At 37.3% G+C, this 131,496-nt stretch overlaps 3 protein-coding genes across 6 annotated transcripts; 1 reads left to right on the top strand and 2 right to left on the bottom strand.

Moving 5' to 3' along the window:
• Nucleotides 1–13,012: 13,012 nt before the first annotated feature.
• Nucleotides 13,013–21,097, bottom strand: nenf (neudesin neurotrophic factor). Its single transcript, XM_041250602.1, has 5 exons — nucleotides 20,938–21,097; nucleotides 20,277–20,370; nucleotides 19,801–19,861; nucleotides 16,084–16,187; nucleotides 13,013–15,760 (listed from the first exon to the last, which is right to left on the bottom strand). The coding sequence occupies exons 1-5, from the start codon at nucleotides 20,997–20,999 to the stop codon at nucleotides 15,584–15,586; spliced, it is 498 nt and encodes a 165-aa protein (XP_041106536.1). The 5' UTR covers nucleotides 21,000–21,097; the 3' UTR covers nucleotides 13,013–15,583.
• Nucleotides 21,098–21,182: 85 nt separating this feature from the next.
• On the top strand, nucleotides 21,183–36,501 carry pacc1 (proton activated chloride channel 1). 2 transcript variants are annotated; one of them, XM_041250598.1, is made up of 8 exons: nucleotides 21,183–21,363; nucleotides 24,792–24,888; nucleotides 29,301–29,516; nucleotides 30,973–31,127; nucleotides 31,501–31,643; nucleotides 32,685–32,841; nucleotides 33,978–34,085; nucleotides 34,577–36,501. In XM_041250598.1, the coding sequence occupies exons 1-8, from the start codon at nucleotides 21,316–21,318 to the stop codon at nucleotides 34,736–34,738; spliced, it is 1,086 nt and encodes a 361-aa protein (XP_041106532.1). In that variant the 5' UTR covers nucleotides 21,183–21,315; the 3' UTR covers nucleotides 34,739–36,501. The 2 variants fall into 2 exon arrangements, with proteins under 2 accessions (XP_041106532.1, XP_041106533.1); XM_041250599.1 differs by having other exon boundaries at nucleotides 32,697–32,841; nucleotides 34,577–36,499.
• A 405-nt stretch (nucleotides 36,502–36,906) lies between these two features.
• On the bottom strand, nucleotides 36,907–128,207 carry LOC121315959 (serine/threonine-protein phosphatase 2A 56 kDa regulatory subunit alpha isoform). 3 transcript variants are annotated; one of them, XM_041250596.1, is made up of 13 exons: nucleotides 127,151–128,207; nucleotides 76,786–76,982; nucleotides 67,466–67,567; nucleotides 66,818–66,910; nucleotides 45,741–45,871; nucleotides 44,172–44,231; nucleotides 41,429–41,537; nucleotides 40,956–41,006; nucleotides 40,650–40,700; nucleotides 40,009–40,128; nucleotides 39,448–39,575; nucleotides 39,061–39,162; nucleotides 36,907–38,037 (listed from the first exon to the last, which is right to left on the bottom strand). In XM_041250596.1, the coding sequence occupies exons 1-13, from the start codon at nucleotides 127,296–127,298 to the stop codon at nucleotides 37,899–37,901; spliced, it is 1,431 nt and encodes a 476-aa protein (XP_041106530.1). In that variant the 5' UTR covers nucleotides 127,299–128,207; the 3' UTR covers nucleotides 36,907–37,898. The 3 variants fall into 3 exon arrangements, with proteins under 3 accessions (XP_041106530.1, XP_041106529.1, XP_041106531.1); XM_041250595.1 differs by having other exon boundaries at nucleotides 40,956–41,009; nucleotides 127,151–128,206; XM_041250597.1 differs by lacking the exon at nucleotides 127,151–128,207 and adding an exon at nucleotides 86,096–86,207 and having other exon boundaries at nucleotides 40,956–41,009.
• Between the last annotated feature and the right edge of the window lie 3,289 nt (nucleotides 128,208–131,496).

The raw sequence follows: 131,496 nt of genomic DNA, 5'->3' as shown, positions 1-131,496 counted from the left end.
ATATTAAATACAGTATTTTAAACAATGTCATTAATATCCACACCTTACTAGCATTAGGCACAATTGTTTTTAATGAGACATTTAAAGTATTCCCTTGTCATTTTTAATGATTCTGAGCAGTTCTGCTGCTCCAATATTAACATGTTATTCCAAATTGTCTGACAATCCCAACTACTCTACAACTATAGAGGAAGTAGATTGGGATGGGAGTTGAAAGGTCATATTGTCACATGTTTTGAATGAAAACAAGAGGTCTCTTCATTGCTGACAGTCTGCAGCCTGCTCAAAGCAAGTTCAAAACCAGGTAAAGGCAAATTTAGAGAAAAAAAAGAAAACAAAATTCAGAATCAGTGTAATTAAGATGAGGAATATGAACAGTATATAGAAAATAGTATAGAACAGTGTTTTTCTACCATTTATTTATTTATTTATTTATTTATTCATTTATTTAAAACTGCAACCCTTACGTCTGGAGGTTTCAGCTCAAGTACCCTGTGGTGTAGTGGTGGGCGGTAAAAGCTGGTCAGTCAGCAGCAGAAATAGCAAACCCCAAAAACAGAACTTCAGATTAAAAGCTCCTTGACACTTATTAAAAAACAAAGAAACTCCATCTCTCTCAACATCCCTTGTTTACTTTTTATACCAGGTGGCCAGGGGCTTAATTGATTCCATCAATCATCCAATCACCATCTGGCCACATTCGACACTTTCCCATTCAAACTTCAATCACTCAATCCAACAATCAAGCAATTAAATAATGAAACAATGCCCTATTGCTGTGCAAAGGTGGCCATCTTGGTTCTAGCTTACTTTACTTATATTGGAACTGCTGCACCAATTGCTGGTGTATTTGCAGCTGCACCTCAATCAGCCTCTTCAAAAAGGTTTCCATCTTTTATTTCTGCAGTACTGTGCTGGGTCAGTAGGGGGCACTATCCCACCGTATGTTATAGTGGCAGGCGGTCAAGGCTGGTCAGTCAGCGGCAGAAATAGCAATTGTAGTTTAAAGCACCTTGGCACACTTTTATTCAACAAAATAAATCAAAACCGGAACAAACAAAAGGTTTAAACAAAGACCCTACAAAATATTCAAAACAAATACAATATAACACCCAGCTTCGGTGTTCTCTCTCTTTCTGCCTGCCTGCCTGCCTGCCTGCCTGCCTGCCTGCCTGCCTTCCTTCCTTCCTTCCTTCCTTCCTTCCTTCCTTTCACCACACACCAACACACTCATCAAACAAACACTCCTTTGTTCCCTTTTATAGCAGGTGACCAGGGGCTTAATTGATTCTATCAATCATCCAATCACCACCTGGCCACATTCCACACTTTTCCATTCAAACTTCAATCACTCAATGAAACAATGAAACAATGCCCTATTGCTGTGCAAGGGTGGCCATCTTGGTTCCAGCTTCCAAACTCACACACACATGCAGCCGTTACAATTTCTGCTCTTCTGAATGGTACCACAGTTATAATAAAAAACAGAATAATCTGATTAACAAATACAATTTTTTTTCCCCATTTCTTTAATATCTTTTTTGATTGGGACTGACAAACTGTTGGTTTAGGACAGAATACCAGTAATTCTTAAACCTTATAATTATACATTTTTGGATGCACAAAATCAAAATATAGTATTTGTTAATCTTTGGAAACACGCGTATTCGCTTTCTATTCAGCAAAGCTAGTATAAACAACCATTTATTTCCCATCTTTGCATAATTATGTGTGCAATTTAACATTTATAACATCAAAAACATTAACCTAAAGTTCACGGGGCATGAGCTGGGGGTGTAAGGATAGGGCAGAAGAAGCAGAAGGGAGCAGTAAGTAAGACAGAGTGCCGGCTAGAAGGGCCGGACCTAGGATAGAAGAGCGGGCGAGGCCCACTCTAGTAGCAGACCAGTGAAGCTGCACATGGAAGCTAGGATAGAAGGTGGTCACTGCTTGAGGGCGGCGATGCCGACACATCACAGGGGCAGAGGACCCAGCGACCGAAACCAAATAGAAAGATGGTCACTGACTGAGGGTGGAGATGCCGACATAACCCAGGGGTAAAGGACCCAGCAACCGAAAACACATGCAAGGGTTATGACTCTGGGAGTCGCCCCTCGGGAGGATGATGGTCCCGGAAGACTGGGACACGAAAGGAGATAGAGAGGGAGAGGTACCCAGTGTCTGAGACTTCTGTAAAGGGGCGCTCGTTAGACCCTCAATTGGCCGAGACTTCACGCTGCCTGGGACCTGAAATAAGGACAAGGCATAAAGGTTAGTATGGGACTCGAGCACGGAGTAGCCACATCCTGAATTGAGGCAGAGTATAGAACAAAGTCTTGAGTGAGGCAAGATAAGCGCAGGAGCTGCGAAAGGACAGAGTGTCTGCTCTGACTCATATGGTGAGAACCCTCCTGAAGGTCAAAGGAGGCTGAAGCCTGCCCTGAGGTCGGGGAAGTGAGACTCGCTTGCCCCCCAAAGGATGGACCCCCGGCTCCTCACAAAATCTCCCACACCGTGAGACGAACAAAAGACAGCACATGCCAGCGCATAACATAAACAAAAAGACCAGAAGGACAAACGGGACAAACAGGAGGATGGTTAGTAATTTAGTAGGATGTGACTATGTGTATACCTGCTGCTCAGTGGAGAGGAAAAAACCCCTTGAGGCTGATTAGGGGAAAACCTCTAGTGGCCCTGGCAGACAGGTAGCCCACACTCCGGGCATACTAGCAATTTTAGAGGGAGCAGCAACTATATCAGAGAAGGATGAATGAATGTAGGAATCCACTGCAGAGGAGGACCAGCTCCCCCACATTCATGATCAGGCTGGGGGAGGCCTGCTCTGGAGGCGAGGTTAGAGAGGAGGGATGCCTGCGTTGTAAGCAAGGGTGGAGAGGAGAGAGGCCTGCTTAGAGAAGAGGGTGAAGTCGAACAGGGAGGCCTTCTCTGGAGGAGAGGGTGGAGTCAAGGAGGGAGGCCTGCTCTGGAGTCGAGGGTGAAGAGGAGGAAGGCCTGCTTGGAGGCGAGGGTGGAGGAAAGGTGGGAGGACTGTTCAGAGGCGAGGGTGGAATGAGGCCTGCTCTGGTGGAGTCGAGTAGGGAGGGTGGAGTCCAGGAGGGAAGTTCCTGCGGGGGAAATACCTTGAAAATGGGGATAGGGGACTTGAGTGGACCGACCACTCTGAATGATCCGTCTAGGAAGTATGCAGCCAAGTGATGGAGTAAGCATGGACAGCAGCCAAGAGGCAGCTGATCTCCATTGGTACATCCTTGTAGGTGGAGAAGCGGCTTTTCTGAAGAGTGGAAATTAGCAAATGGAGAATGTATGTTGATATAGACAGACAGGAAGGTGAGGCAGGAGGAAAGCTCTTAAGAATCCCACAGAGGAGGGAGATGGAAGAATCCCTAGCACGGACGATGACAGCCAGGATCAGGTTTTGATTGAAGGGCTGTGATTATTCTATTCTGGGCTCAGAAGGTTGAAGACACTAAGCAGGCTGAAGAATAGGAGCTCTTGAACAAGGGGCGAGGGCTGCAGACATGTAATGCTGAGCAGATTGAAGGAGGTTACTGAGAGTAGGATTCGGTCAAATAGCATCTGGAGAAGCTGGGGATTCTGGATGGGGGTTGTGGAAGCAGATGGAACCAGCTGACTGAATTTGGATTCCGAAAGTAGAGGCAGAAGGAGAGCTAGAACTAAGGGCAGAACTAATTGGCTACTGGGGAAGCTCGGTGCCTTTGCGCCCCATATTCTAGAAACGAGGGCAGAGAGATGAGATGCCGCCTTTCTATGTGTTAGTTAATACTGGATCGATTAGTGGTTTGCTACTATCATGTCTGCCTGAAATGGAAAAGGTAAAAACTCACATTCAGAGATTTGGGTTTCGCAACGCCAGTTATTCATTTAATAGTGGAACTCCTTAGCTCATAATCAAGACAGATTTCCAGTCTCGTACCACATCTCAAATTAAGTATTAATGCTGTAACATTTGAGAGGATGAGTGGAGATATGAATAGATAGCTGAGGAAGCGCCTCGTATTTTGATTAGATGGGGATTAGCGTTAGCCTTGATTGTGGGAATACTGCCACGATCTGCGTATTGGAGGAAGGCTGGAGCATTGGATGCTCTGGAGAAGTGCAGTTGCAGATTTAAACAGTAAACCAGAGCAACTTTTACATGCTGCAGTAGTGAGCAGATCTGAAGAGCGAGTGGAGATCTGCTGTAGTGAGGAGCGATTAACAGTAGAGGGCAGGATCTGCTGAACAGAGTAGAGGTCTGAGGAAAAAAAACAATGGAGTGCTGTCAGTAGTGTACAGAGGCCCAGCTGTAGAGAGCAGAGATCTGCAATAGAGAACGGAGGACTACCATCGGTAGAGTGCGGTGGTCTATTGCAGAGAGTATGGATCTGCTGAAGGCAGTAGATATTGGTCTTTCAGTGTTAAGACAGATTTATATGGAGCCAGAGATGGGGCTGCTTTTGGGAGAAATGAAAAATGGGGAGATCCGAGACCGCTGCAGAACCCGAGAGGATGAAGAACGTGTTGCTCCGAGGCGTCTGCAAAACCTATTGATTTGGTCGGGAGCAGTTTGAGAGTATTGTCTATTGGGGGTAGGAGGACATTGACTGGAACGTTGATAATTGTAGGACATGGTTCCGTGACTGACTGGCGGCTCACGTTGATGAAATGATGACTTTGAAAGTTGAATAAGGTGCCTTGATGAAGCTGGTCAGATAGGAGGAGCAACTCTAGATGAGGAAATACGAATCTGGGAACAGGAATAAGTCGCAGGAATGGATGCCTGATGCAGGAAAGCTGGATGTTACTGTGATGGTAGATACTGAGCATCTCAAGGGGAGGGGCGCTTTTGCTGCGCTGGAAGCTGGGCAGAGCAGGAAAGACTAACGCTGGAGCTCCTGCAGCCGAATGGAGAAGCTGAATGATGAGAAGAAGCACCGGAGCTGGTAGGAAAATAACTGATAATATCTTGGAAGCGCTGTGCAGAGAATTGACCTCCAGTGAAAGGCAACGAAGTGTAGATTAGCGGTGAAGCACGAAAAGACTGCGTCTGAGCATTTCCTACAACACGAACACTAGATAGCGAAGGTATAAGTGATCAGGGCATAAATAGAGAATTGGTTCTAATTGACAGGAAATTGGAAGCCCACTGTTGCACTCCCCCTCAACTACGCAGGCTAACATATAAAACTGTAATAACTAAAATTGATAAACGTTTTATTAAAGCCAACATAAAAATGATCCAGGAAAAGTTTTAAGTATAGCTATTTGGTATTCTGTTCTTAACCAGCAGTCAAAGCAGCAGACTCTGACAATTACAGTTAATTTAGGTGCTAATCAAAAATACATTAATGTTGTTGCAAAATAAATCAATTACATTATAGAACTTAAAGGACAAAATAATGTAATGGGTGGCAGTCAAGGGGTTAAAACATAAGGATATTTTAGCAAAAACATTTTACATAAAACAGACAAGATCTTTATGTGGCTGATCCCTGTATTCGAACTTGTCTGTTTTTGTTCAGATGTAACATTCAACATTGACCTTCACAAAGCCTGCCGTATCTTTTTAAAAAATTTACAGAGGGAAATATCTGCCAAATAGTTACAAAAGGGATGTATTTAGTAATCCTTAAAGTTTCTGCCTGGGTCACAGGATAGAAGTCATGTGATGGGGATTTCCTTTGTACCATATCTCCAGCACACAAACACTGGTCAACAATCTACCAGTCATGATGACATCCTTTTTCAGTTAGAGTGAAAACAAGTTGCATATGATCATTATTCAGCTTTTTATTTGTCTGACTTTGATGTAACAGCCTGCAATATATTTTTTGAGCTGTAGATTTGACCTTAACACAGCTATACGCTGATGAACATATTTTTGTGTTTGATCTATTCCAATCCATAACTATTAAACATTCAAAAATGATGAGTGTAAAAGTACTACAAGTCATTCAAAGAGTATCTTTTAGTAATTCTTGATTTAGTATTGTGTAAAAAATTGATGTAATGTATGAAGATTCACTCTATTTGGAAACTAAAAGAACTGCGTCTATTATGGCACCAAATTCAACCTCTTTGTATAAGCTGTACAATTTGAACAAGTGGTTATATCTAACCCACATGATAAACATAAAAGTCCTGTATGTATTTTTTTTTAATGCAGCTTATAAAAATATAATTGATACAATACACTGAAGACACATACATCCCCCTAAATTGGCTTCTTTAGTTCACCTCAAAAATTTATGTCTGCTGGTATCAAATGATATCAAATGATTGATGTCAACTCTAAAGTTAATACTAACAGCACTCTATTTTGAGAAAGAGACCACATATATATATATATATATATATATATATATATATATATATATATATATATATATATATTAGTTAAAATAATCTATTTAGTTGGATTGTAGCAGCAGTGAAACTTATCTTAAAATACAGTCAAACCCTGTTAATAACACTTCAAAGGGACTGACAATAAGAAGGGTGACATTGTCAGGAATTCATCAATAGCCTAAAACCAATCGACCATGTGCACATTTAAATCAATTTAAGTTCTCTTTTAAGTCCTCGTAGCTACCTGTAGGCATTCTTTTAGTAGTAGAAATTCTTGCTTTTTAAGAATCTTTGAGATTGTTGACGAGTGTGAAGAAAATTTGTCAGCAAGAGTTTATTTGAGTTTTTTTTTTTTTTTTTTTGTCTCTTTTCTCGGATAGAGCAATTATTTCAGCCTTTGTTTAACCCTTTTTGTTTCCGAGACGTTTTCTTTTTAATATGCAATGGACAAAAAACACTGAACATACATTTCTAATCTCCTTGAGTCAAGTTGGGTGATTGTGAGACCACAAGGCTGTCGAGTACACCCTACAGTACAGTTGATGTAGGCATTATAAGTGGGGTAGAAATCAACTGTAGACTAACATTTCCTTGATATTAAGTGAAGTGTAACATTAACCAACATGATATTATCAGAAGCCTCTTTCCATTCACTACCATTATATTGTGGTCGGGACATTTTAATTTAATGATAATAAGCAGAGTGTAGTATTAAAAAGAGTAATATGGTTTAACTGTATTTCAGTTTTCTATTTAAATGCTATTCTTAAGATCTTATTAATTATGTGTATACACTTAGAACATAAGAACATAAGAAAGTTTACAAACGAGAGGAGGCCATTCGGCCCATCTTGCTCGTTTGGTTGTTAGTAGCTTATTGATCCCAAAATCTCATCAAGCAGCTTCTTGAAGGATCCCAGGGTGTCAGCTTCAACAACATTACTGGGGAGTTGATTCCAGACCCTCACAATTCTCTGTGTAAAAAAGTGTCTCCTATTTTCTGTTCTGAATGCCCCTTTTTCTAAACTCCATTTGTGACCCCTGGTCCTTGTTTCTTTTTTCAGGCTGAAAAAGTCCCTTGGGTCGACACTGTCAATACCTTTTAGAATTTTGAATGTTTGAATTAGGTCGCCACGTAGTCTTCTTTGTTCAAGACTGAACAGATTCAATTCTTTTAGCCTGTCTGCATATGACATGCCTTTTAAGCCCGGAATAATTCTGGTCGCTCTTCTTTGCACTCTTTCTAGAGCAGCAATTACTTTTTTATAGCGAGGTGACCAGAACTGAACACAATATTCAAGATGAGGTCTTACTAGTGCATTGTACAGTTTTAACATTACTTCCCTTGATTTAAATTCAACACTTTTCACAATGTATCCGAGCATCTTGTTAGCCTTTTTTATAGCTTCCCCACATTGTCTAGATGAAGACATTTCTGAGTCAACAAAAACTCCTAGGGCTTTTTCATAGATTCCTTCTCCAATTTCAATATCTCCCATATGGTATTTATAATGTACATTTTTATTTCCTGCATGCAGTACCTTACACTTTTCTCACTTGTTGATAATAACGGCTATTAATCATTTTAATCTATTCTAATTAAATTCTATTACATTTTATTTAAATGCAAAAACTCTGACTGGCCTCTTAAACAATCGCTTTGCAGAGCAGATGAGAAGCTGTTGTCTAACCTCTACCAGTGGTGATGCTGAATTGGTTTGAAACACATGTTAGACAGCACATTTAAGAATCTACATGACTAAGCATGACTTTTGTAGCATTTGAGTTTCAATTTCACTTGGATATGATATTTGTTCCCTGTTATAATTCTCAGAAACTCCCAGAATTCCTTATATATATATAATCTACCTTCTCACAGTTTCAGTGCACAGGATGCAGACCAAAACTAAAGCTTAACGCATCTCCTTCTGAGAAAGTGAAGGAAATGTATATTAAGCTGTGTCTAATTAATTTTGTTTTTTATTCAATGAAAGGCTTGCTCCTTAAATTTTATCTGAAGATGTGTCACACTGTGATATAGAAGCAAGTGGTATGAAAATGAACTGAAACAGGCATAACCCACAAACAAGTCTCCAGAATGCACACTATGTGGAGGCTAGACTGAAGCTACCAAACTCACTGCAAATAATATGCTTGGCTAAACAGCATGCATTGCAAATAAAAATGTTTGGCTTACATTATACAAATGTAAAATCATTATTTTAAATACATTTCATACCTCTACAGGGATAGTTTATACCATCCACATGTTCAGAATAAATAAGAATATTTTTATTGCTGGTTTTTGCTTCGATCATCTTTGCTTTACCAGGCTTCCCAAAGTCACTTTACAACCACAGAAGCTACTACGTTACAAAACAAATAACAGGTTATTAAACACTGTAGCTGTAACTACACTGTAGTTATTGAAGCTTTTAAAACCCAAAGGATGACTCATTTGCAAGCCTTAAGAATGCGCTGTTCTTGAAATCCTCTAGATGGCAGTCTACAACCAGTGGCATCACTACTTCTGATAGGTATGGAATTATAATTGTGCTATCTAAAAGAGATGGAACTTTAATCCTTCTCAGAAATATGATCTGTAATATATGTAGAGAGAGCCGTAAGTATAGCACTTTGCTGTTAAATTAAGAAAGATTTGCAACAATACCAAGAAAAAAAAAATCCAATTCAGAAGATATATTTTATTGATAAGATGGTCTGGCTTAGGTGGATTTACACATAGATGACTTGAGCGAGGAGAGACGTGTGATACAAAAAGCAAAAAAAAAAAAGTCCCAACCATGTATTTCAATGTGAGAGTCAAAACTGCTGTGAAGAGTAGCAGAATTGCAGCACCTTGGAGCTGCTCGTTATTGGATGGCTTTGTTTCTTCTGCTAGCCTGGAGTGGTTATTCCGAATGGTTGAGCTGACCACAATTGACAGCTCCCCCTTCCACACAATATTGCTGGTGCTTCCATGGTGATAAAATGGCATTATCACTCTGATTACAAGTGAAATGAAAGTCATCCTGACTGAGAGCAACTCTGTGTTGAAAATGTGTGGAAAAAGCCCTTACTGATGGAGAATATCTGGTTGCGACATTTTCCGCAGTGAAGCTGTGTTCTATGTTCAACTCAGCTTGGTTATTCTCAACAATCACTCTGACGTCAAAGTACCGCTCACAACTTCTGGACACAAACCTCAAAGCTGCACTGAGGTATATTCTGTCTGATAAATTCAGGTAAATATTTTTTCAGTAAATATACATGTAAACATAGACATTATTATGTTGTTGTTTGTTGATTTTACCACTAACTTGTGTTGTCCCTTTTTGAACAGGAGGTGTGTGTTATACATAACACAATTTTTTCATAACACATTTACCTATATTTTGTAAGTATTTGTAAGGCCTTTTCTACTAAAATTAGTGCATGAGGCTAAAACAGGGTCATCGTAGCCACACCTGTGGTTAGTCAGCAATTTCTATTGGCCAACAATGCTATAGTGGATATGACTGTGGATATAGCAGTTGAAGTCAATCAATATGCCACATCAAAGTAATCAGACAGACCAAAATAATGTCAATATATGCACAGTAAATGACACTACCTTATAAAAATAAACTAACCTGCTCACAGAAACATCTCATTTAAAGCAGCTTCTAGGTTGCAATGCGCTTTTGAACCTTTGTGCTTAATAAGCACAGCCTTCCTCAAATTACTCTCAAGTTGTTCTGCAGCATTCCTTTCACTTGTTTTGCATCTTCGTCCATTTTACTGCTTATTCCAGCTTCACAATGGATCAGGACTTTGACATCGAAAATGTCAAATTACTTATGTTCACTAGAATTGAACATAAAATTTCCATCTATATGCCTTAAGGAGAATTCCACTGTTCTTCCATCAATACGATCACACCAAGTATGCCAGAGAGGGAGTGTCCACCTAGGAGAATCTTCCCAGAGACTGGTTATGTTTCTTAACCCAGCATAACAGCAAGTCAGATCTGGTTCAGTTCCTTTATGACTAACTTCTGAATAATGCTCCATACAACAAAAAGCTGGTTATTGCTGTGATCGAAGAGAAGGATAAGGCTGTCATCAAATCAAGACCTTCACACAAGCCGTTTGCAAGCCCACCATGAAGAAGCATATAGAAACATTATTCTGCACATCAATGGTGAATGTGTTGTTGTTTCTGCTTGTGACACTGATGTGTTTGTAGTACATTACAATCAAATGACATGCAAGCTGTGGATGAAGACTGGAACTATTATTTAGTTAATATTTACTGAAACGATATTTGAAACTCTGCTTTGCTTCCCTGCAATCACAGGCTGTGACACTGTGTCCCACTTGGTCAGTCATAGTACCATTTCAAAACCATGACGTACTCATGTACGTCAAATGAAAACATGCTTACAGTACCATGCTGTACCTGCATACGTCAAGTTTCCCATTCTATTGTATGATCGGTTTCTCAGCTTAGCATTTCAGGATTAATTCCCTAAGGCAGTGGTAGTACGGTGGAATGTGCAGTGAAAGTCAAGGGAGGGTCAGGTGACATTTGTATCCAATTGCATGTTGTGTAGCGTTTCAATCTACCTGTGGGCATTTAGAAGACTGAGATATAATGTGGGAAGCCATTCAACTTTTACAAGTATATATATAGTGTTTTAAATTATTATTTTTTGTTTTATTATTAGTTTTACTTGTTTAGTTGCAGTTTATATAGTTTTTAGCAAAAGCTACACATGGCAACGTACGTGGAGAGCGACAACGGGAGTTGATTTGAAGGATTTTGATACCTGCTACAGCGATGCTGACTTATCACTCAGCAATGATGATGAAGAGGATGCGGAGCCAAGAACAGAAGGAGACTGGGTGTTTATTACTGATCCCTACCATGACACCTGTCCTCCATCATTTGATTTTTCACCTGTTTACACAGTTGTGCACTCATAGGGTACTTGGACAGACCTCTCACCGGTGGAGCCTTCACCAAGGCTGAGATGGTGGAGTCTACAGGGGGAAACCCTGCCAGGCCCAGCTTCTCTGCCCCTTCCAGCGAGGCCAGTTGAGAACTGTGCCTCAACTGAGTTGGCACCATGGCTGGGCGGTCCCAAGAGGAGCACACCACCTCCATAAAGTCAGGGAAGGCGGGAAAGGGCTGGGGCCAAGAAGCCACATCATGCAGCCGAAAGATGGATTGACGTGGCTCTGCCGTTGTTGCCCAGGGGACCTGCAGGTACGCTGCCGCGTGCCCCATGAGCGCGGGCATTGACCCTGACAGCGGTGGCACACTAGTAACCAAGGACACCTCAGAACTAGGGACCTCTTCAGTCGGGAACTCAGGTTCAGCCCAGGTTGCTTTCCTGCAAACCCATTGCATGGGACTAAAGGAGTTCTTCCCATACAAGACTTAATCTAGCCAGTGTTTGTCTGCGTCTTCTCCAGCCATCCATTTTTGTCGCAACTACGTTGTAAGTAGGCCTATAATTTTATATACCCTTATAACTAATTAGCAAATACACACAAATTATGTATTTATTATATTAACAGTGTTTGTGTAAGTTTCAACAAAGTACCTGTGTTTGAAATCAACACATCATGAGTTGTTTTTAATATATTTGTTCCACTGCTTAATTGATACATTAACGCATATTTGTGATATTGGACACATAATTTGGTTTGGTGATATTTAAATGAACCCTCCCATTATTTTATTATTAATGAAGTTGTTTGCATTTGGACGACTAATTTCTCTCTAAAATAAACTCTCATGTAAACGTGGAAGCAGAACTGTCATGACCATAAAAGCGCGAGAGATCTATTGTCACGCTTTTCAGTTTTTGCTTGTAAATTTCCCCAGTGTTGTTTTTCTCTTCTGTTCTTGAAGTAGGTGTGGTTACCGGTATTAGAAGAAGGGGATGTCCACTGTCTCCTAACAACCAGCCACCTTGGAAGCCACCCTCCTCTCCAATGGCTTTAGCACCAGTTTGCCCAGATAAATGAATCAATCATGCGTGGCGCCTGGCCACTTTGCGACCACATTTCTAATAAAGAGTTTGTCGTTGCATATTAACTGTATGTTCAATGAATGGTAGCCTTTTTGACACACATAGTTGTTACTCTGCGCCCGTATTTGAACATGTGTACCATCTACTCCCCCTACAACATTTGGAAAATTGCAGATTGAATGGAAACCGATGCCTTATGTCCCTTGTGACACAGATTTGAACCGGATCTTGCATTTATTGAGAGGTTCTTACAAAAGACAGTCGTTATGATGCAATTATAGTCCTGACAGCGTTGGTTCTTTCTATGTAACACATACTAGGCATCTAGCAATTTCTCAACAGGTGAACCAGACAACAGCTTCTAAAGCACAAATTTGCTTACACCCATTTTTAGTCCAGCTCAGTGGGATACCTTTAAAAGGCATTATGCAAAACGGTTCTCTTGTAGCTTTATAGGGACACAATAGTTTGGTTAGGTTTTACTTTAGACATCAGGATTCTTTCATTGTGTCTAAAAACTGCCTCAGTGTCTTTGTGCCACTGTAGATATCTGTCACACTAATGTTCATCATGAAAGCTATGTAGAATTGTACCCTATGTATTGGTAAATTAAAGTTGTTGTTTTTTTTTTTTTTCTTAAGTGGAATTTATTGCAAGACATTAAACATAAGTTATACATTTACATGGCATTATTACTTAACTGTTTAGCTCCCTCATGTGAATTTGTACCACACTGAAGGACTATGTTAGTTAGTTACTTTCTGTAGCATGCCTTCTGGCACACTGGTCAAACAATAGCTGTGAAGGCAGTAAGTAATCATGCATTTTCAAAAAAAAGACGTCCATCTATTGCCACCTGCTGGTCAATTAGCAATACTATACTGTAGTTATAGGATAAAAAAATACTGACCTAAATGGTTCAACGACCCTGCTACAATAGGAATATATTAGTCTTTTTACACGAAAATGGAAATGAGAGAAACAATATGGGATATAAACGTATTAGGGTATTTGAATAACAACTGAATTCTTGTTGTTTTGGAATTTACACTATCTGAAAAAACAAAAAATCAACTGCCTTACCCTTCACAGGATTTGTTGATTTGGATTTTGCTTTTTTCCCCCTTATTGGATTTATGTTGCAAATGCCCATTTAAGGAACATACAATTTATAAAATAAATATAATTGAAGAGTAAAGGGGAATATGAAACAGGTGCAATTACAGAAAGTGTGAATATAAGATTTTGTTGACTTCACTAAATGAAATATGTAATGCATGTCACTACAACCATTTGTATTGTGCAGTTGAACCTTTCATTTCTAATACATATTTCTTTGCAGGACAGAGGCCTTTTCCACATATAATTCCACTGAAGACAGCCTGTTCCTTGCTGCTGTGTAGAAACTTTGGGCAACTAATTCTTATGGACTCACATCGCGGAGAGGGTTACTCTATCGGGTTGTACTTTGAGAATTCAAAATCAAGGAACTTATTAGAAATGATAAGTTGAACAAAACAATAGGTTACTTAAGGTAATTAAATGTAAGAAATGGCTCTTTAAACTTTTTAGGCTTTACATTTGTTTATAGTAATAAGGCAACATTCTAACATGTTTCAAACTTTTCCACTTGAATAAAGTTACTTAAGTTTCATAAGGTGAGTATTGTAGTTTTAAACAAAAACGTGTCTGTATAAATGATACTATTTATTGTGATTACCCTTTTACAAAACAATAGTTCAAAAAGTGATTTTAGACAAAGAACATAATATACAAAATTCAAAATTGTACAAAATGAGGTCAGACTAGAATTTATGGTTAGTGTAGGATCTTAAACACAAAATTTCATACAAGTATTTATTAGTCTTTTTAACTTACCCTTTGACTTACAATGCCAAAGTACTGTTTTCACACAGTGTACTACTATAATGGGAAAATGTATTTCTAAATGCAACCATAATTGTTTTTTGGAGCTATTAATGTAGTTTTCTGAAGTATTTGCCCCATTTTCACTACTGCTTTCAAATGGTGATTTGCAACATGAGCTTCAAAATTAGAATTTGTTATCACCTCTATTTCCAGACAATATCAATCAGTGATACTAGTTACCAGCTCTCAACAACATCCTATCTAAATAGCCACCTCACCCATGAGAGTATGCGTTTACTGCACAAATCTATCTAACACGAAGCACTTACATAAATGGTTCACAACTTTAACCCGCCGAGGCAGATCTGACCTTTCAAGAAGTCAATGACAGTTTCCCATTTAGACCTTTAAAAGCTTTACAATGGAGGCAGCAGTGCATGTAACACAAATAGCTGATTTTTTAACTGTTACAAAAAGGACAGTATCGTAGACACCCTTGTGTAAACATCTTTACCCAGGTCAACAATTTTTAATTTAGTGATTATACAGTAGATGCCTGTTAATCCAGGTTTCACTAACTTCTGTTTCGATAATCCTTGTGGTTTAATACAGAACATTATCATAATGTATCAGTGCAGAAATCACCTGATCTATACAGAAGCAGGTATTTGCATGCTTTATTAGTGTGGAAATCAGCACATCTGTGAGGAAGCTGACGGTCTTCATTTAATTCAATGAAACCGAGTACAGTATAGTGCAAGCCAATGGAGAGTACTGCATTGTAGTTATTGAAACCAGTGACAAGCGAGCAGAAATCAGATTTAAGACTCTCTTAGCCTGGCAGTGTAAATATGAAGGGCAGTTACGACAATTAAACACTCTTCTGACTTTTTTTAAACCAGCTCTCTGCATCTGAACAACGTTGACTATGTTCAGTATATATTTTGACCGTTGTCGGACATTATATTTTATTTGTATTATTGCATTTTTTGAGTTTTCAGTTAATAGTGCAGGGATTTCCCAAACCGTAAACTCAATTTTGGTTAATCCGTGTTTTTCACTAAATCGGGCCCAATCTGCCCAGGGTAACTGGGGTCTACTGTACCAAGTTCTTCTTTTATGATACAACATTCAAACTCATCTTTAGTACAGTGGCTCATGAAGTACAGAAAAAAATGTACTCCCTTTTATTTTTCACCCCATGTCCTCAATAAACCACAGTAGGTTAGAGATACTACAGTAAAAATGTGTTGTTTAAAAAAAAAAAATCATCATAACAATAATGTAAAAACCACCACATTTGCATCGAAAGTACTGCAGTGCTTAGAATTCATCCTTGATGGTAAAGTTGGGCTGATCTTCAGGTTTGAAGTTTTTGTCTGGAGTGCCGTCTTCATTGAGAATGCGTCTGGAAGTGTAGCCGACAATTGGATATTTTGCTTTATACACGTTTATGAAAATGTCTTCAAGAGACTTCATCTGCTCTTCAGTAAGTCCACTCTGCCATTAAAAAAAATAGAATACAAAAAAAAAAAATACATTTAAAAGATGTCCAACTGGTTTACAGTGCAAATAAATGCATCACTATTGAGTGTCAACTGTTTCTCAAAGTCTTCTCTCCCACAAGAACAGAAGGTTCTGAAAGACCAACTACGATACATGGCTAAGAATTTAACAAATTGCCAGACAATATTTTTTATAAGCTGTAAACAGACATTTCAGCAACTGAAAACATTATTTCTGCAAAGTATTACCAAAGCTAGTTAGAAAGCCTTCTGAATCAGAAATCTAAAACCATTAGAAGCTTGTGGCTTCCTGCTTACAGTGTCAAATGTGAGGTCGTCGGGTTCAAGAGACATCTTCGCCACAGCTCTCGTGGAGTCCTTCCCAACCAGGGCATTGTACGGGGCATCTTTCCCATAGAAGTCTATAGGGACAAGAAAAATGGGACCTGAGAGTCAAACAAGACTTTCTTCTGAAGGCAAAGGTCTAGTACCTATTCTTCTGCTTTACACAGAGCTGGACAATCACATTTACTACTCTTAGGCCTAAATTGCACCCTTTTAAATCTGTTTCCAATCCTAGTACAAAATACCAAAACCTGACTATTGTACTGCATGGTTTCAGACTGGATGTGTGATCTCACAGTTTTCTGGTGCATGACAACAGTAAAGGAACAGAAGTATTTTGATAGAATAAAAGCAGGGCCAGTAATAATAAAGTAGCTTACAGGTAGAATAATTTTAAAGCATTGCTGCTGACCAATCACCAATTTTTGTGGACCTACGTAATAGAAAACACTCGTTACAGTGACTTCTTGTGACTGGGGTGGGATGATAAAAACAACTCTAGTGTGTTTTTTTTTTTTTTTTTGGACAAATATTGGGTGATTTTAACTTTCATGTTGACATTCTTATTTTATCGCTGGATTTTTTGAGTCTACTGGATTCCTTAGACTATATCTTGCATGTCAACGGTCCTACGCATAATTGTGGCCATATTTTAGATCTGGCTATATCTCGTGGTTTAGCTGTTAAGAATGTCATAACCCTAGATCTTTCTATTTCTGATCATCTTGCCATTCTTTTTGAGGTGAATCTGCCAGTATCTACAAAGACTGTGGAACGTACATTTAAATCCTGGGTAATTAATTATTCAACTCCTGTTAAGCTTTCTGATGTCTTGAGCTCATTACCTGAGTCCTTATCAGTAGATGGGCTGGTTAATACCTACATAACCACCTTAACTAGCGCCAATCAAAACTTGGAGAGTGTCTTTTAAAAAAAGCTCACGTGGTTCAATGATACAACTCTTAAGATGAAATATGAGGGTCATAAACTAGAACAGAGATAGCGGGAATCTAAACTGCACGTTCATTACATCGCATGGAAAGGCCAGCTGGTTAAATATAGGAAGGCTCTGGCGTTGGCTAGATCATATTATCCAAATTTAATTGAAACAAATAAAATAATCCTAGATAAATTAATTTAATCCTTCCCCTAATAGTTCACCCTTGACATCGGCTCCTCTCACAGCTGTAATGACTTATTTAATTTCTTTAAAAATAAAATACTAGACATCAGAAATCAGATTCCACAGACACCTTCTATTAAGAGGACTCCAGCACAATTTTACCAACTAGACCTATTAAAACTACAATGGGGTCTTTTTCGTTGATTACCTTATAGGGACCGACAGAAAACACAACTTGGACCCTAAAGTTCTCAACAACCGTAGGCCAATCTCCAACCTACCGTTCTTAGAAAAGGTTCTAGACAGAGTTGCTGCAATTCAATTACAAAAAATGTGTAACTCTTATTGGTATATTTGAGAAGTTTTAGTCTAGTTTTCGTGCTGCACATAGCACAGAGACAGCCCTTGTCAGATTTCTGAATGATCTGCCGATAAGCCCTGACTCAGGCTTTCCATCAGTTTTAATTCTTCTAGATCTACCAAATCGTCTTGAAAGCACAGTGGGAATGTCCGGCCTTGTCCTATCCTGGTTCAAATCATGTCTTTGATAAGTTTCAGTTCATCTCTGTTGGGAAGGTAAAACTGGCATTATCGGAAATTGTCTGTGGTTCCACAGGGTCTACTCTTGGTCCTTTGTTATTTTCATGATATACGTACTGTTAGGGGACATTATCCGCAGACGTGGAGTGAACATCCATTGCTATGCTTAGACAACTACATTCGTCCCTAAAGACTAATTCATGCCTTTGTTTCATCTAGAATTGATTACTGTAATGCACTTATTTCTGGTATCCCCTTGCGGAAATCATAAGTAGATCTTAACTACATGCCCAATTTTGTTCACTAAATACGATTGCGCGCTTTATGACTAAAATCTTAAAACTGGGATTTTGGTCCTTTTTAACCGTTTCATCCATTGGGCAAAGTCGGAGAATGGTGTACCCGAGGGACACGTCATATCTTAACTAAAATTCTAAAACGACACATTGCGAATGTTCCGGCTTACCTATTGTGATCATTACTGACTGGGAATAGAAGGTTTGGCGTAAGACTTTAGTGTCCTACACCCCGACGACCATAAAGGATCCCAGTTGTTTTTTGTAAAGTCTCAGAGATTTAAAATGTCTCATTTTGGCAGTTTTATGTGTGACATGCTATACAAATGTATTGTGGTTTGTTCTTTTTTTTTTCCTACTATGTACTGTACAGTGCTTTGCAATACTTTTGCATAAAAAAGTGCTATATAAATACTGTACAATAAATAAATATTATGAAACACACACATAGAATTTATTATAGAAACTGAAAATGAATGTGTTTGAGTGGCGTTTAATTTTAAATAACCGAAAATAACAGATTTTTGACAAATAACTATAAAAACTGACCACCATCCGAACTAAACATAAAATAAAAAACAAGAAATTCAAGCCCTATGTTTAAGCCAACTTGTGGAAATTCAAATCATATTAATTTAGTGCTTTGACTTCTTACTCACTAAAAGCATTTCAGTAGAAATCCAGCTTTAACTACACTTATGTTTTAATGACAAAGCAATACCAATACCATGGAATGACCCCTTACTTGAGCGTACACATTCCACATTGCTTTATGTATGCTCTGTCCCAATACATATACTCTGTGTCAGCTGTGACCAGAGCAAGTCTTTTGGCCAACACTTTTCTGTTGAGATCTTCTGTTTTTCTGTTGTCCTGCATTGATGTTAGCATCACTAAAACCAATATACACCACATGATTAGAAAACAAAACAAAAAATGGCAATTTCTATATTGCCTTAAGAACTAGGGATTTGCTGCTGTGGTACTGTAGTAACAGCTTACGACACCAGTAGTCAAATAAGATAATACTGATAACTGTGTTAAAATTAAAACATAAATATTATATAAGATACACTGCCCAGTAGCATATACGTTTAGTGAAATCTTCAGTGAAGTAACACTCTGTGTAATTCTGATTAACAGAACAAGTGTAGGGTAAAAGAATCGAGGGCTGAAAACCAGCCTGTTGTGAACAGCACTCTCTCTGCAGGGATATAAGACCCCCACTGCACAACAGTTCGATCCATTCCTGGTTTTACTACAAGTTTAATAAGACATGCCTGACCTTGTTACTGTACCTATATCAAGCACATAGTAAAACATAATCTGGGTAAAACTGCTATGCAATAGGAGTCTTATTTCCATCCCTGCTCTGTGAAAACATTTAAAGGTAAAGAAGCCCATTTATGTTTTGCATTTTCAACAAGTTAACAGTTAAAGGTTATATTTATATTAAAGTTATATTTTAAAGTCTGGTTTGACTGGTGGCTGTAATAGGAATCACCACTATGTAAGTTGTTGCAGTTGTTTGTCAACTGCTTAGTCATTCTGGACGTTGCAGTACATCCTTGCACTTTGTACCCTGGGGTGCTACCCTGTATAGCATGTGATTAGAGGCAACTACTGTGCTTTATGTTACATTAATTAATGAACACAGAAAGCTGGGAGGCAAAGATACTGGAAGATGACAAGAAACACACAGGGAAACGTTCCTACCTAAACTAGACCTACCTTTTCCTGAAGAGACATCAAAGACAACACCCTTCACAGCCATGTAAATTGGCTGACCATCCTAAATAAAAAAACAAATTAAAAAAAAATAATTCCCAAAGCGTGTACACTATTACAGTTGATAATCATAAACAAGATATTTTTATTTTTATTTATTATATTCAGAACTAGGACCAACGCTGTCCGCCAGCAGTACTGTTTCATATAGCTAGTTATTGACAAAAGACTATCTATGTAGTTTGGGTTGGCAGGCTAGCAAATACGTGTTGGTGAAAAATGTACGATGAAATGTGTGAAACGTAACTAAGAAAGCTAACAGTCAGACAATGGAGTATTTTATAGGACAATACAACTTGCAAAAACAATATTGATAATAAGTCAGAAGTACACTGAAATACACATTTAATACTGTTTTAAAACCACGATGACATGCCTAACGAGGTTTTGGATACATTAGTACATCAGTGTACATTTACCTCTTGCCCATGGTATTTTGCTAAATCCTCGTCTGTAAAAAGTCGGACTGGCTTGGTTCCAACAGGTTTGTGTCTCAATTCCTGTGCAAACGAGCTTAAAACAACAAAACTACAAAATATGAAATACATTTGGACGGATAACATCTCAATTAGCAAGAACCCTAAATTGTATAAATACACTATACTTCCTCCGTTACGTAAATAATGGAACTTAAAAAGGGGGAGGGAGACCTACCAAACTAATCAATGTCAGAGAGCGAAAAGTAAGCAAAATGAATAAATAAATAAACACAACTTTTGTAACCTGCGGGAGGTGTCTTTTAACAAATATTTTAAAATAATAATGCATACAATTTAATAATCAGAACAAATGATAAACATTGAATTATGTTTCGGAATTCGATTGTTTTGGTCTAATGAAACGTGTTGAATCTTGGGAAATGTACTGCAAGTAATTAGACTTCCTCGTTGTGTGCATTTAAAACTAAGATGATTCTTTTTTGTTATCGAATAAACACCTGTAATAACTATCCATATGCACAAGGGATATATTTTATTCAGACTTAATATTACACATACACATTATTGCACCATGTTTCTCCTGTTTCAAAAACAATCACACATAGATTATATATTTTAGACGGCGATTTAAATTTCGTACCAAATTTGTATGCTTGTATTAATTGTTAAACTACTGAATTCAGTTGACATCCCGGCCTGCATCTCTTTGACTTCATTAATTCATGGAATACTGTCTGTAGTCGTTTTCTTTCCTACGGCGTTGGAAAGAACCACATTTCCCATGTTTCACAGTCGGCGAAGTAGATATTTCCTGTAGCTTCCCAAGTTTCAGAAGCTGTACTGCGTGCCTGTGTAGTGTCACCTGAGTGACTCGATCGGCTGACAAGCAGTAAACGGGTGTGCTCTACACTTTTGAGCAAAATGATACCCCATATACAGTATTTTCCCAGTTTGCAACCTTCTAGATTATTCACTTTTGCTGCGGATACGGTTTAAAACCATTCTTGAATAGTCGACCATGGCTGGTGCGATGATAAGAAAAGAAATCTCCAGATCATACCAAGAGGTACGGTAAACTGGTGTCCTGTTTAGTTTATTTCTTTACATTTTAATAATTGACCACAGTGAGTTTACAAGTGCACAGTACTTAAGTAACGTATTTTAAAAAAACAAAAACAAAATGAGTTAAATGTAGGAACACCATAGCAGTGGAAAAAAAAAAAAAAAACTGTAGAATTACGTCTTCGTTCTAATTTCGAATGTTTGATCACCCCATCATGGGAACCCAGGTTTAATTCGTGGTAGTAATTTACCTCAAATTGCAGTACCTCAAATTGTCTTCGCGCATATATATAGTTGTTTTTTTTTTTGTTTTTTTTTTTTACTTTTGCTTTATACTTTTTGTATCGCTCATATAACTAGGCTTTTTTTTTCACAATGTGTTACAATGTTATCAGCTTGTTTTTTTTAGAATATTTCTCCCATTTTTGTAACCTTTATGTAACTTCCTAATAATACGACACAATATACTAAATTATTTATTAAGTCACAAATTAAGTATGTGGCCTTTTTTATATACTTGTCCAGATCCTGGGAATTCATGTTGTCTGTGACCGGTAGACTATATTCTTAGCATTTATTAAGTCACCTGCAGATCGCAGCTCAAGTTATCTCCACATAGATGATAGATAAGACAGCCAGTGTTGACTTTTCCGTTATATTGTCATAATGTTAAATTACTGCTTGAGATTCCAGCCTTTAATTAATAAATGGCAGTTTTTCACACTGTAGGCTACATGTAGTTAACAAGGAGCTGAAAATGACTGTACAATTTACCTGGAGAAATTAGGAGTTCCCAGGGGCTATAGAATAATAAACACATAGATTGTTTGGCTTGGTAGTGTTTTGTATAAGAACAGAACCCTGTGATATTCTGCTGTAACTTGAGAACTTTTGCAATTATCCAACATGATTTGACGTTCTCACCAATTCAAAAACAAAGTTGGGTGTATTTTCCCTCTGCTTGAGATAAATAGCACCCTTATAGAAGGCATTATACATGACAGAAAATGGTGTAGTCTTCTCAAACAAGACATGCTTATATTTTAGTAATGACATAATCTAATTTATGGGGATTTTTAATTTGCGAAACTGAAGCAGAAATGCCAAACATCCTTTGTAAAGAAACAATTAAGGAATATATTCACTTACCCTGAGCCTTGAGTTCTGCTACACTCATATTTTACACAGAGATTGAATCGTGTTCACCCTTAGCTGTATAAATAACCAACTGCCTGCTCAAAATGTTTGATTTCCTCATTCCAAGAAGTCATGTACTGTAAGGACCTCCAGCTGCTACTCTATAGGCTTAACATTCAAAACATTGTAATGCTCAGAATCAGAATTCTAAGATAAAACTACAAGAAAGTGAAGTTGGCAAGTATTTCAGATCATGCCATATTCAGTGTGCTGTTTGGCAGAGGTGTAGTGAGGGAAGGGTGGGAAGTTTTACAAAACTAAGAAAAAGGAATGGAACTCCACTGAAGAGGGCACAAGCCTGAAGATTTATAAACTTGGTTTGGTTTGTTGGTTTTATTTAACATTCAGACCCAATGGCATGAATCACGTTCCCTAATAGGCTAAAAAAAGTGCACATTTTTCACAGTAACTGGCAATAATCTTCACATTCAGTTTACTAACTTTCTCAAGTTATTATCATAAATATCAGCCTCAATCAAGACTCCAACATCTTGAGGTAAACCTACCATTTTGAGAGTATTCTTGCAAAGCAGTAACATAAGCATACACATCTGTCTTGCATCTGATTCTCTGATTTCCCTCTGTAAAAATGCATGTCACGGTGCAGAGCTCGCTTGGGCACTAGTGAATCTACTGGCACAGGGAGGGCGAGGAGTCTGGTGATTCTAACAATAATAATTGAATACTAAATCAGTGAAGCACAATCTTACTGCATTATTTAGAAGTATAAATACTCCAGTAAATACAAATAAAAATCACAATACTCACTTTAACGGCTTTTGTTTTATTTCCCTTTTAAAAAAAACGACCATTTGAGAAATATCATCTCAAGTGTTTTGAAACTGGTCAAATACATATTTAAGTGTATATTAATTGATGAAGACATAAGTGTACTTTTTTTTTGTTGCAATTTGAGTTTTCATCATGTGAATTCACTCACGTTTGCTGAAACTCATCAAAAGGACAAATCTGTCAGAAAATATAAATTGTTACACTAACCAATAACTACAGATAACTCCAACAGCACAAATAGGTAAAGATACTCACTATAGTTATTTTTAAATCATTGAAGTGTATACAAATGTATTTTGATTATTTTTGTATTGATGTTGTATTGTTAATATTTAAATGTAGGTTTATTTTTGCACTGCCAAATCACTTCATGTGCAGAATGTGCCTGAGCCTGATTGAATGATTGACAAGCAAACAAGCTCAGGCACAGCTGCATAAGAGGCAGTGACCTCTGTCGTGGTGGGGTTTTCTTCAGAGGAGGAACAGAAGTGAAAGACATCATTAACAATTGCTACTTGTGCGTGTTTATCGCTGTGTTTGTCTATTTGTTTTGTCCATCGTGCCGTTTGTTTTATTCAGTGTGTGTTTTGTGTTAAAACCTTTTATTTTGCAATAAATACGTGCATCAGTGCTTTATCCCGCAGGACTGGTGTCTTGGTACACTCTGGTACAGTAGCTTGACAAAATGCCCTGGTGAAACAAAGACTAGCTTGTTCCTTGGATTGAAATATCTGCTGTATTGTCATTTAGACTTCTAAATGGTAAAGGGTTGCTGCTGTATGTCAGATGCCTGTGTTGAAAATATCAGCTCTTTAATAAAAACTGCATTTGGAATTTTATAAGTCTGTTTTGAAGGTGTCATTTAAAACACTTTACTGCAGGCTGCATTCGAATCATTGAGTGACATTGGGGCAAGAAGGGTTAAGGGGGAGGAAGCTCACATAACACAAAACTATTTTTGGGGGGTGGTTTAAACTTGTCGACAAGGACTGCTTTCTGAGTATTTGCATTTGCTTTAGCCATGTTGAGTGTCCTGTATCTGGTGTAAAAAGCATATAGTTTCAGTAATGTGTAACGGTTTGGATTTCTTATATAAAACAAGAGACTGCTCACAAAATATTTATTGTCCTTGGAGTCGTCATCTAAATCGGGCTCCCAAAGTTTACAGAGCAGTAGTAAGCATGTCACTATTCACGTTTGAGGACCGCTTATCCAATTGTCATGAAACTTGGTATTAACATTATTTAGTTTGATATTACGAATATGAGATTCTGTGTTGTCTGTCCGTTCTAGTTTTGAATGGTTGAGTGTATAGCCGTAGTGGGGATGTATGTTACATAAAGTACAATGTTGCAATAATGTACAATAAAACACAGTGGAAAGAGGTCTGCCACAAGGGTACACATTTCAGCACTTTATTTTTGTATTGTTATTTTATTGTAGCTGAATGATGAGACTGAAAGAGATGCTCAGAGTGCCGATCTGCAGGAGGATTTGGATGACCTTGATCCTCAAGATGGTAATGGTAGTGCTTCACCAGGTATGGATGGATACCGTTGTACCATATACCATTTTTCTCCATATGCTATTGCTGCCTCATGTACTAAATATCCCCTCCCCCCAACATCCCGGGTAATTATTGAATTAATTAAATGAGATCTGGGCTTCATACTGCAGTCTGCTTCTGTTTAGTAAAAGCCCTTCTCGCCCATTGCAGGTGTTGCAGAAAATAGCAACACATTTGAAGAGGGACATTTTATTTTAAGCGCTCTGCAATATGGCTTTCAGACAGCAACATGGAGTTGTCCTCAGAATATAATACTTGAACAATTACCCACAAGAAAGCAAGTGTAAACTCTACCTGCAGAACCAGACAGGAATGGCAGTTTTGTCCTACTCTCAAAGCTTTAAGGACGATTTTAAAGAAGATTTTGAAAGTTTTTTTTCCACAAAATGCATCAGGCGGCCATCTTGGTTCATGCACAAACCCGTTTTGGAAAAAGTAAATTGTACTGACACATGCATGATGGTTTTCAGGTTTGGAGTTAATCAAGTAAACTGTTTTTAAACCTTAGCAGTTTTAAATTTAAGAAGAAAATGTAAGACCAGCGGCTATCCTGTTTAACAAAACAACACCTTTTTGTGAATTGTCGCCAGGATGATGCTATCAAGTTGGGAGTAAGATGATTAAATGGTTTTCAACCAGAAGCAGTTTGTTGTTTGGTGCGTGTTTTGTCAAATTTGGTGGCAGTATTTTGATATTACATTTTATCACAGCAACTTCTGCTTTCCAAAACTTGAAGCAAGTTTGGATGTTGATGACGTGTGCCAAGTATCAGATCAGTCACTTCACCAGTTCCCAAGAAGACAGGGATGTTGCTTGTGAAATTTGGAGTTATAGCAAAAGCTCCCGGGCAGCACAACTGAGACAGTGAGAACAGAGACCCCCCCCCAATGGTGGTTGATGTAAGTTGTCTGTAAGGATCAACACGTGTCTCCCTTGTATCTCAGAAAAAAATGATGTAGGGCCAGATGAACTCCAAAACATGTATGTGGAGGCCCTCCCATGGGGGTTCGTTCCCACACTACCCTGTGCCAAGCTGTTCCAGACAGCGCCCCAACCTAGGTTGGAAGCTTCAGTCACCACCTCTCCTCGTGATGCAGCCCTGAGCTGTGCCCAAGCACAGATGAGTTGGTTGTATCCACCACAAGAGAGTCTCCATAGAGTGACGAGACACAGTGAGTAAGCGGTGGCCTTCTAAGACAGGGAGCTGGACCCTGTGGTTGAACCAGGCTTGGAGAGGGCACATGCGTAAGAGCTCTAAGGAGAGGATCTGGTATACTGCTGCCAGCAGGACCAGAAGTCTCTGGAAGGAAACAGCTCCAATCAGACAGTTAGCCTCTGGATTCTGTCGTCCAACAGACTGGCAATTATCTTTCAGGAATTGAGGCTTATGCCGAGATAGACACCCCTTTGAGCGGGCGCCAGCTGGCTGGTTCACCGTGATACCCAACAGTTGGATGTGGTTGGTGCCCAGTCATGGTTGCAACACTGCCTGTGTTGGTGACTTGGCACATATCAGCCAGTCGTTCAGAAATTGTATTCCTTCGACTTAAGATGCACTTTTTAAACCAATTTTTTTTTTTTAAATGGCCTGTATTTTAAATTAAAGTACAGTATAGTGATGCGTATATAAAAATCGTCAACAAAAGATGTGACTACCCGATTACACAAACAGCACTGTGACTGACTGGCAGTTGAATGGTTCTGTAGTAGATCAGACACTTTCCTCCTCTATGTAAATAAAGCAAGCTTTCACTCAGTACCCTCAAACTGGGGCTGCTGCGTTCTTAAACAGACGTAGACTCCCCAGGCCATGCCTCCAGCCAATCAAAACCTCCCAATCAGCTCAGCTCCGGGCAAGCCTTCCTGTTTACCATGCTAGCTGAACCAGCGGCAGGGTTCTCCCTGTCACAAAGCATCATTAGCTTCCTGAGGAATTCGAAAAGAAGCTTTTACAATTTCAGGGTTTCATTATTTGGCTCAGTTCTAATCAGACCCCTCTATTTTTCTACTTGTCAAGCAATACCACAGTTCACAAAAAGGGAGAAAAACTTCTGAGTAATCACAACTGGAAATGAGAAGCAGCGCACTGTAATGCTCTCTGTGACAGCAGATGGCTTCAAACTGCCTCCATACATCATATTCTTATATGAGTAAATGCATCTTTAGTTGAGGTGGGAAATTTGGGCTGCGTCTTAAATTCTAATGAACACGGTAATTGATCACTCTGATGCCTTTTAATCTCAGAGGGGTCAATATAGCATCCATGCACTTTGAAAAAATGCGAGGAGCTAGAGAGAGGCAGAATGGCAGTACATGGAACTCATACGCGGTGCCTTGAAAGGCGAACTGGAAGTACTTCATCTGGCTGGGTTTTATAGGGATGTGAAAGTAGGCATCTTTGAGGTCCACTGTAGTGAACCAGTCTCCTGAGCTGCCGCGTTGTCAGCATCTTGAACCTTCGGACTCTCAAGTACAGATTGAGCTGTCTGAGGTTGAGGATCGGTCCGAGGCCGCCATCTTGTTTTGGCACCAGGAAGTACCTGGAGTAAAACCCTTCTCTCTCACTGAGGGGTGAACAGTTGAAATTGCCTGTTTGTGCAGTAGGGCCACCACCTCCTGATACAGTGTTTGAGGGTTCATGACTCTTGTTGTGATCATGCCCAGGAAGGGAGGGGGCTTAATAGAAACTGCAGAAAGTAACCAGCCCTGATGGTGGTAATCACCCAAGTGTCTGTGGTGCATGGACAAGGGACTGAATCCTGGGGAAGGGGCGGGGAGGGCTGCCGGCTTCGTGCAGCCCACAAGACAGCAGAGGGCACTTAATCAGAACCTAAGACTAAGAAAGAATTATACACTTTGGCTGTTTGGCTATATTAACCATTTGCGGTCCATTTATTCAGCGCCTGTCAGCTGCGTCAGGCCCAATTTATTTTTACATTGCTTACATGCTTTAAATTTTTTTTTTTTTCACAATAAAACAGGTTTAAAAGGCACTGCAAATCAACAGGAGACTCAGTACTGCATCTCCAGCCCTGCCCCCTTCTTTGTTTGCTGTAATTCACATACCTCTTCATAGTCGTGCATACTGATAAATCATCTCTTGATCACTCGTTTTATCACCAAACTCCTCAATAATGCGATCAAAGTCATTATTTTATCACTATAACATCTCAAAAAACTGCAAATATCTGTGATATTCTTTGAGCACTGGATGCAGAAGCAGGTCTCTTCTTTGTTTGGGTCCTTGTTATCTCTGTGATGCAGGGGCTATGTGTATTGCTCAGATCCACCCCCTTTTTTTCCGTCTTCTCTCGGCTCCTATTGGTCTCACTGAGCCATTGAAAGGTTTTCTCTGCTTTTTCCAGAGAAAAAATGACTAGAGACCTGTGCTTGATGTCTTTTTGATGATGTCGGACAGGAAAGAGAAAATTGTAATATTGGACCTGGTCCGACATAGGACCACAAATGGTTAAGCATACAGCACTTCACATATTCGCCGTTAGTGAAAGGGTTACCTTTGCGAACGAAAAAGCCTACGAAACTTGATGAATTTAAACTTCTGCCTCTATTCAACCATGCCAGTAGTTTACTTTGCCCCACTTTCGTTTTTCTTTGGAGCTCCTCGTGGCCTTTTCCATGCCTGACCTTCTTGGTGTTTCCCTGCAAATGCAGAATGTTTTGTCATGAGGTGTCGTTGTAAATTCGATTTTTTGTTTGAAGCCAGTCGTTCACTGCATATGAGACAAAGTGGAAATCCTGACTTCTCCACAGAGGCGTACATATCAGTCCATTCCAACTAAAAAGAACGGTATTCCTAAGCCGACTTCTTTCTTTTTGCCATTTTTTAAATGAAACTAAAGAACTTACAAATTGTGACTCGTCTGCATATTGCTTGTTGACAGAGCTCTCAACCAATCAAAACAGACTCCAGGAATACAATCACCAATAAGAGCAGCAGGTCAAAATAAATAAGTAAATAAAGGAAGATTTCATGTCTGAGTTGGTCATTTATAGGTAGATGTGCGATGACATTAATAGTAAGTTTAATGTTTTGTTTTTTTTGTGTGTGTATTTGTGAATGACTTAGAGACTCAAGAGCATTATTTCGTTACTTGAAAAGCCAGGTATGGCTTGTGAGCCGTAGGTTGCTGACCCCTGCCTTTTAGTGAGTGGTTATTTCATTTTAAAACTAGCTAGACTAGCAAATCCCAACCATACTTGAATACATGATGCTCTTGTATGCTACAACTACAGTATTGATGTTCACTTTTGAAATGTAGACATTTTATTTAACGTCTCATGGTCTCAAGAAAACTGCTTGAACATGGATGTAATGAAAACAAGTCATTTCTGATACCTATAACCTCTCCACGTTTCTTTGGCAGTAGTGGATGATGAGGCTGGGAGCAATAACCCCTCAATGCGGTTCAGCAAAGCCTGCCTGAAGAATGTGTTTTCAGTGTTTCTGATCTTCATCTACCTGCTCTTGATGGCAGTAGCTGTGTTTCTGGCCTATCAGACCATCACAGACTTCAGAGAGAAGTTAAAACACCCTGTGATGTCTGTGAGGTACAAAAAGGTTGACAGATTTGAGGCTCCAGGTAAGTAAAACTGTCAACAGCATTATTGCCTTGGTGTTTTTTTGTTTTGCTTTTTTTTCCCCACCTTTTTTTCAACTCTCAGACTGACATAAAAGTATCAAATGAAAATCCTTAAGTATATGCAAAATTGTTACGTGAAATTGACTCATTTAATTTATTTAGTGTTTACTTTCCAGTTTGATACTAGGAGGGGACATCTGCTGGAGCAAGCTCCAGCACACGAACTTTGTACTAACATCCGGTTCAAACACACACTGCCTTCCCCAGCGTGTGTTAGGACAGTAATAATATGCCAAACTGCTGGGGGCTGTTATACCTTAATTAGGCTGCCTTCTCATTAGCTATCTCACTGAATAGATTAGCAAGCTGTCAAAAGTTCCGAGATACCCCATATTTTTATAGATTTTCTGGAAGTGGCGAATGAGGCATTTTGTTCTGTACAGTATGACCTAGACTCAATAATAGACAAATGTTTTGTTACCCTGATATCAGACTAATGGTAAGCCTGGGATTTCTGTAGTGATGGATCTAGCCTAATATACGTTGTAGGTAGTGGGAAATAATAATCAAAGCAATTAAGACTTTGCTACCCCAGTATTGTTTTGCGTGATTATAGTATTCCCTTGTTATACAGTGGCTCCCATTTGCAACATTATGCTGTTACACTGGCACTTATTCTTCTTATAATGCGGAACACAAATTGTTTCTTACCTATAGCCCACAACTGTAGTTGTGGGAAAGCACAGTATTTTACTTGTTTATAGAGCTTTCTAAACAGTGGTCAACTACTTTAAGCTTACTGTGGAAACTGCTAGCTATTTAGCTGGAAAAATATTACTGGCCTTGAAAGTCTTACTTTATGAGGGCTGGTACGAAGTGTACTAACATATGCAAACAAAGTGAAACAAAGGAATACAGTACAGTGCAGTTCTATACTGCAAGTGTATATTATTAGAATATCCAAACTGGAATAATTTTTGTGATTTTGAAGTTAATGGATATTTTGTTTAATACTGAAAACATGTCAAAGTTAAAGGTTTCATTAATCTTTGATACTGCAGGGATATCTAATATTTTATTAATGGAAAGATGTGCACTTTCAAGTGAATTGGATGTAGAGTTTCAAAAAATACCTTTGAAGAGATGCTGATGTATTGTCTGAAGAACATTACCAGTACAAAAGCCAATGAGTGACTCAGTGGCCAGCAGGTTTCAAGGGCCATACAGCTTGTGCACACAAACTGAACAGTTGTTTGGCAGTCTGTTTTCCAGTAAAGTAAAAGGCAAAATGTATCTATTTTATTCAGGCAACAAGTTTGTGTTCCATTGTGCAGTTGATTTCTTGTTAATGAATGGCCAGAAAATTTGGTTCCCCACTGTAGTGAACATGTAGTGCTTTCAGAGGGCAGTAGGGTTCACTGCGCTGTTAACTATTTCTCAAATTGGTTCTGCACAGGGATTGCACTTTATCCTGGCAAGGCTCAGCTCCTGAGCTGCAAACACCATTACCACGATCAAATTCCCCCCCTGGTGAACCCAGGACAGCTGGGTGAGGTCCAGTGCCTGACTGAGCGAATCAACTACACTGACCCATACACCAATCACACCACGGTAAGGAGCTTGGAGAATACATACCTCTGCTGCCTGAGGGGGTTTCTCTGTTCCTTCAATAACACTTGACTGGGCGGTTAGCCAGTTCCTACAGTACTTATTTATGGTAGCTACAAATCCATACAACGTGTACAAACTAGCCCAAGGGATACTTTTTTAGTTTTCTGTAGTTCAGGTGGTTTTTGCTTGGGAGTTAGGAATCAACTTTGGCTGGTACGCTGCGATGTGTTGTCAAAAATTTATTTCTCAATAGTATTCAGAGTGCATACCTGATAGGTCAGTACAGGAAGGTAAATTCATGTTTTTTTAATGATGCAATACAACCCAGCTGAATGCACATACTAACTGCTGCCCTCTCTGTTTCCTGTTACAGAAGCAGGCCCTGATTGTGAAAGGGCCCACTGATGTGAGGAAGAGGGAGCTGATTTTCTTGCAGTTCCATCAGAACGAGACTGAACAGGATTTCAGCGCTATCGGCTACCTGCTCTTCTACTCCTACCAGGAGTTTTCTGACAGGTAAAAGAGAGTACAGTAGCTGTTTTGAGAGATGAAAGATGTGCTAACACGTATTTAACTCTGAAGCACAGTAGCATTCTCAGAAGTCTACTGTTTGGCTTTTCACTAACATTTATTTTGCTTTTCTTGATACAATGCTAAAGGTTGCTTAATAGGAGCCTTACACTCTATGCTGCCTATAGGAAAGCGGTGTGTCCCATGCAGTTCTGTAGTGTTTAAATATTTAGGAAGGCTGTTGATCTTGTTGAAAATGTCTTCACTAGGTATTTGTTATAAATGTTCTCATTATGTAAACAAAGATCTGGTTTTTGATGAAGTAGAGCATAGAACAAGAAACTGGAAGAATGTAATAGTTACCCAGGAATCACTTTTGTTATACAATTAAAGCTCATTGTGGCCACAGTTTTACTATATATGCTATACAAATTGTTACAAGATCATTTACTGTAATATAGACACAGCCCTGGGTCTAACCATCAAGGGAGGGGCCCCAGTGGTCTCGTTTTTTTTTATGTCCTCTTGCCGTTTCAAACGCTTATCTTCCAGTGCACCTTCTCCGCATGCCACGAAGATAATAAGTTGCAGTTGCTGCCTGTACAGTAGATAGTGGAGGCAATTCCAAAGAAAAATTTAAATGGTACCATTCCTGTTCTAATACTATGTACAAAATAGTACACCCAAAATACACTTTATACAGTAGACAAACCGAACCAGGTTTATTTTATTCAAATATTTGTTTAAATTAAAATACATTTAAAATTGAAAGACTATATTGAAAAACCTTGCACTATTGTAAACTGTGAAAGGCAACACGATTTGGGTAATGATGTGACTTTTTTATATGGGGTTTATAGGGTTACCTGCTTTGCTTATAGCCTGTTTTTGAATTGGCACTTTCTTCATATCAGATTCATATGAAATGTATTTGTATTTAAGAGTATAAACATTGGTGCTACATGTTTTTTTCCCTCTCAAGATGCTTGACTAGTAGCAGTTTGGAAGTGGGGAACAGTTATGAAGTGCCCTACACTCACATTGCAGTTTCCCTTTCAGCCCTGATAAAGCCCAGTTCATGAAAGACACTGAAAGCTCTTATTCTATCTGGACCTTCTCTGGAGGATTCCGCACATGGGTAAAAATGTCTTTAGTAAAAACATCAGAGAAAGATGGTGGTGAATCTGTGGAGTTCAGACAAGAGGTAAGAACTACTGTAACTCTCTACTAGTAATGAAGCTTTTTCCTCGTTCAATCACACTAGATACATAGGTACGGTATTGCCACAAAATGGGGTTTAAGGTAGACTTGCCAGTTGATGTCATTATTTCTTCCCTTCAAATCACTTTATTGAAATCTAACACAAAGTTGTTAGAAATTGCTTTGGATATCATTTGTTAGCAATGCCTAATATGTGAACATGTACATTGACAATTAAAAAAAAAAAAAAAAAGCTTATTAGTAAGCTTATTTAGAATTATGTTTTTATAAAACAGCATTAAGCATAAATCATAAGCCAGCTTGTAATATTTTAACAATTGCTTTTTCTGAAACTGCTCAGTATTATTCAAATTCTAAAGTGTTGCCACCCCTATAAACAATGTAGTAAAAGATAAAAAGGGTAGTATTTGAAAGTTATAACAGATCAATCAAATGCTGAAAACCAAATGCCCAAGTATGTAGGTCCTCATTAAGAGTCTTCTTGTCTGAATGTTTTTTGTACAGACTTCCACACCAATGTTCAGTTTTTACATTACAGCTTGGCAGTATGTGTGGAGCTGCCTTATTTCCGTTGCAAGCCCACTGTTTTTTTCTTTTTGCAGAATCCCTTGTGAGCGAAAGGAAATTCAACACTAAGAAATGTGCTGAGTCTGTTTAGTTGTTTTTAATCCCTTTCTTCCTGAGAATGCTCTGTAGGAAGTAGCCCACTGCCAAGGAAACAGCATGTTAGATCTTTTTGCACTAGAGACTCATCCGAAACTCAGTGTAGGCTTCTTTGAAGATATGCAGTGCAGCATCTTTCACTAGAGTTAATGAGGGATCAAGTTTCTAATGTTAATTGGTGATACAGGTGGTGCAAGCAAAAAACAGTGCCTTGTAACCAGAATTATAAAAAAATAAACCATAAATATAAACAATTATAACACCAGTTTACCAGGTTAAAAAAAATGTTTTTTTCCGACAGTGGATCCGACTCACAAGCAGATATAATTCTAGAATATTGTAAGCCTGTTGTGATTCATTTTGTGATTGAATAGGAATAGGTGACACAATGTGGAAAACAACTCATAAACAAAGGACAACCTGAATCCTTTTAAACTTTGTGTTTCCTGTTTGCAGTCCAGTGTTGTGAAATACAGTGACCAGAGACCCGATTCAGAAAAGGGCAATGAGTTGTTTTTCGTTGTATTTGAGTGGCGGGACCCTTTCATTCAGGAAGTCCGGGATGTAAGTTTTTGTCCCTGTGTTTTAATATTGTAATAAACCAGCATACATACATAGAGGTTGTTTCATTTTGTAATGCTACAAAGATACCCAGTATAAAGTTACAGCAACATGGACTGGCTATAGAGAACACCCAACCTCATATTACGTCCAAACCAAGATTGTGACAAGCATTGATAGGCCAAGGGAAGAACAACCATTGGCATTACTTTTTTGCAGTTGAAAGCAAGGATAAGGGTATATAAGATGGTAGTTTTGCCTACAAGTGATAACCAAAAATAAACATACAATGGAAATTTAAATTAAAAAAAAAACAAGAAATTAATTCTACCAAACGTCAGGTTGCACAGTAGAGTTGTTCTGTTTCTCTATAACTGGGTAGATTGAAGAGCTGTTGAAGTCGAAGTAATAAAATAACGTTTAGACTTGCAATATGTATATTTACTGTATACAATGTTGTGTACCTCACATAATATAATGTTTTCTTCATACAGATCATCACAGCAAACCCCTGGAACACTATTGCAAGCCTCTGTGGAGTTTTCCTGGCATTATTCAAAGCAGCAGACTTTGCCAAACTAAGCGTGAAGTGGATGATCAAAATTCGAAAGAGACACCTGAAACGCAATGCTCGTGAAATGAACCAGGTCACCTGAGAAATCAGGTGTGCAGCTTCTGACTCAGAGGGAACCCCCTCTGGCACTCGAACAAGCTCTTTAATTTACGAAGTCGGGTAAAAAAAAACACTGTTGATTTCCTCCCTATGCGCACAAGACAAACTAATCTCATCTTGGAATTTAGAACTGGAACAGGAGAAGACACTGGAGTAGTTTGTAGGACTATAGGGGCTGTTTTTATTACAACTTTATTATTCCTTTTTATTACTAATTTTTATTTTTCTAACTGTACATCCTGAATGTTTTCATACTTGAATCTTAAGTATAAAGTGAGGGATCATGTTTGACCTAATTATTTTCTATATGATTTGATTACACACTACCTTTGTAGAATAGAAGATACTTTTAACACAAGTTGTACAGAGTCGTTGTTTAAACATGTAACTTAATCAGGAACAAAATAATAATAAATACACAACCGACAGTTTCTATGGAGGGGGATTAAAGGATATTTGGTTTCCCTGCTAGGAACCAAATGGGTATTTAAAAGGGGAATTAAAGCAGTCATTTTGCACATACTAGTTTAAGTAGTTGCTATTAAATGTACTTGGATAGAGGCTGTCTTGAGCCCTATGTATACTGAGCATCAAAATAACTTATATTTGGATAAAATTTGCTAAATGTGATTGAAAATTGACAAACCTTCAGAGCAGGTGCTGTGACTTTTTATTGTGAAGGTTACAGAAGCAGTTTTTTTGGTAGAAGCAAAACAAGTAGTTTATGTATTAAACACATAATGCTTTTAACAAGCACAAAAATGCTTCATCAGTGTAGTCTTGTTAAAACAGCCTTGTTTTGTTTAACTCTTGAGGCTCTCCAATGCAAAGGTAGGAGTTATTTAGCCAAAAACACTGGACAGCTCTCAGACTGCTTACTGTGGATGGCCTCTCAGGAATGCTGAATTATTACAGAATTGAGAGAGAGAGAGAGAGAGATTTGTGTCCCGTTTCAACTCTTTACATTGCTTCTACACTGCCCACACTTGGTCCTGTACTGTAGTCCTGAAGTGCCACCTTGAAGAAACCTGTAATTCATTCAGCAACAGTAAAACCATAAACTTGTGAGAATAAGACTGATTTAGTCTTTCTTCAATTAAAATATGCACTCAGGGCCTGCACATAAAAACAAAACCAATTACTACAAAAAAGTGTGATGACATTTTCTGTGTCATAAAACAGAATTTGAGCAAGTGTTCTCTAGTAGTGTTTTGAGGAAAACTGGACATTGCTGTATCAGCTTTCACCAGCAGAGGGAGAAAACAGCCTTAAAAACAGTTTTTGTGTCAGCTTCTTAATTACTGTGCAACAGTTCTGGAAATCTTGAATTAAGACCAAATCGCTGACTACCTAAGTGTGGTTAGTGTCTGTGAAATCTCCCACACCAGACAAGCATCATAGGTAGGGAGGCCAATGAATAAATATGCTAAAAAGTCTAAGGCAAATACAAGCTAAATGCTAAAACTCTAAATACTCAACTTAATATCTTTAAATGGTCTAGGTGGATTGACAGGTAGCAAGCTCAGAACAGCACTGAATTGGCATGTTTGCTGCATTGCCATGGACGTCCATGACGTGCGCAACCTCTTGACTCGCACCTCAACTCGTGACAAGATCTAGCTTATATTGACTCTGTGCTGACGAGACTACTTTAGGATTTCTTTCTAGGTTTCCTTCCTGAAGGTGCAGGGCTACATTTGCCATACAAAGATCATTCTGTCAGTCTTCTCAACAGGCCATTTCCACAATTTTTAATTTTTTTTTTTTTTTTTTTTAAGTAGCATCATATTATTTTACAATTTACTGTTTCCTTAACTTACCATGTTGTTTGAGTGCACAGCAGTATATTGCCATCAAGGCAAAAACAAACTTCATCAAATCTAGATGATGTTACATAGCTCTATGATAGGGTACTAGAACCGAAGAACAGCTGCTGTACTCAGGTGACAGACCCCTTACTTACAAAAATAAAATACATAAATAATAATAATAATTGCAAGAAGAACCACTCCAAATGATTGAAAACACCAATGAAAATGGCAAGGGGACAGTTAATACATAAATAAAATGAAACGTGAAGCTACTTACTCCCAGCTGAACTCATTTTGATAACCCAGCATTACTGCATAAAGTCATTTCTTCAGCTCAAAATAGAAACAAAGTAGACTTTATTTACTGATGTTGAAAACCCCAAAGAAGGCCTTTCATTACAAAACTGTTTTCCACACAATTTTATGTTAACAGAATGGAATGGTACTCTGACAAAAGGCATCAGAAAAAAAAACTAAATATAGAATACAAACATACATTTTTCCCCCCTGTGGTCAACTTCTTACAGTCTTTTACACCATGTTAAGATAATGCTCCATCCATCTAGAAATAAAACCCAGGTGTTTAATTTTCTGTGGAAAAATATGGCTCATATCTTGTTAACTCTCACTTACTCAATTTCTACTTTAATAAGGAAATTAAAATACTCTGTGCCCATTATGTTCTACAGTTCATATTTAATACTTAAAATAGTTAATTGATGGCTGTATTTAAGTCCCATGTGTCTTAAATAGATTACAGTAGCAAAAAAAGAAACAATTTATCTTTAGAAAGGAAATAAAACACCCAGGAGGAAAGGGCACCCTGGGGGAGGTGAGGGACATAGATCCTCTGCTTTTATCCAAGGAAACAGCACAACTGTTACCACTCTCCCACCTCCAGTTCTGCAGCAGTGGGGAAAGCACATTAAAATAGGGAAATCATTACTTTAAATAGCTGACTAATTTGCCTATGTGCAGCACAATCAAATGTTCAGGTCATAATTCTCACCACTCCCATATTTTATTTTTCCCCCCTCGCTCATCATAAATGATAATAAAACTCATTTCTCAGTGAAATAACTCTAAAAGTGACACAATAAATCAATGATTAGACAAGGTTACAAATCTGCTGTGGCCACACTAACATCCCAAAAAATATTCTTAAGTCCACAGATTCTTATTTATAGCTTGCCACAAATTGGCTTATATTTATTTATATATATTTTTAACATACTGATGAGGTTTTCTCTCGATATTTCTCACACGTTTCAAAAAAGCAGAGAATGATGCTGCCCATCCAGTAGACGTTGTGGCTGTATTGTGGATCCCGTGTCATTTGGTGCACGTGTTATTATTGTTCTGAGCGTTCTGCAGGCTGTGAGTGTTGTTCAGCATCCCGGATGCTTCCTTCACCCTGAGCTCGTCCAGCTTCTGCCACAGCTCCTCACGCTCCTGCTCTTTCTTCTTCTCACTGCAAAAGCACAATTCATTCAAAATGTGGCATATCTAATTTTTAATAACCTTTACTGATCCCTGCAATTAAGCGAGCGCTGTCACAAACCTATTCTGAACGCTATTCTCAAAAAGCACACGCGGCTTGCCCTCCCCTCCCTCTACAAGCAGGTTCATTCAGGGTAGTAAAATACCCTAATACAAGTTTACCATAGTACTTTTTTCAGTTTTACCATGCTTTTCCCCTTTACAAAGGATATCATTGGACAGTGGAAACAGTGCTTTAGGGTGTCTTGCAGGACTTGACTTTACACATGCTGTACCATCCCTGTTATCTGAAACTAGAGGGGCAGTGGGAAATATTTCTCACATGAAAGGCACACTGTCCAGCACAGACAGCACTGGGTCTATCTTGTAGCATTTGGGACATTCAATTTCTACACACTTCTACAAATTACACATCTGGAATGTGTCAATTTGCATTTATGTAGTCTGCATCATTATTATAAATGAATGTGGCAACTTTCAATTACAGTGACATCTAACTTGCATGCTGTCAGCATCTGCCTACTCACTCAACCGAATGTACTGCAGCTGATCAGATACAAAGAGTATATTGAAATGGATCATTTAATGTAGCAAAGCCTCAGCAACTAAAACACCCTTGAAATAAAAAAAAAAAAATGAAGTCTACTTATTTTGTGTTACCCAAGTATGATGCAGTTTACTGTATTTTGGTGCAGTCACTTGCTTTGAGGAATTTAGCCTCAACACATCAACATTCACTTCCTATTGGCAAGAGCAGAAATAACCAATACTTTTTAGACTATATACATAATAAAAAACTGAAAGTATTCACTGGATTTTGGCAGTGTACAAAAAACTCAGAGATGAGGGAAAAACAAACACAAAAAACACACATTCCAGGGAGTGCTTTCGCAGTATGAGTTAAAAGTATGTGGTACACTTAAACATCTTAAATCTGACATTTAATGAACTGCCATGGATAATAAAACACATTTTGTGATTGTTTTGAGCGTACCGTTGTCTTTCTGCTTTATATGAACTGGTTAACTCATCAAACAGTGTGCCGTTCATCTCCATTAATGTCTTTAAAACATTGTACACCAGTGCTACAATTGTCCTGAAAAGAAAGTGAGAAGGAACAGTTTTAGTTTCTTGAAAACAGACTTGACTTCAAATGGTTAAATGCATTTTTCAAGGTCAAGTAATTCAGTTGCAAGTAGTTTTTTTTTTTTTTTTTTGCAACATGCTGATGTTCTTGCATTGTTAAAAATATGCTTTGTTTTTCTAAATATGAAAACATTTATCAATGTCATAAAATGAATGGACTGGTTTATGAAAGATATTACATAGTTATTAAAACACATTTTAGTTTTCTTTCTTTAAACAAAAAAAAAATACCTACGGGTTCCAGTGCTCTTTGGAGATTCTGTACAAGCTACCAAACATAATTGGTAGGATTTTGTCAATGTTTTCCTCAATTAGACTCAGAATATATTCATTATTCCAGAAATATAAAGCTCGTTCAGCTACCTGTGAAAGTACATTGTAACAATTACACTCATTTAAGCATCTAAAAATATATATTTGGGTGAAGATGAAAACGTATCACACAAGGGTGCAAGTTCATAAAGAGTAAATCTTGGCTTGACAATAAACTGATTTTTTATTTAGGTGTGCCCAATTATTATACCCCTGTTTTTCAACCGAATCCCCACAACAGCTCAGGGTGGTCAGTGGGAGTCCCCTGATCCCACATGGCAAGCAAATTGCCTCAACACCCAGGAGCTCAAAGTATACATCTTTCCTTTTGTGTTTCAGCATAAAAGTAATGATCTGTGTTGCCCTGTGAAGTTTAAGTAATTGTACACAAAATTCTACTTTTTAGTTCTGTAATTTTGTGAACAGAGATTTATCCAACTTAAGTTGCCAGGCTTTGGTTGGAGGGAAAAAAAAGGTGGTTGACCTGAAAGTGAGGATTGGAGACACACTTTGCAATCTGCTTGAACAGAGGTTCCTGAATCTTTTTAAACTGTGAGGGCTCAATGACATCAAGGATTTCCTCAATTTCACCCAAGAACATGACCTGAAAGAACACAAGAAAACGTGGTTTGATCAACAATAAACATGATCTAGAATCAAAAGCAAATGCAAACAAACTAAATTTGTCTGAACAGATTTTAAAATCAAGCCTATATGTGCACTGTCATTTAAACTCCTTTTTTACTATTCCCTTACCAATGTATGGTGTTTACCATCATTCTGGGAGTGCTATTTTTCTCCAAATCTGCCTTTACTTGCCTTGAGCTTGTCTAGAGTATCCTAAGTGCACGCACAGAGCAGCCTTCCTCATTCCATTCAAATCATGTGACAGCTCTGTCTCACCTGCTGTGCATATATATACACATTGTGACATGATTTAAAACTGAATAAGGAAAGCAGTTAGTCACAGCACTTCAGATTCTCTAGACAAGCTCAAGCCTGGTAAAGGCAGATTTAGAGAAAATGGTAACTGAATAGTTGAGCAAAGGAACCCAGAATCACTCAGAATTGAAATGACATTTGAAGAACAAAATCAATCCGGGTTAAGACAAAACACAAACCCACCTCCTTTTGACTGCAAGTTTTTGGCCAAAACTTCAGCAATCCTCTAATGACCTGTACAAATACACATTAAAATCATGTAAACACCTATTACAATGAAACAAGCTATCCTTGTACACTGAACACAGACTGCAATATAAATAGCAAGAGCTGACATGCAAAGCAAAAGACAAACTGCTCTAAATAACCCACTGTAAAGTCACACTGTGTTCAAGCACAGTACTACCAAAATACTGTATATAAAGTCTATTTTATAAATGAAAGATCAACCGAAATGTGCTCAAGCATAAGAGAAAAAAAGACGTTTACCGTTTCAGTAAGGGTGGGGTCTTTTTCCAAGAACTGTACAACACAGTAAGCCAGCTGCAAGAAAAACAAGAAAAAACAGAACACAACTCTCTAAAAGATGAAGGTTGTACATTCATTTAAATCCTAAATGATGTAATTTCATTCAAGACATTCAAGAGTGTATATGAATTACGAGGTGAAATAATAACGAACAACCTGTTTCTTCATAGTATACCTTAACCACTTTCTAACTGGACACTTCCAGTGCTGTCAAATTCATAATAGTTAATATAAAAGATACATTCATAATTGTATTTGTTACAGTCTCCAATAGTGTTACAACATTTCATTTGAAAAGCAGATGGTCGAGAACATGCAAGTTTCCGAGTAGGTTACCATGACCAATTCAATATAAAAAACAATACCATAAAGTCAACTGCTGGCAGAGGAAAAAAAAGGTAGATATATTGAAATACTGTGCAAAAAAAACCTACCTGTGCGTGAAACAGGGCCAGACCCTTAGCTGTGTGCATAGGAATCAAAACCTTCATTAGAAACTGTTTGTGTTCTGCTTTTAAAGGTAGTGCAAAACCGTTGATGATACTGGAAAAAAAGAAAAGGGAAGCAAAAATGTGTATTGGTATTTTTCTTGAATAGTAAAGGTAAGTTTCTTTTCATTAAAACCACCCCCGTGCTTGAAGGCATTCCAGCGCACTGTGCATTCCGCATGTCAAAATTGCTGTTTTCAGGAACAAAGTACTTCTAACCCTGTCAGAACCTCACATCGTCCAGAAGTAGCCCATCGTTGCCATCACAACAAAAGGCACAGCATTGGTGTCCACATATTAGAACATCTCTATAATCTCCACAAGGAAATAACCTACCATGTGTTGGCATTGAAGCTATTTAAGCCTTCTATATAAAGGAATAGGAGAATCAAATATTTACATTGGCTGAATGTCAGAATGCTTTGAAAAGAATGATAAATACGATAGATTTGTATTTATTTATTATCTCCAATCAAATTGTTTCACCAAACAAAAAAATGATATGGCACTAGAAAACTATGTATGCTGTGAATGTATGTATATTTCAATTAATACAGAGATTATGAAATTATAAATTATTCTAAAAACAAAACTAAATTCTGAAAGCTACATTGACAAATTTACTGACGCCACAAAAGATAAACCCCATTCCAAACAGAAATAGCCACCTCTGTTCACAAGCGTTGCACGTGTTGTTAGAAGCATTTTCAATATAGAAAGGCGACTACTACAGAGTGTTCATAAGACACACTCATGATCCATAACCAAGTAAAATGTTCACGACTCTGCACTTCCAGTTCCATTCTGAGTACGCTTGTTATGATCTCAAACTCATTATCCTTAACTGATTACTTAAAAAAAAAAAAGCAGCTTTGTTTTCTTACTCTTATCAAAGCACACTGGCCTAATTCCAAACACACCCATCTCCAACAAACAACTATAATTTGGATTCAGAATCTCATCTCAGGAGCCTGTTGGGAGTTTGTATTGTAAAAGGACTCCTTAGTAGAACAGGCACTATCTGCTAAGATTGTTTAAATGCGTCCAACAGCACAGGAGTAGCAATTTTCCTACTATGCCACAAAAATAAGCCATCACAAAAGGATGTGAAGAATTCAAAAAGCTGTAGCTGTGTTTAAAAAACACACACACACACATTTATTATTATTACCGGAGCCATCACCTCTGCTGTGGTGCTAAAATGAAACAAATATATATCCCTTCACTTCAAAAGTAAAAAAGACACATTTTTACCCTGTCAATACTGCGACAAAAAATCATAATGCCAATTAAAAAAAGGGAACTTAAAGCTGATGTCTTTAGGAGAGAAGCAATTACCATAATAAGAACACTTCAGCGATAACCACTCAAGTTTAAAACAGAGGCTTTGATCTATTCTATTAAGGCAATCACTGCCTTGTGGAACTTGTCTGATGTTTTGCCAAGGCTGGCATTTTTTTTTTATATTCTGTTTATCTACTGCAATAGTCACACAAGCACCATAATGCATTTACCATGAAGTAGATTATTATTAAAACATTTGTATTGAAGCTTGTGTGTCTGTAGTGCACAGAACTTTCCAAGGTCCATGTGGGACTCAGATTATGAGGAACTAGCTGAAGTACCGGGGAAATTCAACGTTTCAATATTTCATGCATGACAAATTGGGGAACTGTAGCCTTATGGTTTCCTAGAAGTTACTGATCTTGGGTGTTGCACAATGCGCTCTGACCCCTCTCCCTTTGTTTTAACTTTTTTTTTTTGGTTTCGTGTGTTCTTTAATTTGAGATACATGGCTACTGTTGTGATCCAGCAATAAGGTTACAAAATAAAGTAAGCCAGGTGTCAACACTTTGGATCCAAACATAGCCCTCGACCTTACCCTGGTTGAAAGAGGCCATGCAAAAAAAGTTTGGCTGCACAGCCTCCTGCGGGATCCGAATGCATAAAGGAACAGACAGGCAGACAAACTTTTTTCTTTATATATTAAGATAATGGGATATTCCCTTTTAACTGAGTGAGATATGATAGCATGCTTGCTAGTGGGGACTGGCTTCAAAAGGTCCAGTTCAAGTGGAATGGCTTTTTCAGTTGGAATCAGATATACATGCAGTCCTTAACCTTGCAATTATTAAAAATAACATTATTATTTTGCCCTATGTAGCCATGTACACTATATTCGACTATTCAACACTTGTGAATACACGATTAATACAATTTATTTTGTTGCAGTGCCAGACTGAAATAAAGTCATTAAGGGAAAGAACACCTCTACAGTGTAATACATTTGAATATTAGAAAATACAGACTTGAATTGCTTAGCTTTCTGTACTGTGAAACATTCCTGGCATGTAATGATTTCTTGTGACACATGCAAAGTTTAATACATCATTAAACTAATTATTTTTGAGGTTAAACAATAAGCAGCTCAGTTTGAAGCTGTCAAATGGTTTATTCCAAAGATACAGGTTCTGAAAGTGCTGAATTTGTGGCTGTCTGGGATTCCACTGTAGCTCTGTCGTTACAAATACTGGCCACAAATGTGTTAACTGGACCAAATGCAATAGCCAACATGCTTGCAGTACAATAAAAAGATGGAATAATGTCAGACTGTGCCACCTGTCATGTGTTAAGTAAAGAAAGGTATGAAATGTTCTGCACTGTGATGCGTGCCCACAACTTCTCTCACCTTCCCAAGATCTCCAGCAGCTCGGCAACTCCATTAAAATGTTCAGTTTCGTATATGAACCTGTCAAAGGTAGCGGGAATAAACATGTTATTTTCTGAGTGACACTGACAACTTCAACTTGAAAAGCCATGAAAATACAAAGGGTTTATATTTTTTTTTTTTAAATTTATATAATCAGCTTGTTTTCTATCACTATAAAAACAGACTTTCATAAATCTAAACATTGATTTTTTTCATTCCCTGTGAAATACTAACAGGTTAGATTTTAATATTTTACAAAAAAAAGTATACTGTATTTGGGCAGTCTCCTGAGCCTGAGCAAGGTGCCATTTCTGTAGCCTCTGTAGCTATAAAAACTGGGATGCGATTCATTTCTTTTCCTCTGAATCACTGAGTTTGTTAGATATTTAGGTAAGTTACATACAACTGTAATGGTCTTTTTTTTTTTTTTTTTTTTTTACAGGCGAAATATTAATGAGAGCAAATTCAAAAGGGTTAAGAGCACTTCTTTAACATTATTATTCTAAAGATTGAACATAAAATGCACAATTGAATTGTTTTTCTTCTCCAAACAGTAAACTAGCACTACATCGGCAATAGACCATCTCCATTTCAGATGTGCCATTGCTACAATAAACGCCTTGAATAGTGTTATGCAAGACTTAACTTTCATTACATTATGATTGGTATGATCAACATGTAATTTCATTACTCACCATTCAAAACTGGTCATGTAAAATAAATAAATAAATAAATCCCACCTGAATGACAGACTTGGTCGAGACAGATTTTTATTTAAATGGAAGTGAACTGCAATTTCTCAGATGAAAATGGGGCTGGGGATAGCAAAATTACTCCAGTTTCAGAAAAGTGTTTGAAATTTTACAGCATGTTTTTTTCTCACTAATATTCATTAAATTTCTGGTGTTGAAAAGCTTTAACTTCCTCTTTTTGAGAAATGTACTTAATAGTGCGTTATTTTATTCCATGTTCCCATAGACTAACATGCATGGTTGAGAAGCAAACAAAAGCAACGAGGGCAGAGAATGATTATTTCCATGCTTTTATTGTACCCTTAAGGTTAGTTTCCTGGATTTTTGCAAATGCACAAGTTTTGCTGGTTTTTACATTATCTTTTTACTTTCATTATTACAATATACATGGCCTCCAATGTGTCGTTTAAAACAACTCTACTATATTAACTATTTTTAAACTGTTTCTTAACATAAGTCACTGTTAAAGGCCTATGATGTAACAGGTCGTCTATGTCTGTCTGTCTGTTATTGGCGCTGAATGAAAAGCGCCTTTTTTCAGAAACTTCTTATTAACTCCATTGTCATTTGTATTGAAAAGAGGTAACAGGATAAAATTGGGAACACATTAAGTGGCTGAGATACATAGCTAACTTATGTCACAGCTTTGAATTGACTTGAGATGACAAGCTATCCATGCCTTGGCTCCAAGAGTAAATTTATATTTTCCACTAATGCTGTAGGCAGGCGATTAAACTAATATTTTGTATATGTGGAAATCCATGGTACAAAAATCAGAGCAAAAGAACTTGCTTACCGCAAAAAGATATTGTTTATCTGCTTCCTGATGAATGCTCTTAACCCCAGGAATTTTCCATAAATCCGGTGCAGCACAGTTTTTAAGAAGTCTCGCTCTCGTGGATCTTCACTGTCAAACAGTTCCAAAAGCTTTAAAAAAAAATATATAAAACAACGAGTTGTGTAAAGAGGCAGATTTGCAAACTCATACAAGCTCCACTTACAGGGATACCTAATTACTTGGTTTATAGTTTATTTCCTATGTTATCCATTTACCTTACTTGTTTTGCAATTAAATTATCCAATTAATACATAAAATAAATCCAACTCATCAAATCCATGTGGATTAAAGAAGTGCAGCCGTAAATCAGGGGTGGCCAATCCCAGTCCTGGAGGGCCATTCCACTCCTAGTCTTGGTTCCAACCTTATTCTAAATAGTTTAATTGAACCAATTAAACCTCCATCCAGACCCTGAAGTAGTTAACTGTATAATTTTACCTGTTAAATGTGGAGTGGAATAGCCCTCCAGGACTGTGACTGACCACCCCTGCCATAAGTGATACTGTAGGTATGTACTGTATAGGAACTGAAACTTTTTTTTTTTTTTTTTTTTTATTGAAACAATCTTTGATACTACCATTATGTGCCTACATTATCCCCCTGCATGGAGAAAACGAGGTCACAAAACAGGCATGTTTGCAGACTTTGAAAACCTTTTTCACCAACTGGGGCATGAGTTCCAGAGCTCTGCTTTGGCATGCATGCAGCATCTCCTGTACCACAGTGCCCTCTTCTCTACGACATGATTTGTGTATTAACATACACACAGACACACATTAAATGAAGGATATTGTTTAAAAATAATTCTCGCATTCAAAACTAAATGCAAAAAGGACAAAATGACCTTAAACCGATCATGATTGCAGGCACAAAATAAGACATAAGGCATTACAGAAGTTAATTTCTGCAAATATACCCTACGGTCATTCCATTACAGGTGAAAGAACTTAGTAAATATTTAATATTTGTTAAATTATCATCTTATAGACCTGTGTCCTTTGCTTCAAAACAGCATCCTATATCAATATTCCATTATGTATGAAATATATCCTTGCATGTTAATTAAAGCACATGTTCATTTACTTTTGACTGTGTTGCTATAAATACCTTACAATGAGTGACTAAGATACTTTGTGTGCCTCTGCTTCTCTACCAGGATCCTGGAAGCCTAGAAACAGTTCTCATTATCATCGAATCTGCAGTTTCCTCCCCCAATATGGTTTGATAAAGGATGCTGCTTTCCACTCCATGTGGTACAACACATCCAGATTTGGGAATGAATGCATGCACAGGATTAGCATAAAACTCCTCTGGCCTAAGGCGTCAAACCAATGCGCATGCTGGAAGAACTGCTGACGTCACCTTGTCAGTTTAATTCAGACACGCTCATCTCATTCCCCTGAACCTCAGTTCCTGGCAAGGAGAGCCTTTCCTCAGTGTAAACTGCTTGAACCTGCTACTGTACTAGAATAACAGCAAGCTAATGCAGCCAATCCAGTCCAGACTTTGATAACCAAGGCTTCCTACCTCTTACAGTATTTGCACTAGCAACCCATTCTTGTGTTGAAGATCACATGGTGATTTTTATTTTTGTTTTACTTGAATTAGGATATGTAGATTTCCTTTTCAATTACAAGAGGACAGATTACAAGTTGCTGCTGCTTTTTGGTACCTACTGTTGAGTAAATCAAACTGGATCCAGTGGTGTAACTGTATTCCAACCATGTGACCTGCAGCACAGATTAAGTTCCAGGAATCTGTAGTGCTTTATAAAAATCTACATATGCTTAAAAAAATAAAATACAAAATAAAGCCATCAAGCAAAGATTTCAGTACATCAGAAGGGGGTGAGTGATAATGTTACCATGAATAATCCAACCGGTGCAATCTGATGCATTTTTCACAAGTCTACAGTCCGTTTGACTTTTAACCCTTTCCGGTCCGATGTCGGAGCCTGTTCGACATCATCAAAAAAAAGTCAAGCACAGGTCTACTCGTTTTTTCTACAGAAAAAGCCTAGAAAACCTTTCAATGGACGAGTGAGACCGATAGGATCCAAGAGAAGCCGGAAAAAAAGGGGCGGATCTAAGCAATACACAGAGGCCTTGCACCACAGACCTAACACGGACATAAACAAACAAGATAGCTGCTTCCACATCCAGCACGCAAAAGAATATCAGACATTTGCAGAGCTTCATACTTAAGACAAGAACCAGTCTATGTCATATATCCAGCCAACAGGGGCCAGAATAGCGGACCAATGGAGAACAAGGCGCCCAAATTAACCCAACTATCCAATCACAGGGGTAGAAAGAGACCTACAAAAGCATGAGCGCGACACTGAAACGACACTCCTGACACGAAATCCAAGGCTCCAATACACAAGCCAGTCTCTGAACTGTGATAACCTGGAGAGCCAGCCTGTGACCAGCTGGGACAGAGATACCGTTTTCGGACACACTAATACGAGATAACTCTAATGGGAGTCCGTTTTGTGAGACGTCTAAAATCCTGAAAGTACTTGTAATCAAATCTCTATCTTAGCCCCGATTGATCACCGGAGAAAGAGACATTTGAAGTCGACAAATTGAAATATATTCAATTTATTGAGCTAGCAGTGCCAGAGTTTGTGGTGGAATATCCCAGACATAACCGGATGAAGAGAGCACATATTGGTGGAGGAATTGCTATTTCAGTGGAATATCTAAACAGTTAATGAATCTTAGTTCTTTGCAAAGACATTTACTTTGTACCCTGAAGTGGAGACAAAACGCAAGGAAAGCAGACCCCGGAATCTAGCCGACCTTGACAGCGGCAAGCTTCGAGCTCCTGTATTATTGAAGACACAGCACAGCTGGAGGAAGCAGCGCAAATCCGTTAAGTATTCAACGAGTAGTGTTGTAATCCTCTTATGAACTCGAGAACAAGCAGACCTTAAAGTAAAATTAATGTTTTGTTTTAAGTGGAATGTAAGAAAAGTATAATTGCTTTCAATTCATGCTTTGAATTAATGAACACTATAGTATTTGTTTGTATGTGATTTATACAAATTGATGTGAGTTTCATAAGGCAATTATCATTCTGCGTTTAGAATGATAGCGTTCTGCTATCTTGATAACTGATCATTCTTGATGGGTTGCTGGACGCAGAGAGTCTTTACCTCGCGAGAGTGAGAACTGCCTTCTGAACCGAAACTATATATGAGACTGATTTAATGCTGCTTTGATTACCAAATATTAACGGAAGGGAATATGTGTGTTACTAACGATACCCCTGTTAAGACGAACCTTCATCTTAAACAGCTGTCAGGAATGTAGTTGTAACCTTACGGGAATCTCCCATAGATTGCGTTGAATCGCTAATCAACCAGCGGGAGTGGGGGTGGTGGTGTTTGAATCTTATTTTATGTACTGTTTAGTTTAGTTAATTCTTCCTTTCTGTGTTATCTTAGTTTAGTTGTTGCACAAGAAACAGTCCTTGTCATAAATCCAGCCAACAAGGGGCCACGTCGGTACGAGAACAACCAACGAAAGACACTTCGTGGACTCAGGCACTGCCCAAAATAACCGAACTAGCCAATCACAGGGTTAAAGAGAGAATCACAAAACCCGCTGACTTTCGAGATGCAAGCTGAGGTTTCAAGTGTGCTGCTGTGTGAGCGAGCTTCTGTCTTCCTGTCGAGCTGCTGCGCTCAGACATGCATGCTGACCGCAAAGGAAGTGTGCACAAGTAGTGTCCTCCCTCTAGAGTTCTTGAAGTTCGGAGGGACGAAATGGGTGCTACACTGCTCTGAACAAAGTTGCAGAGGCATGGGAGCACACATGCTCGAATTCACACAAGGCAAGGAAAAACCAATGTTCTGAATAATTGCTAGAATCATCTTCTGACGAAGGGCCTTGCCATCTGTCCTACGAGAGACTGGATCAGTGACGGGATATTGCATTAATCTTAAAACGGGTCTGTTTCCACGTATCTGCATGAAACTAACTGAAGCAAAGCCATACAGAAGAATTGCCACAAAAACACTTCTACAAACTATATAACTTTTCAATTGCAACGCATTAGCTGAACTGAGTTACGTCTGATCCACGGAACTTTTCCCAGTGGGAAAACTGCCAACAACAAAGATAATGTTGCAAGCCTTGGAGATTAACAAGCTGATCTCCATTTGAAAATGAACTATTGGTTATTGCGAGCCTACGCAATGCAATGCGTACTGCAAAGTACAGTCTACATTGGCACTGCGGATCTGGAGACCTGCAGTATTCATCAACACAGATTGACGTCTGTATATAGAAATTGATAAGTATTCAACATGTCTAATATTAAATACTTTATGACTTGAGAAAGTAACTGAAGCAAATGCTATCAAGTGGAAACTGTTCTAGAAATAGAATATAACTTCCTGTTTTAGAGTGTGTAAGAAATGTATTATGTTTGTTTGGAATGTGCAGCTCAAAAGGAGTTGCCTCGTAAATGCAGAGAATTTCATCATTGCCCTATTTGAGTTAATTTGAATATATAATCATCTGAGGTTGATAACATTATTTGTTTGATATATCATGTCTAAACTAAATTAACATGGTAAAACCAATTTGCTAAATTAGGTACTGGAATGTTGGATTCCGTTTTGAACGGGAAGTTGAATTAGTTCTCGTGCATATTGACATGATCGATTACAATGAGAAACGAGTACTGAAAATACTAATGCACTGTGTGATAAGACATATTCAATATTAGTACATTAACCATGTATGCTAATGATGTTATGGTCGTTGTAATCGTTTGACTATGGAATCAATGAACTGCATATTACTTTTCACGCATATCTCTAACCAATAGCCTTTCCTTTCTGTAATATTAGATTAGTTGTGCACCCCTTTTTTCCTTAAATAAACAATTGGTTTGTATTTCTGACAAGTTGTGCGGATGTCAATTGTTGTCAAGGGAATGCGAGTTCTACATGATATCCCGAAACTAACATCTGGACGTTCTTAAATAGTGCACCTAGAGACTAATTTATATATAAATAAATAGTATAACAAAGTCACTAGCACTGAATTGCGAAAGGCCACTCAGTACTTTATCTCCAGCCAAGCACCACGCCTTGTTCGCTGTATTTTTCACATACCTCTTTATAGACGTGCATACTGATAAATCCTCTCCTGATCACTCGTTTTATCACCAAACTCCTCAATAATGTGATCCAAGTCATTATTTTATTACTATAACGTCTCAAAAAGCTCTGCAAATGTCTGTAATATTCTTTGAGCGCCGGATGCAGAAGCAGCTATATCCTTTGTTTATGTCCGTGTTATCTTTGTGGCTATCAGATACGCCCTTTTTTTCCGGCTTCATTTGGCTCCTCTCGGTCTCACTCAGCCACTGAAAGGTTTTCTCGGCTTTTTCCGGAGAAAAAACGACTAAAGACCTGTGCTTTACGTCTTTTTGGTTAGTCAATTAGCATCAGGACTAGTGAAAAAAAATACCAGAGACCAATGCAACAATATGGAGTTGAGGTTCTGGATCAGATGGCACAGAAGTATTGCGTGAAAGTTGGCTCAGAAGGTGATCTGTTCAGGTGTTTTACAATGTATTGGATCTAGCAGCCATCAACTCCTGGTTACTTCACAAATAATGCATAGAGAAGAACTTACCAAAGAGAGAACATATTTTACAGTTTCACAGGAACTTTGCAAAAAGCATTTGGAACAGAGGGAGACTGCCAAGCGTGTACCCATAACTGAAGCTGGCAACCCCGCCGAGAGCCGTAAGCGACGCCAATAACAGGTTGGCAAGTGCAATAAAAATAAAACTTCGGACAGCACGTGTGGAGAAGCACATTATCAGTGTTGATTGTGCACAGCCTTAGATTCAAGGTAAAGGAATACCCTTTTGTCAGAAAACAAACCCAGAGAGAGAAAAGTTACTTTTTTTTTTAAATACCTGTGCTGCTGCACTTTGAAAAAAGTTCTCTTCTGAGTTTATTTATCTATGTTGTTTAGTTACTTTTGCGCAACTGATAATAAACAGATTTCTGTTGAAAAGATAAAAATGTATTGCTATCATTTCAGTTTTATAAATATGTATGTTCTAAACCGATGTCTGTTTAGATGTTTATTTACATTTTCTTGTTTTGAATTGTAAAACAAATCTTTATATATATATATATATATACACAGAGAGAGAGAGAGAGAGAGAGAGAGAGAGACACACATATAGATCGATATAACATCTCAGTGCCTGTAGAAAGTCTACACTTTTGGTGCTCAAAAGGGATGACTGTTTCAGACCAATAATGGACCTCGGGGTCCTCAACCTGTTCATCAAACAGAGGAAGTGCAACATGTTGACAGCACAGGTTAACAGATTTAAAGGTTTTAAAAAACAGTGATGGTTGTTATCCTTACTGTTTTCCTAATTTGCTTAAATTAAATTTGCTTAAAAAAAAAATGTTTTAAAAGTACAAGCTTATGCTTTGTGCTATGTTAAACTTTATTTATTTGGCCCCCCTATGTTTTTTTTTTTGGGGGGGGGGTGGGGATATAAATATTTATGTAGCATCCCAGAGTGGTTCTCAGAGAGACGCAGGAGAATGAATCCGGTTTACAGCTTTTATTTGTGCCTGTCAGACTATTTTTCAAACTCAACACAATGAATGAAAAACTTCGTATTCAGACTCACTAGTAACATAAGGTGGCCAAATAAATGAAGTTTACTGTATATATATATATATATATATATATATATATATATATATATATATATATATATATATATATATATATATATATATATATATATATATATATATATATTACACACACACACACACAATCCTCAACTTACAACACACCGCACTTATGACTCTTTTGCATTATTACCCTGCTTTGACTTTACGACATCGATACGGCATTTACGACACAGCGAGACCCGAGCCATGCTTCATGTGCGCATGCTAAGTGTCCTAACTGCAGTACCTGCCATGGTCGCCCAGGCTCAATCTAGCGTTTTTTTTTTTTTTTTTTTTTTTATGCATGTAACTATTTATTTTTAGAATTTATTTGCCCTTAACAATGACTGATAAGAGCAATGGACTCAAAATGAAACCTAAGCTGTGAACTCTGTCACATGATGAGGGGCTTAACTTCAGGAGATCATATTTCCTGCTGGGAGTACCACATACACACACTGAATACGTCATTGGAAAGCCCCGAGTCTGTACTTTTAAACAAGCCAGGTAGGTGTCCGAGTAATATGCGTGTAATCACCGGGCCGAGTGTAAAGATTTAAATAAATATTTGCACGAGTACAATATCGGGTTAGTTTTGTAAAACTACATCTGTCTGAAGTCCGGAACGTAACCCCAATTTATAACATTGTTCCTATGGGAAAATGTGCTTTGACTTACAACGCAACTTTCAGGAACCAATTGTGTGGTACGTGCAACATCATAAAATCAGAGAAATCACATAACAGAAAAAAAAAAAAACCACCCAACACACACACCACCTAGGGATAGCCAGTCCACCCATTTTTGTCTCACACTATCCTTAAAACGACTTGTTGCGCCCTATGTCCAGCGGCTGCAAAATTCCAGTCATGCCCCCCAGGATAACAGCCACATCGGTGTTGCACTCCTACAGCTTCTGGCGCACAGAATCATGTAGATGGCTTCTAAGCAAATCAAACGCTAACTGTGCCCTTTTTTTCATTAGTGCCCCTAGCCACCTGTCCCATACAGCTTTCACCCACTCCTTCATTCTTCTTTCCGCCATCGAGTTCAATTTTGTTCCAGCTGCGCAACATGCAAGTACCACAGTGAAGTGGGATTTCTCATGCCCTGAGGTTTTTATCTTAAGTTTTCTCTCCACTTTAAGTGTGATTGGAAGGCAATGTTTCCGATTTGTAGTTGTTTCTCTCTCAATTTAATAAAGCGCTGGAATTCTAGAATTTTATTTTCATAATCGTGGGGCATTTTTTGCGAAATCCGTGTTCTATTCCTCAACGAAAGCCTCTCTCTTCTCATGAACCTGTGTGTCAAAAAGACAATGATTCTTGGTAGTAAATCTCCCTCCTGACCTGTGAGGGCGCCAAGTAACGGGAACAGAGTACCCTGGACTACTTGGCCTGACACTTCGTTCAGAGGGTTAAAAGGACGTCTGTCATTTAGAAAAGGGGCGGAGCCTCAATACACGGACTCATCAACCCAGAAGGGAAATGTGGCAGCCACGGATTGGAGGACTGGCTGCAATAGTTTACCAAAGGGTCATGAGTGACGGTATAAGTAAGGGTTGAATCAACGTAATCTGTTCCTTCGTTTTGGTTAATGGTAAAAAAAAAAAAAAAAAAGCCTTGAAGGACCTGTATTGCAACTATACGTATTGAGTGTTTGTTTTTTGCCTAATTGTTAGGTTGTTATTATTAGGCAGCCAGATGCCAGCACAAACCCAGAAAAGCACTTCACCCTTTTCACAATAAACTGTATTTGTACCCCAATCACTAATTCACACACTTAAACAGACTTGTATGTGTTTTGTGTTTAATGTGTGGATACAATAACAGGACTATTTTGGGACCAACCCAGAGATTATAAAGTAATGCATGCCGCTGTATTACCTACCAGCTTTATTATTAACCGTTTTGCAGTTATGCGCTGGACATAAAAGAAATACACAAACCTTTGCACCTGGATTATAATTGTCTGTCTGTTCTTTGATCACCTGCACACTATTAACCCCTTTGCTACACTGTCACACCAGTAAAGCGGCCCTTAAAATGATCTTTTCCTAGTTCACAGGCTACCTGAACAGGTTAACTCACTGCTCTTCAACCCACTCAAACACAATGTTTTCCACATCTAGCCATGAACCTGCTTTTGCCATAGATTTTAGCTGGTCTTTGTTTCACATTCAATCACCTGATTTTACTGTACTGATTTTTCACTAATACCAAATTCTCTTTCAGCAAGGCGATTGCCATTTTTTTCAGCAAATTCCACAACACGTAATTTTAACCTGGCTGTGCAGCTTTTTCTTTTTTTTACCAAAACCCCCAATTTCTCCATTGTAGCCTGTATTATTATCCTTGACAGCACAACCATTAACTTCACTCAGCTCTCAATAACCCAGCTGTTGCCTCAGGATACATTGGCAGGGTTATTACTTAATAGCGTTGCCAACTTCTAATGGGTGAAAGTTACTAGATCCACCTTAATGTCTTGGATTGATGGAACTCTGGTGTAAGGGGAGGGGGGTAGGTAAAGTCTATGCATAAACTGCTAAATGACAGCCACTAAACCTATAGGAACAGCAGAGAGTTGGCGGATAGGCAGGATCTAGGTCATTAGCTGCAAATTGACAGTTGCTATAACCTATAGAAACAGCGTTATCTATATTCGAGTATTATGTTTTAGATAAGTATATTCTTTTTGAAACAGAAAGTCACTAGATTATCACTAGATTTAATTTGCAGTAGCTAAATTAGCTCTCCGTCATGTCTATAAAGTCACCAAATCTAGCGACAAATTCACTGTAGAAATATTTACAAACATCACATTCCGTTATTTGCATGTTGCACAAAGTGTCGCAAAGTGTTTGAAACTAAGTTATCCTGATAATTTCCAGGTTTAATTTTGAAAGTCAGGCTCATTGATGCACAAAACGAGATAATAACTAGGCTTGAATCCATGGTAACAAATCATGATTAAATAAACATGCTTCAGAGCAGGATAAAAAAGATTAATCCTGACTTTAAAAACCTTAAAACAGCATCACCTTTTTTTACTTTTTTTTTTTTTTTTAACTGGGACACGACACAACAAATTTTCCTAGATATATAAAGGATCTATATATAGCAGGGTGGTTGGCTCAAACCGCTACATTATATATATATATATATATATATATATATATATATATATATATATATATATATATATATATATATATATATATATATATATATACACACACACACACACACACACACACACACACACACTGTGTGAAATAAGAATAATCTGCACTGTATATCAGTGGCTTTATTTTTGCATTTAGCTGACATTCAAGGTGACTAAGGGGTTGTTGGGGTTTAATAGGTTTTAAAATGTTTAATTAGACAGTGTTTTTGCATTTCTTTATTGTGTTGTTCACAGAATGTTTGTTCAATTGTGCCTGTAACAATTCCAATTATGCATTACCAGTTTATTAATTAAATACATCAGTGTAGAAGACACACCGGTGTATTAGTCGCTCCCCCCTTTTTAGGACCCCCTAAAAATACCCAGAAATTCAACTTTTATAACAGTTTTTAATGTAAACAAATTAAATAAAAAGCATGGAATTACCACAGGCATAATTCTGAATGTCTAGCACAAGAAAAGAAAAAAAAAAAAAAAAAAAAAAAAAAAAGCTTGCATTCATACTTTGAAAGTTTCCTTTGCCATATTTTTTCCCAACAGCATTAGATGCTGGCTCTCTAACCTTTTGCTGTTTTGCCGTCAACTGCAGCAAACATTAGAGCTCTATTTAAAGCACATGGCAAATTTTCACATACTGGGAAAACTGTTGTTGTACCTCTGATGAACCTCAGCCAGCACTCTGGGCTGCACTTTGTTCTAAGCAAAGTTCAATAACAGGAGGTTAGCTTCAGTTTAAATCAGGATGACTAGCTTCAAGCCTGCCAGAGAGTAGGGCAATTCTGAATTACATTTTAGCTAAATGCTTTCATTGCTACTTCTGTTGTCAATAAATATTTTTAGGACACAGGATGAGACCACTTTAGATAAAAAACAAAAACATTGGCAATGCAATTCAAAGAAGCTTAAGCACGTGACTTGCAAGTAATCGAGCATCACATATGAGGCCTGGAGTGGTTAGCTACAAAATGTTGGACTACTCTAAGGAAGCACCTCCGAATGGGAAATCAAGGATCACTTTGTTAACCTTTAAGAAACGTCAGAAGTCAGAGAATAAAGTATGTTTGGGTTGAAGCACCTGATACTATATGTATGGAGCAACATCTTTGAATTGATCTTTCCACTTGTCATAACACTGAATGCAGGTAGACAGCAAGCTGCTCCTACTGGAAAAGCATACTGGAATTTGCACTTGAATAATTGCAAATTAACTGATTAAAGTGGCCACATAGTTTCCCCAGGTATTGTATCTTGTATAAGCCACACTGTTAGTTACCGTGCATCCCACAGGAGCCTACACAACCGGAATATAGCATAATTGTAATTCCTTAAGTTAAACGCTTTGTCCAGTGGCTCAGACAAGCCTCAAGTGGACGGTTTCACATTTGATCTCAATACCATCAAATGCTGTGAATGTTTACATTTTAAACAGCAGGCTACAAATACAGATTTATCATATATACTGAGCATCAAAAGAAACTTATCACTAAATTTGAGCACCAAAAGGAACTTCAAAATATATCTGAGCAACAAAAGAAGCCTATCACTTATATTTGGATAAAAGTTACTAGATGTGATCAAAAAATGGTTTTAGGACAGGTGCGGCGACTATTGTGCTCATTAACAATTGACATCACGAAGATGCTGCAAAATGTTCTGTCGATCTTGGGCAGGTGTTGTGACTCTTGGTCTCCCAGTTCTTGGCCTGTCATTGACAGAGTGTGTCTGGTTATACCGTCTTGCCAGGTTTGAAATTGCTGGCTGCGAGCACCCATTATGGTGAGCCACAGTACGCTGCCCTAGTCCAGCCTCCAACAAAGTGATTGCACAAAGGCGCTGCTCTCTTGACAGACGTGGCTTTTTTTGTGATTTTCTTTATTGCTTTCATTCATGCATGCAATGTAATAGCTAAAAGCACTCCATATCCAGTGTCCAATCAACTGCCTCACTAATTAGGTGATTAAGTGCATATGCTCCAGTCATAGTCCCTCAAGCGTGTCATGGTCAAGGATGAATGATCGAGTGACTAAAAAGAAACCAAAAACATTTTGTCAATGTCCATTTATATACCTTTTTTTTTCGAAAATAGATGTGTTATAATAGTGATAAGTTTCTTGTGATATTCGGTATAGATTTAAAATACAATAACTTACCAGAACGGGGATACAGAGAATGAGATTATACCTACCTGATGTTCAGTCTATTTTTTCCTCAAATAATGCAACTTCTCAGTATATTTCAGTGACAAAGTTAGTGTGGGATTCTAGACAAACTAAATTAAAATACAGCCCTGTAACATTTCGAACACTGGTTACTGGACTAAAAATGTTTCAGTAAACAAACTGCAGGAGAACTATAAAACATAAGGGAAGTGACTCGCTTCTTGCTCTCGTTCAGATAATTTGATTTAAATTAATTTACCACCAAAAGCTTTATATGTGCTTTCAAGCGTGATTCATTTAAAATAAAATTAGGTATAACATGGGATGGTAAAAAAAACGCTGTCGTAATGGTAAAATTAAGGACACTGCTGGAAGCCTGTCTGTGAAATGGAAGTGGTGGAATAACAGAGAATAGCAAACTTTTTTTGTAACTGGGGGGTCACAAAATAACTAACAGTTTGCACATACGCTATTATCACAAAATAGATAAATCCTCTCAATCCTCGGGCTTTCCTAGCGCGGCTGAGCTTGCCCTTGGTGACTACACCGACTGAATCGGCTGCATACCCCGGCATCGACCGCGGTTTTTCCCTCCGATCGCGAGGTTGAGAAAACAGCACCTTCCCGGTCTCGACCGACTCGGCACCGGTGTAAACATCTTCACAAAGTTGTCATATTCACGCCTAAATATGGTCATTCCCCGTAGGCGGCATAGGGTTAAATTATGCAGAATGAAAACAGGAGCTTGTTGAGATAAGAATAAAACGGAAAAACTATATTACAACATTTTAACTATATTACAACATTTATTCTGTTTCATGTGTTTTAATATATGTTTATACAACATTTAAAAAATATCAAGAAACAAGTGGATAAACAGACAATGTTTCATAAAAAAACTTGTGTTTTTTTTTCATTATTACTAATAACAGAATGAAGAACTATTATATATACACAATATCTAATATCTAGCGTCCAGTAACCCTTTAAGGTTAACATAATCACACTAAAGTGGGTTTCTAGGGCCGCAATTGTGTAAACACGATAAAAAAAGCACTTTGTTTTGATGACTTACAGGGCCCACCATGCTTTGCAGTACAGCCTTGGAACACATATCAACGATAGGGGAAGTGTGAACAGGCTGGCTGGTGGGGAGGTCAGCCCAAGAAGTAATGACCTCAGTACGGTGAATGAATGTGCTGTTGCACCCGTTTATTAAATTAAATAACAAAAACAAAACGGTTTAACAAAACAGAACGAACAAAACAAACACTCAGCCAAACAAGTATCGTGCTGATGCTGAACCATTACGAGTAGCAATTGTTTTCTTTTAATTCTCTCTCTCGTACCTCCTCACTGTAAACCCAACTCCGAGTGAGTGATTCATGCATCTATATATACAGCTGTGCCAGGATTCAATTACTAATTAATCATTCACTTGAATCCCAGCATGAGAATGAATTTGTGTAATCCCTGGGCCCACAAACAAATACACTCTTTTCTCTGCACGTGAAGTCCCATCCCTGTGCCTAAATATAAATATACATTTTAAAAATCACCTGTGCACCAATACATACACCAACAATAACACAAAACACGCACAGGAGCAGGGCACCCTGCTAAAGGGAGAGACTGAAATTAACTTCCTGATAGTTGTGTTTTTCCTGTGACATCACTGAGAGGGGTATTTAGTGTCTAAAGGGCAGAAACGGTTTACAGCCGGGGGGGAAAAAAAAAAAAAAAGCCAAATACTGTAAATCTGATGTACTTGACATATTATATTAGAACATGTGTTCAGTTTTGTGTTTTGATAGATATGTTTTTACAACATTTATAATTAATGTGTAAGCAGATTATAATTTCATGAACTAAATGTATCAGGTATGTTTATTTTTCTTATTACTGTTAATGGAATGAATAACTTATTTTATTTATAAATATTTATTTGAGAAAATAAAAATCAAGAGTAGTTTTCATTATTGCTTATTGAGAATAAACATGTATTATGACATTGCAATCCCTCTGGTGAAACTGTCTAATTGGCCAAAACATTAACATTTTTCAACAAAACTTTCAGGAAGTAGTGCAAGGTCCCTCGGCTCACAGAATAACGTTTTTATACATGTATCTCTAAGCAGAATACATAAAAAAAAACTTAGTGTTGAAAAAAAAAAAGTGAAAGGTTTATATGGTTTCTGAAGTTCTTTATAATGTTCCCTAGAGTGTTCTGAAAAAAAGGACAGTTTCCAAGATGCTACTGTAAAAAATAAATCTGTGAATTTTTTTATAGGAAGAGTGCAAATTGCAGCCAAAAAAAACAGGTCCTGGGGGAGCATTCCACTGAAAAATACTTGGTCCCAAAAGAGTCGAGGCATTTCGCGTGTATAAATACCTAGTATATTTTGATGTATTCTTTCATTCGTGTGTGTGCCATTACCTGAAACGATAGCCAACTTTTTTTTTTTTCTGTGTTGTTAACTTTTACTCAAGAGAATCTCTCTTATGAACATCAGTCATGTTCCCACAAAACTGCAGTCGTTTCAATCAGCACCCCAGCTTTGTTGCAGAAGGGCCTAAGGTCATCGCACTTTCAATGTAACACATGATCATCAAGATTGCAAAACAAGTGGTACTGAGTAAATGTATAGGTAGTGGACAAACAAATGGAAACACCAATGTAAAGTCACTTAGTAGGGCGTTGGGCCATCACGTGTGGCCAGAGTCTACCAGCCTCTGGAATTCTGTAGGAGGGATGCAGCACCATTCTTCCACCAGAAAGTCAATCAACTCATGCCTGGTTGATGGAGGTGGAAAATGATGTCTCAGGCGTTTTTCCAGAATATGCCATAAATGCTCGACTGGGTTCAGATCTGGTGATTGAGAAGGCCATGACATATGGATAACGTCAGGTGTCATGCTCATCAAACCATTGGGCGTGCTCTGTGGATGGGGGCATTGTCATCTTGGAAGACAGCGTCGCCCCCCAACAGGAAAGACATGCTGCAACATAGGGTAAAAATGATCACTCAGTATCATTAAGCAGCGATTAGCATTGACCTTGCCTTCTAAAGGGAATGAGAACACACAAATTATGCCAGGAAAATGCGCCACACAACATTACGGAACCTCCAGAACCCTTCACTGTTGGAAACAAGCACTTGTTTAGGTTGGCGCCACACATGCACTCGTCCATTTGTCGAGAACATGGTGAAGGACGATTCATCTGGCCATATCACATTTCTCCACTGCTCGGAAGTCCATTGCCTGTGCTCTTTGCACCACAGGACTCGCAAACGTGCATTTCTAGGTGTGATGAGCGGTTTGTGCACTGCAACCCGACTATGGTATCCCGCTCTGTGGAGTTTTCGGTGGACCATTTTTGATGAAACTGGCTGCTCGCGCCCCAGGTTGAAATTTGCAGTCAATTGATCTGCAGTTGCTTGCCCGTTTTGCCTTGCACTTTGAATTAATCCACGAATATCATGATCCTGGAGTATGCGCTTCCACCCACTGTTCCCCTTTGCTGATGATGTCGGCATGGAACTCCGAGGAGAAAGACATCACCTTAGACACTGTTGCTCGTGACACATCAGCAAGTTGAGCTGTCTTGGTCACTGAAGCTCCTGCCAAATGCACCCCAACAATCACCCCTCTTTCAAAGTAACCGAGGTCTCCTCTTGCAGACATGCTAGCCATAATTATAGGCAACCAGGCCTGTCAAGCACTTTTATGCATGACCCTAAGCATGTTGGGATGTTATCTGCTCCATTAATGCATGAGCCACATGTGTTGAAACCCTTGCTTTCAATATACTTGGTGTCCCTCATTTACCCAGGTGTTTCCATTTTTTGTCCACTAACTTAGGCAGCTTTTGTATACAAGCTACCATAAATACCATAAATGTGGCAACAGCTCGTCTTGTTTTGTTGTTGTCTAGTGTGGAGTCATTTGTAGAAGACAGACTCCTCTGCTCTGCTTGGTCAGTATTCTAGCTGGTTGTGGTCTCTGAATAACAGTAACAGTTTCTATTCTTTGTTGTCAGTCATGTATGGGTACACATTGTAAAGAATTAATTTAATATTTATGCCATGTTACTCCCTGCTATCACTTGCTATTTGGCTGCATGTGATGGTCTTTACTCGAACTCTAACTCTGCACACGGTTGTGTGTGGAAAATAAAAGCCTTTTTGTTATGTAGGTAATTAATATATCTTACCTGTGTTTGACTTACTTTAATACAACTGGGTATATCAACACAGCATCACTCATGGTGCTGCACATTTCTTACTTGTTGCCTGCTGATACAGTCCTAGCAAACACTGTTGGCTGTAACTACAGTGTAAAATGTATTCTTTTGATCACCAAGTCCCAGTTGATTGGTTATTCTTCTAGGTGATAGCTCCTTTCAAGGTAAACTGATACAGGATTTACCAAACTGAATCACTTGCACTTTTGTCAGTTTGCAAGGTTTACAGTAACAATGCAGCGACATCCTCTGAATCTCAAATGTTAATGATGTTGGTTTAATCACATCCTGCTTAGTACTTATGTATACACAGTTACTGAACTATTTTGTATATGTATTTCTCTGTTATATTTTCTTCATCAAGCATTAGGAATACTCTGAAATATCTATTTTAGACAAAGACATTAGCAATTATACAGATGTTTTCAATAAATCAGCAATCATTTAACAAGTGATCAGAAGCACTTTAAAAGCACATCATTTTTAAGTGTAAGCTGCTTGATTTAAAAAATCTCTGGGGTATAAATACTGAAGGCTAGAAATATTGAAAACAGATGACAGAGCTGCAATCCAGCAGGGACTGTGTTTGTGTTCTAAGATGCTGTGTTTCCAAATGGCATGCAGAGTCTTCTTTGGTCAGAATGTCACTAACCCCTGCTGTTAATGGCAGCTACACAGTTAGCAGTCAAATGATGTTTTTATTGACTTGCTGATAACATTCCATGCAAGAAAAATTAATTTCCTACAGTATGGAAAAAATTACCATCTTAAAAGGCATGTATTTGCATTACAGATAAATCTGGTATTGTTCCAGATGGACTGTAAGTGACTGCCGAAAACAACAAGTCTGTCAGACACATACATCCCCCGGCATGCTGTAAATACAAAATTTAGCTACCAGTACCATAATGTACAGACAGATGGAGAGACACATTCAAAAGCTCCCACATTCTTATACTATTAAAAACTAGGGCCTCACCGATTAACAGATTAATCGGATCGATTAATCAACTAAAGAGATAAAAAAAAAAAAAAAAAAAAAAAAAAAAAAAAAAAAAAAAAAAAAATAAAAAAAAAAAAAATGTTTTTTTTAAATCATACAGTATATAGATCGATAGATATAAAAATAAATAAATAAAGTCAACTAATAGTAGAAGATCTGCATTTTCTCCGTGGCAGTCATATCATAAGTGAGCGGAGGCGGGACATACAGTTGACAGTCTTGCGAGGTTTAACCAGTAGGAGAGACAAAGATCTGTCCCTTGTTATGCAGGTGTCCAATCATGAGGGAGCAGAGTCGGGACAAATATGCTAGGGTGCGCGGTGTACGAATAGCTGAATTTCACATGATATTGCTAATTTTAGAGACCATTATTGCGAATTATACTGAGAACTTAGAAGTGATACTTAGAACTGCTTTTTATAAATTGAAAAAAAAAAAATGTCACAGTGGAGATCTCAGTCAATTCGGTTACAAATCAATTTAAGAAAAGATTCTTAAACCGCCTGATTGATTCTGTTTACCTTGGCAAGCAAGAACTGCCATTCAGAGGGTATGACGAAGGCACCAATTCCACAAAGAGAGTTAATTACGTGGAATTACTTTCTCTGATTTCTGACTATGACAGCATGTTAAGCAATCTCTTGTCAATAGCCACAGTATTCTCGGGTACCTCTAGATTGAGAACCAAAAAAAGTAGAAGTACAAGAAGCCAAGTGCATAGCTGTAATGGAAAATTAAGACAATGGGAACGCAGCTCAGGCGTCTTGTGTTTTCAGGTATTTCACCGACAGTGGCCCAAAAGGACAGTAGTCCTGTGAAAATGTGTTACAATTACAAAAATAAAAATGATAATAAAAATGCTTTTAAAAAAGACCAAATTCTCATTGAGCTTATTTTATTTTAGATTCTATTGATTTTTTGGTATTAATATGCAGGACAGCTGCAATAAGATCGTTACCTTTATTAAAAATGTGCAGGGATAATTCTACCGATTAATCAACTAATGCCCATAAAATAAGCAATCACATTTTTAATAGAGTGACAGCCCTATTAAAAACACATTATTGTACTATTAAAAAAAAAAAAAATTTTATATATATATATATATATATATATATATATATATATATATATATATATTATATACACACACACACACACACACTGTGTGTGTATGCATGCATGTGTGTATACACACACACAGTGCCTTGCAAAAGTATTCAAACCTCTGACCAATTCTCTCATATTACCGAATTACAAATGGTACATTGAAATTTCGTTCTGTTTGATATTTTATTATTAAACACTGAAACTCTGAATCAATTACTGTAAGGTGACATTGGTTTTATGTTGGGAAATATTTTTAAGAAAAATAAAAAACAGAAATATCTTGCTTGCATAAGTATTCAACCCCCACACATTAATATTTGGTAGAGCCACCTTTCGCTGCAATAACAGCTTCAAGTCTTTTGGGGTAAGTATGTACCAGCTTTGCAAACAGGGTCGGATTGATTTTGGCCCATTCTTCTTGGCAGATTTGCTCCAGGTTGTTCAGGTTGGTTGGACGACGCTTGTGGACCGCAATTTTCAAATAGTACCACAGATTCTCAATGGGATTGAGATCAGGACTTTGACTGGGCCACTGTAGGATGTTCACCTTTTTGTTCTAGAGCCATTCCAATGTTGCTTTGGCCTTGTGCTTAGGATCATTGTCCTGCCGAAAGGTGAATTTCCTCCCAAGCTTCAGTTTTTTAGCAGACTGAAGCAGATTCTCTTGCAGTATTTTCCTGTATTTTGCCCCATCCATTCTTCCTTCAATTGTAACAAGATGCCCAGTCCCTGCTGATGAGAAGCATCCCCACAGCATGATGCTGCCACCACCATACTTCACTGTAGGGATAGTGTGTCTTGAGGCACGGGCAGTGTTAGGTTTGTGCCACACATAGCGCTTTGAGTTTTGGCCAAAAAACTCTACCTTGGTCTAATCTGACCACAAAACCTTTTCCCACATCGCAACTGGGTCACTCTCATGCTTTCTGGCAAACTCCAGATGTTGTTTCAGATGGTATTTTTTGAGTAATGGCTTTTTTCTTGCCACCCTCCCATACAGGCCAGTGTTATGCAGAGCTCTTGATATGGTTGACTGGTGCACCATTACTCCACTCCCAGCCACTGAACTCTGTAGCTTCTTCAAAGTGATTGTTGATCTCTCTGTGGCTTCTCTCACAAGTCTCCTTCTTGTTTGAATGCAGAGTTTTGAGGTACGGCCTTTTATTGGCAGTGCCTGGGTGGTGTGATGCAACTTCCACTTCCTGATTATCGATCCAACTGTGCTCACTGGGATATCCAAACACTTGGATATTATTTTGTACCCTTTCCCTAATGTATGCATTTGCATTACCTTATCTCTAACTTCTGTAGAATGCTCTTTGGTCTTCATTTTCCTTCAGATTCACAGCCTTACCAAACTGGGAGCTTCCACAGCACAGGGGTTGAATACTTATGCAAGCAAGATATTTCAGTTTTTTATTTTTCTTAAAAATATTTCCCAACATAAAACCAATTTCACCTTACAATAATTGATTCCGAGTTTCAGTGTTTAAAAATAAAATATCAAACAGAACAAAATTTCAATGTACCATTTGTAATTCGTTAATATGAGAGAATTGGTCAGGGGTCTGAATAGTTTTGCACACACACACACACACATATATAGTTTGTCTATCGTTTAGGTGTGATGTCATAGCAAACAGGAACCAATTCAGAACATGGGTTGTGGTTGACCTGGACTGCCCCATATTTAGGTCTGCAACCCCGTTCACATTTGTGTTTTTAAGGCGCCTTTGCGTGTTCACTTATGTCACTGAAAAGCAGGCCTAAAATGTGGCAAATTTATTTTTTATTTTTTTAAATGGAATAGCAGCCTGCACTCAGAACGGACAAGAGACTGGGATATAAAGTAATCCTTTTGTAGCAGATATATATTAAAAAAACAAATGGACAATTTTGGACTTACTGTTATGGTGTGTAATAATCCGAGCTTACCCCCCCACCCACAATCACATTATTCTCTTAGAACACGGAGGTATTTAGAACATGAGAAACAGCAACTTGCTAGTGTTGACAGGTATAAATATTTATTTTTGGAATGGATATTCACTCAGATTGCAAATTACTATTCAGTTGCACACAATGACTGACATTCAAAAGACAAAACTTTCGACTGACCACCTAACAGTACTACTGTTCCCTCCTAATAGAAGACACGACATTAAATACATTACACGTTTCTTCTCATTTATAAGTATTTGTTAAACCTGCATGAATACCGTCCGTTTACAAACGCAATCGTTAAACTATTATATCCTTCACTCGTTATTATTATTGTTATCATTATTCTCTAGTCCCTAACCCTTAACAGTAAAGACTGAACGTTAGCATTACCCCTTCTCTTGGAAGATTATTGAACATATGGCTATAGCAAAACACTTTTCCCACATGTAAAAAGACAACTTCATTAAGGGAATCGGTCTCGTCTAAATGCAGTAATACGCCGTCACATATCAAACACACTTTGCTCAACATGAATGATATATAATAAACCACTGCTCTAGTGCCAGTAGAATAACAGTAACAATAATAATCACAATCAAACAAAGTCTCGGGTATGAAGTTTCTAATGATAACAAACGGAAAAACACTTACCTGCAGCACAAACTTCTGGTCAATGTATCGCTTTGCAATGCTAGGCTGGAAATCAGGATTTTCCAAGAACCTTAGAAAAAACTCGTACACCAGCTGAAAAGCAAGCATATACTGTACTTATACGGCTATCCAGAAAACTGAGTATGTACACGGATATGAAACTGGTATTTACACATTTGTACAATTAAGGACAGACAATTGTGTGGCCTGAAATGCAAACTAGTATTTTCTATTAGGACTTTACATGTTACCATATGACAAAATCATCTTTACTTAGAGCTGGTACTACAATCACAACTCTACGGCAAGTATTAGGACAAATGACTAAATGCATAATGACTGGGGTGGGGCTTTTGTAGCTCATTAACTCCAACAGGGCCACTTGCTTAATAAATATATCTGTATCCCTGAATGGATCATTATACTCTCTTTCAATACATGCAAAAGTATTTAATGATCAAGCTCTCGCACAAGTGCAGTGATACTCAATGTTTTTAATTTTCTAAGAATTTACATCAGGGGTAGGGCTTTTACTTCCCATTTCACATCACTCAGACCTCTGGTTCGTAGCACTGTTCTGAACGGGATATCCCACTTCGTATTTTCTAAAAGAAAAACTAATTAATTACTGAACCCCAGAATCCTCACCTGTATATGGGGCCATGAGGCCTCAAGAGTGGGTTCATCCTCTTCAGGGTCAAAATCTGGGTTCTCACTGGGAGGAAGTGTTCGGAAAATGTTGTTGCTAATCTGTAAGAAAGGGAAAAGGGAAAGGTCTTTCAGGATGTGGTTCTATAATGTTAATGCTCTTAGATTTTATATATAGATTTTTTACTGTCACATTAAAATATCCTGAAACATTGGGTACCTCTTTTGAATGGCCTTGGGTTCTACTCTCTGATTTTTCAAACTGCTGAATACAAACGTAGCCCTTAATTTTCCAATGCTGAAAGTCTCCTTATTAAAACAGAATTAAAAGTATATTCTTTTAAATAAGCAACACTTGATGTCTCAAAGTTAAACTGGTCAATGAGAATTACATAAAAAACTACGGTGGCAACATCATTTGTGTCCCTATTAGACTGCTTAATAAGGTTGTGCCACTGCTCTTATTTTCAGAGGAATTATCTTGAAGAAACTTAATGTTTTTGGGTATTACCGAATTATAAATGGAATAAAACATACTAATTACTCAACACAAAATAATACGGCCCCTTGGATTCCCTTGTTTGCAAAATTATTGTATTTTAAATCAGTAACACTCAAGTGTTTAATATATAACCTCTCATGATCAAATAAACTAAAACTAACATACCTAAGCGATTTGTCTTGCATTTCTTATATACTTTTGAAATTAAAAAAAATATATATATGAGTCTCAGAATACCAGGCAATGCCAGAAAAACATCTTCCAATCACTGCTATTATATCAATGTCTATAATGCGGTTTTATTTGTAATGTCGACTTACTATTAACTCTGCACCTGTCTATCTACATCTTACTATACCTACGCATACCAGGTAAACCTTCACTTAAGTTAAACAATTAAAAGAAATAACTGTACTGCATTTGCTATTCAGGAGGGGGTTAATTGCAAAAATAAATAAAAAAAATGCAAAAATCATATACCCTTTAAACTGACAGTAGACAGAGCTAAAGACACCCAGTAAAGCTGAAAGCATTTAAAGAACCTCAAGGGTCCACAGCCTGGCCTCCTGTAAACAACTCATTGTTCACACTCACTTTATTGTTCAGTGTTGATAAGATCTATGTTTCACCATGTCCGTATTTAGACTAATGCTATGGGCTGACTTAATAGTACCATTTTCCATCTTGTGAATTGCTTTTTTATTGGTTTTGAGACATTCACGAAACTGAGTACTGTACGGAGCACAGCGGCTGTGACAAGACAATAGAATCAGTGTTGAGTATTTCAATTAATTCCATAATATAAAAAGTAAAATTGATTAAAACAAACTTGTGTAAATATATGGATCAGTAAGTGCTGTATACTTAAAAATATATATATTTTTTTTGTTTTGTTAACATTTGTGACATTCAAATGTAGGTAAATGATCTACAATGTTTAACCCTTACAAGGTCAGGTTACTAAGCACTGTATTGTAGTGCAATGTTAGGAACTTTCACAGCAAGGTGGGAAATCACAGTGCTGATGTCTAACTATGTACAAACCTTTTAAACCTACAGTAAATTCAAAAGTAGCTGTAAAAACACCAACATACATAGATAATTGAATGTGCATATTTAAATAGACATAAGTATGTGTGTGCACTTGTATTATCGCCCTACAGTATAATTTACCAGAGTCTGATTCACTGTATAATTTCTAAAAATGGAAATTAGCAGAATGGACTGACTCATGCATTAGCATTAACAGCAGTGGCTGGGATACAAAAAAAACAAATTTAAATAAAGTTTCATTGAAGTAATCGATAGTTTTTTTTTGTAATTGTCCTTATTTGTAGTAATATCAGTAATTTAAGCAATTGTACCACTAATTTCCCTCCACTTTAATTGTGGCTTGAACTAGGTATGGTTATAAAATGCGCTATAAAAAAATAAGCCTTACTGTTTCCCAGCTGCCTCTGTTCACCCACATATCACCATTAAAATGCAATACAACAGACACCGCTTTCAAGCAGGTCATCGCTACCACAATATTAACAGTTTATTTTTAGAAAAAATGACGTGCCTAAGCTGGGAGGAAATGCTTTCTTTTGCATGTCTCTATGTATGACAAAAAAAGGGATCCAACGCTATTTATGAATTGAAAATAGGTTATGAGAAACCTGCTTTAAATATCCTGTATTTAGAAACAATCCTGAAAGGTAATAAAGACTGTTGGTTCATAGACACTGCAAAATTACTCTGAAAACCTGATGCACAAACCAGTTTTGTGTCATGAAGAGCAGTGTTTAATGGGTTACAATATCTAACCTTTCTCATCCCAATTAGAATATGCATAGGTGAGGGAATATAATGACATCTCTCTCAAAGTATTTCATTTAAATCAATCAGATCAGATATTTAATATCATTAACACTGGGAAAAGCTGTTTTGCTTTCTACAGTAGGGGATGGAGGAGGGACAGGGCTGACAAGCACAGGTGGGAGGCATTTAGTTATTCATCCTGCTGTGCTGCAGATAACAAGAGCCCTTGTATTTCTTATACCTAGAGCGAACACCCTACACTGTAATGATCAGTACTTAAGTCCAGAAGCATGTGCAAAATAAATAAAGGTTTGGGAAAAGTACAGTGGTTTATTTAATGGTCACAAGAAACGTACATACAACACAAGCTCTGTGTCTCCTAACATCGCAGATGCTAATCAGTCTTTAAATATCTTTCATTTTACTGTGCAATTAAGCAGTTACTACAAAAACAACCATGTGCTGCCATTGTGATCATAATGCCATTTTGATCAGATTGTTTTATTTTAAAATAAGATCTGAAATAACAGACTATGTTAAGAAACATGAATCCAAGTTTGGGGTGTCTACAGTAGGTCCAGCTTAAAACTCTGGTATGTATTGGGAGGGTACAAAAAAACCATCACAAGACCATAACAGGCCATCTGCCAGGAACTTGGGAGTCATTGATGACATTACTAAACCATCTAGTGCATTGTAACTAGTTATAAACGTTCCACTGTGCCCTGGTGCAACATACTAAATTTCACAATCCTGCCATAAACACTGTGAATATCACAGCTATAACAAATTCCTTTTATAACAAATTAATACTGTATTAAGAAATCTACTGTGTATCACACGTCAAGGAGCTAGGGAAATTATGTTCCCTTATTCTTGAGCAAAGTTCAATCCTGGATGCATGATGTGGTATCATGTTGTCGTGCTTTCTTTAGGTCCAATACAATGTACATTTATTGGCGAAGAACCTCTGTAACCTCAAGAGCACTTAATGGTCACCTGAACACCCAAGGCAAAGACTACACATTTAAAGCACTTCTATGATAAATGCAATGCGGAGGTCGCGTTAACGCAAAATAAATCCATTGGACATAAAAATTATTTTGTCTTGTGTTATCTGGATGCACAGAATGGAAAGGGATGCAGAGATGCATATCCGTGGTAATCTATTACACTGCAGCAATGGCCGGAAAATATTTGCTTTTAAAAAAAAAAAAAAAAAAAAAAACAAACACACAAAAAATAAACAAACAAAAAAAACCACACCACTGGTTTTGCAATATGACACCATTGATTAAGGTACACTCCAATCTTGTAGCTGGCAGCAAAAAGCCTCATACTTGGCTTTGCCAGCAATATTAAGGATATTTACTTTTAGGCCCTGACGACACTACATAACCGATCTCGAGAACTGTACTTAAATGTTTTAATTAATCCAGCTCAAACTTTAGCATCCACACTGAAGTTCCATTTCATGTTTAGTTGGGCGTAATGCGTACACACACTAATGCTATCAGAACAGTTTGTTACAGTCCCTAGCAGCGCAATGAACAAGGGAAATTAATACAGAGTAGTATCCCACCATGCACTGTATTTTATTTTAAAATAATGTGTTATGTCCCATATTAGCAGAGGTCCATATTGCTAAGAAATAAAACAAGTATTTTAGAAAAAGTAAAACGCAGACACACAGGGCTTGAAGTTTTTATATTAATCATGTGACATATTTAGCAGATTCAGTGCCATAATTAAACTCAGAAAAAGCTGTTAATTGCAAAACAATCTTTGCTTTTACCTTCATATCTTGCCTGAGACAAATTCTGGTCCCTTTAATTTTATTTCAAACAGAGCTGACAAATGACATGAATTGTTCAGCCCCAATCCTACTTTTAACTTGCATTTTTGCAGTCGCCTAATTTAACGTTGGGCTTTTGTTATTTTCCGCACTAGTTTAACAGGGATGCCCTTAGATTTTTGCAAGCATAAAAATGAATACCTAGTGCAGAGTGTACACTGACAGCAAGTCAGTTGTCAAATCATAAATATTTCTGCTAAGCAGGGGATTCTCGTGAAGATTGCTCATCTGCATCTCAGCCATCTACTTCTGACTATGAGTACTACAGTGACCAAAGCAGCAGAGATCAGTAGTAATGCATAGAAACACAAACGAAAAATACGTTCTTATAAATTTTGAATGGGAGAGGAAATAGCCGTGGCTTGTTTTTTGAGAAGGGAAGATGTATTGTGTGCAAGAGCTGCTGAGGAAAATAAATAAATAAATAAACAAACCACACGCACGTAGATGAAGGCATCAAACATGCTTAGAATCCCATCTTCTTGTCATGCGAATGGTCTACTGTTAGTTATATATATATATTTGTTATATATATATAAAAAAGAAAGAAAAAAGTATGTGTTTACTTGTATATCTATATACAGACAGACTTTAACTACTACATGCCATAGAGTTTAAAAGTTCATAAAAAAAATGTATCAAAAAACAAACATCTCTGGAGTTTCTTAGCCTTTGTGTTAAAATGTATATTTGATGGATGAGACACAAATTCCGAGCATGTGTTTCAGGAATGCATGAACAGAAAAGCTAGTGCGGCCTCTGGCAATGTATTTTCTTTTGTTTTAATGTCGAAAGATCTTTCTCTTGGGATCCAAATATAATCCTTTTGGTGTTTCTGGTTTACAAAAAAAAAAAGGTAGGCTCAGGCTTTTGTTCCAACCAGGCCCAAAATATGCATCTTCAGATCTTCCCTGGTTGACAACACTTGTCACAGCACACAAGGACCAGTTCTGTTCTTCCACATACCAAATGCTCCATGTTCAAACAGGTTACAAATAAAATGAACATACTGCCTAAACAAAATTGCTCAGATCTAAACCAACAAGAGAAATTATCTTAAAGCCCCGTTTCTTTAGTATGCTGTATTTTTTCAAGGCCAGGAAAGACAGCCCCCAACCTAATACTATGCAGGAGACAGCTCACTACTTATTCCCTGGAGATCCCCGTTTTATATTACTGCCCATCAATCACAATCCAGACACATTACGGTACTAACACAGTTCCTGCTATGCTACGCTGCAAATATCGCAATTGCGATATACGATGGTTAAAGATGTGTTCCTGTGAACAAAGTGAAGGAAGGGGCCATCATTGCACTTTTTTATTCAACATCCTGTACAACACAAGTCTCAATTACTACTCTAGTTTCTCACTGAGCCTCACACTTGAACACTCCAACCACTTCTACCTTACTGTCAAACCACATTCATCACCGCCATTTTGCCCTTACATTTTTCAACAGCAAACATGCAGCCTTAGCAAAGTGTAGAAGGAACATCTTTTCCCACCTGCAAAAAGGATAAAATCTACTGTATAAACCCCACTCTCCTGTTCATTTTTCCACTGCAAGAAGTTGAACTACGTAGACACAGGTTTAGCAGCATAACGTCTATTAAGGTTAGTATCACCGATGTATATTTTTATTTGTATTTAAACATAAAACTTAATTATGATTTTATTATAATGCTGCCTAATAAAAGCTGCAGGAATACAACATTTGTCATATTCAAACAGCAGCTCTACTAATCACAATAGCTTATTTGAATTTAATGTTATACTGTTGCTTTTGAAGGAAACTGTCAGCAACACAGAACACAAGTTTCAATGTCTCAATTAGAGTCAAGCAACAGCAGCAGCACAGCCTACTTATTTTGTACTTTTGCTTAAACAAGTTAGTTTTCACAACTTTTTGGATCTTTTTGTACAAAACTCTAGATTCGTAATAATCATTTGGAACACTGGAAGCTTACTTGTGCAATGCCACATGAACTGTAGACAAAAAAAACAGTAACTTCAGTGTTAAAATGAAATTGCTCTTCTCTGTTCATAAGTAACAAACAAACAATCTAGTATCTGTGCTTTAAGCAATGTGACCAGTCATTGCCTAATCCTGTTCAACATCAACTAAACAAATCCCTTCTGTTAATATCAATTTGTTTGTGTATTTTAGAATGTTTCTATAACAAACTGCAGCTTCACATTGTTTTCAGCAAAGGATACATCTTAAAATACATACTGTGACAGTATACATGTTGTACAACATTAGAGCATCCTTCTAAAGTTTTGAAATTCAGATTGTCTTAAAATGAAAAGTTGTAATTGCTATGCCTTTTTCCAGTTTTTGGTACAGTTAAACAAAATAACTAGGTTTAAAGAATTTCCATGAAAGGAAGTGTGATTTGTGTTTGTGAGTTGCAGTAATTTAAATCATTTACAGTACTTCAATTTTGAGTATGCTTTTTTGACTCATCATACCTGTGGAATTATATACCAGCCCACCCCTAGTATAGAGCATGTGCGTTCTGCCTTAAATTGAAAGAGAACCAATTTGATACAGTACTTACAACTCAAATATATTAGTATTTTAAATTATTTCTTTCACACCAATTCAGTGTCACAATCTATCTTTCTAGATTATCAATACAAATCACTTACAAAAAAGAAATGGTTGAAATACATACATTTTATCCTGGAAACTGGTTAGTGGTAAAGACTCTTGGATGGAACCTCTTAGATGACTCATCTACGGAATCTTTCCAGACAACTTTGACCTGGTACACACAAGTGGTTCGCGCTAAAGACTCCCAAGAATGAACCAAAAACCCCAAATCAACCACTGACTCTCTATGTGACTTTGGATGAGTCAAGCTGCTTGTGTCCTAGTCCCATCCAGATGCAGAACAAGAGACAGGAATCTACTTGCATATAATCCCAATAGGGTAAGCCTTCGGTGTGGTGTATGTTTTTTGTTCTAGACCCAGTTGAGTTCCTTTTTATTTTTTTATGTACTTTCACAATCCATTGACTAGATACTTAATGGCTGATAATTGTATGATGTAATGTAATCTAAATTAGGGACTTTGTCCAAATAAAAAAAAATAGCAGTTCTGGGTTAAACTGCAGTGCGTTCAAAGGTCTATAGGAACACCTGTGTAACATAAAATCAAGCATTATAAAATGCAAAGTTACTTCCTCATTTATTCCCGCAAACACAACAGAAAAATTAAGTTACTATCATGACCCTGGTCCCTGAACCAGAAATGTAACTATTACCACATGGTTATTTACCTCCTAAAGACCTGAAAACCAGAATTATACCAAAAGCTACTCGACCGAGCCTGTGACGCAGTCATGCGCACCCCTGAGAACATAAGACTGTGCGCACCGATCTCGGGGGTAATTTTTTCCTTCACGTCTGCTGCAATCATGGATGTAGCGACCTTGAAGGTTAATGGTTGCATTTCCATTTCAGGAAACCAGGGTTATGAGAATAACTTGCTGTTCCCTTTCAGGTACGAAATGTAACCATTACTGCATGGGTGAGTGTACCAAAGCCATCGCAAAGGCTGTGTTGTAGAACTAGAATGCTATGCTAAGCCGAGAGGCTGTCTTGTGCGTTACCCTGCGGAACCCCAGTAACAAGTAGCTAGGGCTAAAAAATCTGGGGAGAAACACCCCTCTATTCCTGTGTTGTAAGGGTCAACTGAGAAGCCTTAAACACTATAGTTCCAAAACCAGGGTTTAGAGGATCCATGACATTAAGTCTGTTTAGACAGGGCTTGACCATCGACCAGGTGGGTGAAGACCTGAGCAGGACTGGTTTGGTATTATATTCATTTCAGTTGTTAACTCAAGTCCTTTGTATTTAAGTTTTTTAATTGGAAGTGTTCTAAATTTGAATGTAAGTTGTGCATTCTTGTTTAACCATTTTGCACAATAGTGTTTATAGTTATTGGATCTGTTAATTTGAAAAAACCGTCAATGCAGCAATTATCAAAATTGGGGATTCGACTGCACCACTATAAATAATACCTTTAATTTTATATTAAACATGTTTTTACATAAGTACATTGTCCAGAACTGGTCGGCAGACAGTCTTTTAAAAATAAAAGTAAAAACAAATTGCACTGATACAGTACTTAAACTGCCGACAAATTACTAACCGCATGTGTAATTCATAATTTTGTTGGACGCAGAGCTCCAGAAAAAGACAACATTTACCCACTAGATGCTTTCAAAACAAGCAAAATGTTGCTGGAACACCACCAAATCTGGCAGCACTGATCAAGAGGGAGTAGCATAAAAAGATTGTATGCGAGACGCCTGCATTACCTTACATGTTACCTGAAATTTAAATGTACAAATAAAACATGAATTCGTAGGATTTTGCTGTAGAAAAATCTGTAATTTCATTAGCGTTCCAGTACTTTAAGATGTAGGACTACACCATTGTATTTACTTCAGCCTTGCATAAACACATGCTATACAGCCATCCTTTTTAGATTTTTTTTTTTTTTTAGGAAATGATTCCACACGTGACTGTACTGTTGTTCAAATACCAGTTATTGTATTGACTGACGAATATCACAATATACTGTTAGAAAATCGGCTTTAAATCGCACACACCTACTTATTACATGCTGTTAACCCCTTTCTGTAAAGCTAAATAAGGCAAGGCATGGTAGGAATGGACACTCTTCACTGGCTGGAAAATTTACTTTTGTAACCCTCTGACACAAATAGACGGCATCCACATATCTCATCCTAAGTAACACCTTCACAAACTACAGTCGAGCTCTTCCAAAGGTATCAAATTATTATTATTTTTTTACAAAATCAATACATTTTTCAATAAGCAGTTTTAAGTTGAGTTAAACAGTTAAAAATAGCAACAGCCTCCAAATCGCAATATCCTTCACCCTTTAAAAATAATGTTAGAAAATGACTGTGCTTAATGCTGTTTTGATTAGAGGTTTTTCCTGCCAAGATGTAACTCAGTATCCAGATTGTGTGTGTAATCTGCACAGACAAACAGTATGTAACTGCTTAACTGACAACTTAAGCGTTTCAGTATTCTACGACTACAATTAAATTAAGACGACAAATAAACTCTAATTAAACATCTGCTCATGAGTGGAAAGTGAAAAGTCAGTCGCTTACCATTGCAGCAATTTCAGGGTAAGCTGCCTCAACCAGCACACCCCTGTTTGTGGACACAAAATCCACCAGTTCGTTTAGTGTTGCTCGTTTAATTTCTTTGCTCTTCAGGTCTATAACAGAGTCCATGAAATCAAACAACATGCAGCACTGCTGTAGCTTCTGACAGAACAGCTCTTGCTGCTCTGTCGTTGGGGCATCTGCAAAAAGATAAGATACATAGCAATTTTAAGAATACAAACACGGAGCATTTTCAAGCATTCCACATTAGCAGTCTAAGGCATAAACTGAAGTAAAAGCAAAAATTGTAACATTTGCTACATGCTGTGGATAACTGTAAATTAGTTATTTGCAAGATATGGAATAGCATTTCTCACATATCTGAATGGCTATCTTCTGCATCTTATCTTGCATTTGCCCAATTCATACAAGACACCACCCCCCCTCATGTCAAAAGCATTGTAATGATAGGTACAAAGAAAGCAACTGTTTTGTCCTTCAATACATTTCAGAGCTTCAAAAAGACAGCAGAGCACTATTAACATCACCTATCTGAGCACAATAAATTGTGGACCTTTTCTCTCTGTTGCTCTGGACAGATTTTTCCACATTGGAAAGCCAGGTACAGTATTTGAGAATCAAAACTCACACTTTCATTTTTGGCAATGCCACCTTGTGGCAGTGCTAAGGCCCTGCACTGTATCTGTGTTTCTTTTTAGTGTTGTAAATAAAGTTTGTTGAAATTTAAGTTTGTGTTAAATATGACAGGGCTGGTGCTAGAATCCCTCCCTGATAAGACAGGTGTGGAATGTGGCCTGGCCACATGCTATGCAAAGCAGCGGGAAAGCCAGTTCCTTTGTTCTCTATAAGCTGGAGGTGTAGGGTTGTGAATCAATGGAGAACCCACACAACTGCTGTATGTGCAACCAGGATGTAAATGTGTGAATACCATAAAAATCACAAATGACATGTCACTCATGCAAAATTCCATCTTTTGATTTGCAGAATGCATATTACTTAAACAAATTAAATTGTTTTGACTAAGTCTGCTGCTGTTCTTTTAATTGGCCTCAATAAAGGTGCTCCTGCAATGCAAGCTTACTGTATTATGAATAGGTAAATATCTGCTTTGTGCACTCAATACTCATGTTCTTATGTACTATCCCATGCTATGCTAATAAAGTCGTCATAGTTGTGCAGTAGTTTATAGTTTTATTATACATCCAAGAGAATAAATTTATAGGTTGTGTGTCTCCCAATTAAATTTTTTCAACAGGACCAACTGCCAATCTTGTTTCCCTATTAAAATGTTACTGAAAAAAAAACAGAGTCTCAACAAAGCACCCTGTTGCCTGCACAGCAGGTTTCACTACAGCAGATCCAGCATGTTGAAAATGTCTCTCCTTGTGCAGCTTGTGTGGAGCCCCTTGCTGATATTCCATGCAAAAGACAAGCATCACATTGAAAAGTGTATGCAAAGCACGTACTGTATTACGCTATATAATAATGGACTCGAGAGGACTCTCTGGCCCTGTCGACACTATGCCTTTAAACCATATTAGTTGCCTTTAAACAGGCTTTAAAAAAAGTGCTCAATACAATTAGCATCTACGCTAGGCAGCATTTAATACCGTACTCAAGACCACCTCGGGGGTAGTCTCGAGTCCGGTTCTAAATCAAGTAGTGCCGGTTTGTAATACCGAACTACATTTTGTGGGTATCTTCCAATATCCCAAAATGCTTTCCGATATGTTTTGGAGCATAGACATAGCAAATACAGTGTTCACAGGCATCTTAAGGAGTTCAGAACTACTATCAATGTTGTTATGCAAAGCTTGCCACCTATGGTGAGACCTTGCTGCCTTCTCCATCGCTGATACCTTGTGGTTTTAGAAACAAACCCATAAAGTTCATGCCAAGCAGCGTTATGTCGTCCGTGCGTATGGGCTCCATATTTGCAAGGTTGTAAAATACAGTGAATAATAGGATGCTATCGTAGTCCATTGGGCTGCTAGGAACTGTAACCAAACTATTTTAATATTGTTTGTATGCATTAAGCCCGACTAAACTCAAGAAATGGTACTTTAGTGTGGACGCTTTGAGCTGGATTAAAGTTTTTGAGTTTTGTTCTTGAGATCGGTTATGCGGTGTGGACAGGGCCTTTTTTTTCAAAAGCCTTTCGCTCAACTGCCATTTTAGCTTCAGTACAGTAAATGAGTCTGGTTTTAGTCTGCTTTCTGTTGTGCCAACAAGCTTCTCTATGCAACATGAGCATTCACACATAGCAGTTCTGGCTAATAATGGTTTTGACTGTAGCATAGGACCTGCCATAGAAGAAAAAAATAAATATCTTGTATGTTTGCAGTATGCACATGGCAACATCCCTGTGTTGTAGTAAGATTTTAAATAGCAAGTATGGCTTACTGGGGTCTGGTGATAGCAGACAGCAAGAGTCTGCACTATTCTAGTAGCTTATGAAAATATGGTAACTGGAGAATTAAAAAATGTTACCCTGCTCTTGGCTTTAATATAAATCCCAATTTCCATACTGTTCTGCATTCTAGATATTATCATTGATACAAATTCCACTCTTCCCTTTACTATGTAAATATAAAGCAGCTGAAAGACATAACAAACCAACACAAAATCACAAGCAGTTTTACATACTGCAAGTCATTTTAGAGTAGACTATTGTAATACTGCATGCTTTATAGTAATTGGCAAGCTTTATTACTGTAGCATATTTGAATCTTATGTACCATATAACAAAATATATTACATATGTATAATTTGTTATCAGTGGTTTGACAGTAATTTTAATCTGCTGTAGTCCTTACTTACAGTAATGCCCGAGGCAGAATGCAGGACATTGCTACACAAAAAGTACTGGGATCAGTACTCACTAAATTTAATTTGGTTTTTAAAGTATGTTTCAACAGAACATTTTATGACTAAAAGTTTGTTAGGGCTCAATGTAAAAGGATCCTTGATACTTCATCACTGAATGTGCTCATGAAAAATGACACATCCTACACTTTGGCCTTGACTTAAGTTTAGTGGTCTTGGTGCCCTTTACACATTTATTGAACTGAAGGCCATTTTGGCCTTGCCCTTTTTTGCCAATTTAGAGCATTCCAGAGGGTAACTGTGAACAGTATTACTCAGGAATGCGTAACAAACAGGACTGATTGGCAAGCGGTAATACTAGGCTGGGTCAAACAAGAATTTCATCTGATGGAAAAATCTACATTACTTTTTTTTTTTTTTTTTCTTCCAAGTTCACCTACAGTACCCAACAGACATATTCATTCTCCTTCTATAGGATAGTGCTGACAAAAGGTCACCATGAAAAACTTCTTGGAAAACAAGTGCTTATTATCGAAGTCATTGTGAACATTGTGGCTAGACATTTTGTGTATACATTTTTTTGTGTCTGCAATGAACACAAAATATGTTTCTTGTATCATAGGGTGCTATGGACCACAAATGGAAACATTACACATTGTAGTTTATTAATGGCCTTTCATTATTGAAGGATGTTTCATTTATCTCTATTCAATTTATAGCACATACAGTAGTTTACATAATGGTAAAGCTTATTTTAAATGTTTCAAAACAAAAATGACAAAGCTTCAGTTAACCTCAAGCCAACTTTTGAAAAGAAAATGTACTGTATTTTCAGTTTTCTACACGATTTCTGTCTCAATGGTAGGTCAAAGAAAGTTCTTTGTTTGCTTACCTCATTTTCAGAAAGTCTGTGCCTGTTTCATGTTTTACATAATTCTATGTGAGCATCATCTGCAGATCAAAGAATGCTACTCATTGCAAAGCACGTCAGTCAAAAAGGGTCACAGCCATTGGCTATTGATTAATGAAAGGAAATAATGCGTTCAATGGGGTGAAGACAATCCTACTCTCCCGGCAAAACGACCAAAAAAAGTACAAGACAGATCGCAAACCGAGATTTCAAACACCCACCTTTCTTGAATCCAAAATAGGAATCATGTTACTTTAGCAAAACTGGACATAATGTAACATTATAAAGTTTAAACCACGATACCAGATCTTTAAGAAAAATGACCTTAAAATATTCACGAGTGGGAAACAGAAGATGTAGAGGACATCTACAACATTGTGATTTAGACAGAATTATTTAAAGTATAAAAATCTAAAAGTTCCATTGTATTGTTTCTCAGTGCTCATGTTTACAACACCCAAAACTGTTCCTATTACTAGCCTTTATTGTAATTAGTAATATGAACATGAATTGCTATGCAGAGAATTGTGCCAGGAGCTAATCCAAGGAAATTAAGCAACCTGTAGCAAACTCAACAATTTCATTTATAAAGACAGCTCCTAGCTTTGATGCTGTCCAGATCACAAGAAAAGTACATTTTACAACTTAAAAGCATTCTAAACTCTTTGTTCTGTAGCATACCCTCTCCAAATGAATTGTGCATGTCTTGTACAATGGAAGGGTTTAAACAGCAATGTGGTTATAATTAAAAGGATTGTGGACTAGTTTTCAATTTGGAACAGATATCAAAATATCAAATTTCTCCATTTGAATTGCTGACAGATTTTACTATGCTCAAGGATTACAGTAAATACCTGAATAAACCATTGATTCAGGTAGGTGCAAAATCACAGGCATTATTGCAGAGGGGGGATTTTCAACAGTAGATAGATTATGATTACAATTAGGACGTGCTTAAAATTCAATGGTAGAGCCCAGCACAGCCATGATAAAGAATCAAGTGCAGTTAACATATTTAATGACTGTTGAAAAACAATTCAAAGCTGCTACAATATGTACACTGTCATTTCAAATCTCTTCACAAAAACATTAAAAGCTGCAGTGCCCAGTGCAAAACCACATCATAAGAAACCACATCTGTGGTGAAAAAACGCTAAAAAAGTCACTACATTTAAATCTAAAAAAAAAAATCTTAATTCAGTCCACTAAAAAATAAAGGGCTCTACATAATCTCTGCAAGTAAGAAATCAGTGTCCAGTGTGAAAACACAACACAAAATAAAAGAACACCCAAAGTAGCACTATAGTATTGTGGATATTTTAGTCTTTTAGTCTTGTTCCCCTTTCTTAACGTATTCTTACTGCAACACATCCTTTAAGTCCTGATTTCAAGAGTGACCTTCCTACTGTTGATTTGATGGACAGTGACACCTGAGCCTTCTGCCAGTTCTGTTGTCAAACACTTGTCTTGTTTCTATTCCTGAAGGATATTATCTTCAAGTATTGCTCATCCTTTTTATTTATTTATTTTAAATTTAGTCGTCTCTAATTTTTTACCCCGGTTTTCTCCCCAATTTAGCGTCCTTATTTAGGCTGGAGAACGCATCCTCCGAAACTTGCTTTTGTTCTCTCCACGGAGCAGTCTGGGGAAGAATCCGAGAATCAATATATTTATAAACTTTACTTCAGATTCTCTAAAATCCACTGTCAAAAAAGCGCTGTGTAACTGCACAACAGACAGACTGATTTGGAATGCAAGAATAAAAAACACAGGCTGTGATGGATAAAGAAGTACACTGTAATATTGAAGAGATGGGCTTTATCAGAAAACTGGTGATGGAGTCGGAAATCAAGTGTGACAGGCAAGTGCATTAATTGGTTACACACACACACATACAGATTTTATATATATATGTGTGTGTGTATGGGGATTGATTTTATTCTTAATACAAGGGAGGTAAAACGTAGTTGACATGTATCTGGCTATTGGATATCGGAGTGCTGACTGTATATAACAAATTTTAAATAAAACACACGTTACTCATTCTCTTTAGTCCTGCGATTTGTTATTCTGCCATCTTTCAGAACCCACTTCCCTGATTGTACAGAATACAGCAGTGATAAAGGACTTGGAAATAGCTTTTTCGTAAGCATCTTCTTTACTGACACTTATGGTTTATTGGTAATGGCAATAGGGTTCTTTAAAAAAAATAAAAATAACAAAATGTGGCACAATGTGTAAAAATGTGCTATGTTAGAATACGTTTCAAACTAAATGCCAACTAAGATATTAATCATTTAAATTTTGGGGTCACTTGACACGCGTAAGTTCCTATTACTTTAAGTCGTATTGAAATTGGTGCTGTTGCAATGTAAGCTTACTGTATACAGTATTTCACAAGCAGCATCAATTACCTGGATATAAACCATGTGTATTTTTATTTAATTATAAAAAAATTGATTACCGTTCTATATAACATTTTTAAACTGCATGCAAATGTTTTATTCCATTTATATGGATTACCTGTAAGATAATAGGATTTTCAATCAAATATAAAACTAGTAGCTATGGCAACAAATCACAGATTAGACTACAGTTAATTAAATTATCTACCTATATATATATATATATATATATATATATATATATATATATAAATCATAAAATCATTCCTTATTAATTTGTACTGCTAGTATGTTTTCTTTCTGTCGCTGTCTTGCTGGTCTCCTAACACAACCCACAATTTCCCTTAATTAAGCTCATATATATATTTTAAATGTGTCATGTGTCCTTACATAGTTAATGATTGACAATATTACATTAGACATTAAATAACTCAACACAATGTTGTGTTTATGGTGCTGTTCCAAATGTGTTCATTACAAGGGAATATATAACATTATATATACATAGCATAAATTAGAACATGGTCACTTAAACCTATAGGTTTGACTCCTATATGACTATGCAAATGTGATTTCCAATGACCATTCAAAATACATTCCTTGTGTTGCGTGGTTCCTGATATTTTCGGACATGGGGGTACAATTTGCTAGCCTACCTGTCATACTGGAACATGACTCCAGCTACATTGACTGAAATACAGAAAACAGGTGATAACTGGTCAAAAGACCTGTCTTCTTGGAACTTACGATCTTGCAATATAGAAACAAGCTCCTGGTCTTTGCCCCAACCCTGTTCTAAACAGTTTTACCAAACCAATTAAACCTCCACCTCGACTCTAAAGTAGTTAATTGTATATTTTTTCTTTCATTTTCATCCGTGGTTCAGACGTTCTGTATTGTACTACAATGCATGTGAACAAAATGTAAATAAATACATCCTCTTGAAAAAGGGATAAAACTGCAAACACCTCAGACAAGGAAAGATCCACAACAGCTCCTGTATCATAACACATACAAAAAATGAACCCCACAGCACTTCTGAGTCACTATGGAAATGTCACCATTAGTAACGAAAGGATATTGTGTAGGCTTGTCTTGCATTAGGAAGACAGATTCTCATGTATCATGTCTACAGTACCAATAAACATGTAAATACTTTATAAAAAATGTATTTTTGAATTGTGTACTGTGGATCTGCATGCCAGACTAAAAAAAAAAAAAAACACAAGTAAAATACAAAAACACTCATTCAACTAGAAGCAAATTCTGCTTCTTGTAATTATGTTTTCACGTGAAGCCTGACCTACGCATGCAGGAAATTCTGCTACTGCTTGTAAATGTGGTATCATAGCAACGTGATAGTATCACATCACAGCGACAAGCTGAGGCTGCAACTTAGGGGTTCTATTTAAAGGAACTGCCACAAAATATAGGGCAGTGTGCTTTTCTTTGATACTAAACCCCTAAAATGGAGCTAACGTAATACTACAATCTGTGGTTATTTTATACGACATGAATACTTTGAAAAAGAAAAACAAACACTACAAAAGACAAACAAATGATTCAAGCTTTGATTCATTAGTACCAAATTGATTTGAGCCCAACGGGTACCTGGACTTCCTGTTGTCAGACAAGCTCCTAAGTGCAGCATGAACTCAGAACAGGGGTCAACAATTACGTTATAAAAAATATGATCTTTGCAGGTGCAATTAGTTTCTGCTGGGTTCCAAATATCTCTAAAACTATGAGGAATGTTGGCAAAAATCTATTTCTAGTTAAATCGTTGCTCCACAGAGGGCATCATGTGCCCCAGTGATTCATTTTCAGCTACTCAAATTTTGCTTTACACTTGAGTAGGTCCCAGACGTCATGCATACCTGCGCTAAGCCTTCAGTAAAACAATACTCAGTTGGAGTAAACAGTTTTTTTTAATATACAAAATTAAAGGTTCACATTTTGTGCTGGTCTAAATTAAATAAGGCTATACATTCATCCATCATCATTTACCGCTTCATCTTTTACAGGGTCACGGTGAGCCGGAGCCTAACCTGGCAGACACAGGGCGCAAGACGGGACTACACCCTGGGCAGGACGCCAGTCCATCGCAGGGCACCACACACACACTTTCCAATCAGCCTGAACAGCATGTCTTTGGACTGTGGGATGAAACCGGAGTACCCGGAGAAAACCCAAGTAGACACGGGGAGAACAAGCAAACTCCACAGACAGAACCCTAGGCACTGTGAGGCAGCAGCGCTAACCACCACGCCACTGTACCGCCCACTATGCATGCACACGAGTATAAATAAAAGGTACAAGAAATAGCAGTAGTAGTAAGAATAATAAGTCACATAAGATTGCTGTAGACTTGTTTAAAATAATTAACTTACTAAACCAAAGGGAATATTTTTTGTGCCTATGAGTGTTATAATGTTGTTTTTGTACCGGACTGTAGCGAGTTACAAGATTGTAAAACTATACTGTTCTAGTTACCGTATCTATTAGAACTAATGCGGAGTAATGGTGACACCTCTCTTATTAAGCTTATATTTAAATCGTGTTTTGACATGCAACGTCAAACAAGTACAATCGCCACATAATGTCAGACTTCCAACTACAAGAGGAGCAAGCGTATTTGGGCATAGTACACAAGTTTCAACATGTCACCAAAGAAATGGTTTCTTCAAAACAGTCTTATTTTTGATGACTGACACTCAAAATAATAAAATTAAGTAATTTACAAGATCACACATATACACTTAAATGTTTTATCAGAAAAATATCTAACCAAAATAGTCAGAGGAAAATCCTGTAGACCTTTTAAGGTTATAGTAAACCCTAATATAACCTTCCAGCAAAAACTAAAAAGTGTATCTACATTTCTCACGACTTTTTCATCTCAAATACAGTGACATGCTGTAAATACTTTGAATCTAAATGAATTAGAACTGGAAGTTTTTCAGTGCTATCACATCAATCTTTTCTGATCCCATCCCCACCACGGTACAGAACACCAGTATAGTGTCCTACATGCAGGGAAAAAAAAAAATAATAAAAAAAAAAAAAAAATTAACAACATTGGAAGCAGCCACAGGCAAATGGTTAGCATAGCATCTTAAATCTCATGTCTAAGTCTGGTTTCAAACCTCACATCCTGAAATCAAAGAACTGCTGTGTTCCTGTGCTTGATCCTTTTCAATGAAGGCAGCTGTCACCCTTTTGTAGGTAGAGGATAAGGCTGTTTGCATCCCCTTCTAAACCAAGAGTATTCTAAGCAGGTGCAGTATTAAACACTGTGCTGACCATTCCAGTTCTCCCTGCTCCAGAGTGGAACACAGAAGGGGCTCGGAATACCGCAAGAGTACATGCTATAAAAATAAAAACGCCAAAATCGAGATCTATTTCCATAAAAATCTGGGTAAGCAGCAGATACTATTAAATCAAACTTTCGTACATTTCACTTCTTTCACAGCTTAGTATTTTTATTTATTTATTTTTAACCATAACACAATGACTCCTTGCATTTCTTAACAGTATCTTGGGAAGCTCTGTACTATGTTTATCAAACCTTTTTTTAGCCTGTCCTTATTGCCCAGACTGTATAGAGTTACATATCGTGTGGAGGAGACTTCTGCTGGGTCCTGGCGCCACATGTTTCTGTGAGTGATGCGTTTGGAAACTAGCTACAGTATGCTCAAGCATGGTGAAAGACGCAACTGGTTTTAGAAAACATGTTCCCCAGGGGAGCTTCAGAAACTTGCAGCTGCAACACCAACAAGGAAAAAAGTTCTTGGCCAAAAGGTCAAGGGATTTAAATCAAACATGCTGATATGTACTGTACTTAAATGATCTATTTAACATATAATCATAATGTGATTTCATTCTTTTTCTTTTCACTTAAACAAAAAACTGTCTCAAACGCCTCTCGTTTAAATGGGACAGCTGCTTACAAGATATTTTTACATAGTGACAGACAAGTTGAGAAAGGCATGCAAAGAGAATAATCTAGCTAGAAAAAATTAATCAAATAATTTTGCATTTTTATTTTTTATTATTACTTGTGCATTTCTCCTGAGGGATATATCGGACAATGTTCGTTAGGTAAACTGTCCCCCCCACGACTGGGGGGGGAATTCAGTTTGTTTCAAGGACCCCGAGTCGAGACGGGAAGTCAAGAACTCGTGACTCGGACTCGAGGTTTGACGAATTGACTACAAATCTGACAAAGAATAACATAGTATTATATTGCGTGCTTGACAGCAATTTATACATTTGTTTTACAACAGTCACACAAAAACAACACTTGTGGAAAAAATATATAAGGTGACATTAACTTTTATAGCCACTTGCTGTCAATCACTGCACATTATAACTTCTACCTAAACTGTGCAGTAGAAAAGAAATGTAGCCCACGCAACATCAACTACAAAAAAAAAGGGTCAAATAATATAAAATTTCTGGTTACAAAATTCAGTCAAACTTAAATTTGTTACTTAACAGGACGGCACAGTAATCAATCTCTGCTTCAAAATGCCACTGAATACACCGCAACATTTGCTGATTAAGCAAGATAAACAAAATTACAAAAGGTAATTTTGAAGAACATTGTGTAATAATAACAATATTACACAATACTACGACGCGCTTACTGAAAGGACTTGTTTTACTGTTTGGATGTGGAAAATATTCAAAGTTTTTTTTTTTTTTTTTTTTTTTTTTTTTTAAAGCATCAGAATAATATTCTACTCACAGTTCATCGTATGATTTAATGTAGCATAAAATTTGTTCTGCTGCACACAACTCACTATCCTATTGCTGTAAAAAAAAAAAACAATTCCAAATAAACAGCACTCCTTTGAAACATAATTACTGCAAGTTGCTCATACGTTACACAGCACTGGGAAAAAGACTGTCTCAGTGTTCTTGCATCATTAGTTAGTAACACACCTGAACAAACACTCAGTTCTGTGGTGGAAAAAATGTAATTAATATCAGTGCTCTTTAAATCAGCTAAAATAACAAAAACTGATGATCAGATTGTTGTGTCCCCGTCCCCCCCTTATCTTTTGATAAAAATCAGGATTGTGAATTACACTGCTGCAGGTCAATATAATTGTAGATAGTCAGGTCTTCAAAAAAAAAAAAAAAAAAAAAAAAAAAAAAAAAAAAGAATTATGGTAAGTACTATTTTTTTTTTTAACATCAGTGTAGTAATGTCCATCTATCTGTTGGGCAATAATGTAAAACATTTTTTGTTTAAATATTTAAAACAGGCACGTCTGTGAGGTGCTATACTAATATACATTTTTCAATAATAATAAATACATAAGTAAATACAAATTAGACTAATGCAGTCTTAACAGCAATCAGCTTGTTTTATTATTGCCCACAGTCTCTGCAATTGAATAAGCAGATATATTGTATTAGTCTTCAAGAGCCAGACCTGTTGCTAAACTGAGTGTTGAACTGAATTTCTTTTTTTATGTGCACCTAACATTTGTCTGACTGTGAACCTAGATTTTAGATACTTTAGAAACTCTGCACAGAGGGATGCAGAGTTTGACCCTATAACTACAATCAAAATGTTCTCAGGAGACCACAAAATGGCCAAAATATAGTTTCTAGGTAAACAGCTGAAAGAAGAAAAAAAAAAAAGAAAGAAGTTAGCATATGTTTATTTTTTCCTGAGGTTGGGTTAACAATACTGACAATTTCACCCAAATTAACAATGTTACTACAAACATAACTCCAGTTTAATGCACTTTAGACTATTCAAATTTCCCAGATATGAATTTGCTTTAATGTAAAAATGGATCAAACATTATAAATGGACCGAGTTTAACAGCTTTCTTCACAAGCCATCACCAACAGAACTAATGCTTGAACAGTGCTTACATTTTGATAATTTGCACATTGTAGTAATATTACTTCCAAACAGTGATGAACTTTTTTTGTAAACATGCTGTACTCTCAACTTCGTCATCAAGTAGCTAGCCTCAGTCCTTACCTTAATCTGCCTCAGATGTGAATCACTAGAGAATCCAGCATCCTCCCATGACGTCAAAGCATTTTTAGAATGATCCGACTACTTTACTTATATTAAAAAGTTGTTAGGTGTAACCTCAGAACTAGTTTCTGCCGAAAACTTAACTTGTCTACCATGCTTGTAATGATAAGAATCAAATAATCTATCGATTGGGACCCCACGATAACAAATCAATATTTTATTGAAATCGAATACTCCAGGAAATTAAAAACGTGTATATATTAACTTAAAAAACTTATATAATTGATAAAGTTATAAAAATATATAATATATATATATATATATATATATATATATATATATATATATATATATATATATATATATATATATAAAGTAAAAGATTTCTAAACAGTCCTTCGGGTTCTTTGCAGCTCTTTAATGACCCAGCCACACACAAAACTTGATTTTTCAAAGCGCGGTTGCGCTATTTTTATTTTTACAGAAAAATAAAACAAGCAAAAACCTAACTCCGTATGGAGCACTAAACTAAACTCTTTCCCGGAACCTTAACCTGTCAAATCGGGCAGCTACTCTGCTTACCGATTAAAACCACACTCTCCAAACATACACAATGCACAAAAAGGGTTTACACCATACCTTTTTCATTCTTTAATAACATAGTCGGGCTCATCACATTACAGCAGCCTAGAACATACTTGCTGCTCTCTTTAAATACCCTGCACCTGGCTCCAATTTACAATGACAGCCAGGTGCAGGGGATAATTACGAATACAGCAATTATATGTAATTAAGCAACAATCAAATTAGCGTTTCAGCCCGTGTCCTAGCGTTCTCAGCCTGTGTCCTTCTGGAAAGGTGTAGTCCTGTTTCCCCTTTTTCTCTGTTCCCTTTTCTCTCAAGGATAATTCTATACTCCAATTATAAGTATATATCTATATATATATATATATATATATATATATATATATATATATATATATATATATATTTTAGATCTCTATCTGCCTACTGCATGGTGTATGTCTTGAGCTAAACTAATTACTATATATATATATATATATATATATATATATATATATTATATATTTTATATATATATATATATATATATATATATATCTGGCTATCTGCATCATGGTGTATGAACAGGAGCTGGTGAGAAATCCAGCAGCAACCAAAAGTAATGGTTGGGCGCATTTTCTGTTCTGGAAAATTAAAGATCTTGACTATGTACCTTTTATAAGTAGGGGTCTACCTAAATCGCAATTTCGCGGAAATCGTGAAATTGAGGGGTCACCCCAAAATTCACCACTTAGGGGACAATGCATACCGAACAAGTACAGAGAGGGGAAAAAAAAAAAAAAAACTTGTTTAAATTAACTAATGCACAACGCAAGCTACGTATCTTCCTTCTGTAGAAGCCCTTTTTATTCCTTCGTCGTCCTGTGTGCATTGCAATTAAGCAAAAAACAAACAAACGCCCACAAATAACATTTACAAAAAAAAAAAAAAAAAAAAAATAACCAAAAGCGGTTTAAGTTCTTGTTTACTATTCAAATGACAATAACGTTTTAATCAGCCTATCAGTGCGTCTGTACAGCTTTTCTGCGAGGATCTTGTCAAGATATTTCCCAAAGAAACTGTACATGCAGATGGAGGGAATTGTTTTGTGTCAAAAATGGTCTTTGGAGAAAATACAAATCGATTGACCATACGATTTAGCTTCAGAATCACACATTTAACACAAGGCTACTATAGGTGCTGCTGAACAGAAAATAAAATAAAACAGCTTTCAGAAACCAAACTGGAAAGTCACCGCAGACAAAAAAAGTATTCCTGTCGGCAAGTTAAATCAAGTCACAACTCTGTTTTAGTAAGGAAACAAGCACCACTATTTTTTTAGGCTTTATAGTGTTCTTAAATACTGTCTGCTTAAGTGTATTTAATGTTTAAAACAGGTCCGCGAAATGTCAGCTAAATCCTAATTTTATTCCGCAACCTACCTGTGAAAAATACGTAAATTTACAGCGATTTAAAGTAGACCCCTATTTATACGCAAGGACAAGGTAGTATGTGCAATATGTAAATAGGTAATTACCTATCACGGAAATACGACAAAATTCAATCTACATCTGAAAACCAAACACCCAGAAAAAGAAAAATGATAAAACAAAACAACCACCAAACCAAAATGCTCAACCGTGAATGTGTCGTCTGTGGAATGTTCTGTTGCAGGAAAGGGTGTGCTACCTCTACTGTACTGTGTGGAAAAGTTACGCTAAGAATAGGCCAGTGCTAATGTAGTTTTCTTTCTCCTCTGGACAGTGGGGTTGTTCCACCCCCTTAAAATTTACCGTTATGTTTACACTAGAAAGTCATCAGATTTTACACAAAACAAGGAGAAGGCATAGTGACGGCAGGAATATGAAAATTGGAGCGCGCTATATTTGAATGCCTATGTATTTATCAAACGTCTTGAAACATCGGGATTTGTTTTAATTAGTTTTTTTATACCATTCTCTATAAATAGAGGACTTCTTGCCCCTTTAAACTGTTACTGTAAGGGAAGTCATTTAACTCAATGCTCGATAATCGTCGTTCGAATTTTCACGACAATCGAAGTCAGGGTTCGATTTACAACATTATCTACTTGTATACATCAAAGCAAGCTACTCTGGATACTGAATCTACAGTAATGACGTGTACTGTACAAATTAAAATGCGCTGTTCCAGAATATAAATCTTGAAATAAAGCTAAAGGAAAAGCTACTTTGTACATAGGCAATTAACACCCACGATGCGTCCACTACTGTAACTCACTGTAAATTCACATATTTGAAACTAACAAAAGAGTTCCATAATTAATTAGTTAGTTATTGGCGCAAAAAATATGCCTTTGTCCAGGTAAATCTGCGCATATTGTGGTCAATCATAGGGCAAAACTATATCCTAGTTCTGCTGTTCCAGCTGAACCAAAGATCTCACAGCATATTGAGACACTGACGATCCGATACTGAATTCCTGGAAGGTAATTTTTTTTTTTTAAGTAGCTTTATAAGCGCTACTGTAGTCCAATTACAGTGCATTTTAAACAATTCATAACAGCTTGAACACAGTTTATTTAATTATTCTAAGGTAGTGTAATTCCTTAGTTCCGAAAGACTGAAATTGTACCTTAAGTTTTTAGCAATATTAGCAGACATTTACTGAAGAAATGTTCTGAAAACAGATCATAAAGAATGGATGCCATATATAACAATTTTACCCAAAGCTTATGAGTGTTTTATTGTTCTACATAGCCTACACACAATTGTTTTGTTTAGATTAAGCTTTATCACTCACTCTTAAAATCAGGCATTTTAAAACCCCCAGCACATCATTTTGTTAACTGGAAAGTTGAACACAAGTTCACATTTACATTTGCACAGAGAAAAATTTAAAATCACAGCAAAATGTGTTTTGTTCATTTAATTTTAGTTATTTTAATAATGCATTTACTTGTAAAACAAATGCTGTCTATTTCTCATTCGTACCTTGTGTGGCACAACTTAACTTGTGTTGATTTAAAGTTATTATTCATATAAAGCACTCACAACAACAGAGCACAATATGCAGGATCAGCTACATTAGCAATGTATGTATTTATATTATTGCTCAGTCATGATAATAGGTTGTCAGATCTTATTAACCCCAAAATGTTCTCCTTGGCTCCACTCCCCAGAGGCTAAGCCCCCCCCCAGAATTATTTCTGGAGCTGCCCCTGGTTAGTATACCCCTCATCTTTGAAACTTGCTCCCGATTCATATCAGGGAATGCTAGAACTCTTAAATCCTGTTTGAAAACTTATTTGTTTGAGTCAATTTATTTGTGGCTCGTATATAGTCATAGGCTTTTTTTACATTTATTTTTGTAAAGCACTCTGGAATGCTTGAGCGCTATAGAAAGTGAAATTTGTATTGTATTGTCGTTCTATTATAACAACAATCCGAAAAACCCAGCATAAAACAAACCTGTTGTCCTACTTCTGAGCATAAAACTAACCTGTTGTCCTACTTCGTAAGTTATATGATTGCGCCTTTATCAGTTTTTATATATATATATATATAATATATATATAATATATAATAATTATATATAATATATATATATATATATTTACACAAGACAGGCAGACTCCAGCATTTGCTGTTAATGTTTGAACCAACTACCAAAATCCCAATGGAAACAGCTTATTACTCACCTTAATTCATTTCAAATTGTACTATAGTTTCTTATCCGTTTCCTTTAAAAGGCTATCCTTTACTGATGCTTTTCATTGCCGTTTAAAAAACTCCAAAAAAATGAATGCATTAAAAAAAGAATACATTTTTAAAAAAATCACAGAAGTTAACTTTAATTAACTGACAGCCCTAGTACATATATATAGGTAGATGACACTGTAACACTGACAATTTAGTTACGCGCCAACAGAGTGATTTTAGTGAACTTCAGGATTGGTTTGGCAAAAATTGTTCAATGTTTTAAAATGATCAATATGGTACCATGTTTGATTCAGAGAAAAAGGTGCAAAATATCATTTTAATATGGTCACTTGTAATAATTATACTCTTGGACAGAGCTGACAGTTTTAAATACATAGGTGTTCATAATGATACATCCCTTAATTTCAAAAACAAATTAAAAAGGCTGTATGTAGCAAAACTTGTATAACATTATAACATCATTAGTTTTAATACAAGACTTCGACTATCTAAACCAGTGATTCCCATCCCTGGTCCTGGGGACGCCTGTGACTTGTGATTTTCATTCCAACTGAGCTCTCAATTACTTAACTAGACCCTTAAATTGAACTAATAACTTGCTTAAATTAGACATTTTTAATTGTTTCCAGCTCCCAAAAGGTCGCAGATTTCAAGTTACTTATAAAATGTTATAGTTATCTGCAATGTTTAAGAGCTGAAGTAAAAAAAAAAAAAAAGGTGTAATTAAGCTAACTGAGTTCAATTAAGGGCTTAGTGTAGTAAACTGAGAGCTAGCTAGGAATGAAAACCAGATGACACAGGGGGTCCCCAGGACCAGGATTGGGAAGCCCTGCTCTAAACAATCCTGTTTGCAACTCTGAATTATGGAGACATGATATAGATGACCGCAAGTAAAGTTAAAGAAAACAGATACCCTGTTTAATAGGACTTGTAGATCTATTCTTCAGTGTGGCCCATTAGAACATCATGGTACTGTGTACACCAGATTAAACTTCTAAACCTCACCCGAGTTTAGGAGTTTCCACTGGAACCAGAGCCTTTTAAAAAAAGACTATCTAAATAGTATGTTCCAGTTTAATTGTATATATTCCCTATGAAATATAAACTGTGAGAAGCACTACTGGAATTAAATATTTTCCTTTTACTGACCCCCCTCAGACTAGAATAAATGAGCCAGCCCTCAGAGCCACTTTCTCATTTTAAGAGATTTGTTTGATCATTTGAACAAGCGTTGTGATTGCACGTGATGCTGAATGAATGCCAAAATCCATGGACTGTGAAACTGTGTGCTTACTGTATGCTTGTATGTAACTAACTTGCTCCTGTCTTCCTCCTGAGACCCATTGTCGACTAACTGTTTGCAGCTTTTCCAGTGTTTTTTTATTTATTTATTTTTTTAAAATGTGTATCCTTTTACCAGTTTGATTTTTTTTTTAAACTGGTATTCTGGTATTTACTGGCATTGAAACAAAAATGATCATCTTTAAAAATGAGCACTGAAATGCTTAAACTGTTGTTCTTACCTTTAGTAGCTTTATAAAATGTATTGTGCCAAAAACATTTTTATTCTTCACTGCTTTATATCAATAATTTAGGAAATGCAAATACACAAGTACTAAAAAAAAAATACTCCTCAGATAAGCGTTGCACCCTGATATCTTTGCTGTAGATGATACGGTCTGATTAAGTTAGTCTGAACTACAACAACAGACCCATTCATTCATAGACTGGTTAAAACACACAGGATGCATATTATTTGGCCCCTTATGATAGATCACAGAAAGCATTTTAATAAATGTCTTTGAACTGAGAAATCTGCATGGATTAAGTTCAAAGTTCACTGAAAAACCAAAACACCCTGTAAAACCCTTCTAGCTACTGTAACAATTAAGAATGAATACAATAACTATTTTGTTCATGCCATCACTTTAACAAGCAGCTGCAGTATGAGCATGATGCTACAGATTAGTTTATGCCAGAGGAGCCATACGGTGTTCAATTGGGAGGCCCTGCTCAACTATGCACTGTATATGCCCATTTAAAAATAAGCTCATTTAAAAACATCTTAGATGCACCAAACACATCTTATTGCCTATATTTAGGCACTACAATTACAGCAGGCTCACTGGTTAAAAATAGGCTTAAAACTCATAAAAGCCGACTCTGCTTGTAACTCTTGTGCTTATTTTAAATTTTTAAAACTTTGCAGGGCTGCACGTCCATCAAAATAATCCACCATTAAATCACTCTTGGTACATTAACTGGAATAAATTCTGGACATTCCACAGAAAATTACGATACAATGGCAGTGACTTACACACACAGGGCTTGAATTTCAACACAGGATCGTGCATTTTCCAAGTTGCTCTCACATATCTGCAACTTTCAGTGCTGGAAAATCCTGCAGAGATATTTTAAGACACCAAGCTACTGTATTATTTTCCACCCAATTTAGAATGCCTGAAAGGCTACAAATCTAAGGAAGTGGGCGTCAGTGACGAAAGCACTATGAGCTGCATTCTGCACAGTTATGTAAAAATAAATAAATAAATAAATAAATAAATAAATAAAAAATAGTGCTGGATATTTTAAGTGCCATGAGAATTTCTCTCGTATGTGATTCATGGCTGCTATCTTTCAGCATTATAGAAACTCAGCACACTGCAGTAAGTAAACTGTTTTTAAAAAAAATGATACTAAGTCTATGTGTTGTTTTGCAAGCAGTGACTCGTTTTAACTCTTAAAACTCAGCCCTTTTAATTTTGGGGGCACCAGCGTACCGAAGGTTACGCACATATTATTCAGGCACTGTAAAAGCCACCTACCTGGTCATGGTGTGTTTAAAAAGTACAAACTTTGGGTTTTCCAAAGATGTTTTCAATGTGTGTATGCGGTACTCCTAGCCAGAACTATGATAGCCTGAAGTAAAGCCTTGCATGTGCAGTTCACAGCTTTGGTTTCGTTTTTGAACCTACTGCTCCGTCATTGTAGCATCTAGCTTTCCACTTATCTACACACCATACTCCACACTTAAGGGGAAAAAAGGTTTTATTGATAAAAAAAAAAAAAATTAAAAATACAAAACTGAAACTTAATACTTGGTGGAAGCACCTTTGGCAGCAATTACAGCTGTGAGTCTCTTGGGACAGGTCTCTACCAACTTTGCACACCTAGATTTTGCAATATTTGACAATTCTTCTTTACAAAACTGTTCAAGCTCTGTCAAGTTCCTTGGGGAGCGTTGATGGACAGCAATCTTCAAGTCGTGCCACAGATTTGAGTGGATTTAGGTCGGGGCTCTGAGCCACTCAAGGATATTTACTTTTTTGTTTAACCACTCCAGTGCAGCTTTGGCTGTGTGCTTTGGGTCGTTGTCATGCTGAAAGGTGAACTTCCGTCCCAGTTTCAGCTTTCTTGCAGAGTGCAACAGGTGTTCCTCAAGGACTTCTCTGTACTTTGCTCCATTCATTTTCCCTTCTATACTGACAAGTGCCCCAGTCCCTGCCAATAAGAAACATCCACATAACATGATGCTGCCACCACCATGCATCACAATAGAGATGGTGTTCTTTGGCAGATGCGCTGTGTTGGGTTTGCGCCAAACATAACACTTTGCATTTAGGCCAAAAAGTTCCATTTTAGTTTCGTCAGACCACAAAACTGCCACATGGCTGCAGAATCATCCGAGTGTTTTATCTGCATATTTCAAAACGGGATTCAAGATGGGCTTTCTTGAGTAATGGCTTCCTTCTTGCCACCCTACCATACAGGCCAGATTTGTGGAGTGCTTGGGATATTGTTCTCACATGCACACTTTGGCCAGTCTTGGCCATAAAAGCCTATAGCTCTTGCAAAGTTGCCACTGGCCTCTTGGTAGCCTCTCTGATCAGTCTCCTTCTTGCTCGGTTGGTGATGCCAAACACTTTGCACGTCTTAATTGTCTTGACCGTGCTCAAGGGATATTCAAGGTCTTTGATATTTTTTATACCCATCCCCTGATCTGTGCCTTTCAACAACTCTGTCCCGGAATTCTTTTGAAAGTGCCTTGGTGCTCATGGTCTTTGCTTTGAAATGCACTACCCAGCAGAAGGAACCTACAGGAACTGCTGAATTTATCCTGAAATCATGTGAATCACTACAATTTAACACAGGTGGAGCCCACTTGGTGTGTGATTTTGAAGGCGATTGGTTACACCTTAGCTAATTTTGGATTGCTATTACAAGGGGGGGGGGGGGGGGGGGGGGGTTGACACTTCTCCAACCAAGCCATTTCAGTTTTATATATTTTTTTTTTCTTGGAAGTTGTGGGGTAGGATGTGTAGATAAAAAAAAAAAAAAAATCATTAAAAAAAAAAGAATGCATTAATTCCAGACTATAAGGCAACAAAAGGTGAAATTTTTGAAAGGGGGTATAGACTTTCTATAGGCACTGTATATAGCAAAGACCACTGTCACAAAGACGGCCGGAGTGGGGGACGTCTGACCAGAAACAGGAAAATAAACAAAGAGAGAGGTGGAGTTTGGTGGAGCTGAGCATTTAATGAATGAACAGACAGACATAAAATAAATGGTTGTAACAATACAAAACAGGACATGGCACATTCGCCAAAATAACCAGACAAACATCTTTACCTCTGTCTCCAATCCCGTTCTCCACTCACCGAACACACAACCGCGAGTATGTGAAAACATGCTGCTTTTATGCAGCTGTACCGTGACTCGACTGCTAACACTATGTAACACAATTTTTGTTCCTGGGTAGTAAGTGTTATTTCCTAATTGCTTATGCCTCAAAAGTATAGAAAATGGCTATTATTCCCCACAAACTTTGCTTTTGTGACCAGGACAGTGATATTTCAAAATATCACTATTTCCAATGGGAAAATGGGCAAATGTGTGTCTTTTCGTTCACATAAAGTCAGAAAAAAACAACCTATGAATCCAAATTAACATGTATTTATACTAAAGTAATACAAAAATGACTACAAAAGATTTAGAAGTGAGTAGTTTTTCAAGATTTACGATTATACTGTAAAAATTACTGGAAATAGTGATATTTTGAAATATCACTGTCCTGGTCACAAAAGCAAAGTTTGTGGGGAATAATATGCATTTTCTATACTTTTGAGGCATAAGCAATTAGGAAATAACACTTACTAACCAGGAACAAAAAAAATAAATAATAATTTGTTACACAGTCGCGGTACAACTGCACGTAAATTAATAAAGTGCAATTCCCCGTGGTCACATATTACATTTTACTTGCACGTGAAGTGCTGTGCAATCCTCGTGCCTAAATACAAATATACATTTTAAACACTCGTGTTACACAGACCTGTTTCTATCCCGTGTACCAATGACTATACACCAACATTTAACACACCACACGCAACATATAACAGAAAATACACACAGGGGCGGGCACTTTGTCACAACCAAACATTACTATTTTTGAAAAACTGTTTTTCTTCCAGCATATATTCTCATCTCTACCACATAGTATGCCCGATCCTGTTGCAACTTGCATAATATGAAAAGATTTTGTGGCATTTCATTTTGTCACATGCATGCAGTACAAACTATCCACTAGTTACACACATAAATGAAAACAGTGAAAAGGCAGAAATAGGGCTGAGTGTAAAGAGTTACAAAAAAAAAAAAAATTGAGCACTGGTTTAAAAGAAAAAACACATTTTCCTTCTCCTGCATGCAAAAACTTCACATCAGGCAATGGCAGAAGCAATGGCGAGCGCTCTGTCTCACAGAGATGAACAGCTGTTAGGTCTCCTGAAAGCAGCTTATTTTAAAGCAATACCAGTGTGAATGATGATGCAGTAAAATCTACAGTGCCGTGAAAAAGTATTTGCCCCGTCTGATTTTCGGCATTTTCGCATATTTGACACAATGTTATCAGATCTTCAAATAAAATCTAATATTGGATAAAAGGAACACTGAGTGAACAAATAACACAAAATTGATACTTAATTTATTTATGAAAGAAAGTTATGCAACACCCAATACCCCTGTGTGAAAAAATGTTCCCTTATACTCAATAACTGGTTATGCCACCTTTAGCAGCAATAACTGCAACCAAACGCTTCCTGTAGTTACTGATCAGTCTCTCACAGCACTGTGTAAGAGTTTTGGCCCACTCCTTCATGCAGAACTGCTTCAACTCAGTGACATTTGTGGGTTTTCGAGCATAAACTGCTCGTTTCAGGTCACAACATCTCAATGGGGTTTAGGTCTGGACTTTGACTAGGCCATTCCAAAACTTAATTTCTTGTTCTTGCTTGTGTGTTTTGGATCATTGTCTTGCTGCATGACCCAGCGGCGCTTCAGTTTCAGCTCACGGACGGATAGCCTGACATTCTCCTGTAGAATTCTCTGATACAGAGCAGAATTCATGGTTTCTTCAATGATGGCAAGTCATCCAGGTTCTGATGCAGCAAAGCATCCCCAAATCATGACACTACCACCACCATGCATGACCGATGGTATGAAGTTCTTATTGTGGAATGCAGTGTTTGGTTTTCGTCAGACATGACGGGGACCATCTTGGCCAAAAAGTTCTACTTTTGACTCATCTACCATAGAACATTGTTCCCGAACTCAAGGATCATCCAGGTGCTTTTTGGAAAACTTGAGACAAGCATTCACGTCTTCTTAGTGAACAGTGGTTTCCGCCTTGCTACTCTGCCATGAGTCCCATTTTTGCCCAGTGTCTTTCTGATGGTGGAGTCATGAACACTGACTGACCTTAACCGAGGCGAAAGAGGCCTGCAGATCCCTGGATGTTGTTCTAGGGTTCTTTGTGACTTCCTGGACGATTTTACGCTTTGCTCTTGGAGAGATTTTGGCAGGACGGCCACTCCTGGGAAAGTTCACTACTGTCCCAAATTTTCTCCATTTGGAGCAATGTGGCTTATGACTGTGGTTTGGTGGAGCCCCCGAGCCTTAGAAATGGCTTTGTAACCCTTTCCTGACTGATAGGCATCAACAACTTTTTTCCCCCGGAGGTCTTCAGGAATTTCTTTTGATCGTGGCATGATGTGCCTCTAGAACCTGTGTGCTGACAACTTCACTCTGATGGTAAGGGCCAAAGTTAGTCAGATTTATATTGGGCAGGGCTGGCCCAAATCAGGCCTGATTGTTAACCAAATAATTCAAACAGCTGATCCTAACTAACTAGGGGAGCAATAACTTTCACACCTGAAGATTTCATGTTTGATTACCTTGCACACCAAACAAATGAAAGAAGCACCAAACTTTGGTGTAATTTCTTCTCTCGGACTCCCTCTATATACTACTACAACCCACAAAACGATCTGTCCAAATTCAATGTTAAAAATGTGCAAAAATGCAAAAAAAAAATACGAGGGGCAAATACTAACCTATTGTATATAATTTTTGTTTATGCAAAAGTGCCTTTTGCCATTCCCCCCCTAAAATTTTGGAATCCCCCCCCCCCTTCATTGGCTGCAGCATTGAGGGGGGAAATCCCCCCAGCACACAAAAATGAAATTCAAGCCCTGCACAAACAGGAATGCTTAGTACTGTACACATTAGGCTACAACTCTGACTTACAGTAGCACTGTTGAGGACACATCATGTGACTTCACACTGATCCTGCAGACAGGAGCTTATAAAAAAGGTCAAAAGGCAATAAGCATTAGCCAAGTTTCAGCCATTCACGGAGAATGAACTGAAATGACAAGCAGTGAGCATTTGTAATCCACTCAATATTGTTACAGATTTTAAAAACGAGGAGGATGCCTGGGACAGATTGTCTCCAGGCCCAGCCATTATATCCCTTCCAGACATAATCCTCCTAGATGTGAAACAGCCAAGATTGAATAAACAAAGAAAACTGTAATATCTTGAAAAAACATCATCTTCAAACCACCCATAATACAGATTAAAAGTATTGCTAATAAAAAGTGGGTCATGTAATCCATTCTTCTGGCTTTCATTTATTAAATATTAGGACAACAAAACAAGTTCAATTACACAGGAATGTCAAGTACTCTCATTAAAAAATACAGCCATTTACAGCAATTGCTTTTATAACAGGATAGACAACTGAATTTTTGTGTTTGTTTATGTTTACAGCTCGTAACATATTGATAACAAAATGTTGTAAAAAATCTGAACTTTTTACTTAGAAGTGGCCACGGTCCAATTAGTTCGGATTGACAATCTGTAGTTTGTTTTAAAATAGAAGAATCTTAAATCATTCTTCTATATTTTCACTGTAATGCTTCAGTGTATTGCAGTACGTGGCTGATGAGTGGGTTCTACTGCCAAAGCCGTAAGGAAGTTGCAATGGTCTTTTTTGGACTGTAGCAATGCAGTATAGTGCACGCCAGCATTAAAATAAAAAATCAAGGGGAGATTTTGTTGTTAAGTAAGGGGGATACAGAAGAACTGATGAGGAGTTTTGGAGTATCATGTCATGTTTCAGGGTGAGCTGCTAATTAGTAAACAAAATAGGACAGTCCAATCACTCCCAGATATTGAATGTTGTTTCTGTTAAGTGGGTCAGACCCCCAGGGGGTTCACAAAGGGGTTGCATTGGTTGGTCCTTCAAACCAATTTGAAATGCAGGTTACAAAAAAAATATAGGCAAACCAATCACTTTGTGGCCAAGTGGAAGCAGAGAGTCATTTAATTAAAGGGGACCCCACCCTAAAATGTTTGAGAACCCCTACTATAAATGCATACAATCATGCATTTCCTAATATGACAGGGACAACTTTAGAGCAATACAGTTATGCATTACAAATCAATCAAAATCCCTTATACTATAATAAATCTTTTATAAATTTAAGTCTGGAAATTTTCATTCATTCATTTGAAACTTACCCATTTTACGTCCACCTGGTTTTCATGCTAGGTACAATATCCCTGTGTTCTTCCACATATTCAGTCGGAGGATGGTTAGAATGATAGTGAGCCACTTTGGAAAAGACAGCTACTACAAATGTAATTTATTGTTATCTGGGTTTCTATTGACATTGGTGGAGTGAAGAAAAAACGCAGATGTTAAATATTAATGTGTCTCACACCACGGTAGGGAAGACCAAATTTGGTCAAGGAAATTACATAAGATAGCTGTATGACCCCCAATATTGGGCCATAGCCATGACAACAGTGAATGTCCCTATGCAATTGGTTTAGGGCTGGAGGGGTTGGGACATTCATTTTTTTAATCTCAAACTTTAGTGTGTCTGCCACATTTACAGTAGAGTTCGATGGGCAATCGTATTTACACTCGCCCATTTGAAACGTCTGTATCTCCAGTTCTACACGACCAAAAGTGCTGGTCTACGACGCAACAGAAAGCTAAGACCTGGGACTAATTAGTCACATTTTTATTTTTTCAATTGTTATTTAAAAAAAACTTAGATGCTTTTAAAAAAATACTTCCAGTGTTAACGAATCCTGCACCCCCTTGATATCATGCATCCCCTAGCAATCAACTAGACTTCGCAGATCTCTCTAGATTGAGTTGGATCATGCGCAAGGGGTGGATGCCAAATATTACAGCTGGTACACTATATTTGGCATCCCCCCTTGAGAACACAGGGGAAGCCAAACACTATAGTGTACCAGCTATAATATTTGGCAGCCCCCCTTGAGAACACAGAGGATGCCAAATATTATACTATACTACATCAGCTATGTGTTCAAGGGAGGGTTGCCAAATATTATAGCTGGTATACTATAATATTTGGCATCCCCCAAGAAGAAAGGCTGTGGTATCCTAAGGAATGGTGTCAACACATATCACTCACACTGTCTGATCCTAATTGATAATTGATACATATTGTGCACAAAAACAAAACAAAAAAAAAACACTTAAGTGGGGTTCCTGGAATCAACACTGTTCAATTGAGGAACCTCCAATAACAATTCCCTTTATTTATTTAGACTGTTAACTGGAAGTAGCAGCACACAACTACAATACAGAAGCATGTACCTGGACTCAGCAACACAGATGAATTGTTACCTGCACGTTACACTACTCTTTACATTACTGAGAACACAATGGTGTATACCATGTATGACATATGCATAAAATTATTTGTATATGTATTTAAAACACAATGGTTTAAAACACCAATGATCTGGACTTAGCCAAACTAATTTATACAAGTGGCACAATAATTTGACGTGCCTGTTGTGTAGTTAACTATATAACCTGTTTTTGTATTTTTTACTGGAAGATAAAAACACCACAAGATAATGCTTTTTATTCTAACTATTTACGTTGATTATCCTACTGATGGATGGAAGTGCGTGCACGTTGAAATTTTGGGCTGCAATGTGTAATCGCTGGAACAACTAATAAAACTTAACATTCATTGATTAACAATGCCCATCTTATTGAAGTCAATGGGAAAGACAAACGGCAAACGCCATTTATCCGATATAAATGGCTGCCCACAAAAACCCTGTGCGGTGTAACTAATGGCAACTATCTAAATATATACAATATAGCGGCACTGCACACACAACAAATAGTGCCTGCACTTTTAAAAATGAGGTGGAGGAATGTGCTCAGACTGCAGCCACCGCTCTGCCTATGGGCAAGTGTAGTACTTATGTCTCATGAGAGCCAGTCTTGGTTTTAACGAGTTAGATTTATTAGCAAAACAAGCTGCAAAACATTTAATACATCTAAAATACGGGACGTGGGTAAACCATACTTATTGAAGTCAATGGGAAAGACAAACGGCAAACGCCATTTATCCGATATAAATGGCTGCCCACAAAAACCCTGTGCGGTGTAACTAATGGCAACTATCTAAATATATACAATATAGCGGCACTGCACACACAACAAATAGTGCCTGCACTTTTAAAAATGAGGTGGAGGAATGTGCTCAGACTGCAGCCACCGCTCTGCCTATGGGCAAGTGTAGTACTTATGTCTCATGAGAGCCAGTCTTGGTTTTAACGAGTTAGATTTATTAGCAAAACAAGCTGCAAAACACCAAGTAACGCATGGTGTTTGTTTTGTAAAAATGTAAATTTTGGTTCCCCCCCCCCCACCCCCACACCCCCAAAATTCACAGATCATTGAGTTAAGTAGCGAGTGCTCTTTTTCTGCAATATGAGAGTATGCATTCCCAGATGAGAAAAAAGTGTCAAGGAGAGAAGGCCCCATTGTGGTCGAACTGAAATCAGATGTTACCAAAATAATTAATACTGCACTTGATTTTTTAAAGGCTGATTCTGATGGTGATTCAACCAACGGGACCAGGAGGGAATCAAGCTGGCAAGCGGTAGCAGGATCGTGAAGCTGACCATATAGAACTGTTCACTCTAAGACAACAGTAGCTTGTGGAATTTGACTGATTTCCTGTAGCGTTATAGATGTATATAATAAATGCAGGGAACTTAACGGTAACATTATTTGTAACAATGGGATAGCAATAGTGTGTTAAACAAAATAAATACACCTGTGAGTATTGTATGAGAGAATATCACAGAATATAATGGAATTTTGTGTAAGTGTGTATGGAGAAAAGGAAATGCTCCCAATGTGTTACAAATAGATGATTAGGCATGCATGTACTATTTTAGTACTTATTCAGCGTATAGTGATCACTTTTGTACAGGTCCAGTTTGCACAAGATTCTGATCTGCATAATATAAACTGGTAATGTAATTAACATGGGGATATTAAAAGGAAATGGGTTAGTAAAGTTTAATAGACCCTCCACAAAAGATGGATTGATGGATGTGTGACAGGGTTGGGAATAATAAAACTTGTATGAATGTTGAGAAGGTTGAAGGTGGGTATACTAACATACAACCTATGGGACATAATAGGTTTTGCTTTTACATAGTTAAAATAGGATTACTAATAAGAATTAAACCATGTTATGTTTAATTATTTTCATTGTTGCACAAGGATAAAACACACAATGTTTCTGGATGATCAGCAAATAGTTTGGATCACACTTAAAATAGACAGGGACATGGGTGTCTGTTGGGTAATGACGGGTAAGATAGGATAAAAACAGAACTGACAAGACAAGCCTGTCACGATGCCCTGGGAAGCACGTTTGAACCCTTAACGTCTGTGGCTGTGCCCAGGGTTCAAAGGGATGTGGGGGATTATGAAAGGATTTTGAAACTCTTGCCTATGTATTGCCGTGGCATTGTACGGAGAAACTGAGTGCAGCTGTGACCTCAGAGGGATGATAAAACCTTTGTTTCTGCTTAAACTGTTTTGGGCCTATGTACAAACCCTAATCAAACTTACTTATAACTTATGTAAGGTAGATGTATAGGATTGACTATCTTGTAGGACATATGCAGGGAATATGATAATACATGAACGTGTATTAGAAATGTAACTTTGAGAAACAGGGCAAACTGCTGTGTCTTGAGAAAGGGGCCTCTGCTTTGCAGACATACTGAACTATATATATATGACCTACTGATTAGAGGACTGGCGCCTGAACTAGATTAGGCTGAGCGGACAGTTGAATTATGTATAGATAATTCACACATGCAACAACAACAATCGTTTTGACGCAAGGAAGACAAACTAGTAATGTCCCGGTGAAAAAGGACATTAAAACATCAAAGGACTGGGAGTTTAAAGAGGCAAGATACACAAATGACCTCATGAAAGTAGCTAATCCGCAGAGTGAAAAATACTATAAAAATCAAAGCGGAATTGAACATTTTGCACTCCACATTGAATGCTGAACAAGGTGCTGTCACTCTAAGCAAAGCAAAGCTGTAACTCCAGGACTCCGCCTATAAACAGAACCAAGACAGGACTCTGCCTGAAACGGACCCAAGATGAGGAAGCAAGCTACAAGCACGTCAACTACCACAGGCAACAAGACCGAGGCCCGGCTGCAGGACTGCCATAAAACTTACAGCGACTGTTATCAGACAAACCAGTATGGGTCTGCGGTACACCTAAAACCATAGTATCCAAAAGAAACTGTTTCCTGCTACCTGTGCAGCTAAAGATTCAACAAAGAGGGCAGAGCGGACAGGCACTGTTGTGGATCCTACATTGAAGACTGGAGACTTTGTTGCTGCTGTTTGTTGATTCCATCGAGAATTGAAAGCTTTGTTGCCGAGTTTGATCCAAAAGTGGTTCTGAAGACTCTGTTGCTGAGAGAAGTTTGTACTGGACATTTCAACAGATTGAGATTCCAAACCAGCGGAACAAAAGTCTAAGCTTCAAAGAACCATTGAGTATAATTCCAGTTGCATTTTCTTACATGGAACCAAATTAATTAATTGTAACACATTCACATAGAACTGAACTGTTAACTATTTAGTTTGCACACCATGCCTGTGAAATAACTTAGTGAGACTTGAACTAGAAGTAATCTACCTCATTGTTATATGAAGAATTTTCTTTAAAAGTAAACTTGCCATATACTTAACCTATATACCATTAATAAGCTTAATGTGATATATTCTTAAGATCGTCTGCATTCTCAGATATACTCAACGCACTGGATGTGAGCGTGTGGGTGTGAGCGAGGGACTACCTCACAGCCTGCTTGCTGCTGCTCATGTGTTAGGAGACAGGCGGTGTCATATTTCAATTGCCTGCTAGTCAAGCATGAGTGCAGTGAGAGGATTTTTGAATTGTGTTTTGTGCTTAGAGACAAAGATTTACTTAACTTTTCTGTTTATTATTTCTGTACTTAAAATACTACTATTGATTAACCATTCCTGTGTCTACATGTGAATGTGTGTTCATAGTAAATCCTTGTTCTTTAGAACACGTCAATTTAAATATTGTTAGTAAGAGAACTAAATCAACCCAGACATTAAATGGTCAATTATTGAATTGTTCCTACAATCTGACAACCATCTATTTTTGAGAAGAAATCAAACCTTTTACAAGGGGGTTGGTCAGATTACACATGACCTCTGTCTAGGTCATTAATTGAGTCAATCATCCTGGAGGCCCACAGAGTCTGCCATTTACCGCAGAGTTTTCCAGTCAGGTATTGGTGCCGCCCTAATAACCTCGCCCCACACTTTGAAAACCACTTGTCTAAATGAGGCTCACATTGCAGAGAAAAGCAAAACACAGCAATTTTACACTTTTATTCAACTGCAACTTTTCCACAGCGATACAGTTTGGAAACACCCTGGGCGATGACAGTTTTGTTTTTTGGGGGGGGGGTTGTGGGGAGAAAAACACCACACCCAATCCTGCAGCAAAAAAAAAAAAGTTAGATTTTAGTTCCCAGTAAATCAAACACACGCCATTCCTGACTCGTATCTATCACCGATATGTTATGAATACTTTAACCACCTCTCTCTCCCCCAACCATCAAGTGGCAGAAAATTCTACATTTATTGGAGACTTAGCTTTTCAGATTTAAAAAAAAAGTAGATTACAATTAGAGTAGAAGGCTTGTTTGCAGGATTTAAAGCTATATTACAGTTAGACAGCAAGAATTTAAACCATAATTGCAGATTGTGGTGAAATGTAAAAAAATTCCAAGACACACAAAAACCACAGAAGGAATGTGCCCATCACCATAAGGATTTTGTTATGGAAGACAGCAAAGGAAAGATGGTACAAATGATCAAGTACTGTCTAGTTACTAAAAGGTATTGACAGAAAAAAACGACCAAGCATTTTGGAAAGTAACCGAAAAAGGTAATTTCATACAGGACATAAAAAGCTAAAAATAAATAAATAAATTGGGGGTGGGGTGGGGGATAACATAAAAAGTGACAGCTTGCTAAAAAATAAGCATGGAAAAATTACATTAACAGAAGTCTACTGTGGTGTATGGACTACTGTACATGTAAAGTAAATAACTGCTCTACCAGATTTAACTTTTAACTTATTTTAAATGTATTGTTTATTTTTGTACCACTGTTACACAATGTTTGTGAATTGACACTCCTGGTTTCATGTACAGTGTCTGCTCTGACTTGGTACTACAAATAGGCTACTACTCAAAAGGCATAAGATATGCTAACTTCAGATTTTCAATAAATGTTTAGGACTATTGAGATTGTGCCAGCTCTTAGTAGATGACCAAACAAACCAAAGTTACAGTATACTGTAAAAACTAAAGCATGTATTTACAGTGCAGTGTTGTATCAACACTTACATTAATGCGGCAGATAATTTCAACAGGGCTTTAGAAAAACTATGGACGAGGCAAAACTGATCCTACTGGGATCAGGAATTCCAGCCTTCCTGACAGGTATATGCAATCAATAGCAAGTTACTGTACATTTAGTCTTTCAAGCAGGTACACCAAGCGTTACTTAAGAATTCCTGTGTTTTAATTGCTTTGATGTGCCTATTGCTTTTCTGTTAAAACTAAAAATATTACAACAATAAACGTGTATATTAAACAGCGCACAGTACCAATTACTTTTAGTGATGGGACAAATAAATTATCTACACATCCTACCCCACAACATCCAAGTGAAAAAAAATGATTCTAGAAATTTGTAGAAAATTAATTAAAAATAAAGAAATAGCTTGGTTGGATGTGTGTCCACCCCCCTTGTAATAGCAATCCTAAATTAGCTCAGGTGTAACCAATCGTCTTTAAAATCACACATCAAGCTAGGGGGGTTCCACCAGTGTTAAATTGTAGTGATTCTCACTATTTCAGGATAAATTCAGCAGTTCCTGTAGGCTCCATCTGCTGGGCAGTGCATTTCAAAGCAGACTCAACCATGAGCACCAAGGCGCTTTCCAAAAAACTCTGGGACAAAGCTGTTGAAAGACACAGATCAGGGGATGGGCTTTAAAAAAAAAAAAAAAAATCTAAAGGCCTTGAATATCACTTGGAGCACGGTCAAGACGATTATTAAGACGTGGAAGGTGTATGGCACCACCAAGACCCTGACTAGTACAGGCCATCCCTCCAAACTGGATGACCAAGCAAGGAGGAGACTGATCAGAGAGGCTACCAAGAGGCCAATGGCAACTTTGCAAGCGCTTCAGGCTTTTATGGCCAATAAAAACTTTTTTCCCCCTTAACAGTGTGGAGTATGGTGTGTAGAAAAGTGGGAAAAAAATCCTCACTTAAATGCATGCAACTGATGCACTGACACAACAAAATGTGAAAAAGTTCAAGGGGGGGGGGGGGGGTGTAGACTTTCTATAGGCACCGTGTATGTGTGTGTGTGTGTGTATATATACATACGCATATACATATATATATAGACACACACACACACACACACACACACACACACACAGTGGTTTGCGGAAGTATTCACCCCCCCACTACAATGAATATATGCACATTTTTTCACATTAACTTTTTTTATTCAAAGCTGTATGCCACCACCCTGCTTGACAGTTGGGATGGTACTGACTGGGTGATGTGCAGTGTTGTTCTTGCGACAGACATAACGCTTAGAATTTAGAGCAAAAAAGTTCAATTTTTGTCTCGTCTGACCAAAAAACCTTTTTTCCACATGTCTGCAGTATCATCTACATGCTTTATGAGGCTTTTTGAGTAATGGCTTCTTTCTTGCCACTCGTCCATACAGGCCACTTTTGTGTAGGGATCGGCTTATTGTTGATGTGTGGACACTGACTCCCATCTCAGACACAGAACTTTGCAGCTCTCTCAAGGTCATTGTTGGCTTCAGAGTGACATCCCAAACCAGTTTGGGAGCGTGACCTGATCTGGGTAGTGTCTGGGTGGTATGATGCATCTTCCACTTAATGATGGACTTTCAATGTGCTGAGGGATAGTCAGCACCTTTGAAATTTCCTTGTACCCTTCTCCTGCTCTGTACCTCTCTACCATTTCATCCCTGACTTGTTTCAAAAGCTCCTTGGTCTTCATGGTTGCTTTGTTGGACCACTATGCGAGTTGCAGCTTGAAAGTCTTTATATACCTGATGAAAATTATCTACAAGTTAAACCACTTTGAGTACACACAGGTTGAAACATTTCACTAATTTTGTGACCTTTCAAACAAATCATATGCACGCGAGCTGATTTAGGGCTGCAGTAGCAAAGGGTTTGAATACTATACAACTGAGATTAACCTGTTTTTTCTCTGTAAATCTTACTTATATTCTGTATGCATTTTTTTACTTTATCAATGTGTTTGTGTAGATTCCAATTAGACTTTACATGTAGAAAGCATCGTGGAGTACGCTCAGGTGCCAACAAAATGTGGAAAGTTCGCGGGGGGGGGGGTCAGTACTTCTGAAAACCACTGTATGTGTACATACAGGGGGAGGGAGGGCTTGGGACAGCCAGGGTGTCCTCGGCTCACTGCGCACCAGCGACCCCTGTAGTCTTGCCGGGCGCCTACAGGCTTGCCTGTAAGCTGTCCAGATCTGCGTTCTCCTCCGACGAGGTAGCTCTGAGGTGGCTGCACAGGGAGTCTGCAGTGTGAAAAAAAGCGGTCAACTGACAGCACATGCTTCAGAGGACAGTGCGTGTTGTTCTTCGCTGCTCCCAAGTCAGTGCAGTTGGTAGCGGTGAGTGGAGCCTAAAAATAATTGGATATGCCAAATTGGGAGAAAATAATAACCTAACTTAAAATATTGTAAAACAAACAAAAACACCTCCTTGATTCAAAGTTAATGACAAAGCAATTTGTCAGAATCAAAATCAGTTGTTTTTGGAATGGTGCCATATATTTTTCCATTCATAGTGGAGAAACTGCAAGTTCCATTTGTCAGTTCTGTAATCAATATAATATTTAATCGTCATGGCAGGAAAAGGTTTGGCACAGCCATGATGTTAAAATAAATGAGCACTGTGTATTCAGTTAATCATTCTGGTAGGAATTATTGAAAGCTTAGTTATTATTGAATATAAAACAATGTTCAATTCATGCATATTTCACTGTGTGTATTGCACATTTGTTTAACATCATACAGGACTCAAACAGTTGAGTCTTCCTGAAAAATAAACAGATATATTCTTAAATTACTTTTCTGTTTTGAATGGAGTTACCTTTCTTATAGAACACGTTGCAGTTTAGACCTGTATACAGGTCTGCAATGCAGAAAGTGATACAGACCTTAGATTTCTAAGATTACAACCCACTCCATAAATTCAATATTGTCCATGAGAAAAAACTGCCTCTAAAGTGCCTGGAGGGAATTCTGTGATCCACATGTTTATTTAAATTGACCAATCCAGATGAGACATATTGAACTATAGTCTTTTCTGTACTATATTTAAAAAGGCACCAATAAACTTTAAAAACTTAATTGTTACACAAACTGGAGACATGTAGTCATTGATACAGACAACTTACTGAAATGTTTATTTTAGTTTCTTTTTGGTATATTACAACAGTAATGGATATAAAATCCCATTTCCATTCTTAATCACTTCTGAAGTCACTGGTCTCTTGTAAAAAGGCTACAGCACATAACGGATGCACCTGTACAGTATGTAAACATACAATGACAAACATCAACTGCAGTCCTTATCAATGTCTATATAGAAGGATAAACAAAGTAATGAAATGGGTAGAATAGTGCAGCGTTGAGTCCCGTTGTGGACCACTGTCACGTCTAAAGGGTATCTTCTATGTCAGTTGCAGTGGTTTGTAAGACTAAAGGGATTAATGAACAGGTTTTGGCTATAGCTCTGTTTTCAGCAGACCGTGAGTGTCCCCATTCCTGCCAGAGGCAACTTCGTCAAAACATGACACCTCTCCCCCATAAAGCCCTGTATTCTATATAGTTTTGACATTTCCTCTTACTACCTGCACAAGTCTGACCTCGCAAGCTGGAGCAGCATCATCAACACTTGGTTGAAACATTTAGATCATGACAAACATGTTCTTTAAATCCAAGACCAACTAAAGCAAAGATTAACTCTATGAAGCACCTCACCATGTTAATCATTTTACTGCAGAAGGTAGTTTTATTGTAGTTTGTAAAAGGTTTAATTATTTCCCAAACAAACACTCATGCTATCCTGAATGTTGCTGGTCTGAGGCGGCATTTTCTCTGATTGAACTCTAGTCAAGTATTCTAGTCTTCATTCCTGGATGCAGATTTCCAGTGCGTTTCACGTTTAAACTGTGGTTAAGCTGCTATTTCTGAGCTTTGCCATCAAGTTATAAGTTACGACTGAACGACTGTACCCGTGTTTCTTTGAAAGCTGAAACATGACCAATCTACATAAGAGAAAGCGATATCAAAACCAGGAAACACCACTGGACAGACATGGAAAAGAAAAATCTGACCCCAACAAGCTCATCATGGGATGGAAACACTCTAGGGCCATCTTGTGTCAAAGCAACCAAACCTTCCTCATAATGTACGAAGTTCGACTATATGTATCCATGTGTATAGTAGAGTTTATTGTGTTTAATTTTATTCTGTAACTTGAGTTCTAACTCCATCATTCATTGTAATCAAATACTTATCAAAGCGCCAAGGAAAATTACTGTTGGTGAAAGCCTGAAGATTATGTAACAACCTCCAAATTGTCATATTTTAAAAAAAGATATGGAACTGAAATGTATTTTTCCAATTTTAAAAGCTGTTTCTGAACAAACTAACTTCATTATTAAAATCTGCAGAATGGTCCAGCAGCAGGCGATACATTTAGTTCCTTTTATGTTAAAAAAAAAAAAATTATATATAACAATCACACACACACACACATTTATTTTCAACCCAAAGAGTACAAAGTGAAAGAAAGGATTATGGGGGTAATATTGGAAAAGTTAAACCTTTAAAAAAGTAGTTTTTTTTTTTTTTTAAACTACATTTTGCTTGCAGTGTACAGTAGATCTAGAAGACTGCACAGGGTGTGTAAAAAGACAAGCAGAGGTGGCGATAACAGTAGCGGTGTTGTGTTGACACATGAACTTCAGCAGCAGTTGGTATGTGGGTGTAACCACAGAGTGATCTGATGTGCACATTCAAACTAAATGACAATTGGAAAAGAGTTTAGAATTACAGTATTGGTTCTAGTCACAAAACTTAAAAAAAAAAAAAAAAAAAAAAAAAGAAAACTTTAGGAGCATTCTTTGATTAAACAGTACTTTGAAAAATGATAAACTTTTAATTCTCAGAAACAGCTAAAAATTTCTTGACCTGCAAGCTTGATTTAATTAATCAAAATTAAATATAGATGTTATTAGGCCCCGACTAGATAAGTTTAAAAATTTTAAATGATATTGTCCTATATGGTTTCCTTGGTTAATCTGCATCCACACTGGACAGAGCGACACGAGCAAAGTCACCGAATGTCACTCCACACCAGACGCGACTTGGAAACAATCCAAAAGACTGGAAATAAATACACGACCCCGCCCGCGCATTCCTATTGGACATGCTAGAGATGGGCTGTCCTATTACAAAACAGGTTTTGTTTGGTTACCACCCTGACCTCCAGCAACTCTGCTGTAAAATAAAGGTTGGACTTGTAAAATCTATAGATCAGTTATTGAACATCTATCTAATTTTTTTTTTTGTTGTTATTGTACAGTTATAGTCGTAGGTTTATTTATTTATTTATTTTTTAAGTGGTACCAGGCTTCAAATCGGACTACTAGTATATCACCAGCTGTCAGACAGCTGAACAATAGTAATATAGTTGAACTGATATTTTCAACAATTATTTTATGGTTATATGTTTATATATACACAATTTACTGCACTCTCAATTCTGTTTCTTTACACATTATTTCTTTGATACGTTGTTAACTAAGTATTTTAAAGGGTAACTTAATAATAATAATAATAATATTATAATAATAATAATATTATTATTATATTGTTGGCAAGCACTACATAAATCACCATCTTCATTATTATTATACCTTGAATTATTAATTTACTTTTTAGTTAGTTTTTCCTTTTAAAACATTCCGGTGAACTTGACAGAAAATGCTTTATAAATATGGCTCAATCTTCAAATCTATGTATGAGCTTGGTAATGCTGGGATGCGTCACACAATAAAAATGTATTGCTGTCTTTGTTTTACAACGTATAAAATAGTAGGACCTAATATTTTTGTTTGGCGAATCTCCATAAAACTCTGCTTTATGCGTATGTAAAAAACCTTGTCATGGATTTGTGCCACAGAACAAATTTAGTGAACAAAACATTACTGATCATAACAAACCAAAAAAAAAAAAAAAAAAAGCCATAGCTTAATTAGGTCACATGTTCAAGTTGTGTGAATGCATAACTTTTCTGTGTCATTTTTAAAAGCCTGCTAAAGTGCACATTTTTCATTTAAATGCTGGATATGTAGACTGCATGTATGCTCCAGTTTATTTTTGCTTATTAATAAACCTATTTTTATACCACTTGCATTATCAGAAAGAAAATGTCTCTGTGCTGCTAAATGCACCAACTGCAAGCCACTCAGACAGTGCCTTTCTTCTGGATGTTGTCGTTCAATTTGCAATCATATAATAATGGATACTGCTGCACCTCAAATTAACTGTCATAGATGATTAACCTGTCTTGAGGCGTGACATGTTTCAGGGGTGTTAACTTTGCTCTGATTGGTCAGTTTCATTCCAGTCACACAAAAAAAAAAAACAGTTCTAATTTAGCAACGAGAAATTCTCAGAGATGCCGCTCGCTGCTGGCGTGGATACTCCCATTTGACTGCCGTAATTCTAAATTATTCGCTCACATCCAGTGTGGATGCAGCTTAACTTTCAAAGTGGTAATTTTCTTCTAGCAATAAAATACAAAAATGTAAAACTAGATAACTCAGGCCTACTTGTCACAATGGAGCATTAAATGACAATGTACGATACATTCAAGAGGGATCAAATGTGACGTGGCTTGATCATAATGACCTTTTATGTAACGTAGGCGAGAATTAACCCGAGGCCTAATGAAGAACTCAGAATGCAAATCAATGTGCTTGCTATTCAAGGGCCATGACAATCAGGGCTTGAAAATGCAGAGTTAAATGAATGAGCTGGATTACGAGGCTCTGGGGATATGGCTACAGAATCTTTCATTACTGACAGGCACACTAGACATACTGTATAATGAAATGCTAATAAATGGAAAATGAATTTATATATTGCATCACAATGGCTATCTGCTGTATGAACATCTACAATTTAAAATTGAACTGGACCCTTAATAACTCGGAGCATATAGCCTACAGCACCAGTGCTTGACCACGGGGGATGAAAAATTGATTATCACAAAGCTTCCAATCATGTAGCGCAATAAAACAAATACCCCTGATAAAACACTTCAGTTTACAGCCATATAGTCTGTTACGTGAAGTTTAATGTGCCAAGTAGGGAGCTAATAATTCATGTGCAATCATTAAAATTAAATACAGGTCCCTTTTTTTTTCTTAGTTTAATACCGTACAGAAGACTACAGTGGTAACTGTGTTCCTGCATTGATACTTCTTAGTTTTTCCTGTGCTAAATGTTGCTTTTTCAAGTCTGTGTGTCCAAGCACTGGGTTTAAGCCGTTTGTTTTCTATACCTCAAGGAACACCACAGTCCACAATCTAGGACTTTTTTTTAAAATTTAGTACCTTATAAAAGCATGCAAAAGCAAGGGACCATTTTCAAAATCTTCTCTCAACAGCCCATTCTTCACAGTTTCTCCCACCCCCCAACCTAAATATGGTAGATTACATTCAAATCAACTGGAAAGCAACCGATTAAAGAGATGTCTGCAGGGCTTTAAACCTTTCACTGTATGATATTCTGTTTACACAAAACTGCATTAGGCAGTGCAGTGCGCCACCGAACATGGCAGCATGCATAAGCACTCAAGAGCATTCTGACAACACATTATGCCCCCCCCCCCCCCCCCCATACTAACTGCCGTATTAAAAAAAAAAAAAAACACATTAGACAATAGAACTGATGCTGTGGATGTTGATTTGGAACAGACCTAAATCTGAATTTCCTTTCATGCAATACAGTACTTGAAACACAATCTGATCGCATTTAACATAACACACCATTAACAAAACTTAAAATTAGACTAGATACCTGAATGCCTGAATGTTTAAATAGTAAGGAACATTACATTGTTACATCAGCAACATAGTGAATGACATCAAAGACATTAGATTTAAAAGAGAAATAAACGCGTGGTTTCCACAGCAACAAGAAGCCTATAAATACCTCCAATGTTTGTTTTCAAACACTTTCCCTTGACAAAGGTTAGTTAAAACATACCAAAATGTTGGGAAGTTGGCTTTTTGAGTAAAAACACACACACACACACACATATATATATATATATATATATATATATATATATATATATATATATATATATATATATACACATACACACACACACACACACTGTATAGTTCGTAAGGTGGTAATAATAATTATTGACATAATCATTTGTACACTTGTACTTGGGGGGGGGGGGGGGGGGGGGGGGGGGGGAGGGTCTCTTAAACGTTTATGACATGTAAATGGAAATAAGATCGAAGGTATCTAATATCATAATACTTTGCATGGTGTTGTATTGAGGCTCCCTAAATGAGGTATCACACAACACTAGCTCCTAGTCCTCCATCAGTAGGGCCGACAGCAAGTGTTGCTATCCCAGAGTATTGACTGTAATCACACTACAATCTTAGGACTCTGGAGCATCTTATACAATGACCTTTCAGCACTGCCCTTTATCCTTTTCACTTCACCTTGTTTTTATGCCTTAATGGAATTAATATAATGCAACTTTATAAAATTACTACATCTAGTTTAATTGGCATTTAGAATTCATTTCCACTAGATATTGTGAAACCCAATCAATCTGTTAAAACAGCATGCTGAGTGGGCTCCCAGAGTAGTGCATCCGGTAAAGGCACTCCTTCCAGGGTGCAGGATCTTGGAGCTCACCGGTTCGAATCCAAGCTATGCCACTGCCATCCGTGGACAAGAGTTCCCAGGGGCAGCACATAACTGGCCAAGTGCTGCCCGGGCAGGGTAGGGGTTAGGTCGGCTGGAGAGTCCTTGGCTCACCGCACACCAGCGACCCGTGGCTAGCCGGGCGCCTGCAGGCCAGCCTGTACGCAATTCAAAACTGTGCGGTCGTCTGATGCTGCAAGTTCTGAATATGGCTGCATGACTAGCTTCCAGAGTGATAAAAGTGGATGACTGACAGCACTCGTTTCAGAGGCCACGAGTGCTCGTCTTCGTCTCTGCCAAGTTAGTTCGGCGGTTGCAGCGACAAGCCAGGCCGAATAATAACACTAACAATTTTTTTTTTTTTTTTTTTTTTTGTTCCTGGGCAGTAAGTGTTATTTCCTAATTGCTTATACCTCAAAAGTATAGAAAATGGCTATTATTCCCCACAGACTTTGCTTTTGTGACCAGGACAGTGATATTTCACTATTTCCAATGGGAAAACAGGCAAATGTGTGTCTTTTTGTTCACATAAAGTCAGAAAAAACAACCTATGAATCCAAATTAACATGTATTTATACTAAAGTAATACAAAAATGACTACAAAAGATTTAGAAGTGAGTAGTTTTTCAAGATTTACGATTATACTGTAAATTTACTTAATTTAAAAAAATAAACAAAAACAAATCAAAACACAAACAGATATCAGTCAGGCTGGGCAAATCGCCTTCACTGTTCCTAGATAAACCGTTTAGTTTTTAAACTTCTCTCTCGCTCTCGTTCCTCCTTGAGAATACCCCTCACCGAGTGCCGAGAGCTGCAGGCTTTTATATTAGTGACCAAGGGATTAACTAGCTATCAGTTATTCATTAATCCCTCGGTTACATTCTGCACGAGTTTCCTAATTATTCCTGGCAGAGGACGAGCTACCAACCTCGCCTCTGCCAGAACATATTTTAAATAAAAACAAAACAATAACATACAGAGCTTCGCTGCGCTGTCAACATATATATATATATATATATATATATATATATATATATATATATATATATATATATATATATATATATATATATATATACACACACACACACACACACACACACACACACACACACACATATTATATATAGATATATATAACACACAATACAATACACAAACACTGCTACGCCATCAGAACTACAATAAATAAATGATAATACAAAAACAATAACCACAGCTTTCGCCATCATATTTAAATACAGTAAATTATAAAACAGAGGGGGAGGGGGAGACCTTGTTCCAAAAATAAACAAATACATGTACAGGGCTCCTTGCCCTGTTACAATAACATATTTTTAAACAATATGTGAATGTTTTATTCCATTAAAATGGATTAAATGGAAAACAGGATTTTCAATCAACTATAAAACTAGTAGTGATGGTGACATCGGCAATAAATTATGCAAATGAGTAAGATCGAAAGTTCGAACCTTCCTTCAGTAATGCGTTCTGAACCTTCAAAGGTCAAAATGTACCCTTGGTTGCAGCCCTACTAGCGGCTGTCAATGCTGTAACTCAATCTGGTCCACAGGGATGTAAAGGAAAGCCAGGGAAAGGGATCTCCTTCCCTCTCCAAAACACTGCTGCTGTTTTAGATCCCTCAACTCCCTTCTATATTGTCATATTCTCTGCAACTTTTAGACCCCATCCCCTTTTCAAAAATAATCTGAATGCTCATGGTTTAGATTTTCTGTAAAGCTGTGCTTCCTCAAATGGTGCCATCATCAGTGGTTACAATTCATTGTTGGACAGCACTTCCTCTGGTTAACCAAGCCTTTGGGCTCTTAATCAAATCTTTTACTATTTCAGTTCCAACAAGATACTGCACAGTCTCCCTGATGATTCTTTGGTACCACCCCATCAATGTTAATTGAATAATAAACAATTGGTGCAAATGAGATCTACTCTAGAAATGCAGTAGTCTCTTATACACTGCTGTGCAAAAGTCTTACTCAAAGCCTCCAAGATGACATTGTCCATCAAATCAACACTATGAAGGTCACTCTTTAAATCAGGACTTAATAGGGTGTGTTGCAGTAAGAATATCTCTGTTAAGAAATGACAATTGGACTATGAAACAATGGTCAAATGTGCTTTGGACTGTTGATGGATGGACAACGACACCTGTGCCCTCTGCCAGTTCTGTTACTTCGCTTGTCTTCTTTCTGTTCCTTAAGGATATTACCTTCAGGTATTGCTCATCCTTGTTAGACAGCTTCTTGGGTCTTCTAGTCCTGGGTTTGTCAATTACAGATGATGTTTCTTCGTACTTGTTGATTATGCTTCAGATACCACATCTTGAAAATCAAGTGATGCCAGCTATTTCACGCTGTGTTTTTCCTCTTTTATCCAAGTCAAGGTTGTTACAATTAGGGGCCTACCTAAAATCGCGATTTCGCAAAATTCACCTCTTTTAGGGACCAATGCATACCGGACAAGTACAGAGAGGAGAGAAAAAAAAAAAAAAGAAAAAAACTTGTTTAAATGAACCACTGCACAACGCACGCAAACCATGTATCTTCCTTTTGTAGATAGCCCTTTTTTTATTCCTTCGCTGTCCTGTGTGCACTGAACTTAAGCAAAAAACAAACAAACAAAAAAACGTCCAGAAATAACATTTCTAAAAAAAAAAAAAAAAACGTCCAGAAAAACACAGCGGCAAACGCTGTTGTTTACTATTCAAATGACAACAAAGTTTTAATCAGCCTATCAGTGCATCTGTACTGCTTTTCCGTGACCTGTACAGTGCAGTAGGGTGTGGGAGAAAGTTGGTGCTGCATTGTTCTCATTTAGGTTGCTAAAATCTAGTTTTCAGCATTGGAGGTGAAATAGTAGAAATGGACGACTAAAAAAGTGAAAGTATATTTCAGCCGATGACAGTTTAAAGATATTTCCCAAAGAAACTGTACAGGCAGATTGAGGTAATTGTTTTGCATATCTTTGGAGAAAATACGATCGATCGCTATTTAGCTTCAGAATCACACGTTAAAACAAAAGGCTATTACAGAGGCTGCTAAACAGAAAAATAAACAGCTTTCAGAAACCAAACTGGAAAGTCATCCTAGAAAAAAAGTATTCCTGTCTGCAAGTTAACTCAGTACTAAAACGATCTAGCACAGCCATCTAAATTCAACCTGCTGCTTACTTTCTCGCAGTTGGAATTTTAGACCCGAATAACCACATTTTCTTTGTTTTGACTCTGTACTAATAAAGTAAATTATTGGATGGGACAAATAACATGACAACGCACGTGCTGCACACATTGCCTTTATTAAAGAGTGCCAGATGCCCTTAGATAACTGAGTTTTAGGGCTGTTTCTAATCAATTTCCACATCTGCATAACTTGGCAAAGCTTTGGCTTACACTTCATACCAGTTCAGCAGAAGCAGACGTGCAGTCTCAATGTATGGGCAAGTCAACTGCAAGGGTATGTTGCTTGCCTTTAACAGATGACAGCACTCTTTTAGTAAGGAAGCAAGTACCACTATTTTAAGGCTTTATAGTTGTTCTGAAATACTGTCTGCTTAAGTTTATTTAACGTTTAAAACAGGTCTGCGAAATGTCAGCTAAATCCTAATTTTATTCCGCAGCCTACTTGTGAAAAATACGTAAATTTACAGTGATTTAAGTAGACCCCTAGTTATAATAGTAGAAAACAGTAGTGGAGGCTTTGAGTAAATTGTTGATTCTCATAAGACTTTTGCACAGCAGTTTACATAAATAGTGTACTTAATGTTGCATCAAGACCCAAAAAAAAACAAGCTAAATCACAGATTCTCCACTCCAGACTTGACAGAATTTATAGAAAAATGGAAACCCGGTGAAATGGCCAAGGATATGCAACCTGGTGTAGTTTTAAAATGTTCACTGTGCTCAATAGGTGCATTTCACTTTCCAGAAAGCTGTAATCGTTTGGTAATATGAAGCAAGGATATTTAAAGAAAATTAAATTGAGGGTTATCAAGTAGTTTCAGGCCACTCCTCAATTCTCAAGCCACAGTGACTTACAGTAGCTGCAAATTAGGCATCAGCATTTACACGACATGGCTGTCACAATAACATTACTGAATCAATCACAGGGCAACCACAGAGAAGGTATTTCACGTCTCAGCAACTGGTAGCACAAGCGGCAGCTGGGAATTAAAAATGGTTACTCTTCAAATTACAGGGAACGGAGAAAATCTGATCTGCCCAACTCATCATCTGTGATAATATGTTGGGCTACTGATTTTATTTTGTCAAGTGTAGTTAATTCATGATGTGACTTCACTCACATGTCTCTGCTGAAACTCAACATGGGGGCTGAATTAATGAAAAAAACAAAATGCAGTGTACAAAACAGAGCTGTTATCTATATGAGGATGGTAGGATACTATTCTGTAAATGCTGCTGTAATTCGGTTGATCATGTACAAGTCAATACCATTAAGATAACATTGCCAGTTTTAAACATGTAGAGAACAAAAATGCAAAAAAAGACAGCAACAAATGCAAAGCACTGCATTCTTCTATGCTGAAAAACATAAAAACAAGCTTTCCCGAAAATAAGCTAAATTACGTATTTAGTTATTGTTTAGTTTATTTCTTTCCACTATCTGCATTTAGTAAAGCTATAATTAGCCATGTTAAACCATGACCACTTCTTAATTAAATTATATTATCTGATGACGAAGAAAGAAGCTCAAAAGCTGTTTTTCTAGCTATCCATTCCTCAAAGGAAATGGATCTCTTCACTATGTTAAGGATGTAGTCACTACACACAGTTTGTATCATAAAGACGTTCTGTCTGGAGACACACCTCTTGTAAAATTTAGTAAACAAGACAGAATTATCAAATAAACAATTGGGACGATTCATTACGTGCTTACATTAACTAAAAGGCGCGCTATTTAAATTACAATCAGACAACAACCTTTTTTTACCAAAGCGTTTCATATTTGATCCTGGTTATTGTAATGCCAGAAGAACACTAAACTTCATTTGTGGATACAGGAAATGGGACTACTCTCACATGACGGTGCTGGACTGGTACTAAACTGTTAATTTTTAAAAAAAAATTTTTATTGTAATGCCAGCAATAAGCTAAACAGGTCTTTTCAAACATACGTGTCGTTTTAGTTTTTTGTAGACTAAACATCTACAGATGTCAGTGGTCACCTAAAAATGATTGATCACAACAGTGATGTCACCTACACAAAACTGTTGTAAATTAAGTTTTTTTGTTTATTTTAAATTTATCGTTAATAATCGGTTGCTGTATAAATATTTACAGAACATTACGAACAAGTGTTTGTTGTCTTTACTACCACGAAAGTATTGGAACCGGTTTTAGTTTTTTTCTAACCTTAGGCCAAATCAATATATATATATATATATAAAAAAATAACTACGTCTTCTGCCTTAACCTCATTTGTGCAAAATAGAATTTGCTATTCCCCTGATTGGAAAATCAGTAGTCCTAAATAAGGTCCCTTAGCCAAAGCTTATCTTTTATATTTAAAAAATAAAAATACATAAAATCCTGGTTGTACAATGTGTCACATCAGGGTATACAGTCTTCAATCATAACGCTATGTAAAATATGCATTTTAAGCAGGATGCATTAGTTCTAGCTGTGTGAGCTTGCCGATTTAGATATCGCTGGGATGAACTGGTATTTTCATATCCGGATATAAGATTCAGACAAGAATTCTAATACTCAATAATTTGCAAAATGGTTTTCAAAGCCACTTTATGTAACACTATTAAAAGTTGAAAAATATCTCAGAAATAAGAAAGGCCTTACTTTACCCTCGTGAATTAACTACAAAAAGAGAATGCCATACAGTAGTTACTGTCAAAAAAAATCTGCTTTGTATTTCAGGTAAAAACAGAGAGCAGACAATGTCTGTGGTTTTTTTTGGTTTTTATAAACTCTGCCATTGTCATGCATTCTCAATAAACAAAGTGGTCATAGACACATTTAATAATACAACGTTTTAGCTTGATTAAAATAAATGTTATAAAACGAGGAATGGTACAATGAAAAAACATTACAGTAAATTCCACAAAAAACTAGGATTGCATCAGTAAAAGAAGGGGAAAAAAAACACCAATTAGGCCATACCAGACATTTATTTTAAAGCTGGAAAGAGTAAGGTATCAGTGATATCACGTAGAGATCACTATTTGGCAGCTGTAGTGTGTGGGTAGCCTAACCTGCCGTCCGGTATAAAATGCTGACATTTTGCAATCTCCACAAGTAAGGCATGCAAATGTTGGCAAGGTGGTAAATCGGTGCAATCAAAACACGTTGTGGTTCGTATTTCTCATTTCCATCAACTGTGTCATTTCTGGCAGACAGACTTTTTTGCCACTCCTACAGTGCATTAATGGTTTTTTTACATTAGCACTTTGGAAACAGTTTCAGAAATGATTAAGTTGGAAGGAATTTGCTATGATTTAGACAAAATAGTCTGAATTTACAGAAATATGGAACATAGTCTCCTCTTATTTTAGGAATATGGATTAATATTATACATGACCTGCCCAAATGTATGTTTGTTTCATATTTATTTTTACAGTTCAACTGACCCGTTGATTTGAACCACTTGACAGTACCACAGCATGACTATATATCTACTGACTGATATCTGGGATTTGTTTATTGTACACTAGAAGATCAACTGATTTGGTGAAAACAGTAAAATATTAAATAAAAAAAAATAAAGTGCATATAAAAGAAATGTACCTGCTTAAACTCATGTACTGTTAAAGAGTGCAGTGCTTCAAAAACAGTTTTTTTTTTTACAAAAATAGAAAGTGGCAAATCACATTTAATACAAAAAATCAAGAATAAACAGTTAGAACAAGAGGGCAACATTCAATTAAAGGGAGAAAACTGCAGGCAAATTGCCCCCTCCAGAGTAAGTGCATTACTCTACATGGGCAATTTGTTGTGGGAAATCAACCTCATGGATATGTGAAGATCTGTATCATAGGTAATGCTAGTTTCAACCAACGTGGCTGCAGAACAGAATCAGGAAATTCAGCGGTGTACCAGAAATAGCAAGACAATATCTCAAAGTGTTCTGCTATACCCCAACAAAGTCACATGACCACAACATTTGGCCAGAGGTCAATGTCATGGTCACCAACACATTTATCATGCAGAGTTTTTAAAACCCTGTAAATATAAGAAGTGCTCATTTTTCTTGTACGATCTCCATGGTCAAACCCAACCACCACAGAACACAACTGTGTACACAGCACTAAGCCAACATATCAGAGTGATCTTCATGAGGAAACCAAAGAGTCACATGACTACAATATGGCAGCCAATCTTGCCCAGCAAAGTTTAGAGTACTAATTAAATTTTGCAGTTGTGGCAGATTGAGTTACATGGTTTTAATTAACTCTGTACTCATGGCCCTATTGTATCACAATGCGCTTGTAATTTTCATTTTACAACCCCAGTGAGGCACTGGACCTTTTTTGGCCGCAATTGTAACTATTGTTATGACTACTAAATATCTGTATTCATGATAACACACTGTCAGAGTAAGGTTTTAACTTTGTACAGGAATTGTGCAAAATCACCCTTAGGCCACAGACTGAGAACCACTGTTGTTGATTACAAGGGCATGTTCTAGGTTGAAAAACAGTTTGTTCAAACTCATACAGTACATCTAGGGTGGTTATCTTTTTAGGTTTGTAAATGAAAAGGTGCTGGAGCTAGTGCTATCAGGCATGCATAAACACTGTCTGCATTCAACAACTTAAATCTTTGTTAAAAATAAAAATTCAAACAATATCCAACTTTTTGTAGCACGAGAAACAGCGGTGCATTTCACCGATTTGTTTACATGCCATTTTGTAGCAATGAGGTGCACTCGTGGAAATCAAAAAATATAAAACGAATCGACATGACTGCGGTTCTGGAACCCAATCACTGTGCCTTAAGACACTCTCCTGATGACAAGGCACTTTTGAAAAGGCTGAATAAAACCATTTTAACACCTCCTAAGACAACACTTCACCTAATGCTCCGGCTAAAGGAACTTTGCTTAAAATAACACCTTCTTGGCACCGATAGCAATTCGTTCACAACGGATACAGCACTGTTTTGTAACTTGATCTCAAACAAATTAAAATGGTTTATTCAGTCTTTTCAAAAGTGTCTTCAGGCACACTGACTGGTTTATTAAATCTTTCCAGAATTGCCATCATATCATTGACTCATTTTGTATTTTTATTTCCACGAGTGAACCTCATTGCTACAAAACGGCAAAATGCGCCACTGTTTTACTTACAACATTGGAAATTGTTCGCGCTCTTGGAAAAAAAACCCTGAAATCAGACACAAGTCGCCAAGCAATTTGGTGTTTACCGTTCTGGTGAGTTGCTTCACCATTGTGTTAAATAATGTGAATGTCTTGTCTATTGCTGCTGCATTTTTTAATGTGTGTAGGTGTGGTAAGTTAATTTTGTTACTTAGTTTATTAATGTTAGTTTGTCTGTTACTTTTTTATTATAGTTTATTAACATACATACTTACTCTGTTCATTTCATATGTTGACGCATGTGCGTCATGACCAGTAATACATATTTATTGATTTACATTGTGTCTGGTGGTTAACTCCAGCTTAGAGATCACTTCGGCAATAAGAACACTTCGCTTTCTTCCTGAGGGGTGTTCCCTTAGCCGGAGACTACTGTACTTTTCTAATGAAAATGTGCTACAACAATGCTTTTCTTTCAAAATCTTGAAGAATGGAAGTGCACAACCAGTAACATTAATGGAGTGATTTAATTCACCCCATAACATCACTAATTATCCTCATCAATGCAAACTAAGTTTTACTGCCATCCCCACAGAACCATCAGAAAAAAAAAAACTGTAAGATGTGTCTACAATTTACCCTAACAACTGAAGCAACTGTGACCACACAACCTGTAGGCCTACCACAGTGGCCAATGTACTAGGACCAGTCTAATCAATTGGTTTTGGTATTCCCCCTGGTGTGGGGCTTGTTTTCCTGGTATACCCTGGATCCCTTGACAACATGAAGGTGAAGCGAATGTCATAGTTTATTTTACCATCACCCACCCAGCAATGCTGCTTAACTGGTTTGAGTAGCATGACATACACTTCAGGCATCAAACACAATCATCTGCCTACCTCTGCACCAACTGCAGCAGTACCAAGACTTAATTATGCAATGCTACTGTACAACCACATTACAGTCAAATGTCAAATACACTGCTTTTACTTTATTGCAGTATATTGTAGTACATTTTTGTAAGTGTTCATGCAGTTCTCTATGTACAGCAACAACCCAATACAACTACCAGGTCATCTATACACTTAAAGTGTTGAATATTGCACTATGCAGTGCTTATTTTGAAATGTACAGTATGTTATACAATCAGGAAACTGTTTCAAGTCACGCAATATAATTGTACAGAGGCCATATTAATGTCTATCAAGCCAAGGGAAATCAAATCTGCAGAGGTTTACCAGCTAAATGGAGAGCCAATGTTGTATGCTACGACTATGAGTAAATCCCAGCTTCACAACACTGCACTGGTATGGCAATCAGAATATCACCTTAAATTCTCTTGAGTATTACTCAGCATGTCTGTCTTTGTGGGGGGAAAAATGTCTGAAAAGACAGGGCATGAAGACTATTAGTATGCATCTGTTCTACTGTAATCCAAACAAGTAATACCACAATAGTATCATTTTGTTCCAGGTTTGCAATTTGCACTAAGCAATGCAATATTTTTTCGTCATATTAAATTTACATCCCACTTGTTTTTTTGTTGTTGTTGTATGGGTTTAAAAACATGCTTAATTTACAATTAGGTACTTTAAAAGAAATGGTTTATGTTCTAAATAGTTTTTAACCGTGTCCCTCTAACACAACATACCATTTTTAATGATTACAAAATACTTTCTGTAAAGTACTATGAAAAATTGGGTTACTTCCTGTACATATTTGAATGCGGTGTCAAGCGAGCCCTACTTATCTATTTTACTATTGTGAGCAGTTTGTATTCTTACCTTTGAGCTGTGGTAAGGGTGAAAGCTCGACCAGGCTGCTCTGGGTCCGGAACTGAGACGAGCCTTGCGATCTCTTCTGTTTCTGCGCTTTTCTCACGGATTTTCGTGTGAACCCGTCCACCTTTTCTGCTGCCGAGATAGCCGACATTTTCTTGTGTGGCTACTAAAAAATGTTGACTATATATATTTCCACTTCAAGGTGACTAATCTTCGGCAGATCATACAATCTTAAACAGTGAAAAGGAGATTAAACTAAAGTCCGCTATGGACAGATCACCAAGTTTCAATATACACTATATATTTTAAAAACCAACACTATCTGATGATTCATCAGCAACACCCATTGAAATGTTTTTCTATTCATTAAATTCCACCGTCAAGAAAATGTACCAAACAACCAATGTTAAAACTCGCCTATTAAAACTACGGCATCAATTGCAATTTACAGATTCGCTTTTCCTAATGCGAAACATACAAGCTAGATCAATATAAATACAAAAAAACGGCCACATTATCGTTGAAAAGGAATAAATCTACAGGTTGCTACTTATGCTTGCAAAAATAGTAATCCAAATTCCAAAACGATCGCTCACAAAAATAAGACGGATGTGCCGTATATTAATATATATATATATATATATATATATATATATATATATATATATATATATATATATATATATATTAACTTCCAAACTAACTGATCACGAAAAACACGCTTTCCCTCTTCTGGAAACCTCAACTTTGCTTTTACAACGTATCTGCTACTATCTCCGGTGGCTCACCGCTGTTTAAGCCTAAGCAAGTACGAGAAGAAGACAGTCTGGGAACCTCTCAACTATCTAACAAGCGTCAGCAACAACCGAGTCATTCTCTACAAACGTCTCTGTCGAAATTTAACAGAAAAAGGCAAATGCTTATACTCCGCACGGCTTGTCGGTTTTAAGCGGCACTTCCTGTAACAGCTTAACTTTGGTTTAATTAATTAAATACAAACGCATAACTGAAAGCTACGCACCTCGACGTAACCTCACCTTTGCTACCAAAACACAACCACCAGTCAGTCGGTAGACCTGCCCCTCGCAGTCAGTGCGTAGGTCACCGGCAAACACTCTGACCAACCAGAAGAGAGAAACACATTTACGTCAGTATTTACGCCAATGGCATTCTACCAGAAACGAAACATAACTGAAAATGGTACATTTTTTAAGCCAATTGGAAGTGCACAATGGAAAGCCCAAACCAATAGCAAGTCCGTTGAGGAGTTGGTATACTATTTGACAGATTTCCTGTCAGTCTAAATAAATCGACCCCTGGATTGCGGGGGATACTGTTTGATTGGTTAATGGCAATTAGAAGTTAAAATGCGATTGATTTGTTCTGCTGTAAATGATACGACGCAGGCATGCAAGGTGAATACTGTCTGGCATCAAGTGAAAATGTAATGCATGTAGGTGCATAACTTTATTTTCACTCCACCCATGTGTGATTGAGAAACAAAGTCTGTAGTTATTAATTTGAAAGTACCACACAACGAATGTCCGTCACTTAAAAACAAAAATAATTTGTGTAGCAAAGTAATGAAATTATATTTTGGACATACGTTCGTATTCATAATTTGCAACCGTTGTGAGAGTTACCAGAAATAAGTTCAGATGTAAGCATACATAATTAACTGGTATTTTTAGCACACGTGTCAAATGAAAGTCATAAATAATATTCATGATTAATAAATACAGATCCATCAGAGGCTGGAAGAGTTGAAAGGTCATATTTTCAAGATGATTTGAATGGTGGGGGCGGCTGTTTAGATAGGCTCAAAGCAGCTCAACATCAGGCAAGTGAAAATTAAAGAATCATTGTAATAACTCACTATCTGAGCAGTATAACCCTGAACCCCACCCCCAAAACAACTACAAACATCTTGAATAGTAACCCCAGATAAAGACTTTTCAAATTAAAATTGTACATCATTTTAAATTCACTGGTATTAATTCCAACACAACTCAAACTACCTATATACACCTGTCTGAATTTTATATGTTGTTCCTTTGAAAATGACTCATAATGTTATGTGTCCCACCTGTGAAAATAACAAAAAACTTGCATTATTTATTTTGCTTAATTTTAAATGCACAGCAATTACATTTCCTCATTTTTACAGGTAGGACAGCTTGTTTGCTACAAAAAAACTACTGCAGATTTGAGAAAGCTGAAACTATATGTTATCCAACTGTTTGAGATGGAATAAACATTGTATTGTTTGTCAAACATATTTTCCCATTGCAAATAAAATGAACTCATTGCTTAAACACAGTTTTCTGAGCTGGAAGCATAAATGATGACTATTCCTGTTTTTTCTTCTTTAACAGATTTCTACAGTACATTCATCTGATGTATTGAACTTACGAAATGTTCCAATACAATAGTGTGTTATGTGTTCCTACTGTGTCTAACAGAGTCTTGTAGTGTCATTGTGTGCTTTATTCAGCATCCATGAGTTACATTGGTAAAGGGCTGTTGCAATTTGTCATTTCTTCCTGTCCACTACTGGATTTTTGAACAATCTCCATCCTCATTTGTATATTAGCCCAGGTATAAAGGAGAAAGGGTGTGGTCACTTTATAAGGAAACAGTCTAGATTGTGCTGGCAACAAGTGTGAATTACCAACCATCACCCACTCACTAAAGAAATAAACAGTGATCTTTTATTTATATTAAGAGGAGCCAGTAACATTAGCTTTCTGTTATTATGCGCTGGCCATGTCTTTACTGTGTCCACCAAGATTGGCTCATGAGAAGCTGGAATGAGGCGAGATCTGTTGTCAGTAAATGTAACATGAGAAGTGTACAAATAAGATACATTATAAGAGGACTCTACTGGCTCATTGAATACATATGAAACAGAATAACAGTTAAGATTACTTACCAACCTGCTAAGAACCTTCTTATTTCTCTTATCTAAAGAAGTGTTTATTCAATTGCAATGAAACTTGGTTTGGACATACTATACCTTAAGTATTAGAATCTAAGAGACAGTATTTGGAGGCATCTGTCTTACATACAGCAGATGAAGACCATGATGATCTGCTTTATGTTACCGGTAGGTCCAATTTTGAATTTAGAGCCATGGCAGGACACATTTGTTTAATCAGTTGCATCAATATTCTGCAAAATGAGGTATAAAATTGAACAGATTTTGTAAGTAAGAAATAAACCACAATCCAGCCAGGTTCCGAGATGCCTGGCACCTATTATATGAAATATTTTTTGTCAATGCCCATTTTATAGACAACTAACTGATAAACAGCTAAGCTTAGTATGTGCTGCACAGTCATCTATATATAAGCTCTTTCTTATGCAATGAATACCATATTTAATAGATTACTACAGTGTCCTTTTACCCATTCGAATACAATATGTATTTTCTCTGAACTTCATCTTGTTTTTACCAACTAAAAAAGCTATCTATTCACCGACAGGCCTTCTCACTGAAACTCATCTGCTTCCTAATATTAGTATTATGTAATAGTGGCACAAACGTTACTTGTCTATTGATGCTAGAAATTAGTTAGCTATTATTAGTTTTCGGCAGGGCAGGATGCTATTTTTTCACCGTTGCTAGACACATGATTGCCAAAGAAAAGCTGTCACAGTTTCATTCATTGTGACTCCATGCTTTTTACCTATTAGCCTGTCAGATGTCTGGCTTCAGATCTGAAGATTGAGGATTTAAGTTTGTGGTCATTATTTCATCAATTATATTAATTTGTAATTAGTGGTTTCCATTTGTATAAACTACAGGAGTTTATAGCTTTATTATTTACCATTGTTATGTGAACCCTATAAGAAACGACTGTTCACGCCTTATATAGTCAATTAACAACAGATTTCCCAGCTTCATCTCAAAACAGCTGTAGAAGCCAGCCAGCAGATCAGAATGTCAGATTTTGATGTATGAAGATGGAGAAAAATCCTGCAAAAATGAAAATAAATTAGTAAAATTTAACCTAAAACAATTCAAATAGTTTATAATTATTACACCCTTCTATTTATCTCAGGGTTTTGGTGAATATAAATCAACAAGAGTGAATCCTTGATAAAATTGCTGGTTTAATATGAATGACTTTATTTCTTGTATAATAATTACATTTTTTATATTGGTTGGGCTTAGTTTTCAATACATATATCTATTGTGACAAACCAGGGTAAGTCTGCCAATTGTAAAACCTTCTAGTGTAAAATAAGTGTTCCAGACCACAGCTAGTTTTCAAAACAGGGCGATACCTACATATTTATTTATACAAAAAATAAACAATAAAAGACAATACTAACTACATAAAGGA

Source organism: Polyodon spathula, chromosome 5, assembly GCF_017654505.1.
Source record: "Polyodon spathula isolate WHYD16114869_AA chromosome 5, ASM1765450v1, whole genome shotgun sequence".
Taxonomy (NCBI): Eukaryota; Metazoa; Chordata; class Actinopteri; order Acipenseriformes; family Polyodontidae; genus Polyodon; species Polyodon spathula.
The sequence above is the reverse complement of the archived record's forward strand: the minus strand, read 5'-3'. Positions and strand labels throughout refer to the sequence as shown.

What these genes read in the sequence shown, in the direction of transcription:
- nenf (XM_041250602.1), bottom strand. Translation starts at nt 20,999, where the DNA reads ATGCAGGCCGGGATGTCAACTGAATTCAGTAGTTTAACAATTAATACA. An exon ending in CAAAATACCATGGGCAAGAG is followed by an intron (nt 19,862 to 20,276) that starts GTAAATGTACAC and finishes TTTTTTATTTAG; the next exon opens with GATGGTCAGCCAATTTACAT. An exon ending in ACGACCTCACATTTGACACT is followed by an intron (nt 15,761 to 16,083) that starts GTAAGCAGGAAG and finishes TTTTAATGGCAG; the next exon opens with AGTGGACTTACTGAAGAGCA.
- pacc1 (XM_041250598.1), top strand. Translation starts at nt 21,316, where the DNA reads ATGGCTGGTGCGATGATAAGAAAAGAAATCTCCAGATCATACCAAGAG. An exon ending in TAATGGTAGTGCTTCACCAG is followed by an intron (nt 24,889 to 29,300) that starts GTATGGATGGAT and finishes TTTCTTTGGCAG; the next exon opens with TAGTGGATGATGAGGCTGGG. An exon ending in TGACAGATTTGAGGCTCCAG is followed by an intron (nt 29,517 to 30,972) that starts GTAAGTAAAACT and finishes GGTTCTGCACAG; the next exon opens with GGATTGCACTTTATCCTGGC.
- LOC121315959 (XM_041250595.1), bottom strand. Translation starts at nt 127,298, where the DNA reads ATGTCGGCTATCTCGGCAGCAGAAAAGGTGGACGGGTTCACACGAAAA. An exon ending in ACCCTTACCACAGCTCAAAG is followed by an intron (nt 76,983 to 127,150) that starts GTAAGAATACAA and finishes ATCTTTTTGCAG; the next exon opens with ATGCCCCAACGACAGAGCAG. An exon ending in ACCCCACCCTTACTGAAACG is followed by an intron (nt 40,701 to 40,955) that starts GTAAACGTCTTT and finishes GTATTTGTACAG; the next exon opens with GTCATTAGAGGATTGCTGAA.